General features: G+C 47.6%; 4 protein-coding genes and 1 long non-coding RNA gene across 6 annotated transcripts; 4 read left to right on the top strand and 1 right to left on the bottom strand.

Annotated features, from left to right (window-relative positions):
- Window positions 1-443: 443 nt before the first annotated feature.
- On the top strand, window positions 444-35,606 carry KIAA1614 (the record flags this gene model as incomplete). 2 transcript variants are annotated; one of them, XM_082666168.1, is made up of 10 exons in its annotated part: window positions 444-490; window positions 2,200-3,146; window positions 3,818-3,881; window positions 13,948-14,091; window positions 21,439-22,949; window positions 24,790-24,946; window positions 26,539-26,800; window positions 29,758-29,885; window positions 30,576-30,760; window positions 35,372-35,606. In XM_082666168.1, the coding sequence occupies 10 exons, from the start codon at window positions 444-446 to the stop codon at window positions 35,563-35,565; spliced, it is 3,639 nt and encodes a 1,212-aa protein (XP_082522294.1). In that variant the 3' UTR covers window positions 35,566-35,606. The 2 variants fall into 2 exon arrangements, with proteins under 2 accessions (XP_082522294.1, XP_082522295.1); XM_082666169.1 differs by having other exon boundaries at window positions 24,820-24,946.
- A 2,798-nt stretch (window positions 35,607-38,404) lies between these two features.
- On the top strand, window positions 38,405-59,048 carry LOC309829930. The gene is made up of 3 exons (XR_014297445.1): window positions 38,405-38,528; window positions 55,634-55,722; window positions 58,479-59,048. It is a non-coding gene; the product is annotated as an uncharacterized lncRNA (long non-coding RNA).
- STX6 (syntaxin 6) lies at window positions 49,661-90,071 on the bottom strand. The gene is made up of 8 exons (XM_082666176.1): window positions 89,991-90,071; window positions 72,893-73,062; window positions 71,654-71,748; window positions 63,305-63,367; window positions 59,799-59,924; window positions 58,462-58,568; window positions 54,417-54,511; window positions 49,661-50,570 (listed from the first exon to the last, which is right to left on the bottom strand). Exons 1-8 carry the CDS (start codon window positions 90,023-90,025, stop codon window positions 50,494-50,496), a joined length of 768 nt encoding a protein of 255 aa, XP_082522302.1. The 5' UTR covers window positions 90,026-90,071; the 3' UTR covers window positions 49,661-50,493.
- A 15,371-nt stretch (window positions 90,072-105,442) lies between these two features.
- On the top strand, window positions 105,443-107,256 carry LOC309820593 (major histocompatibility complex class I-related gene protein; the record flags this gene model as incomplete). The annotated part of the gene is given in 5 exon segments (XM_082651436.1): window positions 105,443-105,572; window positions 105,575-105,706; window positions 106,349-106,368; window positions 106,370-106,538; window positions 107,156-107,256. Coding segments are annotated over 5 exon segments (543 nt in total). The 5' UTR covers window positions 105,443-105,451.
- A 26,199-nt stretch (window positions 107,257-133,455) lies between these two features.
- IER5 (immediate early response 5) lies at window positions 133,456-135,513 on the top strand. Its single transcript, XM_082657577.1, has one exon. It carries the CDS (start codon window positions 133,659-133,661, stop codon window positions 134,634-134,636), a length of 978 nt encoding a protein of 325 aa, XP_082513703.1. The 5' UTR covers window positions 133,456-133,658; the 3' UTR covers window positions 134,637-135,513.
- Window positions 135,514-143,073: the final 7,560 nt, after the last annotated feature.

The raw sequence follows: 143,073 nt of genomic DNA on the forward strand, positions 1-143,073 counted from the left end.
GGCCGGGACCGGGACCGCGGCGAGCGCGGAGGGCGGCGGGGCGGGGTGGGGGCCAGGGCCGCTCCTCTAGCCCCTTCCGCCGCCCCTCCTTTCTGCTCTCCCGCTCCCTCTTCCCGTCCCGGCCGGGAAGGCGCCGGGCTTGGCCTCTCTCCCCTTCGTGGCCGAACCATGAGCTAACAGCCCATGCCGCTTCCTCCCCGCCCAACCCCGCGTCCCCTCCCCGGACCCGGAGGGAGGCCGCGGCCCGCGGGTCGGCTGCTCCGGCCCGACCCCACTCGGAGCCCCGGGGCGGCCCGCAGAGCCGGGAGACCAGCCGGGAGCGCCCCGAGGGCCGAGGCCTGCGGGCCGCACTCTCGGAGCCCCGGCCGAGCCCGCGCGCCCCCGGTCCCCGAAGCGGGCCCGGGAGGGAGGGGGGGGGAGAGGAGGCCCCGGCCTCGCCGGGGATGGAAGGGATGGAGGTGGCGGCCCGACCTGCCAGCGGCAGCCTTCAGTGAGTACGGAGGAGGCGAGGCGACGGGCGGGCCGGGGGTGGCGGGACCGCCAGTGGGGAGCGGGAAGGGAGGGTCGCAGGGGAGGCCCGTCCGTCACGTCCGTCTTCATTTCAGCGTCTCCGGCTTAGAGAAGTACAGCACTTGGGCCGTAGACTTAGGCGGTGCCGAGCCGCACAAACCGATACCCACTGTTCCCCAGGGGAAGGTCGCATCCTTCCAGGTCTCCGGAGATGGATGATCTCTGGAATGCTGTTCGAATTTACCCGAAAGAAAGTTATTGTAATGTGACTGAAATTGCTCCCATTACCTTCACGTCCCCTGCTTTCTGGATTGAACCTTAGAAGAGAGGAACGGGTGGCCGGGCTGCCAAGACAAAGCTGGTAACTTCTAGATTAACTGGTGTAGTAAATGATCTCTTCCTCCCAAAGATAGGCCTTAAACTTCACAGGCTTAAAACTGAGGTAACATACACACTGTGTGTGTATTTTGCTTGGTGAAATATGTATATTCCTGAAATGTAAAAATTGAATTGTAGTAAGTGACTATAGAGGGACTTGCATTTAAGAGAATTCTGTGGTGAATCGTTGGTCAATATATGAGGTGAATAACTTCTTGTTTGTAATTTGTGTCAATATGGATGCATGTATTTATGTATATACATGCAGTTTACTTCAAGTGGGACATATCTAGATGTATGATGGAGACGGAGCATGTTCTCAGAGAGCAGGATAAATATTAAGACGTTGTGGCATGTATGTGTGCACAGAACAACTTGGTGAGTAAAATCTCGTGCTCACTTTTGTTCCCTCTGAAGACGTTGACATCAACCGTGCCACCAAGGAGCTGTGTAATTTGGGCAAGTCACTTAACCTGTCTAGACCAATATCCTCATAGGAGTAGGGGAATGGGGGTACACGGCCACTGAGTGCTTTGGAAGAGCCCTGGCCTTGGGAGGAGAAGCTTTGCGTTCCCAACTGGGCCTCCCTTAGCTCCCGTGTCACCTAATCTCTCTGTGCCTCAGTTTCTCTGTCTGTAAGAATGAGGATAATAATCCTGTTCTGGCAGAACTGCGTGAGGATTATTTGCGAGAGCATGTCTGAAAGTGCTTGCAGGCCTGCCTGACACAGAGCAGATGCTGATAGGCATTGCTACCTGATCCTGGCTGCCCTGTGGGCACAGCCCCATGCTGCGCTCCTGTGGTTTGAGCACAGGGGGCCCCTTCTGCCAGAGGGTCAGATCCTGGGTGGTATCTTCCTGAAGTCCATCCTCTGCATTGGCTCCCCTTGGAAAGGGAAGAGCTTGTTGGCCCTTAGCAGGTGTTGCCATCCTCCTCTGAGGCCTGACACCTATCAGGAAAGCAAGAGGCCAGGGACTGGGAAATCTGGCCCCCATTTTCACTCTGGTCCACATTGGGCAGAAGATTGGTTGTTGTTTGACTCTCCACTGTGCCCCACATGTAAAATGGGGGTAGAAAAATGAGAACACTACTTAGACTTGGAAGAAAAAACTCAGTAATAACTTATGTGTACCGTCCAATGATTTGTACTCTTCGAGGTGCTTTCACATTGTCTAGGGGGCATCCCCTGCTCTGACCCCAAGTTATTTTTCTCTGGACAGGGCTCTATCCCAAGGCACTTTGGGGACCCAGGAGGTTGTTGGAGCTAGCCAGGTGCTGGGTCTAAGGAACTCTGTCTATTTTCTCCTCCAGAGGACCCAAAATAGGGAGCGGAACAGCCAGCTCCATGGAGGTGACCTCAGCTGTGGAGAGAAGTGGCCCTGAGCCACAGCCGGAGAATGGACACTTCCCAAGACACTGGCCCTGTCCTCGAGAAGACAGAACACCCAGCCTGATGGCCCCCCAGCCTCCTGGGGCACAGGGGATACAGGTCCAAGGCCCCTCTGTGCTGGAGTCCAAGGTGAGGGCCTTGAAGGAGAAGATGACAGCAGGCAAACAGGGGGCAAGCCCTTGCCTCACTTCTCACGAGCGGCCATCCCTCAAGAAACCCAAATGCAGACGAGTCAAGGTGGGTGGAACCAGGACTCCATCAGAGGGGTCTTCCCTACCTGATGCCGTGGTGGTCCATCATGCTCAGAACCCAAACGATGGGCTGCTGGACAGCAGCGTCACTGAGGAGGAGTCTGCCAGGAACGGGGCCCCCGGGCCTCCCAGGTCGCCTGCCTCTGGGCTCCAGAGCTGGAACAGGAGGAGCCCGTGGCCTCCAGAAGCAGTACGGACACTGCCTGACCACGACAGGGCTGTGCCGCCAGGGCCCAGCTCTTTGCAAGAGAGCTCCATGCACAGAGTCACTCCAAGCCAGCCTGAGGGCTCTGGTCCTTGTAACAAAACCACCCACAGGCCCAGCCTGAGGAAAGGAAGGTCATACCCCCTGCAGGATGGTCTCATCACACAGGAAGACCTGGACAGCTTGTCTCTGACGTCCGAGGAGGACTTCGTCCCCAGGCCAGCCCTGCTGGGGGAGCTCTGGAGAGCTGGAGACCTGGGGACCCTGGGCACCGGGGGCAGCACCTTGTCCCTGTCTGACCGCGTGGAGAGGAACCGCCTTCTGCTGCAGGAGATGCTAAGTGTTGGGGGGCAGGGCCCCTCCAAGGTGGGAAGCCCAGCCTGGACTTCATCCCGGGACAGAGCTGTGCCAGGTAAGGCCCACTCTGTGGGTGTGGTGGTGGAGGCACAAGAGGGAGTCCAGGAGAAGGAAAGGGGGAAGGGGGTTACCGCGGAAGGGTGGGGCGGGAAAGGGGGAGAGCACGGCTGGCAGTCACCAAATTCATCAGGATGTCCGCTTAGTCTTGGCTTTGACAGAGATTCTTTACCACCTCAGCCCCATCTGCTAAAGTCCCCCCAGATCCCCCAGACCGATGGGAGGCCATCCTCTATCCTTGGGGTGGAAGCTACCACAATTTCTTCCCTGTGGCTTGTAGCTCTTTCTAGAGTAGCTTTTTGCACCTCCCTCAGATGACACATCCTCACCCCACAGTAGACCTCACTGTCCTCTTGGTAGGAGCCATTCTCCACAAACAGGGTTAGCGTCCTGTCAGTCTGAGCTCAGCGTTCAGCCCTTGGAGGCAGCTTTTTCCCTTCCTTCTTCCCTCACCCAGCACCTGAGGGGACCCTGGGGCACCCCTCAGCTCATGCATGACAGTGCCCACCAGCAGTCACCACGACAGGCTATGCCTCCTCCTCGGGGGTCGGAGTCATCTGGGGAGTAAATAGCTTCTGGAGAAAACTTTCTCCTCCATGTTTCTCAAGTGGCAGCTAAGAGCCCAGTTTCTGGCTCTGCCCTGATCTCTGCTTCTGTTCTGGGTCCTAGAGCGACTAGCAGGGGACGTGGACTGGGACTCCGGCATCTCCCTGCAGGACGCTGACCAGAGCAGGTAAGATCTCAGAGCTCACATCTTCTGTCCCTCCCTCCCTCCCGGCAGTTGTCCCTGTACCTTCATTTACACAGCATCAGGAGAGCAGCGAGAGGGCAGGCAAACCCTGCAGCACAGGTGGCCATGGCTCCTCCCGGAGACCTCTTAGAAGGCACCAGCCACCCCCGTGGCCCAGGCTGTGCTGCTGCTACTTGTGCAAAACCATGGGGCACGGAGCACAGTGAAGAGTACTTTGCAAACGACCTGCTCTACGACTTGGGACTCATTTCCCTGCCCCAGCCTCTGTCTCTTTATATTTAAAGTGGGCCAAATAATACTTGTGTGATGTATCGATACTTCTCAGGACTGTTGTGAGGCTGAACACAAGATAATGGACGTGAAAATCCTTAGGGAAAATATCCGAATGCAAGGCTTTTACTCCGCCAGTTCCTTTCCCAATCAAGGGGTGTGTTGGGTTGTGTAAAGGCCTTCACTGCCCCCAGCCTCCCTGACTTTGCTCTAGCCCCTCCACGAATGTCTCTGGGAAGCTGGGCCTGGGATGGGGCTGGGGCAGTGTCCCGACCAGGCAGGTGAGAAGACTACCCTCCGGGCGGGGTGAGGAGCCATCTGTGGGCCTGAGCTGGTGGCTGCCCAGGCCTCGGCCTCCTCCTCAGTCTTTGCTGCGCACCTGGCACGTGAAGCTGAGAGAGGTCCCGGAGCTGGGAGCGGCCCCATTTCCTCAGCCGTGCAGTGACGTCACCCTCCTGAGGGTCTCGTGGTTTCTGCTGAGGGCAAAGGTCAGCAGTGTCACTTCTCCATTATCAGGCCCCTCCCTGCCTGATAAATTCCACTTATTGACCTCCCTCCCCTTCAGAACATGTGGACAGGGCCCCCCAGTCCTGCTTTCACAAAGCGAGGGCTGCCCAGGTTCAAGGGGTTCAGCCTCTGCCTGGCTACTGGCCTTCTCAGTGGCGTCAGCTGAGGGCCTGGCGGAGAGGGGGCTCTCTGTCTCCTTCCTCCCTCGTTATTTATAATTTGGAGTCGTGCCTGCCCCCTTCCTGCCAGGGGTCTCTTCCCGCCTCCACGGCCGCCACGGTCAGCCTCTCCTCATATCCCCTCCTAGCCCGGCCGCGATGTGGAGGGGTGTGACTGTGGTCCTCAGCGACACCCTGGCCCACGCCCTGTCCCCTCGTCCTTCCCTGGGGGGCCGTAAAGGATGCAGCCTGGGCCCACAGACCTTATGCCCAGAGGAGGTGGGGCCTCTTCTTCTGCCGCTGCTCCTCCCCCACCACTCCCACCCTTTCTTACCTGGGCCGGGGGGGGGGGGGGGGGGGGCGGGGGGAGGAAGTCTCAGCTGCAAGATGGCCATGGGGGATTTGTCCAGAGGTCACTATTGAAAGGAGAAGCCAAAGCTCCTGACTCACATGTTGGATAACAAATAATAAAAACACGCATCTTAAAGGAAAAGAACCTCAACCATGGGGTTGGGAGGGACTTTCTCCCAGTCCTGCGAGGAGATGGCATTTGTGTAGAATCCTCAGGGTAGGGATTTCTGGACTATTGTTTCACCTTCCAGACCATCTGCAGCAGGTTAGGGTTTGGATAAGGTATGTGGGTGTCAGCGTAGGATGTGTAGGTGTGTGCTTATGTGTAATGTATGATGATCTCACATGTCTATGTATGAAGGGAGAGAATGTGTGTGTGGAATGAGGTTGGTGCCCAGCGTATATCCGGGCATAGAGTTGGCATGGGAAAAACTGTCTTCTGGCTTGTTTGGAAGGTCATTCATTCACAGTGCCCCACGGACCTTTATTGGTGATCTATACTCAGGCCCCTGCTGAGTAGATACCCAGGCTGAAGGGCCAAAGAGCATACCTCTAGAGCCAAATGAGGAGCCCTGTCCCAGGAGGGCTCTACACATCCTAGTTCAAGGATGGGAGAAAGGTCAGCCATGTGTAGAGCCCTTCTGGGACAGGGCTCCTCATTTGGTTCTATTCCTGAGTCTCTTGGTCAGATACTAAAGTGGTCCCTAAGACACTGCAAGCTCCATCTCTCCCCTAAGCAGGATGGATTTATTGATGCTCCTTCTGTATAGCTGAACTCCCCGAGAGACCTTTGGAATAAGGCACACTTCCCTCAGCTCCTTACCCCTGGCCACATGGGACCAGGGTCCTGGGGCTTTGTGTACTGAGGGGCTGAAGACACTGGGCAGTGTAGACTCTGAGACTGTGGTCACCATCATGATGGCCATCCTGAAGGGGCCAGGACATCAGTCAGGACGTGCTCGGGCAGTGAGCCCCTCAAATCTTCTCAGTGTTTGAGGCATAAAAGGTCCAGTTTCACACCCAGTCAAACTTAGCATCAGTGTAGTTCAGTGTTGCAACCAGATAACCCCCGTGACCAAGTTAACCCAACACGTATTTAATTATGTCCTCAATTGTTACTGCTCTGCATGGTGATAAGACAAGAAGCCCTGAAATGATGGTGACAGCAGAGACCAAGACAGTAGTCACTGTCTGACTGGGGAGCTGGCCCAGCTCATTGCGATGGTCACAGGGAGAGTCGACCGTGGAGACGAGACCCCTGAGATGCCGAGGGAACACCAGAAATGCCCCAGGACCAAATGGTTGTCCCCTCTACTGAGGGGCAAGAGGAGACTCCGTCCCAGAGGACCGGAGCAACCTGGTGGTCCTTCCCTCCAGAAGACCATGCTGACACTCAATTCCCAGACCTTGTGCTGCACCACATCCTCACTTTATCCTGATAGCGAACCCTATTGATTGTTCCTGTTTCACTGACAGAGACCCCTCTGGGGGGAGGCTAAATGACTTGCCCAGTCATACAGCTGTTAAGTTTTGGAGTCAGGGTCCACAGTCAAAGCTGCTCCGTGCCAAGCGCTGTGCCCTAACCATGAAGCAGCACTGCCACAAGCTGTCCCCACAGGCCATGCCTTGGGTTAGGGATCCGGGGATCCTCGGCCTCCCCCAACCTGGTATTCTCAAGTATAGACAAAGAAGGGTGAATGGCAGGTTCCATGGGATAAGCTCGTTTCTCTCCTAAGTCACTGTTGACATGATTCAGGAAATGGGATTGACTGGGGGTGGGGAGAGGATGAGGTGAGACGTAAGCACTTCAGAGGTGGCCAGCGGGGTCAGTGCTGTCAGCGACCTTGCTCATGGCCGTGTCTGGGCACTGGACTTATTAGAGATGGGGGGTGGGGGGGAAGTGAAGGATCCTCTGCTCAGGACTGGCTCTGCCCTCATCCGTTCTTAGCAGCCCATGGTGTCCCGTCCCTGCTGTCTGTAAAATGGCCAGGATCCACTTGGCCTCTCCCCTGTCTTGAGGCTCTGAGAGGGCGTATCAGGATTACAGATTGCCCCGCTCGTGCAAAAAGTACGTGGAACCAGAGGAGCAGCAGCAGTCAGTACAATGCCCGCCCCAGGCCCCGCACCGAAAGGGAGTCAGCTTTTTACAAAAAGGCACTCAGCCTTGGGCTGCTGCATGCATCCTGAGGCCCAGGGCCTTCCTTGGCAGTCTCATTGGAGAGGCCGTGCTATGTGACCCAGGCCCACTCTGCTTCAAATCAGGGCCTTCCATGTGTGTGATCTTGGGGGGCCCAGATCCTGAAGTGTGTCTGCAGGGACTTTTAACTACTGCTCCGCTGTGGGATAAATGGAGAGCGTCTCTGGGGTTGTTTCATTTGTGCTGTAATGATGAAGGAAGCTCAGAGGATTTCCTAGGTTGTTGATTTCCCCCCATCCCCATGGTGGAATCGTGCCCATCTCTATCAACAGATACAGAAACTGAGGCTCACAATGGGGAGCCCAGTCTCTGTGTACACACCTCGTCATAAGAAAAGAAGGAACAGGGTGCCAGCCGGCAGCAACTCAGACTTTGGTGGGTCCCAATTTTCAGGCCCCTGTTGAGATGGCTAGTGGTCAAAACTCCCTGCTCCAAAGCTGTTTGCAGACTCCAGTTTAAAGAAGGGGCAGACAGGGAACCCTCAAGAATCTCAGAGGCCTGGCCTGTGGCTCAAGTGGTCAGGCCCACAGCTGTGAGAAAATCTTGGGCTTTTAAAACTTAATTTATTACCTAGCATTTTGGAAGACTCTCCTGTGGCCCTACTACTGTGTGTAATTTCAGAAGGAATTCCCATTTTGCCCTCACTGCCCACTCTGCTTACATCAGCGTTGGCCATAGCTGTTGCTGGTGGATCTCCTTCTGGAGCTCCTTAGGGCCAAAGACCATGCTGTTCTTATCTCCGGGACCCGGTACCTGCCGAGTATCAGCACGGAACAGGCACTCAGAAAATGTTCGGCAGAAGCATGCATTCATGGGTGTAAGTGAGGGCTCACCAAGGGCTGGACGCCCCTGTGAGCTTGACAGGATCTGGGTGGAGCCAGGAGACGACATTCCAGATGGGTAAGGCTTGCAGAAGTGCATGGGAGAGGTGTGAGGTGGGTTGCATGGAAGATGCTATCAGGACACAGGGTGGAAATGTGGGCTGAGGCCACTGATGGAGAGCCTTGGAATTTAGGTTTTAGGTAAGGCAGTAGGAAATGGAGGGACGTTCGCTGTCTCCCTCTTGCCACATCCGCTCCCTCCAGCAGGATGACCCTGTCTTCTGGCAGTGCTGGGACGTTGCTGTGTGCCGTGGCCTGGTACACGGGTAGCCTGGTGAGGGGATCTGGAGATCATTCTGGCTCCCTGGTTGGGTTCTGGATCTTCTGGTCCTAGTCTCAGGGGGTCATGAGGAGCCCTGGGGGTGAGCTTGGGAGAAGAAACGCTCCTGCATCTCCCCAGGATTTGCAGGGCTGTAACTGAGGACTCCCCCAGGCAAGGGTGTAATGAAGACTAGCCAAGCCCCTGTCCGTCCTGCATACCCCCCGCCACTCCCCATCCTGCCCACCAACTCAGATATACAGACGCAAAGGGAAACTAGAGGGAACCCCTCGCCACTCCCAAACCTGCCAAGACTACAACTAAAAAGAAAAAAGTTTCGTTTAACCACTCACCAGTGTTTTCAACTACGTACCGTGCTCCTGAAGCATCTAGGGTTCTAAGTCCTGGTGGAGAAGGAAGGATGCTAACACTTCAAGCCCTACCTCACAGCAGTGCTGCCTGCAATCGCCGTGCATGTCATTGTCACACTCACATACACCCCACACAGGAAAATCGCATTATGGTACCGATCTTTGTGAATAAAGAGGCTCAAGAAAGTTAATTTGCTCAAGACCATTCGTCTTTGAGGAGTTGGGCTGAAATTCAAGAAGAGGAAGCCCTCCTCCATGGCCTCCAGAGTGGAGCAGGCCACTGTCCCCCTAGATGGGGGTGTCTTGGTCACCTGCCTCCACACATGCAGTGCTAGCAGAGCGACAGCCCACAAGGATTTTTTTGTCCTCCTTATTCAGGAAGGCAAGGACAGAGCCTTTTTGCTCTCTCTGTAAGGAGTCGACGTCCTAGGGAAGCTCTGCACACCTCCACCCAGATCTTTTCAAAGGTGTTCAATGAGCGTATCCCACAGCAGCCATTCTTTTTTTGAAAAGGTTATTTTATTGAAGTATAGTTGATTTATAATGTTGTGTTAATTTCTGCTGTACAGCAAAGTGATTCAGTTATACATATTCTTTTCCATTATGGTTTATCACAGGATATTGAATATAGTTCCCTGTGCTATATAGTTGGATCTTGTTGTTTATCCATTCTGTATATAATACCGATAGTTTGCATCTGCTAATCCAAAACTCCCAATCCTTTCCTCCCCCACCCCCCTTCCCCCTTGGCAACCACAAGTCTGTTCTCTATGTCTGTAAGTCTATTTCTGTTTTGTAGATAAGTTCATTTGTGTCATATTTTAGATTCCACATATAAGTGATATCATATGGTATTTGTCTTTCTCTTTCTGACTTACTTCATTTGGTATGATAATCTCTGGTTGCATCCATGTAGCTGCAAATGGCATTATTTCATTCCTTTTTATGGCTGAGTAGTATTCCATTGTATATATGTACCACATCTTCTTTAGCCATTCGTCTGTCGATGGACACTTAGCTTGTTTCCGTGTCTTGGCTGTTGTGCATAGCGCTGCTGTGAACATAGGGGTGCATGTATCTTTTCGAATTAGAGTTTTGTCCAGGTATATGCCATTCTTAAACAGCTCTTCCTTCTCTGTTGAGAGAAGCGCCTTTTTATTATCTGGGCAGCAGTGTCCCTCCGCTACCAAACAGCCTCCTCCCATTCCCCATTCTATGGAAATTGCCTTTTCTGTGGAGCCCTGCTAAGGGCTCTGAAGGTCTAGAACAAAACCCACCAAACCCTCTCTAGCTTTAAGATGGCCTGTCTCTTCTAAACACGCCTTTCTGGCAGACAAAAAGGGGATCTCTTCGGCAGGTGATTTTAGTTTGCGTTCAGGGATTCCATCCTTTGCTCAGTAAGGGGGTGAGAGTAACTTAACAAAATAATGGTGCAAATAGTAAAAGCAGTAATAATAAATGCTAATATCGATGGAATCTCACCAAGTTCCTGGCTCTGTGCTCAGCTCTTATAAGGGGATCAGTCTCACTTAACAACTGAGCCCCTATTTAGGAGAGGAGGAAGCTGAGCCTTAACCCCTAAGTGACCTGCCAGGGTGACACAGCTGGTAAGTGGCAGCCCAGAATTAGAACCTGGGCAGGCTGCCCCAGAGCCACGCTTCTAACCACCACTCTCAGCTCTGTCCTGTCCATGTCCCGCAGCCCTGGGAAGAAGGTGTCTGTGGTAATGAGCCCAGACAGGCCCCTGCCTTCATGGAGCACGTGTTCCAGAATCGGTTCCGGGCCCACCTTTCCAATTCCCCTCACTCGGGGAACCGCACACAGTGTGACAGCAGGAGCGCTCTATCCTTGGTCATCAAAAAGCTTTCTAATATACAAAAATGGCACAAATGCTGGGCAGAAAGGCTTATATGTGTTCTGTACACTGTATTTTCCCTCTACTTGCTGCATCCTGGAATCTGGGAAATGTCAGATCTCTTTACATTCCAAATTGTTTCCCTAATTCATATTCCTGGGATGAAAGAGTTAAAGCCGGACTTGCTGGAGCTTATTATTTTAATCTAGGATTATGATGGCTGCAGAAGGAGGACACTCTGTCCCCCCGACCTCTCTGACTGGGGGACAATGGTGGTTGTCCTGACTGGAGAGCCTGACCTGGCTGTGCCTGGGTGGGAGGGGAGCTGCAGTCAGAGCTAAGCCTGTCTCTCTGCTAGGAAACGGGCTTAGGTGGAGAGACCAGAGCAGGAGGGGGCTGCATGCCGCCCTTTGTCCTGGGGAGCAGCTTAGGATGCTGGTGGTTGGAGGGGCAGATGGAAGGGCCAGAATACGCACGTGGAAGTCCCGTGGTCCCCAGCCAGTAGCCCTTTTAGGGGTTGCTGCTTCTTGAGGGCCAAACATCTGTGAACCCCCCGCAGAGGACGTCAGGGTCCCCCACCCCACCCTGTGGTACGGCAGGCTACCTGGCCAAAGGCCCTGGCTTACAGGGTGGCAATGTGAGTTCTGTCCCCTGTGTAACTCCCGCTGTTTACCAATGGGGAAGCAGGCCTGGGGGAAGCACTCAGCCACTTTCTCCCTGTGCCTCACCCGCTGAGCTCATGAGCCCTCCATGTGCGAGCTTTCATGGCCATGACAAAAGCTCTCTGTGCTCAGATGGAGTTGTCTTTGCCAAGCCACACAGGGACCACCCCAGTCCTTCCAGGAAATCTCTAATGGAACTGTGACAGCTGGGATGGTGGGTTATAGTCTGTGATGGGAAAGGGTTGGCTCCAGGGCTGTGGTCGGATTAGAGTGGAGAGTCTCCCTTCTCCTCAGGAGTCAGAACCTGTCTGCCGGGCAGGGTTGTTGCCCCTCGGGTGGACCAAGACAATGCAGTGATGGGGGCTGGGCAGTTAGACTGGGACAGACTCACAGCGCTGCACCTGTCTGCCCCCTGCCGCTTGGGAGAAAGACCCCCTTCCCGCCACAGGGCTGTCAGGGCCTGCCCTCTCCAGGGTGCACCGTGACCGGGAGCTGCCTGCCCCGCTGACCCTGGCTGCCATCTGTGAAGGTAGCTGCTGCTCCCCTCCCTGCTCAGTTTGTTACTGCATGGATGCCTCCAGGCGCCTAAAAAACCCTGCTTTTCTAATCAGTGGAGAAACCAGCTTTGTCTGCCAGGAACCAAAGCAGGGCAGCTGATGGGAAAAAAAAAAAAATTAACAGCTCCAAGTAGAGGGAGCAGAAAGGAAACAGCCAAGCTGGAAAATGGTTTAAAAACCTGGGGGGAAGGCCGATCTTGGCAGCATCTGGCCAGCTGCCTGGAGCCCTCCTGCCTGCCCACCAGGTCTTGTGACAAATGCCCTCCGACAGCCGGGGAACCACAGCTGTCACCGGAAGGCTCCGAGCGTGCGGGCTGGCAGCCAGAGGCCTGCGGCTGCAGATGCATCTCTCCCCGGGCTGGTAACCTCATTATCTCTGCTGGCGGAGCCGGAGCCTCAGGGAGCACAGCTGCTCTCGGCCGTGCGTTGGAGGCCCTGCCTGCCCGGGAAGCCGTGCAAAGGGAGGCCTCTCCTCACAGGGCAGCAGGCCTGGAGACTCACTTTCATTCTCTGCCGTAAGCCCTCCTGGTTCCCGCACTGTGCCTGGGCCCTGCCAGGGTTCATAGGCACAGATGGTGCCTTTGTTCTGGCAGTTCTTATTTTTTATCTTGGCCCCAATTGCAGGATTAGGTGCAAATAATGAGAAAAAAAGAAAAAAGAAGGAAAAAAAAATCATGGTCTGCCCAGAGCTTGTCTAAGGTTGTCCCAAGGAGACCTCAGGGTTGTGCCATTTCCCACTCACATCTCTGTCATCTGTCACCTAGGAAACGACTTGGTACCTTCCCCTTGTCAAGACAAGGCCCCTTTCTCCAGGTGACCCATGGGGTGGGTAAGGCACGGGATTTGGCGGACTGCAGTCTGAGATGCAGGCCGGGCTGAGCCTCTACCTGCCCAGGTCCTCTTTCTACGGACCCCCCCCTAGTGAGGACAGCCCAGCATATGTGCAGTGAGGACAGGAGCAGCCACGGGGCTGCGGAAGCCACTCCGCCTCGGCCTGCTCTGGGACCAGGGGCGGGGAGGGGACGGGGGATGTGGAGACACTGGGGCTGGCTGACGCCTGCTCTGCTTCACTCGATGTCCGACCTTGAGCGACGACGCACCAGGTGCTCCTCTGTGCTCCGGAGCCCTCATGTGTCAAGTGGAGAGCGCACCTGTCCCCAGCCCCCCTGGCTGGGGAGGTGGGCTCCGGTCAGGGGGAGTCCAGCACTGGCTGCATGTCATTGTCTGGGAGGTGGCTTTGAAAAAGAGCTGCTATCATTTTCTGCAGCTCTGGACTGGCTGGGGAGGAGGCAGCACACGCGGGAGGCGGAGAGGACTGCTAGAGGACCTTTATTATTATGAACCCGAGCCACTGCTGACCTAATGTGGGTCCAGCTTCATGTCTCTCAGCCCGGGACTGATGCCTGTCGGGATTGGGACTGAGGCCTTATGAAAATGTCATTCCCTCAGAGGAGCAGCACAGTGACGGGCAGAGCGCTGATTCCTTGTGTCTGCAGTGGGAGCTCAGGATGGTGCGGTGGGAGCTCCAGTGGGTACGTGTGGGTGCAGAGAGAGACAGAAGGAGAGAGGGAGGGGACACGTGTGAAGACCATCTGGCTGGCTGGGCACGAGCCCAGCCCGACAACCCCAGGCCCTTTTCTCCCCCTCCTCCAAGATAACTCCCTCTGTCTGCCCAGGGAAGGAACAATAGAATAATCTGGAGACTCCCCTACCCTTTTCTAGATCCTCCTGGGCTCTCTGCCTCCGGTCTCTGAGCAGATGTCCAAGGTGGGCCAGCTCCCTGGTCCCATCCAGAGTCTCTCAGGGCCAGGCCCCAGGCCCCAGGCTAGGTGCCCTCCGTGTGGGAGCTGGACAAGGAAGGCTGCACACGCAGGGCTGTTTCTGGCATAGCCACGCTCGACACTGTTAAAGCCCTCCTAATCCGTGTTATTTTCTTCTAATCCCTCCCCAACCTGCTCTGGCCCACGTGCCACCCTGCAGGTCCTTTAGTCCCAAGCCGGAGCCCGTGCTGAGCCCCAGGCATGAGGAAGCCAAGCATCTGCTTCAGCGAGCCCGCATGAAGGCCAGGACCCGGCCCGTCCGTGCCAGCCACGATATTGTGCCCACCCTTGCCCAGGGCAGCCGGTGAGTGGGGCCCGGCTCAGACTGGCCTGGGAGGGCTGTGGCAGAAGAAGAGATGGGATCCAGCCATAATGCCGCTGCTCACTCCTCCCTCCTGTCTGTGTGTGAGTTTTTCCTGTGTCAGGCATTGCTTTCATTCTAGTCAGTCAGCACACGTTCATTGAGGGCCTGCCCGTGTTCTGTTATGGAACATGATCCGAGCTCCCTGGAGGACAGAGGTCACAGTCTCCAGGGAAAAAGACGGGCACACGGATCAATACGGTTCCGTGGGCGGTGGTGTAGGAGAGGAAAGATGCGTGTGCAGGGCAGGAAGCCTACTGTAACTCCGCTGGAAAGGACAAGGGAGGCTCTGGAGGGTGTGGCTTGTAAGTTGGGGCTTGAAGGAGACGTAGATATTCAGATGAGGGCAGATGAGGGAGGCAGGGGTGAGCATCCCGGGGGCAAAAACTGAGCAGAAGCACCATGCTCAGGAGTTTGGCCAGGCTGGAGCCTGAGGACATGCTGGGGGGTGCACGGTGTGAAGGCCAGAAGGCTCGGTGGAGGCCAGTCATGGAGGCCTCCAGGCCTGCTGAACAGTTTGGATGCCTCCCGTAATAGCTAGGAGCCACCAAAGGATCTGAGGCAGGTGGGTAGCACCATCACATTTGCATTTCAGGAAAGCTGGTCTGACTGCAGGCATGGGTTGGATCTGGGGACTCGGGGGCAGTGAGGAGGCTGCACCGTGATCCTGGTGAGCAGGGATGGGGGCAGGGTGTGGAGGTGAGAGATTGCCAGGACACAGAGCAAGCAGGCTTAATGAGGCAGCAGAGAAGCGGTTAAGACTCTGGAACCAGACCACTGAATTCCGGCTCTGCCACTTACTAGCTGTGTGCTCTTAGGGGAGTCTGTGTGCCTCAGTTTCCTCATCTGCAAAATGGGAATCATACGAGTGCCTATCCTAACAGGGTTGTTGTGAGGGTTATGTGAGTTAATATATGTAAAGTGTTTAGAACAGCACCCAGCATATAGTGAGTACGATACGAGTGTTACCTCTGACTGTTAATCATTTAATCAACTGGATGAGGGGAGCATGAGAAGGGGAGGCATCCAGGATGCAGCCCAGGGTTCTGACTTGGTGTCTGGAGGTGTGGTGGGTCCTTGGCCGAGAGGTGAAGCCTAGGTGCAGGATCAGGCTTTGGAGGGGTTGCCCATAGAACACCCAGTGGAGATGCTTATCAGGCAGTTGGATACAGGAGCCGCAGAGGAGGAGAGAAGTCAGAACTGCGGATTTGGGCATTACCCTGATTTCACGATGCTGGAGCTATGAGGGAGGCTGAGCTCATCAGGGATGAAGAGATGGGAAAAGTACAAGTTCAAGGACGTTCAGACCAGCATTCCACATATGTGGCTACTCCTTGCATGACATCCCATCCCTGTCATTGTGCCTGTTCCGTGTACAGTGCATCCCAAGCAGTCACTTACATGTGGCATTTGCTGGTGCAGCTGGCCTGCGATGAGGCCGCCAGCCTGTGCCAAAGTGCCCCAGGCCCCAGCAGGACCACGGCACAGGGGGCACTAGAGGCAGCGAGGATTCTCAGCGGAACTGGATCGCGTGCTCTTTGAGGGGATGCTGAGCCCTCTCGTTAAAGGCTGAGTACCTTCCTGGCACCTTTGAGATGACTGCAGCAGGAGCAGAAGGCTGCAGCCTGCCTCTGTGTTCAGTGTCACTGTGACCCCTGTGAGAGGGGCTCAGGAGACCCTAAATCCTGGCAAGATGTACCAAACAGGCTACTCTCTATCTCCACATTTTGTACCTTGTCTCCCTCTGGCTGGAGGACACTAGTTAGGAATGGGAGTGGCTCCTCTGAAGCATCCTAACTGTTCTACTATGCATGTATATGAGGCCCAGAGCCTTAGACTTCCATGGAAACCTCCGGTTCCACTTTCTTTAGGTACTTAGGTGGAGTTGGGGAGCCTCAAAACAGGCAAGACTATCTGCAAAACAGACTGGATGGTGTAAATGTACTTTGGACACTTCCTCTTCCCCACATCACGTCAGCATCTCACGACCACCCCAGTCACTAAGCTTAAAGTAGGTTCCCCTTTCACCAGGCTCTTCTCCAGCAGCAGAAATGCTACTGAAATGCAAGGTGACCCACTTTAGCAGCTGCTGTGTCCAGAAAAGAATTACTTTGACTTGGCAGCACTGGTGAATCCTCAGAGGGTATAGCTGAAAAATCAATGCCAGATGGCTTGCTGCAAATGCTTCTAAAGGGTACGCTTGTCAGATCGCCCTGGAGAGACATGCTGAGCTAACTTGGAGGTGCCACACAGGCCTGGGGCCTCATTAGATGCAGGAGCCCCTCATGCACCCCCCGAGCCCAGAGGCATCACTCCTTCCAAAGAGCAGGCTGATGAAAAATGATGGAAGAGTGGGGCAGGCAGAGCAGTCTCCAGAAGGTCTTCTTTATCTCGGGTCTAGCTGGAGGTAGCTGGGGCAATCCTGAACAGACTGGCTTTTCCAGGAGGTGAAGAGGTAGAAAGCAGCAGCCGCATTTTCTGGAAGCAAATCAGTGTAGAAATTGAGCAGCTCTTGGAAGCACAACCTCTTGCCATTTGGGGGACAGGAACACCTATGTTGGTGTTCCTAATCCCAGGAGGGCAGAACACATGAGCAAGAGGCAGGGCCTGGGAAGGTGACACCGTAAGTGCTGTTGTCCTATGTCAGGTAGTGGCCACGTAGGACCGCATGGAGCTTGTGTGGTTAGGACAGCATTGTCGTAGAAAGTGACCTTCCCAAGGAGGCCGTTCAGCCCCAGAGTCTGCGCAGACAGAATCCTCTCCGAGAGGGATGGTTGAGGCATCTGCTGTGCCTAATATTGAGAAGCTCGGCAGGTATGGTGTTTGCTTGCTGCTCTAGTGCCTTATTCGCTCGGTACTTGTCTCCAGAATCTTCACCGTACATTTATGCACTGGTCCCAGCACTACTGGTGGAGACCTCTGGGATTCAGTCACTGAGTTGAAGGAAGCTTATGTGATTAAGCTCTCCTGCATCTCTCCATTTCTTCTTTTAGAACAAAAATATTGTTTGTACCTTTGGCATGAATTCCAGGATGGCTCGATTCTCCAGCTTGAATGTAAAAGTTAAGGTTGGTAATGTGGCTGACAGGACCTGGACTTCCTTATTAGATTAGGAATGTACTGCCTCGAAAGCTGAGCTTTATTTTTCCCTCCTCAGAAAGTATAGCCCACATCCTGTCAGCAGAGCAGGGCATCACCCTCTGGGGCTTGGAGGGGGTTGTTGTGTCTAAGCCCGTGTACTGAATCTCCCAGTGGGCCTTTCCTCCACCGGCTGGGCCTGGCTGACCAGGGCATCCTGCCTGTGCAGCAGGGGCAGAGCCTCTGCTCAGTGGGGCTCCTCTTGTTTCTGGCGGGTGAGGTGATGCTGTTTCTCTGCCTAGAGCCTTCCTTTACTGGGCAAAAATGCTCTGGAGAGCTGACCCAGGAACCCCACACGGACAGTGAGCCCACCAGAGTGATTATCTCACAGCCCCTTCTGAGATCCTGACAGGCTCAAGAGATGCAGGTGCAGATGGGGTCCTAGGTGGCAAGGGCACTGCAGTGCTTCACAGTCACTTAAAGAGAATTGTCACAAGCAGGGGGATCAGAGGGACTTCCCCAGCCATGCTGAGACAAGCAGAGAGACACTGTACCCTCCTCACCAGGGGCGAGCCTACTCAGGAGCTGTACATCTCAGCCACAAATCCCTCTCCAAATGCAAGCCCACGGTATGACTTTTGGGAGCCCTAGGCACTCTTGCCTTTGTGGGCTCCTTCCTCCACAAACAAAGTTAAAAATTGTATTTTATGACCATGCTGGCTTAAAGGTGAATATATTAATATTACATCTGAGAATGTTTTCTTTGATTTAAAAGTGCATTTATTTATTCTCTTTTGACATTAAAAGAACCTAACACATTTTCATGGGCCCTGGAAGAATCGTGGCTCCCACGTACTGCGTCTCTTGGGCCTAGTGATAAGATGGCCTTGTGTGCCTATGGGTTCCAGAAAACAGGATGACTGACAATGCCTCAGTATTCCTCAGAGCAGCCCTTTCAAGCATAGCATCTGCTCAGATCTCAAAGCAGGCAGACCCACTTGCTTCGCAGTAGTTCTTTTAAAAAAAATTCTCCTGGAGGAGCACCCATTGGGAAATGCTGGAGTCAGGAGTGGTGGCAGGTGTGCAGTCCCCCACTGCCCACTGCATCCCAGGGCAGGGTAAACACCTAGTGAACACCTCGTGTCAGGCTCCAGGAAGGCCCCCAGAGCTTGCACTGTGGCACTCTTCAGCTGCCTGACTTAAGAAGTACTCACCCCACTCCTTGGTGTGAATCGGGACCTAGGGTACAATGCAGTATGACACAGCAGGACCTTGGCTCTAGCTTTATTCCACCGGCTCAGCAGTCACAGTTGGGTGAGCACCAGCCCCTCTCCTGGTGTGAGCAGAGGCCTGGGGTCCAGGATTTGAGGTTGTAGTGATCTGACATGGCATAGGTGAGTGAGTGCCTTAAGCTCTCAGCCCTAGCTGGTTGCCACGGAGCTTTGCAGGGAATCAGTCTTGGACAATTTAACTCTGACCTCTCATTCTATCCCATGACCCCCAAGGGTAGCCTCTATACATCATAGTCGACGCCATCTGCGATCCAGATCATTCCAACCCATCAGGGCTATGAGACTAGTCAGTGGCTTGGCTATCGCGGCAGCCAGGGAGGGGGATGATTAGGAATGGCCAGTGACACCCTCAGAGCCCAGGCGAACACATGTTCACCTAAGTCAGACAGGCAAGGCCATTTATCCATACAGAAAGCACAGCCTGGAAGAACACTCTGTCCAGTCCAGTCAATGCCATGTATAGTTAGAGAAATCAACCCGTTCAGTGGCTGCTCTCCCCACTGGTTGGCATGTTTTAACAGTAGTTGTTAAACATGGATGTTTTCGTCCTGCTAGTGTCTGAACACTTTTCCTTTTAATTGCATACCACATCTGTCTTTCTGTTGCAGCTGTGAATTTGGTGAGAAAGGAACTCACATTAAGGCAGCCTTTTTGAGAGCATTGGCATCCTTCCTCCAGAAGCATCCAATTAGAGGAAGGATTAGTAAATCAACCAATCACTCACATACATTTCATTTATAAGAAGTTGGAGTGTCAAGACAGGCTTGAACAAAATGTGCTAGGAATAGGGTATAGTTAGGGAAGCCTTTGTAGGCGCTCTGAGGACTGAAAGCAGTAACGTAATACATAAAGTATGCCGGCATAGATAACTGTCTACATGGGTGCTCTTCTCGGTAATTGGAAAGAAGTAGCAGGTCTCTAAAATCCAGGCCCCTGTCTCCAGACAGCACTTGACCATTAGCATGGTCAATGTCTAGTTCTATTTTCGTGGCTCCGTGAGGGAGAAAAAATTCCTGCACCTTGCCTTTCCCAGCTGTTCAGGTGCTGGTCAGCCCAGGAACTGGTCTTGTGTGGCCTCTCCTTTGTAGAAACGAGGAGGGGTCACGTGGTCATGGCAGTCCCTTCCAGCCCTGACATCGTCCAAGTCTCTGATGACGAATGGCATGGGTATTCAGAGGAGGAGACACCATCAAGATGTATATTAGTCAGGGTTCTCCAGAGAAAGAATCAGCACGATGTGTGTTTATATATGGAGAGAAAAATTTATTTAAAAAAAATTGGCTCATGGTATCATGGAAGCTTTTTAAGTCCAAAGTCGGTAGGGTAGGCTGTCAGGCTTGAGACCCAGGCAAGAGTTGCAGCTCAAATGCAAAGGCAGTCAGCTGGCAGAATTCCTTCTTGCTCAGAGGAGATCAGTCTTTGTTCTATTAAGACCTTCAACTGATTGGATGAGGCCCATCAAACCATGGAGGGTGATCAGCGTTATTTGAAGTCCACCAGTTTAAATATTAATCTTATCCAAAAAAACATCTTCACAAAAACATCAAGAATAGTGTTTGATCAAGTATAATAATGTTTGACCATGGCCCAGCCCAGCTGACACATCAAATTAACCACCACACATGGTCTCTGTACACAGGTAAGATTTAATACCTAGGAACCAAATGCAGTCAGGTTAAGAAGAAACATTCCAGGAGACAGGGGCAGGAGGGTTGCATGAGGTAGCTGGGGTGGAGGCCTTACAAGTGGGTGGTGGGGGACAGAGCTGGAGAGGAAGGCAGAGAGGAATGTGGAGGGCCTGTATTTTTACCCCAAAGACTGTGAACTTGATCCCGTGTCCACCTTGAGAGATGGTGTGATGAAGCTTTGCTCCAGGAGGACCAATGAATAAGAGGCCACTGCAGGGGTCCAACGTGAGTGACAAAGAAGTGAGAAATGTCAGAAATGATGTGAATCAGCAGTAGATTGGTGGGGAGGTGCTGCTGCGAAAGGAAGGGAGGAGCCTTGTCTCTACTTAGGTGGTCTCTGATGGGAAATGACCTGTAGGCCTGGGTCCATTTGCACAGGGGTCTGAACCTCAGGTTGCCTGGCTCTAAGAGGCCCAGTGTGAGATTTGTGCAGGTATTTTCTTGAGCTGAGCAGGACTTGACCACCAGCCACAGTGTCTCCCAGACCAAAGGTTGAGGTCTCTTCTTAGCACAGTAATTGTCATCACAGCTTTTCGGGGCAAGCGTGTATGTGAGGGCCTGGGGAGGGGCAGGTACAGGAGGGGGTGTTGGAACAGACAAGGTGGAGAGACCAAGAAGAAACACCAGTGTCACTCTGTCTAAATTTTGTCCAAGCAAGATGATTAGGATCCCTGAGTAGATACTTTTGAGAGCAGGAATGTTTAGAAACACTGACTGCAGGTCCTACACAGTCTCCATGGAGACTTGAAGTATGCTCTTCCCATTAAACCTTTATGAAAAATACAGCATTGCCACAATGCATCACAATTCACCAGATGCCCATGATGGCCAGGCTCACTTCTCCTAAACACACACACACACACACACACACATACACATACACGCACACGCACGAGGACTTCGGTATCATCCTTCTGTACAATCCTGAGTTTAACAGTGTTTCATCTTAACTCAGGCTGAGCCAGGCAGCAGAGGGAGAGCCAAACGTGCAGACGGTTGTGTTCACTTTGCTTAGCGCTGTGTTCAGGAGCAGAATGCACCTGTAAGCTGCTCTGCTTTGCTGCCCGACTCCGGAGGAGCCTGACTGGGGGCAACTTTGGGTTGTAGTTCCACTGAGCACAGTGGGAGACTGTACCCCAGGGTGGAGCGGGGCTGGTGGGTGCCCAGCGGGGAGTCTGTACCTTCCTCCCCTCTTTCTGCCCGTGACCTGTCTCCTCCCGCCTCCCCATCAGAGATGGGTGGAAAAGCCCAGCCTTGGACCCGAGGATGACCCTTGCCTGCAGAGACAACCTCCAGAACGGGAACACGAGTGACTCCTCCAGCGGGGAGTCCAGCAGCGGGCAGTGGCCGAAGCGGGCCGCCTCGCCGTCCCACGTCCGCTTTGAGGATGAATCAGCCCGCGACGCCGAGTCCCGCTACCTCGAGCGGCTGCAGCAGCGTCAGCGCCAGGTGCTGAGCACCACGCTGCAGCCGGCGGACCAGGGCCCCCTGCGCTCCAAGCCCGACCTCGCCGACTACGTCCACGGGGGCTGCCGGCGCCAGGACGCGGGCGCAGGGTCTCTCCACCCGCTGCTGGGCGGGCTGGAGCCCCGGGGCCTTCCCGCGCCGCCGCCCGCTCAGGGCAGCGAAAGGAGGTGCCGAGCCTGCGGCCACAGCATCGCCCCCGACCCGAGGGTCCTCCGGGAGCGCGAAGCCGCCTGCGGGGTGGAGGGAGCGTTGGTGCAGCCCCGCAGCCCTCGGGGCCTGGGCGGCCCCCTCCGGCTCTTCCCTGCCGAGCCCAGACTCCACACCGAGTGGATCCGGGAGACGCACATCGGGGGCCAGGCGCGCCCCGAGGAGGTAGACTCGGCCCTGGACAGCACGGACACCTCCGACAGCTGCAGGACCGACAGTGAGGAGGCCGGGACCTCCCAGCCCAGTAGGGTCCGCGGCAGCAGCCCCCGTCTGCGGGCCTCCAGGCCTCGGGGAGGCCACAGGTGGTTCCAAAAGGCTGAAATGGGGCCGCTCCGGAGCCCCCAGGCCCCACACTACCTGCCTGGGCTGGAGCTAGTGGAGGTGTTGGATGAGGTGACAGAAGGCATGGGACAGACGCCTGAGGGGACTTTGCTCCCCAGAGAAGATGCTTTCTCTAAGCCTCTTGTCCAGGACTCTAAGAGGGTTTCCCTGGGGTCCCAGCCTGGACCAGGGCTGGAAAATCACTGGGCTCAGCCCGTGGATTCCCAGACAGCCTATGCCATCGCCTCTTCCGTGAAGGTGGGCTCCTCGGGGCCAGGCAGACAAGCCCAGGTTGTGGACAGCCAAGAGTCTCTGGGAACTGACTCCCCGAATCAGAGCCACACAGAGCCCTCTGCCCCCCACCAGGCCCAGCAGCCAACCGCTTCCCTCTCCCCCGAAGGCTGGGTGCCGACCCCTCCCTCTTCAAAGAAAACCACCTCCCCTGTGTCTCACAGGAAGGCAGCCCTGGCTGGACTTCGCAGGCCGGGTGACCAGGGAGAGCCTATGGACACCTCCGTGCCTTCTTCCAGAAGCGTAGTTCCCAGGGCCTGTGAGCTCACCCGGCCGCAGCCCCAGCCCCGCAGCCCCTGTGTCACGCACCCCCTGCGGGCCCCGTCCACCGGTCACTGCAACAACAGCACGCCCCAGGGGCTGCAGGAGCCCTGGGGAGGAGCCATCCTCGCGGGCAGTGGGGAGAAGGGCACCTACAGCCAGAAGCCTGCAGTACCGCCGGAGGACCACGGAGATGGTAAGGGATTTCCCTGGGGCTAGGGCGGCCCTAGACCAGAGGCCACAGGCTGGGTCTGTGGCCCACCAGGCACTCCGAGTCTTCACTTACTGTTCATCTTCATAGATGACACACCCAGGCACCGTTCCTATAGCAGCCCCGAGGAGCCCGCAGAGCCGCGGCGAATGTTGGGGAAGCTGGCGGGGTCCGTGGGCTGGTACAGGATTCCACATCAGCCTGGAGGCGGATTAGCCAGCTCACCCTGGGGGCGGCGGTAGTGGGAGCCCTGAGGTGTGTACAGGAGCTCCAAGCTCTGTGGCTGCCAGAGGCCTGGGCTTTAAGGGAATTTTGCTACCAACAGAGCAGGAAGAAGCAGCAGCTCCAGGATTTACTAAGAGCAGCAAACGCCAAATAATCACACGGCTAAGGTCCTTCTGCTTGAAGGTCGTCCTTTCATTCATTCACTCATTCATTCAGTATTGACTGAACACCTGCTACAGGCCAGGCGCCATCCTAGGCCCTGTGGGGGATGCATAAATGAAGTAATTCAGCAGGAATCCAGCCCTCGAGGCCTCCTCCATGTGGCGAAGCAGACGGGCCGTCTGGGTGCCCAGTGGGCAGAGCTCCTACAAACAGTGCTGGGGTCGTTCTCTGGTGCCCGAGCCCTCCTAGATCCCCGAGCCTGCTGGGCAGGCTGTTAGGTTTCAGCAGCAAAGGCTGCTGAAAGATAGAGGGTATCGCCTCTGCCCTTGGAAGGGGTCTTCATATCATGGGCAAATCCTGAGCATTGACGGCCCTTGGGCTGTGATCCCCGATGTTGTGATCTGTGGTGAGCAGCTCAGCCGCTCACTCTTAGGCAGAGATAACAGGCCCGACGTACACAGCCTTGCCTTCCCGTGCCCGCGCCTCTGGCAGCCCTGGGGCTGTGATGGCTCAGGGGGTAGGGGGGGAACCAGGGCTTGGAAACAGAGTGGAGGAGAAGAGGGCAGAGAGGCGACAGGCCTCACTGACCTTATTGCGCATGTGGATGCCGAGCGCCCCCCTGCCCTGCCCCGGTGTGCCGGCCACACGCTCCACTACATGCGGGGAGCAAACACTCTCCCTCTCCCTCCCTTGCTCACACGAACCTTGAGGAAGCAGGCCCCACCCTGAGCTCCCGCCTGCCCTGTGCTGAGGTGTGCTTTTCTTCTGTCGGGCGGGCTCTAGGCTGGCTGCTGGCTGCCCCTACCCACTTCCTACGGGGCGTTTATTCTGAGAGATGCAGACCTTTCTGGGCAGCCTGGCCTTCACCTGCTCGAGACCTGGAGCAGAGGGCCAGGTGAGGCTCCTCCTCTCATTAGCCAGGAGGTCCTGGGCTCCTCCTCTGTAACCTGAGAAGAATGATAGGACCCATCTAGGAACCCATGAAATAGTCTCTGTAGGGCATTTAACTCTTTGTCTAGAACTTCACACGTGCTCCAAAAACGGTGGCTATCGTTTAGCTGTTAGATGTCACAGCCAGCAAGGTTGCGGCTTTTGTCCCAGGAATACAAAATCCGCCTCCCCACCCCAACTATCTCTTGATACAGGAGGGACATGGCTTATCACAAGCAGCCCTTCATTTCACAGATGTTTATTTCTCATCTGCTGTGCACGAGGTGCTGTGCTGGGGGTGATGGGGTTCAGCAGGAAATAATACCCCTCCCTGCTTGGCATGTGTCTCACCACTGCCTCCACTGCTCTCGTGGGGCTCCCACTTCTCTCCATCTTCCTCTGGCTCTCCTGCCTTTGTCGTTGGGTTGGGAACGTCTGCCCCCTGCCCCCTGCCCATGACCCATGGGGATGGATCAGTGACACAGGAGGGATGCTGTGGTTGTTGCAGGAGGACTCCAGGGCTGTCTCGCCTCAGCAGCTGTTGGCACCATCAGCTCCATGGGCATCACCTTCTCCCCGGCCTCAGAGGAGACAGAGTCCGGCCAGGAACCAGAGGGCGGCCTGCAGAGGACAGAGCCAAGTTCTGTAGGGCATGTGTCATCCCGGTGAGTGACAGGAGCAACAGCCCTGATGCAGGAGGTGGGGGATTAGGGCGCTGGGTGGGGAAGGAGACCCCCTGGAGTGGCAGCGTGATAAGCTGACTACTTCCCATCCTCGGGGGACTCCTAGACTAGGTGCAAGCGTGGCACCCCAGCACTCCTTTGCCAGCCCCGTTCAGTCTAGCGTATGTGGTTATTCGCTCGTACTTTCATTGAATGCTCTGAAGCTCCAGGCACTGTGCTAGGCACAGCTGTGCAGACAGTCCCAGCCCTCGAGGTGCACCCAGGATGGGCTCTCCGTCTGAGAGGACTTGCTCCTGACTCTGGGCTGGGAAACAGCCCGGCACTCATGTTTCCATGCTCTCCTCCAGCACTGAGGGTCTGAGTCCTTGCTCTGGGGCCTCAGAGCCTTGGTGAGCTGGTCCTCTGGCCGGGCCTTCTCTTCTCCACTACGCACCATTCCTGGTGACATGTAGCCCAAGGCTTCACATGCCACTGAAGCCAGATCTCCAGCCCCGTGTGCTCCCCAGAACTCCAGAGTCGTGTATCCAGCTCCCCCGACATCTCCGCTGGGATGCCTGAAAGGCCTAGTGGAAGTCTCAATCACTCTCGACAAAAGCTGCTTCCCCGGGTCCTCCTCCCGGCAAACACACAGCACATGGCCATCCACACAGGTGGCTCCTGCAGCCACCTGGACGGCATTTCTCCTGGTCTCGGTGCATTCCTTCTTCCTGTACAAATCTAATGGTCCCTACCTGCTCTCTGCCTTCCCTCTCGCCCCTGCAGTTCCTTCTCCATACCACAGTCCAAGGTATCTTTTTAAAACCTTAATTAAATGGTGTCATTTCTCCTGCTGAAACCCCCCAATGGTTTTTCCTCTCATTTGGAGTAGAATTCAAACCCCTTACCTTGGCTAATAGCACTCAGTGTAATCCGGCCTCGGCCCACCTGTCTGACCCCATCTGACCCCTCTTTCCCCCCTTGCTCATTATGTTGGAAGTCCTGTGGACCTGGCCCCATTATGTCCTTGAACCCACCACACACTGAGCCTCTTCCTGCCCAGAGCTGTGATTCCAGCTGTTCCCTTGCCCTGGAATTCTCACCTCCAGGCTCGACAGGACTGGCTCCTTGCTGCCGTTCAGCCCTCGGTTTAAATGTCATCTTCTCAGAGAGGCCTTCCCCAGCCACCGTGTCACTCTCCGCTTCACCCTGTTGATCGGTTGCTGGTGGGTTTTCTCCTTTGTTTACTACTCTGTTGTTTATAAGCTCCCGAGAGTAAGGGTCTTGCCTGTCATGTTTATCACATACCCCAGTGATCTGCCAAGAAGAGGCCTAGAAGAGGTTCTGAAGAAATATTGGATGGACGGACGATTGAGTGAACCCACAGTTGAGTGTGACACCAGGGGTCTTGTCTGAGCTTCTCCCTAAAGTCTACCCAAGCAGAGCATCCTTCAGAAAACCGCGCGGCCTTCCTTTCTGCAGCCTGGCTGTCACTTCATCAGTGAGGCAGTGGTGTGGGCCCATCTGGGGCACACAGGATGGGCCCTTGCCTCCTCCGGCCCTCTCCCACCCACCTCATGTCCATCTTTGCGTTTCAGAGCATTGCCAGGGGTCAGTGTGGGACCCAGCCTGCCCTCAGCTGCCCCTTCTGACAAGAACAAGAAAAGCAGCGGCAGCATCTCCTCCACCCTGGGGCTGAAAAAGTTCTTCTTGGCCCTGACAAGTCAGGGCACAAGGCCCAAGCTGGGCAAGTCCCGCAGCTACAGTGTGGAGCAGCTGCAGCCCCCTGCGCCCAGCCCGGCTTCACACACCAGCGCCCCCAAAATGAAGAGAGCCCCATCGTTACAATCCCTGCATCCGGTGAGTCCCAAGGGCCCAGCCGAGGGGTGTGTGAGGCCAGTGGGGGTGTAGCCACCATTGGAATGAAAGGTGGAAGGAGGAAAGAAGTGCTGCGGGTGCTGCCCAAGGAGTCCCAGGTAGAGAAGGGGAAGCTACTGGCGTTCCCACAGTCCATCCGTGAGCCATGGATTCCCTGGACACAGTGGGAGTGGGCAGCACCCAAGCTTCTGTCCTTCCACCCCGCTGCCCGAGCCTGGGCTCATCCTAGACCCCCGCCCTCACTCTGCCACCTCTGCCCAGTCCTGGTGTCGACTGCCTGATCGTTTTGGAACCTTTTCCATGGCCACAGCCACTCTTTAGTCTAGCACAGATCACTTCCCACCTGGATCACCTCAGCGGCCTCCTGGCGAGCATCCCTGCCCCGTCTTTCTCCATGTGGTTTTCAGAGTGGTCCTTCTAGTGTGCAAATCTGGCCTTGCCACCCCCTCGTTGAACACCTGCTGTTGGTCCCTTATCACCCCCAGGATAAAGTTCAGGTCACTCGACATTGCCAAAGGGTTTCTGTGATCTGACTGCGTTCATCTCATCACTCTTCTAACACTTGACCCCATTTATCCTTGACTTTGCAGTTCTGTAATCAGGCCACACAGTCTGACTTTGACCCTTCACCGGAAATGCTTTTCTCTACCTGCTAATGTCTGCTCCTCCATCAACACTGAAGGCACTGCCTTCTCCAGGAAGCCACTTCCAGTCCCTCCTTGGGCTGAGCTGGGCACCTCTGCTCTGTCTTCCCTTCTCATCCTGTGCTTCCCTCCTTCACGGGACTTGTCACATAGTATTTTAACTTTTGTCTGTGTCCCCTCAGTGGAATGTGATTCCCTGCGGAGACACTACTTGATCTTTGTATTCCAAATATTTAGTATGATGATTAGTATGGTAGACATACTCAATACACAGTGAATGAATGAGTGAGTGAGTGAGTGAATGCGGGGCAGCCTGCTAAAGTCCCCCCTCCCACGTGCTAGAGGATAAACCAACAGCAAACCAACAGTAGCACCTAACTCTCAGCTATGTCTCTGGAAGTGCTGTTCTAATCCAGGTGTTTCCAGGTATTATGTCTATTCTTCTCTTCGCTGCTCCCTCCCCTGGGCAGAACGAAGCAGGCGATTGCAGTTTGGGGCACTGGAGCCTTTCATTTTTCAGGCTGAAGCAGGGAAGAGAACGCAGGCTGAATGAAAATTCCATTGGTTGTCTTGCACCCCGTACAGAATAAATATTTGCTGGATGAATGAATGGAAGACAAACAAAAGCAAAGCCATCTCAAGCTGGGGACAAAAGCCTAGAGTGGCATTGTGCTCCAGGAATTTGCTGCTTTTCTCATGAAGTTAGATTTGTCCCCAGTGTGTCTGAGCCGTGGTGCCAGGATGTATGGCCATCAAAGCTTCAATCTCTGTAAGCCCAAGGGAAATGACAGCCCATTAGTGTAGGAGAGGGGTTATGGGCAATGTAAGCCAAGTGGGCAAAGTCAGGAAGTAAGCTGGCCAAGAAAGAGTGGGAGCAAGTGCCAGGAGGACTGCGCAGCAGAAAGAATTGTTCAAGAACTGAAAAAAGAACATGAAAGAAGACTCCATCTCAGCCTGGTATATTCATGACACATCTCAGGGTGAACACCTTCCTGTTAGACTGTTGTATTGACAGGTGTGTGTGGTGAGAGGGTGGATGGCTGCTGCCCTGGCTTGGTTTTCCTTTTGCCCTTCTGAGTGGGCAGTGAGCACCTTCGCCACGTGGGCTGCTCCCACATCCTCTAGTGGCTATGGCTCTTTGACCTTTGCACCTGCATCTGGAAGGCTCCTCCCTTCTCCCCTCCCCCGTTTCCCTGGGGAATGCCTGCTTATCTTTCCATTCTGAGTTGACTTCTCCCAGAAGGCCCTCCGGAGCCCTGAGGCAAGGTCAGGGCCCCCTCTTAAGCTTCTTGATAATACATCTTCCTGAGAGCACGGATTTCCAGTGTGATAAATAATGTGTGCGGTATTTGTTTAAAAGTCGGCCTCTTCCTGCCTCCCACCCCCACCCTTGGAATAGCCTCCTCACTGGGTCAGTTTCTAGAACACAGATCTGACCTTGTAACTCTTCTGATTAACATCACTCAGTGGCTCCTCACCAGGTCAAATAAGGTCCTTCCGGGTGTGGCCGCTTGGCTCCAGCCTATCTCCCATCACCTCTGCAGCCCAGCCACCTAGACCATGAGTATGTTCCAGAACATCCGTGCTTTCTCCCATCTCTCTCTGCATCTGCTATTTCTTCTGCCTGGAACACCCCACCTCCGTCTTCACCTGGAGAGCTCATGCTTCAGGCCCCGCCCAGGCGTCAGCTCCTCCAGTGCCCTGGAGCCTCCTGAGCTGAGTCTGTCTCTGCTTCCCTGCACAGCGTTGTCTGTGCTTCTAGCCTCACACTTACAACGTGCATTTAGGGCTTTTGACCTGTCCATGCTCACCTCACCCCCACCATGGTGCGAACTCCTTGAGGGACTTTCGTCTTGTCCATCTTTTTAATGCACAGCGTTTTAAGGTGCATACTTGATAAAATTTTTAACGTCAGCAATCATAAAAGGGATACTAAAGAATCACAAACTAAGATTTTAATTCTACAATTGTATTTATTATTCTGTGATTGATTTCACCCTTTTTTCATAATCAAGGAAAAAATTAGATTTTCTTAATAAGTGAGATAATTAGCATTACCCTATTCAGTTTTTATTTCAGCCCCCAATTTTTTTTACTTTGAAGCTTCAAAACGCCTACATAGGCCCATCTCCTTAAGTAAGTTATGGTTATTCCTGTTAAGCACTTTGAAGTAATGACAAAAGCTTATGCCATTACTTTCTTAGCAGGCTCTCAGGTTCATGGTTGGGGTCCCCTCTCTGTCAAGCCCTTGCCAGGTGGCTTTTCTCACCTGCAATATTGGGCCTTTCCCACTAGGTGTCACCCTCTCGCCAACGTTGGAAAGCTGCCTCTTTTCAGAACCTCCATTCTCTGCTGAGTGGCAAGGTGGACCGGTCCAACCTCTACCTGGTAGGGGAGCCAGGGCATCACAATGCAGCTGACAGGTAAGAGTGGGCAAGTGGTTTAGAGCGTAAACCCAGGGCATGGACAGTGGAGTTATATGCTTCCTGCCTTAGCAGCACGGCCCGAGGGGGGGGGTCCCTTTAAAAGAGAAAGTGAGGCTGACTACCTGTGCCTCAGTTGCCTCAGGGGTCTTGGAGCCCATTCCTCAGTGCCCTTGTCCTGTGCAACTGGACAGGAGTTGGGGTTTCTGTAGAGTTGGAAGGTTTGATTCCTCCGTCCCTCTACCTTTTGAAATCAGAATGTTCAGGGAGCTTCCTTAGCCCAGCTAAAGATCTTACTGAAGATCCAGAGACATGGCCCCCAAAGAGGCCCTCGCCCTGTGACCCTGCCTAGAGAAATCCACCCTCTCTGATAAGACCTGCTAGGCTAGCTGCTCTCACCCGGGGCTCCATGGAGGAACTTCAGGGGGTCCATTAACTCCTGGAAGTTTTATGTAAAATTAAAGCTTTCAGCAGATTCTCAAGAGCGATCTCTGCACCTAAAAAGGTTAACAACCACTGCTCTTGGGGGAGGGGCTTCTGGGTCTGCAGCGGGCTCTGCGGAGCCTCAGACGGCTGTGGGAACCCGCCAGGCTCAGCCCTGGCTCGTGGCATCCACCATCTTTCAGCCAGGGAGGGGCTGGGCCCCAGTGCTGGCTCTCTTTGCCCTCACTCGCCTCCGGCCCCTCATAGGCCAGCCAAGGCACCGCCCCGGCCCTCCCTCAGCGTGGAGGACGTGAGTGCCCCGGGCCTGGCTCGCGCTGTGGGCCGCATGGTGGAGGTGTTCCCGGACGGCACGAGCCAGCTGCAGCTACAGCGCTCCCCGGAGGGCACTTTCGGCTTCTGTGTGGCCTCTGGGAATGGACGCCGGGACTCAGGTAGGCCCGCCCCCCCCCCCCCCTTTTCTGGCTCCACAGCCCTGGGGCCTTGGCAAACCACTGCAGTGCCTTCTGGCTGTGGTCGTTTTCGTCTCCTGTCTTTGGCTGAACAATGAGTGAGCTCTGGACTCAGAGAGCCTCTCAGAGAAAGGACTGGAATTCTCCCCTCAAGGGGGTAGAGATGGCAGTCTTGCTCCGCTGTCCCCCTGTCCATCCTGAAATCAGAATCTTAAATGCCATCTTGTCACTGGAGAGCCTGAGGGAGGTGGTTCGTGCTGGCTGCTTCTCCGGATCCCTTGGGTGTGGCTGGTGTGTTTAACTGGTTCCCTTCCTCTAGCTGTGGAGTATGTCTGGGCACGTGGACCGAGGACCGTGCCTGCCTGTCTGTGCGTCCAGGCCCCTCCCTCAGGGCTGGCTCCAGGCCCCTGGCTGGGTGGCCTGCTAGGTCTTGATTCATTACTGGCAGGACCAGGGAGGGGCTCTGAACATCCTTCTGCACTCTGGCCAGCTCTCAGCCCTGCCCCATGAATCTTTCAGGGCAAAGTGACTTCCCCAGGCCTTTCCCCAAGGTCTGTGGGTCAGAATCCATCACAGGGCAAGGGACCTTGACATATGTTTCTCAGATGAGATGAGGAAGGAAGGAAGACAGACGTGCAGGAGTGGGAAGGAGAGGAGAGTGAGGAGGAAGAAAGGGAGAGACAGACGCAGAAAGACACGCGCAAAGCTGCCCTGGCTGGGCTGTGCCGCGGAGGGTTTAGTCCTCTGCTTTGATCTCCGAGGTCAAGATGATTTAGCTGGCTGAAATCTGCCTGCTGCCAGACTTGCAGAACACAGCGAGTTCTTGCGTATGTTCCATCAGTTCTTTTTCAACAATATACGTGAGCACCTCCTAGGTGGTTGTAGATACTGGGGATAGAGCAGTAAATGGAACAGACAAAATCCTCATCCTCAGGAGTGCACGTTCTCATGAGGGAGCTAGACTGTATCTATAAATATATATATATATATATATATATACACACACACACACACACATGTTTATTTATATTTTTATATATTTTATATATACATATAATGTGTTATATGTATGTCAGATGGCGAAGAGTACTAAGAAACAAACACAAATAAAGCAGGATAAGGCCCAAGGGCAGTGAGTATGGGAGTACCGGTGGGGCAGCTTTTCTGAGAAGAGACCCCTGAGCAGACAGACAGTGGAGTGAAGTGAGGGTGGGCGATGTGGTGTCTGGGGAAGTGCGTTCCAGGCAGAGGGAACAGCCAGTGCGAGGCCCTGAGGGCTGGGAATGAGCTTGGCCTGTGGGAGGAACTGCAAGGAGGTCAAGCTGGACAGAGGGGTGAAGGGGAGAGACTGAGCTGAGGGCAGAAAGGTGGGGAGACAGTTGAGCCCAGATATGGGGGAGAGAGACTGAGCTAAGGGCAGAAGGGGCTTTCTTGCCAGTGAGACAGGAGCCACCAGGCGCTTGGAGCAGGGACTGACGTGCTCTGATTGAACACTTCAACAGGCTCACTGGCTGCTGTGTTGAGAACAGACCCTAGTGGGGTGATGGTGGAGCCAGGGAGACCAGTTTTAGGGCTATTTCAACAGTCCAGGGAAGACATGGTGGTGGCGGCTTAGACTGGGGTGGCTGTGGAGGTGGTGAGAAGTGGCCGTGGTCTGGTTGACTTGAAGGTAGTTCTGACCGTTGGCTGATGGAGTTTACATGAGTGCGAGAGGAAGGGAGGATGAGTTTCTCCCCACTCTGGCCCTCAGGAGGGCGCCTGTCTCTCCTCACAGGGAGATGGCCGTTGTGAGCATATGTTGACCATTGCAAAGTGCTCCACGGCCTGTTAGCCACTCTGCCCGTTCCTCCAGCTTCCTCTCTCCTTCGGTGAGGGAGACAGGCTCTCCCAGAGAGGCAGCATGCAGGCATAGCTGGACGACAGCGTGGTTTGTACTCCAGCGCCTCCGCTGGCTGTGTGACCTTGAGCAGGTTACTTACCCACTCTGAGCCTCGGGTCTCTAATTTGTAAAATGAAGCTAATGAAACCCTACCTGGAAGAGTCATAAGGAGCATTCAGTGAGGTATATGGGAAAGTGCCTGGCCCATTTCTTCCCCTCCCTCTTCAGAAAAAGAATGTGTATTGCGGGAGTAGAACTCCAGACGGGGGCAGACATGATCTGCGTCATCTGTCAATGTGAGATCATACCCAACTGGCCATTCTACTATGACCCCCATCCTCCCCAAAAGTCCCTTTAGGCCCCTTTGCAGGCAGTGGGACCCCCTCCCCCCATCCCCTGTCATAGACTGCTGATGGGCAGGGGTCTTTAATGACCAAGAGCTTCCTGGGCTCTGGCCGGGCCCGCTCCCCAGGATGCCCCTCACCTAGTTGGTGCAGGCTCTTCCCTGTCCTGCCCAGCTGGTGCCCTGCTTCTGCCGCTGCAGTTGGCTGCTGGATGTCACGCAGAGCTCCCCTCACACATGGAACATGACTGGTGCTGGTGCCTCCTTGCCACAGGCCATGCTCCAGCAGCCAAGGGTCACTTCTCCTGGGCCTCAGAGGGGCCATGAGCTGGGGCGGGTTTGCATTCCTCACTAAAACATCAAGATGCTGGTGTTACTTGCTGGCTATCACATCTGATTCTGTACAGGCATGTGAGAACAGCAGGCTTCGCCTTCTGCTTCTAATTGAGTACAACACAGAGATCATACATGCTTAACAAAGGCCATTTCCAGCAGACGGTAAATGCCTACGATAGCAGTCTTTCTGTCATATTTGTGTCGTGACTTTCAGTTGTGAAACCTACCCCAGGCATGACAGCAGTGTCTGGGCCTCCAGCTGCGTTCTTTTGGGTTTTCTCATCACTCCCGACTGGCATGTTCTGCGGTACAGCAGCCGTTTCTGCCGGCTCCACCCCTGCCCTCCTTACCTGCCTCTCCCCATGCCACCAACATGCACACAGGGCAGACAAGCTGTTAAAAGAACCCAGAAAGAAGAGGGAAAGGATAGGGCACGGGCTGAGAGAAAAGCCCTGTGCAGCCAAGATGGCCGACAGACCTTGTCAGGAGGGAGCCGGCCTTGCAGGAAGGGCTCAGCCCTGCCAAGAAGCACTGAGAGGCCGTTCCGCAGGTCAGACCAGGGAGGAGTATGTCAACAGATCGGATTTGCGACAGCCAGAGCTGCAAACCTTCAGGTGCCTCAGAGGAGGTTTCAATGCACTTTCAAACCCGAATTGCAGAGAGTGGGCTCTGAAAAGCTTGACTTCTGTTGGGGCCAGAATCTCCTGCGGGGCTGAGCGGACCAGAAGATGACCTTCCACTCATCCAAGACATCTTAAAAGGCTTCCAGCTGGAGACTGGGGGACCAGACGAGATGCTCTTTCAGGTCCCTTCTAAGGAAGCTGATTTTAGGAAGAGGAAGCAGGGAGTCAGGGATGGGCAGCTGCTTAATGTTTCTAATCAGCCAGCCAAGTCCAGGCTGGGGAGCAGCGAGGGTGCTTAAGGCAACGCTAACCTGAGTGAGTCCTGCAGGGGCTGTCGCGGCATAGGGTCCCCACCCTGCAGTCCTCCTGCGGAAGGGCCTGAGCTCTGCACACCTGTGCTCACTCAGTGCGTCCGGGTGGAGGGCACCCAACTTTCCCTGGAAGAGCCTGTGCTCCCTTACTGTCAAGTGGAAGCAGCTGACGGAGAGTTTGTAAGGTTTTCAGCAGAAGTTGAGGCAAGAGGGGCTCCCTCAGCTGGACCGTCCTGCACTGTGTAGCAAGGGAGCCCAGCGCAGCTCGAGGCTTCCAGAACCTTCCAGAGCCTGCTCCACTGAGTTCCTCGAATTGAACTCCAGGAAAGGAGAAGCAGGTTCTTCCCAGGCTCACCCTACCTTAGAGACCCAGGGAATGGTCCCAGCCAGGTGGGGCCTCTTGAGGTCACTGAGGGGAGAGAGTATGTGTGAAGAAAGGAGAAGTGAGCCACGATGACTTTAAACACGCGGCCAGAATTTCTATGTTTCCTGGGCTTTTGCCCAGAAGCCTCTGAATCCTAAGTAAGGAACCGTATCCGAGGAAGACTGAGGCCAGGGCTAGTCCCAGACAATCCTGTGAAGCAAACCAGGTTTGGATTCGACCTCAGCCACGTTCGCTACTCCAGTGATACCATCCACCCCCCAGCTACTTGAGGGCAGCAGCTGGGTCTTATTTGTGAATCCCACCTAGCAGGGTGCCAGGCATGTAGTAGGTCTTTGTCTCAATTTTTCAACATTTTCCTCCCTATTTTACAATCAAAGCTTATCCCAGAAAAAGATAAGATTAGCTCATTCACACTGGGGTATACATGAATAATAACAGCTTAAAGCATCATTTGTATTAGGAGGATTTTAAAAGAGGAGACAGAGAAATGAAGTTATACCATGGAGGTGGGCACACTATCTATTTATAAGGCCAGTTGCGGTTGTGAAGTGGAACAATGAGGGAGAGTGTGTGTGCGTGTGTGCGTGTGTGTGTGTAGTGCCCTGTATGAGCACCTGCCTCCCCTCCACCCCAAACAGCATCCACCTGGGCCTTCCACAGAGCTGCATGTCCTTGATTTGGATTGCCTGTGTCAGTTCTCCTGTTCTCCTTTGCAGGGCTCTACGTGCAGGAGATGGCTGATGAGAGGACGGCCAAGCTGTACTCGGGGCTGCTGGGAGTGGGGGATGAGATCCTCGAGGTGAACGGGGCCAAGGTTGCAGGGCTGGGCTTGGCTCACATTAGGGAGCTCCTGGCCCACTCGGAGAGCTTGTCGATCCGTGTGCTGAGGCAGAGGCCTGTCCCACGGTGACCCAGAGGTGCCTTTGCCCTCACCGTCACCCCCTTGGAAACTCTGAGCCGCCCCAGGGGTGGCTGGGAATGCACTACATAAAGCTGCTTTGTCTACTGAAAATGAACATGGTGGCTCGTAACCCCTTGGGCCTCGGCAGGGCTTCTGTGACTGACCACTTTAGCAGAGGGAAGGAGCCTGTTTGTGTATGTTGTTTGAGGATGTTAATTTATGCAGAACCGGGAAAAAGATATGGGTCTTCCGCCCTGACCAGGCCTGAGGTGTTGTCAACGTCTTCCTGCACCTTTGTTGGCAGGGGGAGGAGAGAGATTCAGTGGGTCCTTCGGTTGGTCCCTGAGCATCGCCTTACCCCCAGGTCCCATCCCACACTGTCAAGGGCTCCCCCAGCCCCTCCCACTCCAGAGCCAAAGAAAGTACTCGGCCATATTGGCCTTGAGCCCGCCTTTTTCAGTCTCATTTCTCCCAGCTCCCATTCGACACCTTTGCTTTTTTTTCCAGAAATGGACAAAGTGTCCTGGAGTAACAGCCTTATAGCCATTGACCATATATTCCAAACCCAAAATTAGCACATGTGGTCTGGTGGGAGAACATCTGGGAGATGTTATCTGGTAGTCAGAATATTAGGAAGTTCTGGGAAATCTTTGTGATATAAGGTTGAAGGAACAAAATGAAACCGAGACCAATTTCAGGGAAGTGCAGCTGTGGCCAGGGGGACCGGCCAGACCAGCCCTGCCCCCCACCACAGCCTGGCCATGAGGACCTCTGTCTTCCTTCTCCTGTGACCTTGGACACGGGCTGCAGCTGGTGCCAAGCTGTCCCCAGCCACAAGCTCTCTGCCCAGACTCCCTGAGGGCAGCTGTAGGTGGGCCGCTGGCAGGGAGATGGCAGCGCACGAGCAGCAGGATGGGCTGTCCTGCCTGGGCGCGTCCACTGCCCAAAGGGTTGGGACTCTCTGGGAGTAGGTGGCTGTGTGTCAGTCTTAAATTATTAAAGAACAACGCTGAAACTTACCCTACTCTGAATTGCTAAATTCTGGGCTGGATGCTCACTTGACCTTCACTAGCCTGGCAGGGGCCTGGGGTGGAGGAGGGGGAGGGGAGGGGGAGGGAGGAAACACGCACAGCAGTGAGCAGTGTTGGCATGCCAGAGGGGGAGGGCTGGGGAGGCCCCTGGGGTTGGGGTGACGCCAGGGTTAAGGCGGAAGCCTGCAGAGACCATCCTTTGGCTGGTGGAGGAGCCTTGGGCAAGGTGCATTTCGGAGCAGGAGACAGAATGGAGCTAAGGGGCCTCGGATAGGAGCAGTGGGGATGGGGGGGGGGCTTGGAGTGGGCAGCCCAGGGCTTTTTTACAACTGGCTGGGTGCAGGCTGTGCTGAAAACACAACAGAATCAGGTTAGAGTGAGTGTTGCTGCACCTCTCAGCAGGCAAGGTCGCTGAAGGAGACACGTGGCCTGAGAGAAAGAGGATGGGGGAAGGGGTCAGGCAATCCTGTGGAGTGTGTGTGCAGTGAGTGTTCTCCCCTCCTCGGGCCTTATCAGCAGGAGCCAGTTAAAACCCCTCTTTACTGTCCCTGGAGGGTGGGGGGAAAGCATGGCTCCCAGAGCCCCCCAGCACTGCAGGACGGGGAGGCTGGGCTGGCCTGGGGTGGGATGAAGGGGGGTTGGGGAGGCTCTAGCAGGTGAGCAGGGGGACCAATGGAACAAGTGCTTGGGCCTTCAGGATGTGAAGAGGGTGCTGGGACACCTCAGAGAGCAGCCTGGGGCCCCCAAAGCATAGAAATAGTCCCACAGCAGAAACTACAGGAGTGGGGAAACCCTAGTGGCTCCCGTACCCCAGCTTGTGGCCTTGTGGTCATAAAACTTTGGGGAAATTTCGTGTTGAAAAATGCTTCTGGGGCAAAAATCACCTCTGTTTTCTCTCTCTGGTGAGGATGACGATACCGATACCCTGCCTCAGCTGAGAAGAAATGGAAGTGAGGGTGGGGTGCTAGGGCTGGGACTGGGCAGGGAAAGGTCTCTAGGGGGTACTGAGCAGCTGCATCTGTTACATCCCAGGTGGGGGGGTCAGGCTCTTGACACATCTTATTTTGTCCTTAAAATAGTCCAGCCTGGGATGTCCCATTTATTGTCTTCATTTACACAGATGGAGAACCAAGTTTAGCAGCAATGGAGGCCATTCAGACCCGCACTCTGACTCAGCGCCCACTCTTCCTACTGCAGCTCGCTCCCCCCATGCCAGCAAAGGCTGGATGCAGCTCGCTCCCCCCATGCCAGAAAAGGCTGGATGGGGGGGAGGGAGGGAGGCACTCTGAGCTGTGTGTGAAGTAGACCTTCCTTGCTCTAATTCCACAGAGGCAGAAGGCCCTCCTTCCTGGGGTAAGATGCTGGGCCCCGACTTGTGCGGGTGGGAGGGGGCTTTGGGTTCTCCAGCCTCCTGTGTGACCTTCCCCATCTGCTCTGCCTGGGGAACTACTGACCTAGAAAGCTATGTCCAGCCCTGCGTCATCCGCGCCTCCCACAGGACCATCAGAACGCTCTTACTTAGAGCCTCGTGTTAACTAGGCGCCAGGCCACATGCCAGGCAGGAGCTCAGACAGATGAGAAAGACGGGCTCTACCTTACCAGGCCAGAGGCTAGGGGCAGATCAAGCATTCCCACCTGGCCTGGTGGGAAGTGAGAGGAAGCACCTGGTTAGCCCCGGTGGCGAGCCTAAGTGGTTAGCGGAGAGGGGCGGGGCGGGAGACGTGGGGGGGCGGGGGAAGGCAGGCTTACGCAGTGGGAGGAAGTGCGTCCACGCTGGGTTTTGTAAAACGAGGAGGAACTCACAGGAAGGTAAGGGAAAGGACGCCCAGACACGGAAAATAAACAGCATGTGTAAAGGTATGGACTTCTCCCGAGTCGGCTCTCTGCCCCTCCGGTGGCAGTGTAATGGTACGCTACGTGTCCAGACCTCGCTTCGCACAGGTAGGCACCTGACACTGCAACAACACGGTACAGAAAGTGGCACCAACTTTAACCTCAGGCGTGACGTCAAATCCTTAGGATGACGGGAGCGGGGTGGGGTGGGGTGGGATGGCAAGTTCCGAAGCCTCCAGCCGAAACCGCGGGCCCGGTGCTCGCCAGGCAGGCCTGGGAGGCCAGGGCGCCCCGACGCTGATTGGTTTTCTGTTTTTTGTTTGTTTGTTTTCCGGGGCGCCTCTTCTCGGTGGCGGAGGGTTAGGTGGGAGGCGAGAGCGCGTCTCCTTGGCAGGGTGCGGCCGGGTGCCCCCGGCGTGGGGACCGAGGTGTGTCGCGGGACAGCGACCAGGGGGCGACTGTGCGGGCTACTACCCGGCGCCCACCGCGCCCTCCCCGCGAGGCTACTTTGTTCCTCGGGTGTCGCGGGCAAGTCGGGTCGGCCGGGTGGGGCTCTGCGCCGGCCGCACCCTTCCCGCCCCTCCGCTGACCCGGAGGCCCCCGCCGCGCCGGCAGGAGGCTGGGGCGGGTCTGCGCTCCAGGCCGCCTGCCTCGGTCCGCGTCTCCGCGCCTCCGGCCGCTCGTCTTGGGGCCAGGGATGCGCCCGGACGCTGCCCCGTTGGGGACGTCCAGCTGGGCGCAGGCGCGCTCACAGCCGCAGGAGGGTTGGAGCCTGGAGTTTGACGGGGCCGGGTTGTTGGGGGTTTTACACGCCCCACACCCCGCACACCCAGGACACTTGGCTCGGCGCCCGGGGCCGGGGGGAAGACGACCCTCAGTTTAGCCTCGAGGAACGCACCGTTGGGGGCGGGGGCGGGGGAGAGAGGGCAGCCTGGAGTTGCACGGAGCGCGCGCCCGGCTCTAAGAAGGCGGTGGTGGCGGCGCGCCGAGCGCGGCCTGGGGGACGAGCTGGAGCCGGCGGGAGGGGCAGTGAGGCGACGCAGGGGCGGGCACGCGTGGCGGGGTGCAGTAATGGGGACCTGGTGCGCGCAGTGCCCCGAGGGCTGTCGCGTGGAGGAACAGCAGGCACCGCTCGAATTTTGGAAATCAAGTTGAACCTGGGAATTCAGGGACGCGCAGGCGCTGTGCCGTCTCCCACCCTGCTCTGCCTGCTCAAGTATTCCAGAGCTCTGCTGGGGACATAATGGTCACAATCCTGAATGCTTACGGCGACACTGCGAGGGAGGGACTACTTATCTCCGTGTTACGAACTAGGAGTCCGAAACTCCGGGGTTAAATTACTTATCCAAGGTGTGATCCAAGGTCACACAGCAAGTAATTAGCGGAGGGAGGATTTGAACCCGGCCCTCTGCAACTCCCCGCCTGCGTCCATTAACCTTCCTGGGACCCTGTGGGGCTCACCTCCGTCGGTGAGCAGCTCGCGAGGCCCGGCTCCGCAGTGACCTTCACCATGACGGTGTGGGGGGCTTGGCTCGGGTTTTGCTTCAGGGAAATGGAGCTGGCACTCCCACCTCCCCGCGGGGGGGAGAGGAGTAGGGCAGGCAAATCATTTTACAGAAGTGTTTCCTTAACTGCAGGCACAACCACTAGTGGGTCACAAAATCTATCTTTTAAAGAAAGACCAACATTAAAAAATAACAGCTTCCTTGCACAAGGCAAGGGTAGGTTTTGTGTGGGAAACGCTTCTTTCAGACGTGTGTCCTCAGTTGTAATCTGAAGTGTGTTCTGGCCATGCTCTGAGGGTGGCATAGAACAGGCCCTGGGGCTGAGGCCGGGAGGCTGGCCCCTCCATTCTGTCCTCAGGGCCCAGCGCTGCCCAACTTGGAAGCTGATGAAACCTGGCCTGGCGGCTGGCGTGAATGCACCTGGCCCCTGCGTGGGGGGGGGGGGGGGGAAGAGGCCTCCTTGCTCCTACATCCCTGTCATCTAGAGGAGGCCTGTGCCCTGGGGGTGGAACGCAGTGACTGGACTGGACTTCCTGGTCCTCCAAGCTGGCCTCTGGCAGCAGAAGTCCCACGTGAACATTTATTGGTTTGAGCTTCAGTTGTTGGTTTCTTGGTTCCACCACACCCCAACTCCATGCATTCATTCATCCACCCATTCATTTAGCTTATTTGTGCGCCTTTGTTGGAGCTATCTTCCCCTTGTCCACCCACCGACCCCAGACAGCCTTCAAAAATGTCAGAGGTGCCTGCCCTGGGAAGCATTCCCTGACACTGATGCTGAAAACTTGTGCACCAGTGCCGAATGGAATCTCGGAGACAGAGTTTTGAGTGAAGTAGAAAAGAACAGCTTTATTGCTTTGCCAGGCAAAGGGGGACACGGCAGGCTCGTGCCTTGAAAACTGTGTCCCAATCCGGGAGGATTTGGTGAGGAGTTTTATAGCAGTGGTTCAAGGGTGGGGTTGCTGATAAGATTAGGGTGTGTGCAGGGCCTGCACCCCTTTAATCTGGTCTCAGGTAATCTCCTGGTTCCTTTAATTTGGCCTCAGGGCGTCTTCCCTGGAATGAAGAATGCCAACATCTTCCATTTGTTAGGCTTTTAGTTCTGTAAAGAACTCAAAGATATTGTTATGTGTATCCCCTGAGGCAGAACCAGGACCTGCCCCAAGGCTGCACTATTGTTTCTTGGCCGCTCCTCCCTTGTCTCTGCATCCCCTCCCCTCTCTGATTAGCAGCTGTTCGAATCTGCCCTTTGGAACTCAGGGAAGGTCATGGAGGCTGGAGTCTGTTCCCTACAAACAAGAAATGGGGGACAGAAAGGCTTCTGTGCCCAGGAGCCCCACAGGGTCCTGCTCAGTTTCAACACCTGCATGCTGTGGCCCCCTCCCCTTAGCTCCCGTAGAATCTGGTACCAAGGGCTCTTCATTGTGGTTCTTTTCCCATAGAACTGCTTGTTTATCCTCTACCAAACTTACCTGGCAACAATTGGACTTCCCTGGCTAATCTGCCCAACCCATTTCCCACCCCAAGTCTCCAGGCTGCCTCCAGAGCTATTGCAAAGGCTGGGCTGTCACCTGGTCCCCTTCCTTCCCTCCCTCCCCATCATCCTCTCTGAGTTTTCCTTTTCCTATAGAGCCAGAGCACCTGCTTAGAAATGGCAACAGCCTTCCTTGGCAGGCAGCTCTGCCCAGCTCTCTTAGGCTGCGGGTTTGGCTAGGTCGGAGTGCTGGGCCCCGAGGAAGGGGCTGCTGGGACTGGCTCTGACACTCTGCCCACGGCGCCAGGGTTTAACAGCTGTCCTGCCAGGCCTGGAGGGTATCCGGGCTCTCCTGTGGATGCTGGGCTGCCTGCTGGGCCCGCCTTTGTCTTGTCCTTCTGCAATCTGGACTCAGGCCCCAACTCACAGTGTGAAGCTGCCCTTATGGGTCTGGCCAGATGCCGGGTACTGGGGAGAGGCCTGCCCTGCCCTTGCGATGCCCATATACCCAGGGTGGAGGCAGCTACAGCTGTGCAGAGACAAACCCGTGTGCCAAGGGCTACAATGGGAGCCCCAGGCAGGAGGCCCCATTGCACCTGGTGAGCAGAAAGGCTTCCCAGGAGAGCCAGCCCCAGGCTCACTAGCCTCCCTCCAGCTCGGTGTTATCTCAGGAACAAGGAATGCTGGCAGCCACGGGAGCTCACAGCAGCCTTCAGATGCCACAACTTTCTCATCCTGTGCTCCCCAGACTGTTTCCAGGCTTTTCTGAGTTTATATAATGTTTGCCTCACTTATTTTTTGCACATTTCCAGCCAAATAAACAAGAGCTCCAGAAAATTTCATCAGCAAGGCTGAACCGCTTGATTGAGGTCCTTGATCAGATTTCTTGAACTCTGCAGTAGGCTTGTAGGGTTCGAGTTATGGTCTAGTCCAAGGTGGCTGGTGTCCATCATCATCTTCGGCACTTCTAGTTCAGTGCTTTCATCCGCTGCTAACTTGTACTGCAGGTTATTTGATCCCTCTTCCTCTCCTCGGCTTTACTCTACCGTTTCTCTGGTTAGAACAATGGCTTGCTGAAAGAAATATCTGCTTGCCACCCCTGAAACCTGGATGGTGACTTTTCAGGGAGGCTGCATAATGGTCCAGTCAGACCTGGGTTCCCATTCTGACTCTACCATTCACTGATTGTAACCGTGGGCAAATTCCTGAATTGCTCCATGCCCTAGTTTTCAGGTACAAAATGGGCCTCAACAGTATTTCCCTTGGGACTTCCCTGGTGGCGCTGGGGTTAAGAATCCGCCTGCCAATGCAGGGGACACGGGTTCGAGCCCTGGTCTGGGAAGATCCCACATGTCCGCAGAGCGACTAAGCCCATGTGCCACAACCACTGAGCCTGCGCTCTAGAGCCTGCGCGCCACAACTGAGCCCATGTGCCACAACTGCTGACGCCCTACACGCCTACAGCCCATGCTCTGCAACCAAGAGAAGCCACTGCAATGAGAAGCCCCTGCACTGCAATGAAGAGAAGCCCCTGCTCGCCGCAACTAGAGAAAGCCCGCGCGCAGCAACGAAGACCCAAGGCAGCCAAAAATAAATAAGTAAACTTATAAAATCCAAACCCCAAAAAAGAGTGTTTCCCTCATGGAGTTGTGAGAATAAACAAAAAAGTGTTTTAACTTCCTCAACGTGTCCCTAAGGCCTTGGTCAAAGACCTGCTGGCACATCAGATTCTCATCAAGTATTGGCCAGAAGTATTAGCTACTAATGAGATACAAAGATTGAGAAATTTGCTCCTGGAAGAGTTGAGGACCTTCCCAAAGGCCGGCCAGTTCCGTGAGCTTTTGTGAATGGACACGAAGTATTTAACGGTGTCCCTGAGGGAGGACGGAGAACGGGAGGGAGGAAGCGGCAGTGCAGAGGTCAGGGAGGCTGGCCTTGCGAGTACATGTCCAAGTCCAAGGCGGCTTCTGGAGCCCATCGCTCCCTCCCTGAGAGGTAGTGGCGCGGAAGTCTGTGCTTAGGCTCTGCCTGCACCAAACAGGAGCCACCGCTGCGTTCTGGCTGTCGGCATCCTGGAGTGGGGGCCCTGTTCCCAGACAACTGACACCCCGATGTTCCAGGGATGGGGGCGCACTGACTTGGAACGTGTCCTCTTGGACAGTGAAAACATTGTGATGGCACGCATGGGTCTTCCCGTCCTGTGAGTTCCGTTTTTGCCTCGGGCCTCGGCCTCGTCTTTTAGCACTTCCAACAAGAGTTCTGTGTAAGACTCGCAGCCAGTGGGACCTTGGGAACAACAGCACTCTTGCTGAGCCGTGGGCATGCGCTTCTCCCCTTGTCCACGCCACGTGGTCCACGTTGGCCCCTGGGGTACAGGGAGGTGATCGGCTTTTATCAGGAGATACATGGAACCATTTCCTCCTCCTGAAATAGTCACCGTTACCTCTCAAAATAAGCACTCACTCCTCTGTCGAGGCTGGTTGGTATGTTGATTCGCCTCTGCCCCTTCTGGCGATTAGGGGGACGTCAGGCTGAGGACTCGGGAAGCACTGCTGGGCCAATTTCTATGTGAGGCAGCGGGGGCACAGTATGTGGTCCAGTGGATGGACCTTGAGAAACTACTTGTTTTCCAATTTCCCCATGTGCAGATCTGAGATAATAATATTAGATGAAGAAACCTCTCTGGTTCACACAGCCATTTCCAGTGCTATATGTGTTAACAGCAAGTACTTAGAACAGTGCCTGGCACACAGAAGGTGCTCAGTCAGGCTGAGCAAGGGTGATGATGGCAAGAGGAATGAGGAAGATCCCTGCCCTTAAGGAGCTCACGTAGCCCGGTCGCCTTCTCCCGCAGAGCTACCAGCTGGGATGGGCACTATCCTTGTTGGTTAACACTTCAGCAAGAGGGAAATACGGGACTCAGTTCCTTTGTGTTCTAGTCTCTCTGCTCCCTCAGGTGCCTCATTCCAACTGAAACTGTGTCGTATGATATTGGAAAGGAACAGTATGGCTGCTTGGGGGTTTAAGAATTCATATAACGTGCTCAGCCAGAGAAAAGAGTTTAGAATTCACATCTTCCACCAGGCACAAACTTTTCCCACCCCAGACATACGCACGTATCCATGTTTACTAGTGGGGATGGAAGGAGGGGAGGAAGCTCTGTTTCGGTATGAAAAGAACTAAAAATAAAAACCAACCAAATCAAAAACCAGGACAAAGTTCATGGTCTCTCCATTTCTCTTTAATACTGAACAGTAGTCTTTATACAGTTGTAACATGATTTCAAGAGTAGAAGTAAGAAACATTACTGATAAACTTAAGGGTGCAAAAATATCACTTCTAAGGATGGCTAGTTGAGGCTTTTTTAAACACAAGTTTTTGGGGTTTTTTTAAGTTTTCAAGTTTATAGTGTCATCAACATTTGTTTAATGTCAGGATTACAATGAAGGCCATGAAGCTGTTTCATTTTACAGGGGTGGTTTACTGCAGCCTAAATTCCACGATGCAGAAGCAGTGGTTCGCACACTTGACTGTGCATCAAATCCCCTGGAGGGCTTGTTAAACAGCCCACTCACCCCACCCCAGTCTGTGAGTCTGGGGCGGGGCTCGCGAATCTGCATTTCTAGCAAGTTACCAGGGGATGCCGCCGCCGCCGACGGTCCCACACCACACTTGGAGACCCACTGCATACAGGAAGCAAGCTCTACCCACAGCGGGGCTGTGAACTGCTGGCACCAGGGCTCTGGCACCGTTCTCGTGTTGGGTGCGGGGAGAGCACCATCTGGAAATCACCGCGGCATTTTGCATTTCTAATCCTTGATCTCACTTCTTTTGTTTGTACCTTCTAGTTAATTAAAAATAAAACGCCGTAAGGTTATTTATCCTTGAAAGGAAAAAACAATCGTTTAGTCCTGCTGAGCACTGCCACGTATTACACACTCTGTTTTTAATTACATTAATTTTTTATTACAAATGAGCCGGTGAAAGCTTACTTCCACTTACAAAAACCAAATCCATCATCATTTACAGCTTGCTTTCTTTGGCCCTTTCCGGGTTTCCAGCCCACCCCCCAACCCTGCGCGTTCTCCCAGCCTGGGTCAGCCAGGACGTCATAGCATGGCACGTAGAGCAGTTCCAGTAACTTAATTAGTGGGACACCTGCCTGGCCTCTCCACCTCGCACAGACAACAGGGCACAGACGCACTATCTACCTGAGGATTAGGACGGCTGTCTCTCCCAGAACCGACTAACTGTGGCATCACAATTCCCATTCAGTAGCAGGGTCTCAGCCAGAACCTACTTTCTGCAGAGCAGGAAAGAACCGTCCTGAACTCGGTCCCACCCCGGGGCTGACAGAAAGCCGGGCTGGAGTGGAGTGCTGGGCTGCCGCCAGGGAACAGGCTCAAGAGCTCCAGTCAGCAGACAGCAAAGCCAGGTGGTCTTATTTCTAACACCCCTGGATAATTAAGTGGCTTCCGGGTTTGATAACGCATAACCTTTAAAAAAAAAAAAAAAAGGTAAAATATACTTTCTCACAAAGCGTCTGGCTGCAGCTGGCAAACCAGGACCATGAAATGTTCATGTGAAACCCCGGCAGTAGGGCAGGTGATCGGACAATCCCAGTCTAAGCACAGCTCCCATCTGCACGGCCTCGGGGAAGGGCATTTCTGGACAAAGGTCACATCAGAAGGAAGACAGCGCCAACACATTAGCTTATGTCGGAGGGAAACCAAGTTCTTTTTCTTTTATCCTCACCTCCCCAAGCTTCTGTCCTAGTAAAGAGACTTATAATATCATATAACAAAGAACTTTCAGCGCATGGAGATCGCAGCAACGTGACCAGAGCGCCAGTGGTTGTCCAAAAGCAAAAGACATCAAGTGGCTGGGCTGAGGCGGGAGCGTGACAAGCCACTACCAGACTACGTCATGTCACTGAGGTCAGCTTGGTCCAGATGGGGTGCAGGCTCCCCGGTGCCAAGTCTGCACTGCAACCCACCCAGTGACTCCCATGTCTGCTGCGGGAGCTGAAAGTGTTTCAGCTCTGAAACAAGAGGACTACTGAGCTAAGTGACCATAAGTGCTTCTGAGGCTACCGTCAGGGATGCTAACACCCCAGAAGTCCGCTAGCTTGGAGCTTCGGGCCCAGCCTGGGGGACCCGGCACCCGGCTTCGGTCTCCAGGTTCACAACAGTGCCGTCCTAGGCTCTGAAGGGCTGTCCTCGCTACTAAGAACTCTCCTGGGGTTCTGGACGCGACAGCAGCCTCCCTGTGAGCGTTATCAGGCAGCCATGGTGGGACGGCACCCATGTTTTATAGACAACAGACCGACACGGGCCTTGCAAGACAGGAGCTCCTTGTTTGCAGCACAAGCATATTCTGTGAAGGATGGGAGCTGGGCAGGACAGAGTCTTACCTCCTCCTGCCAGGGCAGCCCAGGGGCTGAGCTGCCCCTCGAGCAGGGCCCTGGAGGAAGAGGCCGCTGCGCCTGACGGCCCCTCGGGGCCCTGTCCTCGTGTCCCGACTGTGGTCGGGGACAGCGCCACCTGACTGCAGGGCTGAGGACCCTTTGGCTTCACCTTCTCTCTGCTCTTGATGGACAAAGAACAGTCTTCAAAAAGAAAAAAAAAATCTTAAAAAACCTGGGAGTGGAAGAAATGCCAAAGCGAGTTAGACGAAGAGGGAGCACTGACAGTAGTGCGTTCTGTGTTTTAGAACTTCAGCTTTCCAGACAGTCCGAATTTTGTTTTGTTTACAAATTTGTCCTGTGTACAAGGTAACGCCAAATGGTCGAAATTCCAGAGTGGGAAAACAACAACTATTTATCAGTTGGTTTGAGATCTTCAAATGCTATGCGTTCTCTAGAAAGGTGGTAATGGTCTCACTTGACAGGGAAATTACCAAAAGGAAGATCTTGGCTCTGCCACCTTCACTTACAGAAGGTAAAACACTTAGCGGAGACAGATTTCTGCTGGAGTTAAGACTACATTTTTCTTCGCAGCCCTTAATCTCACGAGGTGAGAAGGAGTGGAAGTTGCCAAGTTGTTGGCTACCAGACCCATCAGTCTGTTTAACTCTGGCTAAAAGCAGAGAATAATGGGCAAGTTACCAAGTTTCTCCCCCGACTCTGGCGTGAAGATCCTCATGTAACATACATGCTGCGACTTCCAATTGCCACACGGTAGCGGCACACAGAGCGCATTGTGATTCTTCACGGTTCTCACAAAGACAAGATCAAAAATCAGGACGAAAAAATAAAGGTATTTCGCTTTTCCAGCTGGAGTCCCACTCTGGCAAATGCTCTCCATGGTTCATTACCCCATTCTACACCCCACCTCACCAAACCAGTGGAGGAGAAATGCTCTTCCAAGAAACAGAAGTCGAGCTCTTTCTGTTTGTTAGCCGTCATATTCTGCCAGTTTTTTAGCAATGACGAGTACAGCACAAAGTACAGAGGCTGAAGGAGAGAGAAAGCCCCACGGCTACAGGAAGTGCCTCTAAGCCTAGTAGGGGTGTCGCGGGCATCCACTCCGCCCCCCCCCCCAGTCCACCACTCAGGGTCAGGGGACCACTTGCAAGGAACCCAAAGCATCAGGATCACTGATGAGGAAACCTAAGCCCCTGGCATGCTCTCTCTGCCAGTCTGGAGTCTGACTGGGCCGTGGGCATGGTCTTCAAGTGAACACTGGTCTGTAGTGACTGCTCAGTCCTGGTACAACAGGGTGGGTCTCAGGATCAGGTCACGTAGGCCGGAGGTTACATCTCGGGCCAAGCAGCTCTGACAAACACATGAAGAGGCGGCCTATCGGAGAACGGCTCCTCCGAGGCCAGAAAGAGCAGTGGCCCTACAGGGAGAATGCCGCAGTGACGGGACTTTAAGCAATTTTTCTTTCTAAACAGATTCCTCTTCGGCTTTAGCCCAGTCTGGTCTACAACAGCCACTGTTTAGCAAACACCTTAAATCAGCGAGCCTGCCGGCTCTAAATAGCCCCACACATTTAGTGGTTAAGCCTCGGCGTCACAGAACTTGGTCCCTGAAGCCTGGGGAGAAGCTTACTCACTCATGACCAGCGTGTTCCCAACAGGCCCCGCTGACACACGTCAGTTTCGAGGGGCACAGTAAATCTGGTAACGCCCAGATAATGGCATGGCGTTAAAACAGGGCAACCCTGTAATTCATCAAGAAGCCGGCTGCTTCGTGTCACGTGGAAAGTGCGGATTACAGTACTGAGACAAGGTCCACGTGGATATTTAAAAAGACGTGTACATTTTAATGCAAATCTAAGGACCAGCCCTGTCCTCGGTTTGTAGAAGGCTATCTTAACAAAGTCTCAAAACTCTGTAAAACAAATAATCTAGTATCCTACACCTGAAGCCCTTTGTAATAATCACTTTTTTTTCTAATTTGAAAAGAAATAACTTATATGTCACATAGAGTTGAGTGTAAACGTGGATGTCAATCACCCTTTTAGTTTTATAAACCTGCTTTTAGCGTTCATCGACAGGCAGATTTCCTTACCTACCATGATATAATACCCTTCTTTAAAAAACTGTTACAAATATTTATTAAAAAGTGCAATTCAAAGGTTAGCTAGGCAAGTACATCATTACAAACCACACACACACACACACACACACACACACACACAGAAAACAAAAGCCCAACACAAACAAACGATACAAACAAAACAAGAAAAAAAAGCGTGCTGAGGAGTGGGCCCCAAGAGATGGGGAGCTGGAAGTCAAAGCTAGAACTCTACCCAGATGTTGCTGTGCTTCCCAAGTGCAAAAAAGATAGTGAGGAGAGACCTGCAGCCTCCACTGCCAAGTGCTGGCTCTGGGCGCAGCTGCTACTTCAATATTAGGTTTTCATCAGGGAGGTTATAAAAATATCCTATATACATGTGTACACGGGAGGCATTTTAAAAGTCATCAGAAGCGTGAAGGGTACAGTGTCTCAGCAGTTTCAGCTATAAAACCCAACTGAAGTGTCTGTCATTTAAATTTCGATTGGCTCAGTTATTTGAATGGATGATAAAATTGAACTGTCATCTCAGGGAAAAAGGAACCAAGTTCACCTACCCATCCTTGCAATCACTCACAGGGTAAGAAAAATCTGGTCCAGAACTAGCCTTCTTGACATTATAGTTTCTGAGTAAATGTAATCAACGTGCTGCCCCCGCCCCCCCCCCCAGCCCCCAAGGCAGAGTGCTGCAGGAATAAAATAACTGCCGATGACACCACCTCGGGATCTCAGTCCACTCACGTGAGCTGCTCATCTAAGGGTCACTCTAAGAAATGCAACTTGCACCTCTAGGGAGGAGGCTGTAGGATAGCGACATGAATCCAGCAAGGGCCTGACCCTGGTGACCTCACCCGCCCTCTCCAGCTGTGTCCTGCTGCCCTGTCCTCCCTTCCATTCAAGCCATAAGTTGCCAGCACCCCCAAAGCCCAGTGCTTTTCATTCTTTTCCATTGGTTATTCCTACCACAAAAAACTGTGCTCGGGGAAGCACTTTCACCCTAGCACTTATCCCTGAAAAACCAGTCACTGCATCTTCTGTCACAAAGTACTTCCGAGCCCTCTGTCCCCACTAACCGCCAGCTTTCAGGGGCAAAGGGACGCTGCCGCGACAGGATGTGAAACCCACCCAGGGGCCCACATCCCCGATGGATGCCCCTGGATGGGCCAGCGCGTGCTGTCTGGCGGGGGAAGGGTCTGAGCCGGGGGTGGGGGGCAGGAGGAGCTGCCAAGACGGATGGAATGAGCAACAGCCAACACGAGCCGAGTCTGCGAATTTTTCTGGATTCCTCGAAGGCCCTCCGGGGGAGCGAGGTCCAGGGGGGCAAAGCAGGGCCCGCTGTCCTCGGATCCAGGCCAGGGGGCACCAGGAGTGTGCAGTCGTCGACTTCCTCTTCCCGCCGGCCCTCCCCAAGCTGGGCTGAAGGACCTGATCTCCATGGTGGGGTCACAGAGAGAAAAGTCAGCGCAGGCTGTGTTTCCAGGCGAGGGACGCGAGGGGCGGGCACACCGTGCGCTGCTTCTCCCTCTCCCCTCAGGTTCCTGTGCAGGAGGAAGCGAGCCGGGGGCCACGCTGTCACAGCACTAAGAAGAGGATGAGCACGACCAGGAGGACCACGAAGAGGACAGCGATGGCACACCACTGGCGCCGATCTGGAAGGCAGGACACGAGGGTCAGCTCTCCCGGGACTCGACGTACCCCAAGATACAGTGACAGGAAACTTAAGGCAACACCTGGATGCAGACAGAATGGGCAGAGGCCCTGAACCTGCGCGGGCACCTGGACTCTTACCGCTGCTCTGAACCTGCCCAGGCACCTGGACTCTTACCGCTGCTCTTCCTGGCCTGCACTGCACGTGCATTCACAACCCTGCCCGTCCCCTGAAAGCCAGCCTTGTAACAAGTACCTGCTTTGTGTCTCAAGTCTCTAATTAAAATCTATGGATCACAGTTCTCTTCTGGCAGTTACCACATCCCTGGAAAAGATGTTGGCGTTGGTATTACAGATCAGAGCTCGTCAGCTTTAATCTCCCACCAAAATCAAATCATTTAAACAGTAATCATGTTCTTTTCTTAATGAGCACAATGGAAGGATAGAAAGGAGATGAAAGCTACTGCTGGTCACTTCAGGAAACAATGAGCTGAAAAAGCAAGCTGCAGTGATCACGGGGTGATGAACTTCACACCACCCCTGGGCAAGAAAGATCACTTAACCAGTAACTGTGTTAAAGTAACTGACACAGCTTATCTATAAGTAAAAGTGGAATGTCTTTTCTGAAGCTTTCTGCCCTACTCACAATTTAGAAGAGGTGCAGTAAACAGAGTAGCCAGAATCCATCTAAATGGCCTAGAGCAAGGAGGCCCCGAGGGACAGAAGGGCCCACACAGGCTCCCGCCCACAATCCTGACTGCGTCCCCCTAACTCTCAGGGCTGCTGGGAAAACTACACAACACGAATACCCTTGCACCCTCTGCGGGCCCACAGTCGGGGCACAGGATGCTGTCTGTCGTCAGGATGCACCCTTCACTTGGGCAGATGTAGGAAGAGCAAGCCTCTCCACAGAGGAGCCCTGCTGTTTTGCACAAAGGGTCAGGCTGAGATAAAGCCTGACAATGCAGCTCAACTGCTGGAAGTAAGAGTTCCATTTAAGTAGAAATATAAAGGTGCATACACTGATTCACCGAAAGTTTATTTGAAAGCCTGCAGATTTTCGCACACCAGAGCCACTGAGAATCACATTATAAAAAGGTCTGAATCTAAGAAAATACACTGCAGAACTCTCCACAAAGCAATGCGCCAAGTCCACAAAACATGTACTTCAGTTACTTAAATGCCACGGACGGCAAAGTCTTAGAACCGGCCAAGAGAACTGCTACCAAACAGTAGTGAGTAAAGCAAGTACCTTCCTAGTGGCTCATCCTGCTCTCCATCACACATGCCAGAAACTCACTTAGTAACTGGGGATTAGGGTCAAGACCTCAAGTCCATCTGTTCCTTTTCTGAAACAAGACTAGTCCAAAAGGTGTGGGGAAGCAGAGCTGGCCTATAAGAATAATAGATAATAGATTATGGTATTAATAGATAATAGTATTAATCTGTTTAACTATCACTTCAGTGGTCCAGAAAACTCAAGTACCTAGCATTCTTTCATCTATTTTTAAATGTTTATGACAATTTAAAAGCCCTCTCATTAAAATGATTAGTCTATATTCTAGGATGATACAGTCAAGGGAAATGCTTCCTAACAAGGCATCCTGCCATCTCAGACCTCGATTTCCAATACTGAACCAGCTTCCCGTCAGCCTCTACCCAACCCTCCTCCCACCTCCACTCACTTTCTCTTCTGCAACTGAACTAAATAGGGGTTTTCATCAAGGAGGACAGCCATCACACAAGCTAGCACAACCCAGGAATGCTCTTTTAAATGCACTTTCCTCTGAAGTGTTAAGTTGCTTCTAGGAAGCATGAACTGGGCAACCCCGAGCTGTTACCCTAGCAGACTTACCCCCAGAAGGGGCGGGTATACTAACCACAAGGGCTTTTGTGACCTCAAGTCACAAAACCAGCTTTTTGCAAGCTCAGGACCTGCCTCAAAAAGTCAGGGGGAAAAAGGGGACTCCACAGGTTTTTTCCCCCTCCCAATATAGTCTCTTCCCCTAAAGAGAAAAGATGAACAACAGAATTTGGGAAAGTGAGGGGAAGAAAACCTTGGTATCCACACAAAAGAATATACTTTTTGAGGGTAGGAGATTGACAAGATTAGTCTCTCTTGGGTCATTCAAAATAGTAAGCATGGCGTCTTGGGTGATTTCTGCCCAGGAAGCAGCCAGCACTGGGGGGGGGGGGGGGCGCGCGGAGGTCTCGCCTCTGCAGGGCTGTGGAGCATGGGCATTCAGTTACTGCCTAATCAAACTTCAGCGTGTCTTGACACTCTTTATGCACAGGCTTGGTTGAAAAGCAGTGAACTTTCCTAAAAGTTATGGAGGAAAACAAAGACAAACACAAATTGCCTCGCTGTCAAATTGCAGCCAACACCGCCAAGTAGGAGGCCCCGAGCAATTCTCTGGGGAGCAAACAGAGATTAAAATGAGCCCCACAGGCAAGCTGTCCAAACCTAAGGGCCTTTCAGGCTAAAGGCTCTGTTTCCTGGCTCTCTTTCTTAGACAAACATAACTGAAGTTCTTACTTTGCTCCCCAAACTTTTCTTCTGGGGGCAAGTAGGAGAAGGCATAAGCAGGCCTAGTGCTATTTATACACACCGAAACACTTACCACAATGCAAGTACTTTTCTAAATTATTCATACCCAGAATGCTGGGGACAAGGACACAGTGCATCTTTGTTCCGCTGCTCTTCTCCAAACAAAACTGGTGCTGAAGTAGCTACTTGACTTTGCGACTAATACATAAACTAGTGAGAGATCTGGTTGAAATTGGTTATGTAATACTTCAGTAAAACGCTTTTTTTTTTTTAAAGAGGGGTTGGGTGGAAGAGGAGAGAATAGAGGGAAGCAGGAGAGGACTTTGCAAACCTCCCTCTAGGTGTGTGGAAGATGAACTAAGCTGGTGCCTGCCGCAGGCAATGAAGAGCCTGCTAGAAGCATGAAGATATTTGCCCCTGGAGAGAATGAAGGAAACCGGGAAGCTAGGAGCTTCCCTTTGTCTTGAATATAACAGGTCCTTTGCCCCCAGGGCCATCTTCCACCTGTCTTATCCTTTATTTTTTTTCAAACAAACATTTACTATGTACTAATATGTGAGAGACACCATTAAACGCTTGTACACTAATTATTATTTCATTTAATCCTCACAATGACCTTGAAGAATGTCTCAGTTCCTCCCTTCACCCGGAGACTCCCACAAATAAAGGGAAAAAAAGATACTGGATTTTCTTTTGACTTAAAAAGGTATTATTTCTCATATAATAGGGAAGATGGGTTGTAGTAACAAAAAAAATAGTCACTGGAAAACATCTTCCTACACAGTAACTAATTTGAAAAATGTTGCTTCTTTATCTCCAGCCTGGTGCGAATTTGCTGGAATAGTTTACTACAAATTTAAATAAAAATAGTTTAAATGAGATCTGCAAGGCCATCTTATTCTGAAATGGTAGAGGTTTTTCTTTCGGTGAAAAGTCAGTCCAGGAGAAACAGTAACTGGCTCTTAATTACTGTTTTAAAATGAATTCCCTATTTTGGCAAGGAAATAGGAAAAAAAAAGAAAAAGAAGGATTTTGTAATTGTAAAGAAAGTTACTCCACCAGAAGGAACGTCATCTGACACCATCAGCCTTGCACGGTGCGGACCACAAAGGCACTTCCCAGGTGAAGGCCACGAGCAGGAGACAAAGCCCGTGCGTGCTGGTCTTCTACTCTCTGACCCCAAAGCATGAGAAAAATGCGCCAGAGGAAAGGGATCTGAATGGGCATACCTGTGAGAGACCCCCTAGACTGTGTCTCTAGAATTTAGTAAGAATTCTCGAGCTTAAAAGCGCATACATACCACTGGTCATGTGAGATACTTTTGCAAGCTTCTTCATCACATTGTCCAGCCGAGACTGAGTGCTCTCCAACTCGTGAGAGAAATCATCCAACATACTAGAAAGACAAGCAGACGCAGGAGGCAGCTGGTCAGCACAGTCTCCAGATACACTGGCCATGGATCCGGGCCTCAGTTTTAGCAAACATCCAACAGGCAACGTTGGGGTCAAGCCCCCAGTCTTTTATCCTTAGGACAAGGTATGTTTTTGATTTCAGAACTTTGGAAATTTAAAGAAGTAGTAAGTTACATACACTGTGTATTAGCCAAGACCCCAGCAGGGTCTGGGACAGTCCCCATAATCAAACACACAAGTTACTATTTCTGCAAAGAAAACTATGAGGAGTCATAGCTGCAGTCAGTTCAGGTTAGGTTTTTCTGTAACATGAGTTTGCTGAAAAATTTTTTTTAATTTTGAATTTTTTAGAGCTTTCTAGATTTCAGAATTGCAGACAAGGCCAGTGTGGACCTGACCATACAATAATACAAACTCAGCAGCAGTGCAGTGTAGCAGAAAGAACACGGTGTGAAGCCAGACAACCAGGCTTTGCCACTTGCTTCCTTGGACAAGGGACCCTGTTTGCTTATCTGTAAAATGGGGCAATCCTATCAGCGCAGCTTCCCTGCCAGGGTTCCTGTCATACACAAAGCACTTTACAGCAGTGTGAGTTAAGAAATACACTTTGATCAAATAAGCACCTCCTTTAAGGCACCCTGTGCTTTAGCATAAAGCTGGCGGCCTCAGGGCTGAGTTCCTGACAGTGTGTGCACCTCATCTACACCCACAGAGGACAAGCTCACACTGGTTGCTGTCCAAGGTGCAGGTGGGAAAGAAGACACCAAAATACTTATACCAACGGTGTTTAATTTCATAAATTACTAAGCATTCCAGACTTTTCAACTTAAGATTAATATGTGATTATCCTGAGGCTGGAACGTGACACACCAATTAGCACCGGCGGGCTTATTAACCACGCTTTATTCCCCTGGCAGCATCAAGGGCAGCTAGAACTACCGGTCTTGGGCTGTGCCCACATGAGGCACCTGAGAGCCCTGCAGGATTCCGGCAACCAACTCCTCATTAAGTCAATCATTAAATAAACTCCATGTTGACAACTAAATAAACAAGCCTTTGTCCCTTACCTGAATTTTCAAATTAAAACATTTGTTGCTCATTTTAGATCCTGGTAGCATCTGGGCCCTGCAGCTGGCAGACCTATCCGGGCAGGGCCAAATGCTGAGCTACTTTTCTTACTGAAGACAAAAACGGGTAAGTCATCCAACCTCCAGCCCAAGTACACCCACTAACCACCCACTAACCAAGTTTCTAGCCCAGCTCCAACTAACTCAGCGCTGTCCAAAAGAAATACAATGTGAGTCACATATGCCGCTTAGTATTTTTTAGTAGCCACATTAAAAGGGGGGGGGGAATTAATTTTAACGACCTATTTAGCCCAATATACCTAAAAATTATCATTCTGACATGTAATTTTACATTTTATTCATACTAAGTCTTCAGAATCTGGTATGCATTTACGCTCAGGCCCTTCTCAGTTCAGACTGGCCACATTTCAAGTACTTGATGGCTGGTGGCTATTGTACTGGACAGCAGAGGTCTAAGTCCAAGACCCATGTTTTTCCCTTTTAATTTACTTACTATTTTTATTAGAGTTATACACATACACGGTTTGTAGAGCTAAACAGACCTACAAGGCCTCTTATAAAAAAAAAAACACAGCTGTCTCGCATCCCCGAGGGCCACTGCTTTCAGCCCCTCACACTGTTCTCTCGGTGCTTTTCTCCAGTTTTTGAAGCTACACGCTGGCACTTCAGTATCCTGACCCTGCTGACTGCGCACAATGAAAAGCTAGGGCTTGGCCCTCCTCCCATTCCATACCCCACATCAGCATCCTTCCCACTTCTCTTGCCCCTTCCTTCCTTCCAATATAACTGGGTCACGGTTTGATAAGGTCAACATTCAGGGTTTACACTATCATAAGTGAGGAAACGCTCCTCTCCCAGCTCGGGGGTTTGGGGCATGAATCACACCGCTCCTTGGCTCTCCCCTCTGGCTAGCCGAAGATTTGGCTTTCTCAGGTCTGTTGAGTCAGTAACCATTCATCTATTTTGCAGTATCTAAAATGTAAAGGTCAATGCTTCTTATTCCAAGCTCTATGTCCCCATAGATATTATGCCGTTAAAAAAAAATTCCTGGGCTTCCCTGGTGGCTCAGTGGTTGAGAGTCTGCACGGGTTTGTGTCCCGGTCTGGGAGGATCCCACACGCCACGGAGCAGCTGGGCCCGTGAGCCATGGTCACTGAGCCTGCGCGTCCGGAGCCTGTGCTCCGCCACGGGAGTGGCCACAGCAGGGAGAGGCCACAGCAGCGAGAGGCCTGCGTACCGCAAAAAAAAAAAAATTCCCTCTGTTCCTGTTCTAATGGACTTTAGAGAAAAAGCAGAGATAAGAGGTTGTGTTCAGTTCACCATCTGTAACCAGAAGTCTGCCAGGCTCTACCTCTACCCAACCAGGGAAACTGCTCAAGTAATTCGTCCTTTCCCATCCCCACAATACATTTGAGGGTAAGAATGCATTTTAGACAAATTAAACTGCATGCCTAGATTCTTATTCTGCCAGCTTCCGACCTGGTCTCCCTGCTTCCAGTCTTTTCCACCGTGGTTCATCATCTAAACCACAGAATGATGGGCTTCCCCCAAAACATAAACCTGACCACGGCATTACTAACACAACCTTCGCTGGGGCTGTGTTTCCCACTGCCCTTTGAATAAAAAGTCCGAACTCCTTAACATGGCTTCTAGGGCCTTCCCTGATCTGTTCTCTGCCTGACTTCACTTCTGCAACCTCCCTCTCAATCCCCATGCTCTAGACACACTAAACCTCTCTGTTCTGTGCACTTTTTCACCCTGAAATCGTCACAGGGCTCTTTCTTCCTTCCGGTAGGCCCTCCCCTCTCCCCCGCTTCTCCCACCCAGTCTCACCCCACCTGGCTACCTTCTACTCATCCTTCTGGTCCCAGTTAAACCTCTCTTCTCTTCTCAGGGACTTTAGACTGAGTCAGGTCTGCAGTTCAGGCTATTAGGGCCCTCAAGGCACCACGCATCCCCTACCGCGGTAGCCTAGCCCTCCACCTCTGTCATCACTTAACGACTTGCACCATTTATGCAACATCTGTTCCATCCAGTGACCAGTAAACTCTGATGGCAGGGACACTGTCTATTCTCTGGGCTCCTCTGTGGATACCCAGGGGCCTTCCAGTAGAACAAGATGCCCAATTTGAATTTGTAATGAATGAATCCATAACGTTGAACACAAAATCGAGGTAGGAGAGTTTCTGAAATATCCTAGTGGAACGATTATTTTTTTCAGAAAAGGTATTTGTGAAATGGTAAAGGTATTATATATATATGGTAGCATTTAAGAATGCTGTTTTTGGTGTCATACTTCAGGAGTGCTCAAAGAGATTGTTCTTAAGGAAAAATAAGTCCAGTTATATTTTCTTGCGTTTTCTTTTCTTTTTGTGGGGGAAGAATTTTTTATCAGTTGGAATTAAATTGATACTTTTTTCCCCATAAAATTAAAATTAAAGATACAGAGCAGAAAGGCCAGTTGAATGTAGTGGGAGAGGCATGGGATGTTAAGTTAGCCCATGTCCTATCCTCTTTGGGACAAAAATCTCCACAGAGCTTACACAGCCGTATCAGTTTCACATTCCCATTCACAACAATACTTCAAATACCTGTTTGGAGGAATTTGTTCCTGTTTTTGCAGGTGTTTAAAAATGTTAATAACTTTGCCTAAACCCTGTTGAAAATTGTATCTGACAGATTCGCTTCTTTTGGAGAGGCCATTCTGTGAAACAGAATAAAGATGCAGCTATAAGCAAAATAGCTTTTGGTTTTACTAGCCACGTAACTGTCAGGCTCTTTACGGGTCCTTAAGACGGCTTTTCCCGCCATTTCTCTGCGGCAAGAGGGGCATCTCGGTACTCACACTGCCTGCTCCTCCAGCTCCCCTCCGATGCGCTGGGACATGTTCTTCAGCACCCCGATGCTGCCAGAGACCAGCTCCAACTGCTCATCCTGCTGTTCCACGATCAGCTGGTGCCAGAGAAATGGGAAATCAGCAATTAAAATCCATCTTACCTGGTTCCAAGCCCAGCACTCTAGCAGCTGCTAGCTTCCTTGCCAACTCGGGACAATTCACATTCAGAAGCAAAGCCCAGAAATCAAAGGACCAGACCGTTGCCTCGGAGAACACGCTGCTCAAAAGGCTGGGTTGTAAAGCTACTGATCTCCCCTGCTGATGCAGCTTGTGAGCAGTCAGCGGGGCTTGAAACCACCCAGAGAGATTTACCCTGGTTGGCTGAAGTCCAACAAGGGACAGACAATGGCCGAAAGCACCTGTGCAGTGACCACAGACACATGGGGACGCTTGGGAAGAGGAAGCCCGCTGCCAGGGTCAAGGTCTCAATCGGCAACAGCCGGCCACAGCTTAACTACAAGAGAACGTCTGGCAGATCTCTAGATGTGGGAAAACTACGCACAGAGTCCTTTGCTCCCTCCTCAAGGACAACTAGAGGAGGCTCTGTGACAGCAAGCAGACAACTTCAGAGCCATAGTTACTTTTAACTGTGTTGTAGTCGCCTTTTTATTAAAAAAAAAAAAAGTGTGCTTGGTTAATAGCAATGTAAGTAGACAAATGGTTAAGCAGACATGCTAATAGAAGAAGAACAAAAGAACACATAACCTACATTGAATATATAAAACACAGTATTTAAGAACCAGTAGTTTTGATGGATAGATAATCCTCAAATCCCCAGATACTTTATTATTAGCTTCCTTTTATTAATACAACTACATATCAAAAGCAACAATACAAGTGTAATCAACCTCACTTTCCTTCTACCCCTTAACCTCCACCAAAGCAATCATTTTTATATATAATGGAACCAAAAATTTCAATGAAAAAACAAGGACTGAATTTTTCTCGAAGTGCCTTTGTTGAAATGAACAAAAAGCCCAGCACAGAAGTGGAGGCTGGGGAAGAGGCTGCTGTGTTTCTAAATCAATGGCCTCCTCTGTCAGTTTCGGGTGTCTGGTCTGCTTGTCCTAAGAAATCTAATCAAGATTGGTTCTCTGGAAACTGTCATGCTCTGAAGGACGTTTTAAACAGCCTTTCTATATGCAGTCATCACACAGGTAGACTCAGGCAGCTGCAGGGCGAGCTCTGGTCCATCCTGCCTGTCAAGCCCCCGGGGTGGCAGAGGAGCGGGGAGGGAGGTACCTGGCCTCCCACCTCCCTGTGCTCGGCTGGTGGTTCTCAGGTACCTGCTGCTGTGCCTGTTGCTCCTCGATGAAATGGGAGTTGGCCAACTGGAGCTCCCGGTCAAGGCGCCCATATTTATCCATCGTTCCAGTGCTCCAGTTCTGTCCGCCACTGTCTCCTAGCAGGGCCTGCGAGAGTGGGGCAGGGGGCAGCAGGGCAGAAGAAACAAACCATTACTATCTCTGAACAAATACCCCATCACCATGATACAAAGATTTCTCCCAGTGCTCATAAGCTGGCCTCCCTGGGATCAGCCTTTTATGTAGTGGTGTAGGGTAGTGCCTGTGGGGTACAATTTAAGGAATGCCGGGAAGGGTACTCTCTATTTCCAAGCTCTCCCAACGGGACTCACAAATGGGCTCTGTCCCATTAAAATGCCAATAAGTGTCAACTTGAAATCAACAAACACCCATCTGTGTACTGCTTTGTGGATCTAAAGGCACTTGGTCTCTGTGGGCCAGCTCTTCCTAGCACCCTTGGAAGCTCACCAGAGACCTGTTGTAGGTTATAGTCTAACTGATTCCAGACAGCTAGAGTCCTTTCTATTTAAGTATGACCCAGGGAAGTTTTGGTTTTGGGGAGGGGGGAGGAAAGCGTTCCCTAAAATGACAAGAAGCTAAGTCACAGCCCCTCACACACAGAAGGCGCAAGAACCATCGATGTGTATTCAATGTAACCCACAGATAAATCCCAATGCCCTTCAGGTGAACTAAAAGGCTACAGGTTTCCCAGACAGAACTGGGGGTTGCTTCACCAGGCAGCACAGTCACAGCGGGTGCGTGACCCTGATGACCCAGGCAAGCGTTGGCCCTGAAGTCAGTTCTCGACCTGGGCCCCCAGATGCCAGGGTCAGGTTTCTCAGTGTGAATTTGAGGAAGTTTGTAGCCAGAAAAGGATAAGTTTGGGAATGTCTTCCTTCCTTGAAGAGGCCAGCCAGCAATGTGAGCTGGCCCTGCCTGGAATGCCCACAAGCCTTTCTGACTTGGCCAAAGTACTGCTCAAACCAGCCCTGCACAAAGAATCGGAAGACGGTGGCGAATAGGATTCTTCTTCCTTGAAGAGCTGTCAGATCTTCTCACCAGGTACTTTTTAGCTCTGGAACTGTTAAAAGCCTACCTGACTACTTGGTTCTGTCTGAAAAGCCCTCCCATAGCCCCTCAATGTTGACATTAGCCTCACCTGACTTTCAGATGCGAATTCAGTCAAATGGCCACACCTGAGGCTAAGTTCAGGGCGGCTCAGGATGCATCTTAGGTTCTGAGCAGTTATGAGAAGAAAATCAGGAGGCCTGAGAGCTTCCAGCAGCCCAGGGCCTCAGTCAAGAGTCTGGATGGTAACTGTCTCTGGTATAAGGCAGACCCAAGGCTTTTTGGGGATGGCTCTGCTCCAAACTGGTTGCAGGGCTGTCAAGATTTCAAAGGTCCTGCTCGTTCTGATGCGAAGGCTCTAAGGACTCTATGGAGGATACTGGGGCCTAGTGATAATTTTTTCAAGGTCAGAGAAAGGCTACAGTGCATCATTAGGCTATGGGCAGAGAACTGGAGCTCCCGGGGTCACAGTCAGGGCTATTTTTTCTAGCTTACCTGTGGTCTACTCTTGGGGGGACATATGTCATGCTGCTAAGAGTCATCTGTGCTTTATTGTGAGGCAGTTTAGATTTCCTCAGTCTGACCTCCAGGAGTCTGGTTAGTGGGAAAGAAGATAGAGGGCCCGGAGCACCAAGGACCAGCCTGTGTGTAGGTGCCAGAGGAGGAGGTCCTGGCTAAGCCAGGAGCACCTGGTGCTAGATGAAGAATCGAGGTGGACTGTGCCTGTGTGAGTGCTTAGAGAACCCTGGCCCCGCTTTTCCTTGAAACCCTGTGACTCGGAGACATTTTACTCACCGCCCAAAACAATATTCCCAGCCATACCTGGAAAGGCTACGTATAAACACACATTTTATTTATTTATGTTAGTTCAAATATACTATCTAGAGAATAAAAATTCAAATAGAAGTAATAGAGGATAGGTGTTACTATTCACTGTCGAAACTACTGATACTTCAGGTAACTGTCACTCAACTTCTGTAAGCTGAAGCAGAAACGAAAAGGGGACTCCAAAACTTGGCCAGCCTGCGGCCGTTCACTAGCTTCTCTTAAGAGTTAGTGCCAGACAGGATGGCTAGCTAATGGCTTTCCTAGCTGCACTGAGAAGAGCAAGGAGGGTAAATGGGAAGAAAAAAACAATGACTTGGAAAATGAGATGCAGGGAAAGGAAACAGGATTAAGTTAGGCGATATTTAGAGAGTCCTCTCCCCTTTTCAAGCTTTTATAATACTTGTTTTCAAAATTAAGTGGGTCAAGAAACACCTACAGGTATAAAGTGAGCATTTACATCATAAACTACTGATTCCTAGTTAGTTAAAAATGCCGAGCTGGGCTTCCCTGGTGGCGCAGTGGTTGAGAGTCCGCCTGCCGATGCAGGGGACACGGGTTCGTGCCCCGGTCCGGGAAGATCCCACATGCCACAGAGCGGCTAGGCCCATGAGCCATGGCCGCTGAGCCTGCGCATCTGGAGCCTGTGCTCCGCAACGGAAGAGGCCACAGCAGTAAGAGGCCCGTGTACCGAAAAAAAAAAAAAAAAAATGCTGAGCTGATTTCTTGAGTTAACAGTCTAATAAATTCAAGGACTGGGTCTCTTGTAGCTTTTATTTTTGATGTGTCAATACCTGGGCTTTGGTTTCTGAAATTAGGTTTCATAATTTATTTGTAATAACTTATAAAAACTGGACCTCGGGCTTCCCTGGTGGCGCAGTGGTTGAGAGTCCGCCTGCCAATGCAGGGGACATGGGTTCGTGCCCCGGTCCAGGAGGATCCCACATGCCGCGGAGCGGCTGGGCCCGTGAGCCATGTCCGGAGACTGTGCTCCGCAACGGGAGAGGCCACAACGGTGAGAGGCCCGCGTACAGCAAAAAAAAAAAAAAAAAAAACTGGACCTCACATCAAAAAAACAAAAGATACTTAAAATGGTGAAAGATTTAACACACATTAAATTAACACACATTTAAGTTTCCTCAAATGCTTTACAAAAAATTTCAATCATTAAATGTCTAGTGAGTTCTATGCATAGGCAATGTAATAGCAGCTAGAAATAAAAAGAATAAAAAAAAAGAAAAAAGACCATGACACCATCCCTCCTAACTCACGAAGGAGCTTGAGGTCCAGCAGAGAAAGTAAGCAATTACAGCTCTTAACAGAGCGCCTGGTACAAGGAATACGCGCAACAGGTGCAGAATAAATGGCCTGGGGCAAAGGCTCTAAGGTACGCAGAGGGTGCAACCGGAGCCCAGAGGAGGAAACCAGAGGGTGTGAGGGAGGGGGGCAGAGGCGAGGCTGCCTGCCAGCGTCACTACGGGCTCAGCGCACAAGGTCTTCTGCCTGAATACATGATACACGAAGTCAGAATTTTTAAATTCCAAATATCTCTGTATTTTCTTTGATTGATACTGTATATTCTGACATTTACCCACCTGTCTATTTTTCCTTTCAGCTAATGCCTGCACAGATGAAGTTGACATCTGATCCTTCATGTCCTAATGAGATAAATAGAACACCAGAAAACAAATGAACATCCTTAAACAAAATCATCGTTAATATTTTGCACACTAGCAAAATATGCATAATTTATTATTAATTTTTAAACAAAAATACAGCGTTCTTTGACTTCTATTTTCAGTCTCAAAAATAAAGGAAATAAAGAGAAGGACATGCCCTTAAAAAGAAGTAACCTGGATACTAAATTTAAGTATGAGGAAAGAGAAAGTACTTCCTGGGTACCTACCATAGGCCGGAAACACTGTTAAACATGTACACATATGATCACTGACTTTCCACAATGCCCCTGTGAAGCTGGTATTACCTTCATTTTACAATTGAGGACACTAAGATCTAGAAAGACTAAGATACTTTCTCAAGGTCACATAGCCAGTAAATGGCAACCCTGAGGTATACAAACAAAAGCTGTGTTCAACGGCTAGCATCTTTAAGCATAATACATGTAAAAAAAACCATGCACTTTATGATAAAGTATATTTACCATTACATGCCAGAGAATATTTTCAAATAGTGATAAACAGGTAACGTTATTTTATTTGAGTTGCGTTCATGTGAAGTATAGACTATTTCTAACACCAGTATTTTCCAGAGTGGTATCAAAAATAATTTTGTATGCAAAGAAAAATGAATTACTTAATCTAAAAACACTTGGGGATTCCCTGGTGGTGCAGTGGTTAAGAATCCACCTGCCAATACAGGGGACACAGGTTCGAGCCCTGGTCCAGGAAGATCCCACATGCCATGGAGCAACTAAGCCTGAGTGCCACAACTACTGAGCCTGCGCTCTAGAACCCGTGAGCCACAACTACTGAGCCCATGTGCCACAACTACTGAAGCCGTGTGCTGCAACTACTGAAGCTGTGTGCCTAGAGCCCATGCTCCACAAGAGAAGCCACCACAATGAGAAGCCCGCGCACCACAACAAAGAGTAGTCCCCGCTCACTGCGACTAGAGAAAGCCCGCGTGCAGCAACAAAGACCCAATGCAGCCAAAAATTTTAAAAATAAAAATAAAACACTTTATTAAATATGAGCCATTTGCATCATATTTAACTACAACCCAATATACTTTAAAATAATTTCAGCTGAGTACATGATTATTATAATACAATTTTTCTTGAAAAATAAAAAGGATGCCAAAATACTTTATAATTTCCTGTTGGCAAGTAGGCTATTTTAGAGGTGCAAATGTTGAAGTATTAGGCTTTAAAAAACTTCTTCCAAGACCCAGGACAAGTGAATGGTAGATGAGACAGTGCCACTGCTTTCCTGATTCCTACTATGAGAAGTCTGAATGACAACCACCTTGCTGCAGCCTTCAAACTGCCTGATCCCTCGCTCAGCAAATACCGACTGATGCCCAGTGCGTGCCAGAGCACAGCAGTGACGATACAGACAGTGTCCTTGCCTGACGGAGTTCACATCATGGTGGACAAGAGGCAAACAGCAGTCACACACACACTTCAACAGGGTGACTTGCATTTTGGGAAGGAAGGGAGTCAACGGGGCTGAAATCCAGTGGGTGAACGCCACTTTAGAAAGATGGGGGTGACACTTGATCGAGACCTGAGGGCCGAGAATGAGCCCACCACAAAAAGAGCAAGGGCAGAGAATTCCAGGCAGAGGAAACAGCAAGCACAAAAGCCTGGAGGCAGGAAAGGCTCAATGCTTTAGCTTTTGAGAAGGAAGGCCCGATTGTCTGAAGGAGCCACTGTGTGCTGGGTGTCGGAGGGAGGATGTAAGACACGTCTGGCCAAAACACGCAGGGCCTTCAGGCTGCTTAGATTTTATTCCGAGGCAGTGGTTGGCAAACTTCTTCTGTAAAGGAGTAGACATTAAATATTCAGGCTTTGTCACATTTTTTTTTTTAACCACCCTTTAAAAAAGGTAAAACCATTCTTAGATCTCATAGGCCACAGACTGCAGGCCCCTGCTCGAAGGCAATGGAAAGCCCTTAAAATATTTTGAGCAGGGCCATGGAGTATTCTGGTTCATGTTTTAGAAGATCGCTTTGGTTATTCTGTGGGAAAAATGTTGGCAATTAAGCAAAGCAGAAGTAAAGAGATCATTTTACTGCCACACATTAAAGTGCTGCCCACGATGGGAAAGGCGCCTCTAGGAACAAGTGCCCTGACGTTGGAGGCCTTCAACAAGAAGGTATGTGAGCCCTTGGAAATGACACTGGGCAAGTAGGGTGTCGTTCACCCACTGGATTTCTGAGGGTGCTCTACCTGGGGTCCAGCTGACCCATAAATTCTAAATTTTATCTGTTCACAAACCTCAAAAGAAAAAAAAATTATATATATATATATAAGAAAGCCACCCACAGAAACTGAGAAAAATTTACTTAGTAAAAAAAAGTATCACCATAAAAATGGAGGTATTGGTACATTTAAAACAAGGGAAACTTAGTGATACAAGCCATGTTTCTCAAATGTTTGAGATCTACCTGAGTCAGTCACCTGAGGTGCTGTTAAAAATGCAGGTCCCTGGACCCCACCCAGCCCTACTAAGTCAGACTCTAAGGAACAGTTTAACAAGTCTCCCAGGTGAGAAGCTGTTCGAGAAGCTTCGATCCCCACAAATTCTAGAAGCCTTCAAAGGAGACCATTATTGCTGTTATCTCCTGGACTGCAGGATTCCTTTTCTAATTATCAATTAAATTGGAGTTTAAGATGATATTCTGATATTCAAACAATATGAATAGTACAATCCCATTTATTTAATATATATTAATAACTACACAAAGCAAATATCTGAATTGTTCACTGGTGGGATAATATATGCTTTTTTTAAATGCATTTAATACATTTTACAGTAGCCTTTTAAAAAATAATGAACATTACCTGCATAATAAAAATATCAGCCCACATGTATGGAAAAAGTGACTTTGAAGTTCCAATTGAACTTTGATCACTGTCTGTAGAATGTGTTTTTGCTGTTAGAAGGTAGGACAGTGAGGGGGGCAGTAATGACTGTAAAAGCACACAAGGGGGCTTCTAGGGGGTGCTGGGAATGCTCTGGAATGCTTCTGGGTTGGCTTCCATGGTTGTGATCAGTTTATAAACTCTTTAAACTGTATATTTGGGGTGCATGCACTTTTCTGTACTATTATAACTTAATAAAAATGTTTAAAAGAAAACTACTGCTCTTGAACAATGGCTGGAAGGTAAACTAGACCAACCCTTTGAAAATAAATTTGGCATTTTGCATTAAGAGCTTTGATATTTGTAACAAATATCCACTGCCTTGACCCAGTAATTCTAATAGGACTTATTTTAAGGAAATGATAGAAAATATAAACTGAAACAGATATGCAAAGATGTAAACTGCAGTGTTATTTACAATATGAAAGAAAAGTAGAAATAAGCATCATATCCAAACAAGGGAATAGTAACTTACAGTAAACCTATACACAATGTAATATCGTGCACTAGACATTACACTTAGAGTTCGGTGAACAGACAATTCACAGAAAAACACAGATGATCAAACATGAAAAGATGCACTAACCCATTAATAATCAAAGAAGTGCAGATTAAGAGATATTTTTCCCAGTTAGATTGGGAAAGATGAAAAAGATGAACACTACTTAGTGTTGATATAGGTATTAAGGAACACGGAATCTGCACTCTGCTTTTAGAAATATCATTGATAAGGTCTCTTTGCAAGATACTTTGAAAATATTAACCAATGTTTTAAATGTGCATTTTCATTGAACTTTTTAGTACTTAAATATTCAGGATATGCTCACAAAGATGGTTCCTGAAGTATGATTTACAATTGCCAAAAATTAACAACCACCTAATATCTACCAATAGGGTCAATGATCAAACAGATCATAATAGAACCAGGTTAGAGAAGAGGTTAAGAGCATAGTCTTTCATGTCAAAGACCTGGGTTCAAGCTTAGTTATGCTTTTTAGTAACTATGCAAAGTTGTGCAAATTACTCAATTTTTCTAAGTGCCTGTTTCTTCTGTATAATATTTTATAGGGTCATTGGGGGGACTGATAAAGTATGCAACCATTAAAAAGGATAATCTAAATCTACTCTATCCAATAGCTATTAGCCAATTACGGTTATGTATTGAGATCATGAAATGAAGTCAGTGTAACTGAGGAATTAAATTTTTAATTTTATTTAATTTTAATTAATTTGGATTTAAATTCAATTACTGGAAAACTTTCCCATGTCTGGAAAACACACGGTGTGCACATCAACCTTTTCAACTGTATTATAAACTCTAAACGCGATGAAGTATCCCCAATGAAAAGTTCACTTCTGAACTGACGTATCCTTAAGCGTAAACTATATGCCAGCCTTAGAAGTTTTAGTAAAAAAAAGTTTTAAAAATTTAACAAAAAATCTCTATTACTTTTATATTGATTATATGTTTAAATAATAATCTTCTGGATATACTAAGTTAAAAAATACATTAAATTCACTGTTTCTTTTTACTTTTAAAATATGACTACTAGAAAATTAAAGATAGCTTGCATTTTAGTATTTCTATTGGACAGCACTGGTCTAGATATATCTGTACTGATACAAGACTATGTCCACAATATTTTTTCATAGAAAAAAATTACAGACTAATGTCATTTCTTTTAAAAGTGTACTTCAGTGTCTACAAGATGGCTAGAAAAAATACTTAAAAGTGTGATTTTTTTTTTAGGGAGTGGAATTACAGAATGGAGGGACATTTCACCTTTCTTAATCAAAATTATCTGCATTTTAAAAATAGTATGAATTACTTTTAATTTTAAAAATTAAAATAAAAAATGCTTATGACTGCATAACAGTATGATCACAACTACGTAAAAAACACAACAAAATTTTGTGTTTACGTTTCTTACTTTGAGTTTAGGTTTTTCTATTTTTTCCTCTTGTAAAATTTTTCTAATTTTCTTTGAAATGAGCACGCGTTACTTTAATGAAATACACGGTTTAAAGTTCCAGTTTAAAAATTTTCTGTTTAATAAAATATGTGTGTGGGGGTATATGTTAGCTCTGATGGTCAGTGAACTCAACAGCTGTGTGGTGCGCATCCTGTTTGGGGCCATGGCAGATGGTAAAGAGCTATGGCCTTCACTTTCAGGATGGTACTTTTTTTATGTAGTGTAAAAGTTGCCAGATACCATACCACAGATTACCTTCTTATTAGGATATGGAATTTTAAACTATGTCACTAAACAGTTTTGAGCATTTTTTAACCACCTGTCATGCCAAAAACATAATTACTCATCATTTTTTTTTAAAAAAAAAACAGTTATTTGTTGTTGTTTTGGCCATGCTGTGCAGCTTGTGGGTAGTTCCCCGACCAGGGATTGAACCCGGGCCCTTGGCAGTGACAGCGTGGAGTCCTAACCACTGGACCGCCAGGGAATTTCCTCATCTTTCTAATACAAGAAGTTTAGAACAAGCAGTCAAGACAGCAGTTAGTATCGATAAAAAATGGTTCACCTGCCAAAAGAACAACAACGGTCCCGGTTGTTTATGCTCCTGTTCCCATTTTATGCCATCTTCCAAGCTGAGTGAACGGCACACTGTAAATCCCAGTGCTTCCCACTCAGAGGAGTCACATCCCAGTGTCATTTGTAACCACAGAGTATGACTCACCCTTTTTGATTAACCAAAGCCATTTCTATCTTGACTTATAACTGACTACCAACAATTCCTGGGTTTTAAGAGGTTGGATTTTGGGGAGGCGGTGCTATAGTTCTGACTGCCTTTGAAAGTTTAAACAAAGTTGGAGAATGTTAGTGAGGATCATTTAATTGATAAAACTGAGATCCAGAGAGGCTAAATGACTTGCCACGCTGAAAATGTATTAAGGTCTCAGCTGAGCCTAGAACTCAGGTCTCCTCACCTCTCTCACTGTTCTGCCATTCACTGCAAAACCTTTCACTACTAAATTAACCCCACGTCCCTTCTGCAATAGATTTCCATAACACGAACATCTCACAAGCGAAAACTCTGATGTATACGTGACTCCACAAATGTAAAAATGATGACCTCAAAAGTACTAAGGTTATATAAACAAAAACAAGAATGTTTTGCTTTCTTTAGTAAAAACTGCCAGCAAAACTTAATAAAAACTGCACGAACTTAAAAGACGTTTTGAAAAACATATACAAAACTTTTTAAACAAAAATGACTTATTAAAACACAGTGGACATTGAGAAGATAAACAAAAATAACTTATTAAAAAGCAAAAACAGTGGACGTTAATTGAGAACAAAGACAAGAGAAAGATTTAGTTCTTCAGGTAGAACAGCAACAACAGATGTATAATGCCCTAAGAAGGAGAAAGCACAATTGGCATACACTGTGGATCAAAAGGTATTCCTTTAAGCAACTAAATGAAAACCCACTGATAATGGTAACAGGAGCTTACATAAACTTGTGATGTACAAATTCCTAATCTGGGCTTGGTCTTGCGTTTCATTTCCCCAAATTGCTAACTCTCTGATCCCACAATATCAGCGTCCTCCAAGTGGAACCCAGAGAGTTCTGGATACAAATACTGTTCAGCTGAATGCAATAATATTGAATCAACACAATGCTTTTTTTTGAAAAAAATCAAGTTGGCATCAATTACCACTTCTCTTCTACAAAACCTCAATTAGAATTTATTAAAATCAGATGAGCAAAAACTCAGTTAGGTACTATTAACCCATCACCAGCAAATAGTAACAGCTTTCAAAAAGGAGTCATAAATTAGAAAAATGATTAAAAACTCTAAAACATTCAGTTGGGTCACACAGTTGAGTACAGTTTAGATCTCAACTATAAAAGGACTGCAACATTATGAAGCATGGACTTGATTTAGAATACTTCTTTCAAAGAACGTACTTTAAAAAGCTTTTCAATTATTATAAAATGAACTTTGGATTATACTTCCAATTATACCAACTCACTTAACTTTTACTATGTTGACCTCTGAATTTCAATTTGCAGAATTTACAAGTACTACCTTGCAGAAAAACAAATATAATGGTTAAAGTCAAGAATATACGCTTCACTGCAAGGCACCATTTAAATACCAACATCTACAGAAGTCATTTTCAGAAAAATCTATCACAAAAAATTTAAAAAGCACATACTACATTTATAAAATAAGGAGTTGGGAAATTATTTACCTTACCAAAAAAATACATCACCCAACAACAGGGCTTCCTTATCAGAAGAGCCTCTGAACTGGCTAGAGACTAGGAGCGTCTAATCCAAATGTTCATCGTATAGATGGGGCACCTAGGTCTAAAAAGGTTACTGCCCCCATTACAGTGTGGGTTTATTTCTAAACAATTTAGGTACATGGATACAGAAAGGCAACTAATGAGTAAAGGAACAAGAATATTTAAAGTGCAGTGATAACCTACCATCTGAAATAATTTCAAAAGGAAATCACATGACACGGAGTCTTTGGCAAGCACACACCAAGGTTCCCGCCTAAGATGACTCTTAAAAAGCCATATGTTAGCACTGGTATGATCCCAAGTCTTTTTATTCAAGGAAGCTGCTTTCTAGTACATATGTTAAAGACAGGTGGTTCTCCTACATCTAGTTATGCTAATCAACTGGCTTAGCCATATAGTTTCAAAATATAAACATATCTTAACGATACAAGATTTCACTTAAATGCTATTTTCTCTTAGGTTTTTTTAATAATAGGTTATTATCTAAATAATTTGAGACTGAAGATTTGTTCCCTTGGATTGATTTTTTACACGCTGATAGATGCCTGCTTGCTCTGGATAACTCCCGAAAGGCTGTCAAGCCGTTGTATATGGAAATGTCAGTAAATGGGTTGCAAGAGTTCCAGAAGCAATTCAGATGGTGGAAGAGGCCGCCATCCAAACCCAGTAAGAGTACCCTTCACAATGCAAAGGGATTACCAATCAATCAGGAAAGCAAATGGTTTCTACAACAGCAGTTCTTCTTTTTGTCTAGAAATACAGTATACTAAGAAGTAAAGAGGAAAAAAGATAACTGCTTTGGAGGAATGAGAGGTATGGACAGGAAGATTACAGTAACCTTCCCAAAGCCAGCAGCCTACTCTCTCATTTTTGCCCTGAGAAAAAAGGCTGACCAATACTAAAAACAGATTTCTTTTCAATCAGAGAAATATGTAGAAAACTGGCATTTAATTCATATTAAAAAGGAGTTTCAGAGTTGACCTATTAGTTTAAATTAAAGGGAAGAGTTCAGAGAAGTCTGGCTATTTCTTGCACAAATTACACAGTAAGATCACATCCCTTACCCTGACGACTTGCCGAGTACTTGTGATGAAAGCTTTTCTTATACTCAATTCAGTTGCATCGAGGTTGAATTTCCTAGGATTTGCTTCGACTATGCGTGGGTCAAAAAGTCAAGGTAAAGCAATTTCATCATCGAAAACCTAACAACCAACATCATGTGAAACCACAGAATCTCTCACAGCAATAAAATGTGGCCCAGCGTTTCTGAACACATAGTCAACTTGGCACTAATCATTCTCAAACTTTCTCTGCCCACAGCTAGATGAGGATCCTTGTGCCCTGAGGCAGAGATGACCTGCCTGGGTTCACTGCAAACCCATGAGTGTCTGACCACAGCCGAGCTGGGCTCTTCCAGATGCCTGCCAGCACGTTTTTTGACTCCAGATCACCTTTCCCAGGACACCTTTTGTCCTGGGAAACAGCAAGCTGTTTTCATTTGCCATTCCAACTCATTCCACTTCTGTCAAGAAGCTAACTCTGCTTCTTAACCTAGAGATCGAGGCTTCTTTTGTGAAGCTTTCCTGCTCTCCTCACCCCCAGCTTGGTTCTGCTGCCCCGTGTCACTCACATGGCTCTCTGTACTTATCTCTTATCATCTGCAAGTATACACTTGTGCCAATATTTGACTAATGTCTGTTTCTCCCGCCCCCAAGTCCCTCTATACTCCCATGGTAAATTCTACAAGGGCTGGTATAGTTTTGCTTATCAATCCAATCTCAGTAACTAACAAAATGTCCAGCACATAGCACACTCAATAACTATTGCTGAATGACGAATATCTATTAAAACTTTTGTCCTCTTATCTCACAATTTCTCTATCTCCCCCAATCTTTTTCTCATCCCTCCTACCTCGAGGGAACACATATCTCCCTGTAACTGTGCTTTTGATCCCACTCCCTCACATATTTTGTTCCACTAGTTTTAGAGAACACATTTGTCTTTTAATAATTTAAAAGGTGCCCCGGGGTCACTGTGATTAATAGAAATTATGGACTCCACATCCAGTCTGACTCCAGGGTCCAAGCTCAAAATCACTGCACTATGCCACCTTCACGTTGCAGGATTTGACTACTCTACCTTAGATTACTGGTCAACGATTTTAAGTGTGTCATGGTACGAATAAGGGCAACATCAATCAACGATAAAAGGCAATATCTAATCTATGTACTTGAGACATCTAGATGAAACTTGTCCATCTGTCTGCTTGCCTCACGTGGCACAGACACTGCAGAAAAGGATATTGATGGTTTCGTCAAGGTCCTCTAGATCCCACTCTATGCTCCGGAGGTTGTTTCTCAGCTCGTTGGTGGTCCAGTCGATTTCTTCCCTCGTGGCTGTGGATGGGTCCTGGAGGAGCTCTGTCCATCTCTGAAACAATCCCTGTGCAGTGTTGACTGCTTTCTGTACCTCTCTGTATTCAGGTGAAGGGAAAGGAGAGATATGAGACAGCATGTTCCACGAGCAACTTATAAGACTTAGGTGAACCTTTACGATCAGACACCATCCTCAGCAACCACCATTCCCCAAAGTGTTTTTAAGTCGTTACAAAAGGCTCTTCATGGACAAATATCAAAGTTCAAAACTTTAAAATAATAGGCTGAGTATTATATTCTCAGCTCATTTCAAAATAAAACAGCCTCTACTTAAGCAGCTATAATTACCAAGTCTGTTTGTGAAGGACAAAATTTAATTTTTCTAACGGACTGTCCTTAAAAGTAGTCTAAGAAGCTATAATATAAATTAACTAAAGGGCCGTTAACATTCACACATGTTGCCAGTTGGAGTGAAGTAATTTATATTCAGAAGAAAAGGTTCTAAAACAACTTTCCTTTTCCTGGGGAGGTTCGTGTGGAAGAGGGGTAAAAAAGGATAGAAGGAAAGGTTACTCTTACACAGCTAGTCTTTTAGAAGGCAACTATTTTAATCTGAGACATTTTAAAATCCAACATCTCATTAGAAGATTCCTAAACATTATTAGCTTTAAATTTATCTACTTTCCTGGATTAAGCAACTCTGTACAGCAGATTCGTGTGCTTCATGTTTAGGGAGTGAGACTAGGCCATTAAGAGCGACGGCCTATTTTGCTTTTAGATTAGATACAGTCACAAGGTCTTAAAAACTCCTCGCCTGCCCCTGCCATTGGGCCAGTATCCACCATTTAAATATTATAATCTAACACTACCACATATAAAAGCCATAAAGGACTCATTTTATAATCATGGTCTCTTGTGTACAAAGATTATAACCTTCATGCTCCTAAACTAAGAGATCTGTTTTGATCCTTCTATGATTTCTTAACCAGTTCTTCTGGGTGTTCAATCAGTGTGTTCGTTACCTATTGCTTTAAAACAGAAATTGCACGCATCCTATTCCCTCTGACATTTCAAGTACCAGAGGAGACAGCACTAACAACATGAAGAAAGGTGACTTACAAAATCTTGAACTGTGAATACTGATGAGAGCTAAGAAGCTGAATGTTAAATAGAGAATACAGCCATTGGGACTAGCTGAATAAATCACTGAGCTACGCAGCCAACAATGAATCTACCAAGGTTATGTTCATAACCAGTTCACGGGTTAGGCAAGTCCCCTCATTTTTCCTCTCACATCAGTCTTATGCTTTTAGCGCCAAAGAGAAACTCTATTGAGACAAAAAGAAGGACTAAGTAAGTGAGATGTCAATCTGCTATTTTTACTCTATACTGAGGTTTCTGGCTGATTTGGTAAAGAAAGAGGTATACATTTTGCCATAATATGAAGTACTTGGTTTACTTGTAAGTGTTGAATGTCCTCTATGACAACAGAAGACAGAGTTAAAAAGGTATCTAAAACGATATCTCATTCTAAAGAATATGAAAATTATCAGTTCTGTAAAGGAAATCTGAATTCCTTTTCGAGAACTAGAAGCCTCAGGCTAGGGTATACCACGTTCTCCACACCAGTAGACAACTAGGATGCCGGAATTAAAATCTTAAGCAGTGATCCATAAACTTTTTTGGTCTCAGGACTCTTTTGCGCTTTTCAAAATTACTGAAGACTCCAAAGAACTCAGATTAATGTGGACTCTATCTATTGCCACTCACTGTATTAGAAATTCAAACAGATATTTAAAAATATTTACCAATTAATCAAACATAATGATGAAATTATGATATGTTAATGTTTTCGCCAAAAATTTCTAAAACAACAATATTTAGTAAGAAGAGTGGCACTGATTCACATATTTGCAAATCTCTTTAATATCTGGTTTAACAGTAGACAGGTGGATTCTCACATCTGCTTCTACATTCAGTCTGTTGACACACGTTTTGGTTGAAGTATATGATGGAAATCCAGCCTCATACAGATAGGTAGTTGGAAAAGGGAGGAGTATTTTAACAGTCTTTTCAGATAATTGTGGATATTCTTTCTTGACACAATACAAAAACTCAACAAGTGGCAGTTTCTTAAAGGTTAGCTGCAACGTGGAAGCTGAAACTGTACCAAAGACGCTGTATATTCTCATACATTACAACCCACTGCTCCATCTTGTATTGTGAAGGGATGTTCTCCCCACATATGATTTTACAGCATCACGTACTGGTCATTTGTAAAGTATGAGTTTACTGAGCATCAAAGATCTTCCAAATGCTGACTCATTTCATTATACAATAACCAATATCATATAATAATATCACCACCAATTCCATCAGAAAAACTTAACTACTGGGAATCTGTAAGATGATAGCAGTTGATACGAGCTTTCCAAAATTCTATTTTTTAAAAAAAGGCTCTAATTTCATCATCCACAAAAATACTGTCAGTTGTTTTCTGAGAAGTGACAGGTTCACCTCATTCATTTTGGAGAAAATCTCAAGATAATTTTGAGATTTGTGAACATATGCAAATCTCAATAACCAGTTTGCGAGTCATCCTTTTAAGAAAAAATAAGATTCTATGGAGGAAAAAACGAGCTATTTCAGCTCACAGCTGGATCACAGAAGTGCTTTCCCTGGAGTCACCATCTTAGCTCACAATACAGCCAAAGTGTTTCATGCACTCTCTCATTTCGTCCCACAGAGTATTAAAATGTGTACTAAGGCTGGGAGAAAACATTTGTGCATTACATGTCTGATTAATGATATTGATAACAATATATTTTTTTAAAAAAACTCTCAAAACTTAAGAAAACTCAATTTAAAAATGGACAAAAGATCTGAACAGTCACTTCACTAGAGACGACATACAAATGACAACTAGCACATGAAAAGATGCCTAATATCATTAGTCATCAGAAAAATGCAAAGTAAATCCACAATGAGATACCACTACAAACTTAGAATGGCTTCACACAACTAACCAACCAATTGACAATGCCAAGTGCTGACCAGGTGGTGGAGTAACTGGAACTCTCATTCATTACTGGTGGAAATGCAAAACTGTACAGCTACTTTGGAAAACAGTGTGGCTGTTTCTTAAAATTAAATATACAGGGGCTTCCCTGGTGGCGCAGTGGTTAAGAATCCTCCTGCCAGTGCAGGGCACACAGGTTCAAGCCCTGGTCCGGGAAGATCCCACGTGCCGTGGAGCAACTAAGCCCGTGAGCCACAACTACTGAGCCTGCGCTCTAGAGCCCGTGAGCCACAACTACTGAAGCCCGCGCACCTAGAGCCCGTGAGCCACAACTACTGAAGCCCGCGCACCTAGAGCCCATGCTCCACAACAAGAGAAGCCACCGCGATAAGAAGCCCACACACAGCAACAAAGAGTAGCCCCTGCTTGCAGCTACTGGAGAAGGCCCGCGCGCAGCAACGAAGACCCAACGCAGCCAAAAATAAAATAAATTTATAAAAAACAAAAACAAAAAAACATACAAAACATACACTTACCATTATGACCCAACAACCCCACTTCAAGGTGATACAAAAACACACAGGTTAATACAACAACCTGCAAATTCTTATAGCAGCTTTAGTCGTAACAGCCAAAAATTGAAAACAACCCGAATGTCCTTCAACTAAGGAATGGAAAACTGTGGTACATCTGAACAATGGAATACTACTCAGCAATAAAAAGAAACAAACCACAAATACACGCAACAATATGGACAAATCTCAAATGCATTACGCAAAATGTGAGAAGTTAGAAGGCCACACAATGTATGATTTCATTTCTGTAACATTCTGGAGAAGGCAGAACTATAGGGACAGAAAATAGATCAGTAGTTGCCAGATGCTGGGCATGGGGGAAGGGGGACACAGAAACTTTTAGGGGTGATGGATCTGTCCTGAAACTTATTTGTGGAGGTGGTCGCTACTGACTATACACATTTGTCAAATTTCACAGAAGTATACACTAAAAAGGGTCAATTTTACTGTAGGTAAATTATAACTTTTAAAAAAATGAGGAAAGGTGTTCTTGGGACTCAAGATTTGATAATTTTTTTTTTTTTTTTTTTTTTTTTTTACTGTTTCATGAAGAACATTCTTGAAGGAATATGATTCTCATTTTTCTTTTCCTCTGTGAGGGAGGAATACAATGACTACTAGTACAGTTTGGTGCCACTGCCTTGATTTAGGCTAAGGCACCAGCAGTTTGCACCATCAGTGTTATTGTCAACATGATGAAAAAAAGCAAGTAACATCTGAGTAGTATCATGAAAAGCAGTTTAAGCTGAGGGGCTCTTCTATGAAAGGATATTGAGACCCCCTTGGGATCCAAGGGCCACACTTTCAGACTCGAGGGGGAGGAGGGGCAGGTGGGTAGACTCAATTCTTGCAGCACAGAGTGAAATCAAGGAGTCCTTAAGCATGCAAGAACTTGTGCATGTCCTAAAGAAGAAATGAAAGAAATGGCAGAAATTAGAAAAATGCTGCAAAGCATTCCCAGGACGACATTCAAAACCCAACAGGCCTGGCCAGTGACCTGGCTTATTCCACTCTCAATCTCTTATTTTTCAAAGAGGTTTCATTTTCAGTTTTCATGGAATAGCACAGACATGAGAAAATCAAAGTAGTCTTAGTTTACATTTCTAAGACACGTTTTAAGGGATCACAAAGGTGGGAACTGTCAGGAATGGTTCAGATCTTGAAAAGCCAGAACACGCAGTGTGTCAAGGAATCTATCTTAAAAGCAACTAACGGGGTCCCTCAAAGTTTAAAACATCTCCCAATTTTTCTTCTTCCAATATCAACTCAGCATAGCATTACCCTGAAAAAGAAGGCATGAATGAAGAGAAAACGTGTGTCACACACAAAACCTATTTTTAAGCCAAATATTAATGGTAACCAGAATATACCAAAGAACTTAGAATTTCTGAATAGTTTCAAGAAATACAAGACACAATGTAATAATGTACAAGACCCTACCTAGTGAGATAACCTGCTCAATTCAGAACTATTTGTAAATATCTGGGACTAAATATTTAGAATCACCTGTCATTCCAAGGAAACAGATGAATAGGACAGAGGAGTATATAACCACGACAGCTGTTTGATATTTGTGAGGGTTTCAACAGAGGAGAGCTGGTGGAATTTTCTTCACCTACTTTCCCAGGAAAGGTAAGGGAGTTGTTTCTGCATGAATTGGCTAGTTAGGCACTTCCCACACAGGCATGCCCAGCATCATCTACTCCATAGTTAGTGCTCACCACACAGTGAGCCCACGTGAGCATGCTGCACGCTGTGGGCAGCGCTGCAGCTGCCGACTCCTTAGTCAACAGTGATCCACTTTCATCTGTGCTCTCCAGAAAGGTCAAAATCACAAGATATTGCCTCTGTTTCCTGTAGAGTTAGGTGCAGCTCTTTTCAGGTTTTTCTTCCAAGTGCATAATGGGAATGATTAAAGTCTGACACAACTTTCTATGAGGGATCATGTATACCTTGAATTTTTGGAGCTCTTCAGTTTAGCAATCTTCTTGGTAAATAATAATCTGCTCACAGACAGCTTTGGGTATCATGTCTGACACCATTTCACCAAAAACTTGCTAATTGCTTTCCTAGGAATTACAGGTTTAGCTCCTGACCCAGAGAAATCTTTCAGTCCATTGAAGGAGAGAGATGGCTATCTCCTACAACAGTCAAGCAGATGTTCTGCTCCTATATCTGTTGCAGATGCTTCCAAAGTCAGTTTTGTCTTACACGTTTCATGAGTAACAAGAGTCACAGCATTGGAAATACTACAGATGAGCCTCTTTCCCTTGCTGTCCACCAAACGGCCCATCAAAATGATGGGACCCATCATATCCTCATGGATATGAACTCCTTATGACCACCAGAATGAAGGTCCTTCACTGCAAGCCATGCCAGTGCCCATGGGACCACCTGTAACACAGAGCTTCTTTCCCAGTAAGCAACTGTCAAAAATGAAAACACAGGGCTTCCCTGGTGGCGCAGTGGTTGAGAGTCCGCTTGCCGATGCAGGGGACACGGGTTCGTGCCCCGGTCCGGGAAGATCCCACATGCCGCGGAGCAGCTGGGCCCGTGAGCCATGGCCGCTGAGCCTGCGCGTCCGGAGCCTGTGCTCCGCAACGGGAGACGCCACAACAGTGAGAGGCCCGCATACCGGAAAAAAAAAAAAAAAAAAAAATGAAAACACAGTCCACATCTTCGAAGAATGTATCTTTCAGGCAAAAATAAAGCTTTCATCTACGCTTTCAAAACCAGATTCTTCCATTCCTTATAAATAAAGAGTTGACACTGGCAGGACTAACCAATCCAGTTTTGTTTTTTGCCACGCCATGTGGCATGTGAGATCTTAGTTCCCCGACCAGGAATCGAACCCGCATCCCCTGCATTGGAAGCACGGAATCTTAACCACTGGACCACCACGGAAGTGCCCCAGTTTGTTTTTTTTTGCGGTACGCGGGCCTCTCACTGTTGTGGCCTCTCCCGTTGCGGAGCACAGGCTCCGGACGTGCAGGCTCAGAGGCCATGGCTCACGGGCCCAGCCGCTCCGCGGCATGTTGGGATCCTCCCAGACCGGGGCATGAACCCGTGTCCCCTGCATCGGCAGGCGGACTCTCAACCACTGCACCAGGGAAGCCCCCCCAGTTTGTTTTTGAAGCCAGCCCAGCACTAACCCCTGGTCACTGCTAGTTGAGCCCCTGCCATATAACATTCCAGTCTGTTCCACCATGGTAAAAGGCTCACCATCCCAACCAACCCTTAGGGCTTCAGGCAATACATCCAGGTGTCCATAAAATAATTTCTTATCTGGATCTCATTAAATTTGTTGGTAAGATGGGAGGAAGAAGTATTTTAGCCATTAGGGAGCTTTTGTTTCCCGGAATCTGTCATTCAATTGGGCCAACGAATTGCAGGATAACCATAGCTGCAGCCTCCATCAGCCTTTTGATTTCTCCTTTCTTCTCTGACCATGCTAATAGGCTCTGAACTGGCATCCGTTCCAGTTACTGTGGTTGTATAACAGTTACCCCAAAACTTAATGGCATCAAACGACCATTTCTTATGGGGAGTCTGTGGGTCAGGAATTCATGCCGAACGCAGAAGAGACGGCTTGTCCCCGCTCCACAATGTCTGGGGCCTCAGCTGAAAGACTGCCAGGCTGGGGCTGCAGAAGCAGGTGCTCCTCGGTAGCATCTCTGTGTCTGCGTTGTCTCTCCACGTGTGTGCTCCAGCAGAGTGGCTTCAGTAGAGCTGGACTTGTGTCCCAAGTCAGAAAGATGCAGGTGAAAGCTGAATTGGTTGGTTGTCTTTTGTGACGAAAGCTTCAGGAGTCAAGCAGTGTCATTTCTGCCTCATTCTGTCAGTCGAGGCAGTTACAAAGGTCTGCCTGGGTTCAAAGAAAAGGAATGAGGACCCCAGCTTGATAGAAGAATGCCAGCTTCACAAGTTAAGAAAAGCAAATAGGACAGGATGTATATTGGGGTGGCCACCTTTGGAAAAACACAATAAGCCACAACACCTATACCTGGGGCAGCACCCATCCTGCATGTCTCTTTACAGTGGGGTCCCTGTTTCATCAACACCCTGAGAGGCTAGTGAAGGCTGATGGTTTCCACTCTACTAATGAAACCTGAAAAATCTAGGCTGGGCAAACCTCTGCAACCCTATCACCCTTCTACCCCATATCCCACCAACCTGTTCTACCACCAACCCCTTGGGCTAGGTGAGAAGCTCTTTTTACTGCTTGACTTCCACACTCACATCGTTTGTACTTAAGGGGAAAAACACACATACCCTGCACTTGACCTGACTGCCATTTCCAAATTCAACTTCACTGTGATAATATCTTTCGCAATAATTCTCCTGGAGGGAAAAAAAAGAGCCTTCACTTAGTTTCCTATAGTTATATACAATTTTGACCTCAACTTGCTGCTGCTTCCACAATGCCCCTGGGATACCACTACTGCCACCAATGACACTGCAGGTCAAAGTCATGGGTGACTTGAACTCGTCCTCATTTCCAGTGTACTTGACACCACAGCCTATTTTCTTGAAACTCTCACTTCCTTGTTTTTGTGACATTGTGCTCTTCTAGCTTCTACTAATTTTCTCTTTCCTCTTCCTCCACTTGGTCCCAGTATTTCTCAGCACTATTTTTATAGCTTCTAGGTGCTCACAACACTAGCAGGTTCAAAAGATTCCTTGAAGCTGATGACTCCCCACTGCATTTCCAACCCTAACCTCTCACCCAGGACTAATTCCTGTATTTTTAGCTGCCTACAGGATCATTCCATTTGCCTAAAACCAAAGCAATCGTATCCTCCCTACAAAACAGTAAATATTCATACAACAAAATGAAACAGAAAAAAAAAAAAGCTTCCTTCTCTAACTTCCTCATTTTAGTCAACAGGGACACTATTTTCCAAGATTTGAAACTTGTCTAGACAAGCATCATCTTTGACTCTTCCTCTTACTTCTCACCTTGCACAACCTCTACTTAAGTTGCATCACTGGATTTTAGATCTAGAAGGAACTTTCACGATAACTAGTCTGAACTCATTAAACAAATAAGAGAACGGGGGCTCAGACTTCTTGTCTTCTGGCCTCTAGTTCTGCTGACCCAGAGCATGAGGGGTCTTCCAGTACCTATTCAATCCCATCTTTACAAAGGCTCCAGACAAATCTATTTTCTTTGTGGAATCAGAAGACCTGGGTTTGAGCCCTCAGAAGTTGTTTGACCATAGGCAAGTGCATAGTAACTGCTAGTTAAAACCACCTCCTGATTAAGAATTTACAATAGGAAACATTAACTTTAAACTTCTCAGCTGGGTATTCCACGCCTCCTCCACCCCAAAACTGGCCGATTTTAATCTCCAACCTGATTTCTCACTGAAACAAAATCTGTTTCACTTGGCAGGTCTTCTTCTCATCCTCCCTTTCCTCATTCCTGGCTCTACTTTCACTCACTGCTTCCCCAGCTGGAAGAGTCCTTACACCTCTGCAAATGAAAAGCAGACATTTCCTTCAAGGCCCAGATTGAGGCCCTACTTGCTTCACTAAAGTGTCACTGACCAACATTCCCCCTGGGGGTCTTTCCAAGTTTTTTCAGTCTCCACAGTATCTCAGCTCTATTCCAAACTCTTACACGCAAAGCATATTGTCTTTCACCTACACTGTTTCACATATCTGCACAGTGTTCTCCAAACCAAACTATAATTTCAGGAGCCAAATAGAATTATTAGGCATTCAATAAATGCCTAATTCAATATAACAAATGTCTGCAAAGTGGTTTTTACAGTGAAACATCTGATTGGGGAATTCCCTGATGGTACCGTGGTCAGGACTCCGTGCTCTCACTGCTGAGGACCCGGGTTCGATTCCTGGTCAGGGAACTAAGATCCCATGAGCCACACAGCACAGCCAAAAAAAAAAAAAAAAAAAAAAAAAAAAAAGAAAGAAACATCTAGTTGATTTTTAAAAAGTAGAAAATGAGACCTGACTTACATTCAATTTTACTGGATAAAATTACTCGCCAAATAAGGATAATTTTTTCACAGTGACTATACCAATAAACAGTTTTTTCAACAGTGTGGCTAAAATGCACAATGCTTGCCTTCAAGGAGCTCATAATCTAGTGTTTAAAAGGCTGTACACACAGACCAGAGATGGTTAGAGAATAATACAATGTAACATACACTATCTTGCTCATCTGCTTACTTACGCCTTTATTTCAACACAGATCCACAGCTAAGAATCTGGAAATAAAACTGTCCTTGTTCGGGCACACAACGCCTCCAAATCAGCAAAATATTAAAGAACCACAACATTCATGCCTTTTACCTATAGGAGAGGCTCACTTGGTACCAACGTACTCTCATATTCCACCACTCAATTTCTTAGTGGCTTATTCTGATTAGAAGTTGCAAACAAGAGAGGGAAAAAAACTACAGAACCCAAAACTCAATATGGGCTCGCTCACCAAATACTATGTAACACCTTACTGAACATAATGATGAAAACAACATGATTCAAATATGGTATGTTTCACCTAGCAAATTAATTAAGATTTCTTAAAAGGAGACTCAGTACAGGCAAGGGGTCAAGGGAAATGGGCCCATCAAACTTTTGGGGGTTGGGGTAGTGAGTCGAGTGGAGTTAGGGGTGTATCCTAGAGGGCAATTTGGCAACATGCATCAGAAGCTCTGAAAATGTGCACCCCCTCTAAATTAGCAAACCTGCTACAGGACTACAGGCTATGGAAATAATCAGGAGCAGCAATGAAGACCTGTGACAAGCAGGCTTGCCACTATATTAACTGTAACAGTGAAAAATTTAGGTACATCATAAACCTTGTCCTGGGTGATAAGTTATATCACATTTATATAACAAAATACAATACAGTGATTAAAAAGCCTCCCCACCAAAAGCATTTTAAGGATATAAAAAAATACAGATGAAAAGATTTAAGACAGTATGATCACAATTTCTTAATGATTAATAACAACAATAATACCCATTTATATAAATCCTGGCCTTTCCAATTACAGGCTTATGAATTGTAAGTTTGTTTTTTTTTTACTCTCTAAGTTTCATTTTCTCCATTTGTAAGATGATAATAATACTAGTACCTACTTCATAAGGATTAAAAAGACAATCCCTGTCATGTTCTCAGGACAGTGACTGATATATTTATATCAAAAAAAAAAAGAGATCAAAAACTGATGGATAGTATTACATAAAACTGTTAATAGAAACAGATTAAAAAAACACCAAAATTGTAACTATTTCTGGATGGTGGTATTTCAATGAATTTTTAATCCTTTTTTATATTTTTACTTCCTAAGTTTTCTAAAATGAGCATATATCACTTTAAATGTTACTCCAAAAAAAAAACCCAGTAAGACATGGTCTTTCCTCTCAGAAAGGACAGCCTGTTTGGATGGAGACATATATAGACAGTTAAAAGAGAATGTTTACTGAGCACTTGATACATACTCCAAACTGTGCTAAGGCAACTTACATGCATTAACTCATTTAATCCTCATAACCGATAAAGCAGGCATTGTTAAGCCAATTTTGTACGTAAAGAAACAGGTTCAGAGAGGATAACTAATGTGCCAAAACTTACACCAAGTAATTGACAGAAGTGAGATCCCAACCTTGGGTCAGCTTGATTAACAAAGCTCAGTTCTTTCACCAAACCTCATTGCCTCCAGAAGTCAAATAAAAAGAAAAATTACACCCAGAACATGCATTTCCTTTCCCTTTACGCCCAGCTTTGTTCTTCTTACAGAAGTTATCACCACCTGACATACTATATATTCGTTCATTTGTTTACTGTCTGTCTCTAGAATATAAGCTTCGTAAGGACAGGGATGTCATTTGTTCATTGCTGTCCCCTCAGCCCCTGGCACACAGAAAACAGACACTCGGTAAGTATTTCAGAAGGAAGGATTCCGAATAGAGCTGTGACCTGAACGTGTCTCCGAGGTCACGTCTGGCAGCAGTGCAAATGAAGCTTGGTGAAGAAGCTGCTTAGAAGAGTTCAGGTGCGAGAGAACAAGGACATGAACTAGGGTGGAGGAACCAAAACCAGAGAGGAAGAGAGGATTCCAGAGAGATCCAGGGGATGCACTGATGGGCCCCGGTGACCAAGTGGACATGGGACCGAAGGGCTGTGAGGAGACAGGAGTAAAGAGGGCTAAGAAGAGGCAGGCATTTTTAAGGAGGGTGAAGGAAAAGAAAAAAAGGGGAAGATATCCACCCCATAGCATGGGGGAGGTCAAACAATTAGTAGAAAACACAGAAAAACACACAGGAGAGAGTTGGGTCAGAGTGACGGGGGTGCAGGACGTGCACAGATAAACAGGGACCACCTGACACAATGGGAATAATCAAGCTCACCCAGTGAGAACACACAGGAGAGGGTCAACTAGACAAACTACAACTTAGGGACAGGTCTGAGTTGATTCAGTAGAGCTAGGGGTTCTGGTAGTGAAAATACCACTGTGAATGTCTGTGCCAGGTAGGGCCACATCTGCCCAACTGTGGTAGTTTTCTCCCGTGTTCTGGGATTCTGCTCTGAACAAGAAGACATCGAGAGTGTCAAAACCTCACAAGACGAGCTTCAAACACTCAGGCACTAATCACTGCATATTTAAATTAAAACAGCTTTCGAACTGGTCTCCTTTTTAATTTTTAATTTTTATTTATTTATTTTTGGCCGCGTTGGGTCTTCATTGCAGTGCGTGGGCTTCTCATTGCAGTGGCTTCTCTTGCTGCGGAGCCCAGGCTCTAAGCCCACGGGCTTCAGTAGTTGTGGCTCGCACGCTCCAGAACGCAGCCTCAGCAGTTGTGGCGCACGGGCTTAGCTGCTCCGAGGCACGTGGGATCTTCCCGGACCAGGGCTCGAACCTGTGTCCCCTACATTGGAAGGCGGATTCTTAACCACTGCACCACCAGGGAAGCCCTGGTCTCCTTTTTAATCTTTCTACACACTGATGCATCCAACACTATTACCAAATCAATATTCCCGAAACCCTAATTTCATGTCATTTCCCTGCTTTAAAAATCTCCAATGGTCTCTTAGAGACTCTTCTTGACCCTATTCTACCTGTACCTGTGGATGTACCTGTAGAAGTGTTAACAGTGTGAGTAGAACTAGGCAGCTGAATTTTGAATCCTGGGTCCATTACCTATTAGCTGGGTGAGCCTGGGGAAGTAATTCAACCCCTCTGTGCTCCCTCAGCTCCTCATGTGTAAAATGGGGCTAATACCCACACCACAAAACTGTTCTTATAAAGTGAAAATTCTTATAAAGTGCTTACTTAGCACGTGACGCCTGACATAGGAGTTGCATCCTTTAAATGTTAGCTATTATTATTATTACTTTTCCAAATAAACTTCCTACTGCACCTGGGATGCTCTCCTTGATGATTTCTAAACACACAATGCCCGCCTTTGCTGGTAGGGTTCCCACCCACGAACCACCACTCCTTAACCACAACCACCAAAGAGAATTTATTCAACATTTATGCTATATATTCAAGGTGCTGGGCTGGAAATACAGGAAAAACAAACAGTTCTCCAACCTTCAGAGCTCACAATCAAGTAATGAAAGACAGCCAGAGGAAGAGGTGCAATAATGTGTTACAGGTGCCACAGGAAGCACTTCCTGGAGGCAGTGGAGATGCTGACACCGAGTCCTGAAAGCTAAGTGGGTGCATCAGGCAGAGTGGATGCATGTAGAGTAAGAGCATCCAGTCGTGCGGCCACCGTCACTGTACTGAGTCTGGTGAAGCCGGAGCTCTGTGCTAAGGGCAGGCAGAGTGAGCGGAGGGTAGAGGAACACTATGTCGAGGAGGTCAGGAAGTGCTGAGATTTTATTCTGTAGGCAACAGGCAGCCACTCAGTGATGTTAAGTAGGGAACTCCTGCTTGGGTTCTAGAAAAGCTACACCTGTGCTGCCCAATATGGATGCCACATGTGACTACTGAACTGTGCTAGTGTGACTGTGGAACTAAATTTTAATTAATTTAAATTTAAAAACTGATACGCAATTCAGTTACCGAAAATTTTTGAAGTGTATTTGGAACAATTTGGGTATGTGAATCTATTGAATACTTTTTCAACTGTAAGTTTAATGAACTCTAAATACAGATCAAGTGTTCCTGATGGGGCTTCGCTGGTGGCGCAGTGGTTGAGAGTCCGCCTGCCGATGCAGGGGACACGGGTTCGTGCCCCAGTCCGGGAAGATCCCACATGCCGCGGAGCAGCTGGGCCCGTGAGCCATGGCCGCTGAGCCTGCGCGTCCGGAGCCTGTGCTCCGCAACGGGAGAGGCCACAACAGTGAGAAGCCCGTGTACCGCCAAAAAAAAAAAAAAAAAAAAAGTGTTCCTGATGAAAATTTAGCATCCAAATTGAGATGTGCTGTAAGTGAAAAATACACACCAGATTTTGAAGACAGTACAAAAAGGGTAAAATCTTATTTAATAATCTTTAGATTAATCACACGTTGAAATATTTTCACTATACTAGGTTAACGATGACATTAAAATTAACTTTACCTGTTTTTTACTTTTTACTGTGTCTACTAGGAAATGTAAAATGGAATGTGTGGCTCACCCTGCATTCTGGAGAGCACTCATCCAACAGAACCAAGGCAGATGCAAGAGGAAAGAGACTGGAAGCAGGAAGACCAATAAGAGACTCTTCTTGATGAGTCCAGAAGAGACACAGGCCTGAATTATCTAAATGCTCCCCACCTTCGAAACTTAATTCAAGACCTACTACTACCTCCAAAGCTGTTCCAGTCGTAACTGTTCCTAATGAGATGCCTTTTTCTGAACTACTGGGGGAGTTAATCATCTGTAGGATTCACTTCGGCACTTAAATCATTTCCACCTGTCATTTCTACTTAATTCTGGGGTGAGCTGTTTCTCAGATTAGACTATCAGCTCCTAGGCTAAGTGCCACAATTTAGGCATCTTTAATTTTTCCACTGTGCAGTGCACTTTCAAAACTTTTTTTTTACTTCTTTATTGGAGCATAATTGCTTTACAATGGTGTGTTAGTTTCTGCTTCATAACAAAGTGAATCAGTTGTACATATACATATGTTCCCATATCCCTTCCCTCTTGCGTCTCCCTCCCTCCCACCCCTCTAGGCGAGCACCGAGCTGATCTCTCTGTGCTACGCGGCTGCTTCCCACTAGCTATCTACCTCACGTTTGGTAGTGTATATATGTCCATGCCTCTCTCTCTCGCTTTGTCACAGCTTACCCTTCCCGCTCCCCATATCCTCAAGTCCATTCTCTAGTAGGTCTGTGTCTTTATTCCCATCTTACCCCTAGGCTCTTCATGACATTTTTTTTCTTAAATTCCATATATATGTGTTAGCATACGGTATTTGTCTTTCTTTCTGACTTACTTCACTCTGTATGACAGACTCTAGGTCTATCCACCTCATTACAGATAGCTCAATTTCGTTTCTTCAAAACTTTTAATAAACAGAACTACATGAATGACTCCCCATATATTCCGTCACATAATCTGGAGATACTCGTATAGCTAATTTTACTTTTCCTCAGCAGAAGGTTTTGACATCTTAACGACATGAGCTAAAACCATGTAAAAGTCAACCAACACTCCAGGCCAATGTTCCAATAAAGCAGTGATATCTAATCAGTGAGCAAGCCTTGGCAAACTGTATTGGATACTAGCAAGAAAAAAAAAGTCAAGATGGCAGAGCAATTTAGCATTTTCACAAATTCCATTAAAAATCAAACCAAAAATTCTGATTATCTATGGCCTCCACTGCCAGAGATAACCTTTGCACCCTAAGCATTAAGAACATTCATTCAAGGGAAAAAACACACAGCTTTCACACTTAAAAATCAACCCCTAGGGCTTCCCTGGTGGCGCAGTGGTTGAGAGTCTGCCTGCCGATGCAGGGGACATGGGTTCGTGCCCCGGTCCGGGAAAATCCCACATGCCGCGGAGCGGCTGGGCCCGTGAGCCATGGCCGCTGGGCCTGCGCGTCCGGAGCCTGTGCTCCGCAACGGGAGAGGCCAGAACAGTGAGAGGCCCGCGTACCGCAAAAAAAAACAACCCCTAAAAATGAATCCTTCTAATAAGCAACACATTTTCCAGATAGAGAGCCACATATTACTAATAATCTAAACTCAGCATTTTCCTATCTAAATTAAAGTCAGGTGAAGGAAAATCTTTTTAGGGAAATGTTAAAAATATATATATCTTACTGTATCATTCATAATAAAGTATTTCACCTAAAGTACCACTCAAATTTTCTGAGAGGAACCCTTAAAACACACACACACACACACACTCAAGCAACTGGTCAGCTTTTATCCCTACAAAAATAGGAAGCTAGCAGCAACTAGTTTAAAGCAAAGGGACACTTATATGGTTATCAGCACTGATCTTTCCGGAACTTTGCAGTTCTCAGAATTTTAACGTTTGTTTGACATTTTTTAAAAAAGCTGACAAGTTATAACAACAACAGAATCGATCTTTCCTGAATTTGTTTAATGGCTATAAAGCCTATGTAACGGTGCAAATAAAGTTTCTATCTCCAAACGACTGAGCAATCAAAGATGGAGTCACGACAGCTCATAGGGAAAAATAAGTTAAGGCTGTTCTAGTCTGAAAGGCAGAAGAAACGGGGGAAACCTGTCAAATAGCCTGGATGAAATCAGGGAGTTAAAAAGAAACCACTCATTTCCTTTAGCACTGTGGGAAAATCCCGGTGCTAACAGAAAGCTAAGGAAAGTTTGGTTTGGCTGATTTCATTTTGTTTTCCTTCCAATATCATCACTGAGTTTGAACGGCTGCTTTCCTGCCCTCCCATTACTCGGTAAAAACTCCCCCACTGAATTGAGTTGTCTTCCGGAGCCTCGCGCCCCCGCCTCCCAGCCTGCAAACGTGCTCAGACGCCTCTGGGTATGTTGTGGTCTCACCAGTCCGCGGGCCAGCGCTCCGAACTCAATGGACAATGGGAGCTCACCCCCGTGCACGCCAACTACAAAGCTCAGGAGGGCCATTTCCCTTTTCCTGCCCAGATGCTGTTTTTCCCCCTTCGAAGCAGGGCCCCGTTCTCCACTACAGCTGTAGTTTGGTCTGGGACGCCTGTCTCCCTTCCCACCTGCAGAGCTGCTGAACCCCTCCACCCCTCCAAATAAGTTGTAGGGCAGCGCACAGGCCAACGGGGACCCCCTACCCAGGGGCTTAATTGGGGTCACGGGTTTCAAAGTCCAGGTAGGACGGGGAGGGGATGTCTCTGGACGCTTGATCATGGCCCTCAAGGCTAAGTCGTCCCCACTGTCCCCTCGCCAGCCTCTACCTGCCTCCCATCCCCCTACAGCGAGGAGAGCGGGGAGGTGCGGGCAGGCAGCACGGCCACCTCCTCCTCCAGTGGAGCCCTCGGCGACACTCACCCTTTCACCACAAAGAAGGGGTCCTCCATGGACATGGCGTCCCGGCCCCCGGCCGCCTCACGCTTGCTCCGCGCACAGCGCGCCCGGCGAACGCTGCCCACCCCACCCGCCTCGCGCGGCCGCCGGCGCCTCGGCCTGAGGGACCCGGAGCCTCTGCGCGCGCAGGCCGGGGTGCACTGGCCCGCCGCGGGTCCAGCACTTGGTCGGCACCGCAGACCGAATCCCTGACTCTGTTGCCCGGCCCCGCGGCCGCCCCCTCCCCCGGCTCCTCCCAGCGCGTCCGGCCGCCTGGCTCCGCCCCCGGGTTGCTCAGCCTCCGCCAGTCACGAACGCCGTCCGCCGCACCACTTCCGCACCCATGCTCACGTGACCAGACCCGGCCCCGCCCCTTGTCGGCGGGGCATGGGCACCTTGTCACAAGACCCTGGAGACGGGGCTCTGGGGGTGGTGGGGGAGGGCGGGTCTTCTCTCGCCTCGCCCCTCAGGATTCAAGGGGGAGGAGCTGCTTGTTCCCTTGCGGGAAAGGCTGTCGGGTTTCCTAGATACGCCGTAGTACCTGCTTTGCACAATCCTTTCACCTTTCCTCTACTTTTGATACTTGATTTTTGATAACACGTTGATTTAGAAATCCATCTCGTCCTCGACTTACAATAAAGCGTGCTCGTATACATTATCTGACTATGATAATATTGAACAACTCCTTTATGAAGGTCTTACTATATCCAGCAATGCGCTGAAGGCTGTATGTGCATTATCTCAATATTCTTGGGGGGGGGCGGTATTACCATTCCCATTTAGTAGATGGGAGAATTTCAGAGAGGTTTCAAGATTTCCTGTGCTCACACAACCTGGACAGGGCAGAGCCAGAGAATCTGTGCACTGTCTACCAGACTGGGGTGTGTTTTCTTTTGCTGTGCGTTCTTTTCATACAGCATACGGTGCTTCCCAAGAGAGAGAACTTTTGAGGGACAAAGAAAGGGCCAGGTATAGCAACCTCTTCCAGGCTAAATGGTTCAAAAGCGATTCCAGAAAGCATTTTGGTCAGAACAGTTATCAAACGTATATGCTAGATATACTGTGGGGTTTTTGAACTTTAATTGCTGATTATCATTGAGCACTTCCTGTATGTCAAGCACTGTGCTAAGTTATTCCGTTGCACTCACAATGAGGTAATTACTGTTGTTATCCCCATTTTACGAGTGAGAAGTCTGAAGCTCTTGGAATGTTAAGTGACTTGCTTAAAGTCACCAGTCTTTTTGGAGATGGGAGAGTGCTCAAAGCCAGACAAACCCTGTTTGAACCTGAGTTCTATTATTCAGTTCCTCATATATAAAACATGGATCATAATATTTAGCTCATGGACTGTTGTGAAGGTTAATTTGAAATGCATGGAAACCCCAAAGCCCCAGCAGAGTGAGGCAGTGAAGTCAGGGAAACCAGTCCAGAAGCTACTGTGGTCATCTAGTCTGAAGGGGTGAAAACCAGACTAGGATGACAGCAATTGTGGGGAGAATCTGATAGATGTTTCCAAGGAAAAACAAAACACCTAGACATGACGAAAGACTGAATAGGGTTAAGGAGGAGAGAGGTGAAAGCCAAAGACTCCAGTCTTCTCTGAGACCCTGGAGGAGCAGTGGAGGTCAGGTATGGGGGAACAAAGAAGCTGTTGGAAGAGAACTGTTTTGGTTCTGAACATATTGAGTTGGGGAACTGAAAAGGGATCATCTTTCATTCATTCAATAAACACACAGAAATCGAGAAGATGAGAGTTGTGATTAAGAGCCATAGTTGCAGACAGATTACCTGAGTTCAAATCCTAATTCTGCTACTTCCTGACTGTTGTGTCTTGGGCAAGCTTAGTTTCTCATTGTCCTCAACTATGAAATGGATACTATAATAACACCTTCCTCATAGAGAGTGTCATCAGGATTAAATGAATCAGTGTCTGAGAAGTGCTTAGAACAGTGCTGGCACGTGTTGTATTCTTACTGTGTGCTAGGCACTGAGGACACAGAGATATACAGGCTTGGTCCTTGACTTCAAGGAGCTCTCAGACTGGTGGGAAAGCCAAGCCAGTTACACAATGTTGCCACAGAAACAACCCAGCCTGGAGACAGCAGGGCAGCCTGGGGGGGGGGGGGGGGCGAGCCACAGCAGGGGGCATTGCCGGAATGGAAGGAATGGGACTGTGGCCACAGGAACTAAGGCTGGAAAAGGGCAGGGCCAGTTTATTGGGGGGTCCTTTATTGTGCTGTTAAGAACTGTGGACACTGTACTATAGATCATGGCAGCTGAGGGAATTGACAGGATAATACTGGCATTTGACACAGGTGCAGCAATGGCTGAAAGGTCAGCTAGGAGGTCATCATCCAGAGGAGGGATGAGGGTGTCCTGAAATAAGCTCACTGGAGGACGGAAAGGAGGGATACATTTGAGAAATACTTTAGAGGCAAAATCTGGGGACATGGTGAATTATTATCCCAATCTTTTAAAAGCCCTGAGATACGTGTTCTTTCCTGGAACACTCCAGAAGACACTTGCTCTTGTTGGCATCCATTGACTTGGCCATGGCTGTCTACATTTCCCAGCACCAGCCACAGGAAATATCCACATACTGGTCATGTTTTCTCTCTTTGCCTTAGTTGTTACCATCACCTCCACCCTTATCTACACACTGGATTAAAATAAACCAATTTTAGTCAATCTATATATCCAACACAAGGAAGTGACTAAAAATTTATGGGACATTCATCTGATGGTCACTAAAACTGTTTAAAAGTGTGTAATGACGTGTATTGAAAGTAGCAAGACGATATTGTATATATATGATTTCAATTCTGTTCATTTTTATATATAGAAACAGTTTTATGCATAGAAATTTTTTATACATAGGAAAAAGAAAATGTACTTAAAGTTTGGCTGTTTTCTACAATGGACTATTTACTTGGATAATCAGAAATATAAAAAGTAAAAAAGAAAAGAAAAATTGAAGAAAGATAAGTGAGAAAGCCAAGTGACGACATATGCAAAAGTACATCAAAGGTTAGCAATTTTAAATCCTTTTTAGAATAACTCAAGTTAGAAGTGTATGAATGAATGGATATTAGTGAGTACTAAAAGTTAAAATACTCTATTGGAATTCAGTGAACTTCTTGACATAACAGTGAATTTGAACCATCGTAGAAGGGCAGGTATGACTTTACCCTCCTCTATGAATTTGTTAGTGCACAGGGGAGGAAAAATCACAATTTCTCTTGGTAAACTAGTGAATAACGATAATAGTAATAGCAACTGCTAGCATTTACTTACTATGTAAGTTTGTGCTAAGCAATATACACTGTGCTAAGTAATATACACTATGCTAAGTAACATACATGCATACTCTTCAGAAGTGGCTCCAAAATTTCTACATGGGGCAGGTTTTAGAATGTAACTTGTTTGGACAACAGGACTAGGAGGCTTGAACTGAGGTTGCATGGCAGACCCACTGTATTTTCTTAAATTTGGGGGTTATTTGGGACCATGATTATATGTGCATGATAGTGGTGCTCTAAAGTCCCAAGTGAAAAGTCACCTCTTGGTTCCACCACTGCTGATTTCATTGAATCCTCACAACAGCTCTGCTTCTTATCCCCATTTTCCACAAGAAATCTGAGGCTTAGAGAGGTTAATAATTTGCCCAAGGTCTCATAGGCAGGCAGTGAGAGCCCTATTTGAAAATAAGTTTGTCTGACTCCTAAACCCATGTTGTTTGTTACAGTACTCTCCTGCCGATTTGTATAAGGGCTAGCCTTGCCCCAAAATTGGTGAATGGATTTTTTTTTTTTTTGTGGTACGTGGGCCTCTCACTGTTGTGGCCTCTCCCATCGTGGAGCACAGGCTCCAGGAAGCCCTGGTGAATGGATTTTACCTAAGCACAGAAAGTGGCTCAAATCAGATTTCACAGACATGCATGTGCACATAAGCGTGCACACACGCACACACACACACACACACACACACACACCCCTACTGAATTTTTTAAAACAGCCCAGAGGAAACTACTTATTGAACATGATAAAAAAAATTACGGTATATTGAAAACAATATATTTAACAAATAAGACCCTTTTGCTAACTTAATAATTTGTCTTTTGGTTTTTGAGGATGACTTGTTCCATTTGCAAATGGGTCAGATTCTTCAGAAGGGCCTTAAGATATATATAATAAAGCAGGTATTAAAAAGCCAAAGACATAATTAGAGGGATCCGTAGTAAACAAGATAAACACAAGCCACTCTGAAAAATACAACTTGAGATTCAAGGATAGTCAGCTGCTCAGAGGTAGAGCTAGTTCCCAAGGAGCGTGCACAGGATGCTCCCCACTTCAATGCTTCCCAGCTTAGTCGAGCAGTCTTCACTTGTCCTTTAAGATCTTGACTGTTATCAAATATATTTATTTAAAAACTTAAGGACTATTAAAGCTATACCATAAAAAATGCATGTTGGGGCTTCCCTGGTGGCGCAGTTGTTGAGAGTCCGCCTGCCGATGCAGGGGACACGGGTTCGTGCCCCGGTCCGGGAAGATCCCACGTGCCGCGGAGCGGCTGGGCCCGTGAGCCATGGCCGCTGAGCCTGCGCGTCCGGAACCTGTGCTCTGCAACGGGAGAGGCCCCAACAGTGAGAGGCCCGCGTACCAAAAAAAAAAAAAAAAAAAATTGCACGTTGGTGTTGGGAAATTGTTAAGTGAAAAATAAATTACCAAATAATGTTAGGATGTGAAACCTTGTTTTGGTAAAATGAACCTCCCAAAGTGTGTTTGTATACGTATATAGTCATAGCAAAAGCACTGAAAAGACACATACTAAAATGTTAACAGTGGCTTTCTCTGAGGAGTGATTTTTATCTTAGTACTCTGAGTTTTTGGTGTATTTTGAAGTTTTCTGGATTTTGTTTGTTTGTTTCTTATTTATTATTATTATTATTTTATTTATTTATTTTTGGCCACTCAGCCCAGCTTGTGAGATCATACTTCCCAAACCAGGGATTGAACCGGGGCCTCAGGAGTGAAAGGGCTGAGTCCTAACCACTGGACTGCCAGGGAATTCCCTTCTGGATGGTTTTTGCTAATTTGCACTTAAGATAATATGACTTTAAAAAGTGTGGTCATCATGCCCACTTTTTAATGTAAATGCTGCAGACTGCAGTACAGTATGCAGTTTTGGAACAAGATACGAACAGAAATTCAAAGGAACAAACAAATACACTGCCATGGAACTCCAGTGCTAGTGAGAGATCTCTGGGACTATTGGGGTCTCTGGGAGTGGCACAAGAGTTAAGGGAAGAACAAAGAAGTGAAAGAGGAAAGAAAGGAAGAAAGAAATACAAAGATCTGAGAAGAGAAGGTGCTAGGAGATGCTGAGAAGGTGTCAAATATTAATTTCATTATTGTCTTCTTTTTTTCTTTTGGGAAATGGAAGATGTATAGTTTCCTGTTGCTGCTATAACAAAATTACTACAAACTAAGTGCCCTAAAACATCATAAATTTATTCTCTTATAATTCTGGGGGTCAGAAGTCCAAAAGTGGGTCTCATGGGCTAAAATTAACGTGATGGCAGGATAGCACAGGGAGATCAGCTCGGTGCTTTGTGACCACCTAGAGAGGTGGGATAGGCAGGGTGGGAGGGAGACGTAAGAGGGAGGGGATATGGGGATATATGTATACGTATAGCTGATTCAATTTGTTATAAAGCAGAAACTAACACACCACTGTAAAGCAGTTATACTCCAATAAAGATGTTAAAATAAATAAATAAATAAATAAAGTGATGGCAGGGTTGCATTTCTTCTGGAGGCTCTAGTGGAGAATCTGTTCCTTCTGTTTCCGGTTCTAGACACTGTTTGCCTCCCTCTTATAAGATCCTTCTGATTGGACCCACCAGATAAGCCTGGATAATCTCCGCATCTCATGATTTTTAATTTAATCTTATCTGCTAAGTCCCTTTTGCCACGTAAGGTAAGATATTCACACGTTCTGGAGATTAGGATGTGGAGATCTTTGGGGTGAGGATGGGGGCATTATTCAGCCTGCTGCAGAAGGAAACTAGTATGTTCTCCTACCTATCTGGTACATTGTAAACAGAGCCTCATCTAATTCTTCAACAAGCCTTGTGAAATATATGCCAGGATTTGTTTCTAAAGTTGAGGAAACTGAGCCTCAGCACAATTTGGGATTCTGCGCAAGGTCCAGTAGCTGGGATGCGAGCCCCGGTCCCTGAGCCGGAGCTGAAGCCAGCCTGCCTGGTGGCCTTGCCTCCACTCATCTCTCCCACTTACCCCTACTTCCTCTTTCTTGTCTGGGCCTGTCCTCCAACTCCCTGAACAAGCTTAAGCTTCTGTTTCCCAACTCCTCCGTGCTCTCGTGATGACAATGCAGCCGTGGCTTGGCGCTGAGGTTTGCTAATCAAGCAAGCCAAGCTAGCTGCCCCTCAGAATCTTCTTTTAGGCTTTTTTCTACCTCTCCTTTATTCAACGAGCATTTTTTTGAGCTATTGGGCTGGGTGCTAGAGCAGCAGGGAAGATAGGCCTAAGCTAAAAATGTCAGGACAGTCTACATGATACATATTATATCAGACATAAGGACTGAAGCATTATAGGAAGCCAGGGCAAGTCCTGGGAACTTTGTGTGACTCTTTCTCATGGACCTTGGGAGAACTCTAAGCTCCAGGGAATAAGCAAAGACTTCTTTTTATTTTGAGCCTCCTGGGGGACCAGATATGATTACTCTTTGTGTTCCTTGTGTCTTTCCCATAATTGTGTTCCATAAATATTCGAAAGTTGGGAACAGGGTCAAGACAGGAACAGCAAAAAGCAAGCAGTGTCTGAGACCAACAAAGGTTTAAAGGCCACTGCCGAAAGCAGGCAGTGCTTTTGTTTTCCCTCTCTCTCTCTATTCTACCTAGCATCTGATGACACTAACTATTTCCCCTGTTTTTACTGGGAGAGAACGCTGAGTGTCACTCAGTTGCTGAATCACTCAAGAGCTGGTAGAGTATAGGTTCTTGAAAGATCAGCAGGGATCTGTCAGTGTTTTGGTTAAAAGAATCGGAAAGAGAAGGATTCTAGAGGGGCTGATGGTGCTCCTGTTACCTCTCATCATTGCATTAGCAGTGATGCACAGTGATGCTCGTGAGCACCCCAAGTTCTCTTTGCTCTGAACTCCTCAGCCGAGGCAGCCTCAGGGAAAGAGCTTGTCTTCCTAAAACTTCTGGTGAGATGATTAAGAAGCCAGGGGCAGAAAATTGTGTTTATTAAACCCAGGACTTGTCAGAGGGTTGGACTAGCTGTACAGTTTTCCAGTTCACGTGTGTAGGATTTTGATGTCACCTGCCTTCTGAGGGGTTGGAAGCCATTCCGGAAAGACCCTCTGGGTAACTTCCTCACTTCCTACTTCCCTTCTGAGCATTGCTCCCTTTCTTTTCTGTTCATGTCTTTTCTTTTACTTTTGTTTTTCCTCTCTACTAGCTTGGTAAGTCTCATGAGGATGTGGTCAGAGTTTCAGGGCCATTAAACAGTTGAGCAGATCCATTGTTCAGGTTTACTTGTTTTTCCTCTTCACCACAATCCCAACCTGTAATACAAGATCCCAGAAAGATAAAACCATGGTTCTGGACTTGTTTACTAGGTGTAAGAGACATCAACTGAGTAGAAGGAGTTTTTCATTGTTTAGGGAGCCTATGTTACTGGGGAAGCAGTTGCTTTCTGTTGCCTGCAATACACCAAAAGACCTGTGGGCTGGAAGCACCAGGCTTCTCTGCCCTAAGCAACTGCTTTCCCAGCGAGGGGCCAGCACTCCCAGATGGCTGCCGGGCAATGTCTCCATCTCAGTCTGGGCCACCACCATAGGCAGTGATTCATGAGCATGACAGGAAGGAGCTCTTTCAAATCATCTGTGTGTTAATTATACAAATGTTGGTTGATGACCTACTGTGTGACAGCACTTTTGGGGACATGACCATGAACAAGACAGACAAAGGTCCTGCTTCTATAGAAACTTAATCCAGAAAAAGTCCTACTGTTCAAGTCAGAAATGGGAAAGATTGAGGGTGAGGGTAAGAGACAGAGGATAAAAAGAGGAAAGGAGTGATATTTCTAGAATGTAAAAAGCCTATATATTACCTGTATTTAATCCTCAAAGAACTCTCTAATAATATGACCACAGTATCCCCTAAACATAATCTTTCATGTAATGGTCTAACTGACCCTTGTGGCAGGCTAAGAAAATATTCCCATTTCCAGATGAGGAGACCCAGGCCTAGAGAGGTGGACTCAGCTCACATAATGAGCAGAGTCTGAAGTACATGCAGGTCTTTTAGCCTACAGTCCAGGGCTTTTCCACAATATCACAGCACCTCTGGATGTGGACGCTTGGCACTTCGATAATAGGTGGAATGAGAAATAGAACCAGTCATATATAAAGGGCAGGGAAGGTCGCTTTGTGCTGGCCATTCTCCTTTTGACTCCTTCCACTCCATCCTTCTCTGGCCTGTCTTGTGCCCTGGGAGGCTGACTGCTACAGAAGGCATCACCCAGTCTCTCTTGCAGGCTGATTTCTGTTTGGGTTCACCCAATGGGAGATGCTGAAAGGAGAGCAGTCACAGAGGAAAGAGAGGTTGGGGTATTTCCTTCTTCCTCTTTCCCCACTTTGTTTAATGTTTCTGGCAGTAGCTGTGTCCCTCTGCAATACAGTTTTCTCTGAACAGCCCTTTCTTCATGGTTCTAGCTCCCATGAGGCCTCAGGAGCACTATTCGCTCCTCCAGTCTCTACAGCCCTAAGGGTGGTAATGGCTTCCTATAGTTGTTAGCTTATGGGTGCCCTATTATCCCTCATCTGTTCCTGTAACTTTGCTCATACCTCTGCGTGAAGTCCCTTCATTAACGTTTCTTCATGTGACTCATCTGGGATGAAGGTTGTTACCTGCCACGATCCTGACTGAGTGTTCTGAGCATTGAGGGATGCTGACAGGGAAGGGAAACAGGGTTATGAAAAAGGTCTTGGTCTACTTGATATTTGGGCCTAATGCTAGCCCTGAGTAGGAGCTTCTAGGCATGGAAACGCAGGGAGGAGATACCAGAGTGTATGGGGTTCACAGCTCAATGACAAGATCTCTCCAACATCACTTCCAGTGTGTTGATTTCATTGACTCCATGGCCTGCAGTAGACTGTGCTTTCCTTTGTACTTCCATAGCTCCTGCTCACAGCTCTATAACTTTCTATTTACCAAAATCTTTCCTTCAAGCCTCTCCTCAAAGGCAGGAAGAGAGATCTTCTCATTTTTCTCTTCTTTATTTTCCTCGTACTTCCTAGTGACCAATAGGCACCTAATAAATGCCTCCTGGAATTTATGTTCCAAGGTGACGTCCCTAAGAAATTGAAGTGATCTGGCCGTGTGCCATAGAGAACTTGGTCAGCAATAATGACTAAATTCACAACTGTGGTTTATTCTAGTTGCAGAATTTGTACTAAAAAGAAAGGTGTTTCATGCTTTACAGCTCCTCCTGTTCTTCATTTCAGCCTGTGGGAGACGGTGAGCTGGTGACGTGGGTGGGTGTCATCAGGGCGGGGGCATGCGTGGGATCTCTCTTGCAGAGGCATATGTGGTTTGTGTGTTTCATCCTGAAAAAGCCAAGGTCAGTCTCTTGATATTACTCATAACTCTATGGATATTTCAATCTGCTATATCAATCTGCTTCATGAATGATGAAGTCCTTCACAGACAAGGAGTAATGATGGATAAGTCCCCTGAACTGTCAACTGGGCTAGCATTAGAAGACAGATTTGCAAATTATCCGCCTAGAAATGACCTTGAGTTCCAAGAGTTAACATGAGAAAATATGGGCATTTGCTATAGACATTATTAGACTTCAATCTGTTTCCATGGAGCTGTTGCCAAGGCACATGCAGTAGAAATTTCTCCAAGATACTGTTTTACTCCCTTAAGGCCTTCTTGGTTGACATTGAATCTATCTAAATCTGAGAAATGCAACTAATTTGTAGATTTTCTTCTGACTAGTTGCAATATTTGTCTATTCTCACTAAAACGCATTGACCTCAGTCATCCTGTTACCCCAGAAGGATTGCCAAGGACTCGAAGGAAGGGGCCTAGGTTAAAGATCAAACAAGTGGCTCTTTAAACACTTGAAACCCAAATTGAGACAGATGACAGAGGACATTCTTTCTGACAGCCAAATTTATATTTATTATGGAAAACCCTTCAAGAGTATAAGTACCAAATCACATTTTGTTACAACTTCAATGAATCATTTAAAAAGAATAAAATTCATAAAAATGTAATTCTTCTGGGAAATAGGAGAACATATGGTCGTCATTGTATACAGAGAGTACTGGGGAAAAAAAACCCACCAGGGTACATTCATTCATTCTCCAGAGCTCTACATGGCCCACAGTGATCTCCTTGCTATTCCTCAAATACATGGAACAGGCAACTTCCTTGAGGACTCCGGCTTGTTGTTCCGTCTGAAAGGTTCTTCTCCTATGACTCACTTCCTCACTTCATTCACATCTCTGCTCAGATGCCACCTGCTCGGAAGGCCTTTCCTGGTCCCTCTACCTAAAAGGTCAGCCCTCTTCACACTCTACCTCCTTTCCTTGCTTTTTTCCCTTTTTCTTTTTTAAATTTGTTTTTCTCTTTTTGAACTTTTTTCTTTTTTTCCCTTTTACTTTATTATTATTTGTGTGTGTGTGTTTATTTCCTTTCCCCACTTTATTACTCTTCACAACTCTTATCAGCAGCTGATCCTGTATTATATCTTCACCTACTGCAGGTCTTCCTTCTAGAAAGGAGCTCAGAGGGCTGGGATTTGATGTGTTCATTGCCGTATCCCTAGCAGTTAGGACTGTGCCTACTGGAAGTTCAGAAAAGGATAAAACTTAAAAGAGACATTGGTAACCTCCGAAGGGTAGCCTCAAAAGAGTAGCTAAAGAGTCAAACTGTCACATTCAGCACTTCTGGGCCCTCGATGACTTCCTGTAGTGAGAGGAGTTGTTAGGAGAGGGACTGGCAGTACTTGATGCGTATAGAACTACCTATATCACTGCATAGTTTGAGAAGTGTCCAAAGGCCCTCTTAACTAAAAATATCACCCTCCACTTCTCCCCCTCATTCCCACGATGCCTGAAATTCCAGAGAGTAGTTCCCAGGAATCATAATCATTTTGACTGCATTAAGGCATCGGGCTACTTGGGAGGGTCAACAGATATTTGGGACTTTGTCGAACTGGATATTCAGTTGGGACCCACAGCCAATTGTAGGAAGGTCTGGAGCCGGGGTCCCCAGGGACTGGGAAATCCAGGACAGTGAGTCATCCTTGACACAAGGGGGCGGGAGAGAGCAACGGTGATCTGGGTGAGAACCCTGAAACAGCCTGGGATGGGGAAGTGCCTCTGCTTCGGATCAGCTGGGCAGTCTAAGGCAAAGGGGCTTCTAGCCTGAGAGGTCAGAGTGTAATTCCTGGGTCCTCCACTTATGGATTCTAAGGATGATCTTGGGCAATTTTCTTCAACTCTCTGCACCCATGGTCCACCTGTAAAATGGGAATTTTAAGACCTTTAAGACTCAAAAGGTTGCAGTGAGGAATAAATGTAACTCATGCTTACCAGAGGCTTAGCATGGTAACTAACACATGGCGGCATGTGCTCAAGAAGTAAGTGCGGTTCTGAGGGTTATGATTCGGATTTTGCTGCCCTCCATGGCTCGCAGAAGGCCTAACTTCACAGCAGGTTTTCTACCTCCTCCTTGTGGATCCCTTTGTGTGAGAGCAGGATCTCTCTCCTAGCTGCTGGAACACCCCATTGGTACCTCTTTTGTGGCACTTAACTGCCTGCTGCCATGTGTTTGCCCCCGTGGAGGAATACCTGAAAACACTTTATCAATTATTTTATAATCTAGTGTTTCACAGCCTTTTGTCAAAACGGTCCAACTAGTTAATCTACAGGTTAAAGGGAACATAATATAGGATGTAAAGTCACCACTGCATTTGGTCTAATTGCTGTTCGGTTGTGTTGTTCAGGATTTTCAGCAATGCCTATCACAGGCTATTGGGACAGAGCAGCGAACGCTCTTTGAGAAGCAACTTGACTGGCCTGGACAGAAGACCAAATTCAAAATTGTAGATTTCAGTTCAATGAGTGGATTGATGTTCATGGAAAGGGAGAGAGAAACCTAATTTCATAATTATTGCAGCAAGAAGAATCAGAAGGTTAGATTGAATCATATGAAATTGCCATGTTGGTAGATCAAAAATGGCCAAGTACAGGTCTTTTCAAATGATACAACCTTCACAGTTCTTGTAGAAATCGAATCATCCAGGCAACATATCCATAGGCTATAACTTATGACAAGGTCTAATGCGACATGAGAGAAAGGGTACCATGGACTTTCCCCTATTTTTTCTGTGACTCAACATCTGTCAACCAACTTCCCATCACAGCTGAGGTAGCATTTTGGAAGCCCACCTGAGGAGCAAGTGTGACTCATACCTGTGGACGCACCAGATGGGTAATTGTATCCATGGCAAACGAAGGGGAGAGGGCTGTGATGTTCTGGAGCAGAGCCACGGCTGCATGAGGCTGGACGGGCAGATGACCGGCAGATGGAGGCCAGCCTTTTGGGGCAGAGCAGCCTTTGAAGTCAGGGCTGGCTAGTGGAGAAAAACTGCTCCCAAACCAGGAATAAGACTGAGACTGAGGTTGGAGAAAAGGGCATTAGTATTGGCAACAGACCATGTGCCTCTCTATTTACCTCTTATAAACTCTGGATAATGCAACTCTTTATGAAGTTACATTTTTATAAGAAAGTGAAATTACATGAATTGTAAATATTATGTATGGAGATAATGTCAGTGATGCTCATTTAGAATAAATCCTCCCATTCATTGAGCAGTAATGCCCCAAGTTGGTAATACTTTTTTTTTTTTTTTTGCTTGTTGGCATCTACTAGGCATGTAGACCCCAGATGTCATAAAACGAAATACAGATTCCAAGGGAAGTTCTACACGTCAATAACACAGTCTCTTCTTAAATCCTTCCTTCCTTGCTCTCTCCCATTCTTTGCCTGGAATTTGATTTCTATCAGGTTTTTGCTATCAGTAACTGTGGAAGCCATTCCTAGCTATGTCTTTGCCCCTCATCCCTTCAGCTCCAGCCGCAGGCCTTATTGCTGCTGGAGTGTGCCAGCTTGACCTCTCTTCAGGGCCTTTGTACAGGCCCCCCTGCCTGTACTGCGGTCCCCACATGTCTGCCTGGCTCCCTCACTCCCTGCAGGTACTTGTTCAGAAGTCTCCTTCTCGGAGCGGTCTTCCCTAAGTATTGATGTTTAGAATTATATTGCTTAGTCCTCTTTGCAAATTTTTCTCCATTGCACATTTTTTTTTGAATTTTATTTTATTTTTTTATACAGCAGGTTCTTATTAGTTATCCATTTTATACACATTAGTGTATATATGTCAATCCCAATCTCCCAATTCATCACACCACCACCACCACCACCCTGCCGCTTTCCCCCCTTGGTGTCCATACATTTGTTCTCTACATCTGTGTCTCTATTTCTGCCCTGCAAACCAGTTCATCTGTGCTATTTTTCTAGGTTCCACGTATATGCGTTAATATACAATATTTGTCTTTCTCTTTCTGACTTACTTCACTCTGTATGACAGTCTCTAGACCCATTGCATTTTTTAAACAACATGTTATATGTATTTATTTTATATTGTCTGCCTTCCTCCTCTCCTCCCGTTAGGATGTAGGCTCCAGAAGGGCAGACATTTTTATCTGTTTTGTCTGTGGTGTGCTCAGGGCCTGGAACAGCGCCTGGCACAGAGGCGGTACTCACATGTTTGTTGACTACTCAGATGGAGACTAAAAAAGTGTGAGAGCTAATGTTCCTGACTTGCTCTTCCTTTAGCCTCCGCCTTAAAACAGTTGTACATCTGCAAAACCTTTCTAGAGGTGGAGAAATAGAACCGTTTGCAAAATCGGTTGCAGATTCACCCATATTACACCTTTTGCAGACTCCAGGCTGGATGTAAATTAGATTTCAGCTCTGCTCCCTTTATGAAAAGTATTTTTTAAAGTATAAGCTCCTGGGAATTCCCTGGTGGTCCAGTGGTTAGGACTCGGTGCTCTCACTGCTGGGGCCCCAGGTTGGATCCTTGGTCGGGGAACTAAGATCCCACAAGCCGTGTGGTGAGGCCGAAATAATTTTTTTTAATTAAGTATAAGTTCAAGTTAAATAGATTCATACTCATTCCAGCATACTTAATTGTTTTGAAGCAGAGAAATAAAGTGTCTTGCCAACAATTTAATTCACAAATATTTACGAAGCACCTACCATGGGCTAGGCTCCCTATGCTAGGCCTTGTAGGAAATACAGAGGGAAGAAAGTAAGTCCCAGTTCTTTTTTCTTTTTTAAAGCTTTTTTTTTTGTATTTATTTATTTATTTTTGGCTGCATGGGGTCTTAGTTGTGGCACGTGGGGCAGGATCTTTTTGTTGCAGCGCACAGGCTTCTCTCTAGTTGTGGTGCGCGGACTCGGTAGTTGCGGTGTGCAGGCTTAGTTGCCCTGCGGTATGTGGGATCTTAGTTCCCCAACCAGGGATGGAACCTGTGTCCCCTGCATTGGAAGGCGGATTCTTAACCACTGTGCCACCAGGGAAGTCCTGTCCCAGTTCTTAAGTACCTTAGGATTGAGAAGAGGGTAGGAGGTGAACAAAGACAAAGAGAATAGAAGGCAGAATATGGCAGCTGTCGTTCTGGGGATAGAATTTGTGCTTCTGCTTTACCCTGGCTCTTGTCTTCATAAGAACCAAGACTTCTATGGTTATCTTATGTCCAACCTCAGAGGTTTCCACTGTGCTGCCTCCCTACCCACACAGGAAGGGAAAGGGGTGGGATATAAAGGGTCAACGCAGTGCAGAGGGGCACTGGGACCCTTATGCTCTGCCCAGGCCTGGGGGAGACCAGCCTCCATCTTGCCCAGCACCGCAGCTGACATGCAGGATACAACCTCCAGGGAGGGCCCACGGGGCAGGGGTGCCTGCTCTGAACCCTAGGGTGATATCCCAGGATATTTCTGGCTCCCACATATCTCTCCCTTCTCCACTGCACTAAAAACTTTATCAGTTAGTTGTTCCCAATATAGGATAATTCCCAAGGAGGGAATTATCATACTCCTTTTGTATGCAGTAGGTACTCTGCAGATATCTGTAGATGAATGGGCTTACATCACAGGAAACTCCTGGCGACACAGTGATGCCATGGCAGGCCTGTGCAGTGATGTATTCTGGGGTAGATGTTTCCAGTCATGTCCCCTGTCACGTCACCTGGGCACCCACCTCCACATCCCCATGTCAACCCCTCCCTTCCTGCCTGCATGTGTATTCCCGGGTTTCCACACTTACCAGAGAATGATTGGCTGTGAGTTACTGGAGGATGGAAACACCACGGGGTTTCTCCAATATGCATATGACGGACAGGATTTCATTATCTTCAGTAAAGATACCCTCTCCTGGATAGCTATGGATAATGTGGCCACATCACCAAGCGGGCATGGGAGGCCAGTCAGCATGAGCTACAATATCAAAAGAATTGGCTGGAAGAAGAACGTATTGCCTGGTTAAAGAGATTTCTGGAGTATGGGAAAGGTACCCTACAAAGGACAGGTAAAGAGGAGGGAGAACACCTTGTCCTCATATCCTCAGAACCCATGGTTTTATACGTAACTTCCTCTCATCTAAGTTATAGCGACCCTATTCTGAAATCCATTTTGTTACTATCATGGTCTGTAACTCTCCATGAAAACTTTCCCCAGTTACTTTTTATCGGCATTTTGACAACATTCAGCAGTTCTTGTGGGCTCTAGAGCACAGGCTCAGTAGTTATGGCACATGGGCTTAGTTGCTCTACTGCATGTGGGATCTTCCTGGATCAGGGCTCGAACCTGTGTCCCCTGCACTGGCAGGTGGATTCTTAACCACTGCACCACCAGATAAGCCCCAACCATCTTAATTTTAATGGTTGCAGGTAACAGAAAACTACTCAAACTGGCTTTAGCACAAAGAATTTGTTGTTGTTGGCAAACCAGGGTTCTGGGTCATTCTTGGTTTTAGATGTTTCCTGCAAAGAAGAAAATTAATTGGGAAATGCAGTTGCTGAGTTCTAATACTATGTACTCAGTACATAAGATACTTCTGTTTAACTTGAACTTCTTCTTCCTAGAGCCCCCACTGGTCAGAGTAAATCGCAAAGAAATTTTCCAGGGATTGCAACTCTTTACTGCAAAGCTCATGGCTTTTACCCCCCAGAAATTTCCACGATCTGGATAAAAAAATGGGGAAGAAATTGTCCGAGAAATGGATTATGGAGACCTTCCTCCCGGTGGGGATTGGACCTATCAGACATGGGTGTCAGTTGAGCTGGATCCTCAGAGCAGCAACCTTTACTCCTGTCATGTGGAGCACGGCGGTGTCCACGTGGTTCTTCAGGGTTCCCAGGGTAGAGATGGGGTTGTGGCTGTCTGGGGAGTGAGACTGAGGACAGGGGGTGAGCAGGAAGCATGGATCGCTGCGTGCTTTAGAATGGGTCTGTTCAATCAGAGGTTCTCTCACTTTTCGGTCTCAAGTCTCCTTTATACTCTTAAAAAAATTATTGAGTAACCCAAAGAGCTTTTGTTTATTTAGGTTATATCTGTTTCTATTTACTGTATTACAAACTAAAAATTAAAAAAAAATTAAACACTAGAAAACACAAGCACATATTCCATTTTCTATCAGAGTGATGATGTCATTTCATATCATGTGGCCTCTAGAAAACTCCACCGTGCCCACGTGAGAGATGGAGGTTTAAAAAAAGCGGGGGGGGGGGGGGAGATCATGAATTAGATCTCATGGACACCTTGATTGGGTCTTGAGGACCCTTGGGGCATTCGGACCATACTTTGGGAGCTGCTGTTCCTCTGTTTTAGACTATTCTCCACGGAGCTGTGAAGTAAGAAGTGACAGTACGAAAAATAATGTCGGGCTTCCCGATGATCGCAGGTACAAAAGTTCCCAAACGTTAACATAGAAGAGGAGGAGCACTTGTGGATTTTCCCTCATTTGCTTTGCTTTTAGAATCAGAAACTATGCTTCTGGCGATGAAAGCTGTTGGGTTCATTGTCCCCGCCATTGTCCTGTCTGGAGTTGGTGTCGTAGCCTGGCAAAGGAAGCCCTGAGGTGAGAGGCCTGTGGAAGGATCCTAGGAGTTGACAGACTGTCTCTCCACAGCTCCAATGAGTTTTATTTTCTGCACCTGCCACTCTAAGCTCCATTGAGAAATGGGTTGGGCCTCACTTTGCAATCACAGGACCTAGAACACCCCTCTCACCATATAGGGAACACACACCACGGACGATGCTTGTAAGGAGAGTGGTCTGTTCCATAGGTGCTGCCTGACATCGACAAAGTAGTACAGTTCCTGTCCAGGTGGACAGTCCTCCTAGAAGTTGGGTCAGAGAAGATACAGCGACATTGGTTTGTCTTTTTCCAAGTGATATTGTTATGATTAATTACTATCAACTTTTGAGGGAATTTTGTCCTTGGTTTCAAAACTTCAGTAAGTTTTCCCATTTTGACAAACATTATTCTGCTTCAATCATATGGAAGTCACTTTTCTTCTAAATTCATCTTTCAACCCATGAAACGTGGAAGAGATACCTTTGGAGAATGGAATTCAGGGTAAGAAAAAAGGGAAGGAGAAATGGGAGAGATATAGGCTCTTAGTACCTTGGGGAAAAAACTTCATTCATTCAGTAAACATGTCTTAAATGCCTACTCTGTTCTAAGCACTGTATTAAATGCTGGGATATAGCAATGCAAAAGACAGACATGATGCCTGTTAGAGAGCTTACAGTCTAGTTTTGTAAGGTCATTCCCCACCTCTGGCCTCACTAGGTGCTCAAGTTGATCACAGCATAATATTGATGAGTCCTGGATAATGGGTTTGAAGCCAGTGTGGGCCAGGAATTTGGCTTTGTTTCATAGCCACAGACTTAAACCTCGATTCAGGTGATACCATGCAAAGCATGTTATTAGTTCAAAGTAAAACCAACCCTCTACTAGAAAATTAACTCAGAGTTAATGGGCCATTGTGTTTTCTTTAGAAAGTATAACACTAATCCCAATCCAGCAAGTGATCGCTGCTGAAGCAAAAAAAAATTTTTTTTTCTTTTTATACAGTGACACACCTCTCTCAAGAATGATACGCACCGTGAGTTCCTGCTTTTTATCTTGCGGAGTTTGTGAATCTGAGTTAAAGTTTGTCAAGTACTAAGAGAATCTTGACCAAGTAGACTAAAAATGTCAACGCCAGCTTCTCAGTCTTTGCTGAACATTGCATAATTTATTTTTGAGCTGTAAGGAAAAATGCACATATCTGACTAAAAACTTTTCCTTTCAGAGCAAAATGGAGTTGTCTACCTTCCTACACCAGATCACTGATGGGAGATGGCTATTTTCCAGCTGTCTTTCCTCTAGGAACCATGGTCTCCTGTGTCCCATATGGACTCAAGTCCAGCGCTCAAAGCTCTTGACCACACCCACAACAGACATGGACATTATAGGATTAATTATTTATGGCAGACAGATAGGAGCTATAAAATGTTATTTGTTCTTTGGCTCGAAACAGACTGTCAGCTATCAGGCTCTTTGGATGGACTCCTTCACTACATTTCCTCTAAATGTGGCTGCTGTCATGGCACAACACTTCTTTACGTCCCATTTGTCAACAATGGTTTGCGGGTAGGTTAGAGAATCTCAGGGCTGGGAGAAAACTTCAATCCAGGGCCGCAAATGTCTTCTCCAATGCCTTTGCCTTGAGCAACTAGCCTCCACTTGAATTCCACCAGTGAACGTCACCTCACTACGTCACAAAAGGCCTTTCTCTTCTTTCATGAGAGTGTTGACTAGGCAAAAGCGGTGGGTGCCACGACTGTGACCCTACAGACAGGTTGGACCACCCCATGAGAGCAGTCAGCCAGTCTCCACAATAGCCTGTGCACTGGTGGGATCATTTTACACCTTCCCTGGCCTGAGAGAAAGCAAAAGTGCCCTGTTCTTTTGCCAGGCAGCTCTGCCTGGTAGCTTGGCATCTTGGAAATATACCTGGTCAGATTTGTGGAGGTGATTTCATTCTGTCTTTTGTAAGAAAGTAAGAAAAATAAGTATCGGACATTATCACCTTTAGTAGAAATACAGAGACTTGAACCCAATTGCTATCTTTTAATGTAAAAATGATAGTGTGTCTCAGAAGAGCATCCAGTTCTAATTTCTGTCCTTCCTCTACTGGCTTATTGTAGATGGGCCCGACTCATCTTTATACATGGGCTTTTTCTCCATACATCTGCCCTGGGAATAAATAAAAGCTCCACTGTGAGAATTAACATCCCCTTGATCCTCCTTACTCTTCCCAACCTCCTAAAATCCTTACCATCATTTACCTCTTGTCCTGCCCTCTGTAGCCACCGGTCCTTGGGTTGACCATCAGTTATACATTCATCGGTCCCACTTCACTGACTCTGTCTGACCGCACACGTCGGCTCTGATGCTCGCTTCAGTAGCCCCAACTTTGACAACTGACTTTGAATATGTATGTCAGACTTGACCTTTGCTTTCCCTTGACCAATGCATTTGCCCTCCGGCTTTAATCATCACAGCCACAGGTACAGGCACTCTCAGCGTGCTAGGGCTATTCCTTGCTCCACTGTCCCCACCTTCTTCCATGGTTGAAGCTCCCACCCCGTGTCTCTTTGCTGGTGCCCGCTGAGTTGCATAAGAGAACAACTGTGTTTGTTTATTTTGCTTTTAGGGTTGCCATGGGCAATTGCCATACCATCTTTTAAGCAGCGTTGCACTGTGAAGAGAGCAGCTTTATTTCTGGAATGGTTTCTTCTTACAATTAGAATAGTTAGGACTTAAAATATTTTTGGATGGACACTTACAGTGATTCAGATGCTGTATCTATATAAATGTCTTCTCCAACTGCCTGGTACTCTCATCAAACACATGAATGGTCAAAGCCTTTTTGTGCTCCCAGGGCCTTGCCCTACACTTAACATGTAATAAAAATGTCCACATGGATGAAGAGGAGGAGGCAGAGGCAAGGGCAAGGATGTGGTGATGAGACCTTCTGTAGTGCAATTGCAGCGTCTCTGTTTCTCCCTTGGGGATTTTATAATATAAAGAGAGTTATCATATAAATATAATATAAAGGGATGATTTTTCAATAATATGAACAATTTTGCACCTTCATTTTACAAGTAGCTCAAGATTACATTATTTCTTAATAATTTTAGACTTATTGCTTCATGAACTTGTGTTTGTTGCTTACAGATGCTTGGTAATTGGAAACTATGAAATATTTGATAATGTAATCTAAACATTAAAAACAAAGGACTGTGCTATCACCACAATCATGTTTTGACTTTGGATTCTCTTTACTTAATATCTGGATTAAGAACACTGGATGAGAAATCTGTTCAACTCTCTTCTTCATCATATTTTTTTTTAACTCTATTGTCTATTTTCTTTTTAAGCACATACAGACCAAACTATAGTCTATTTAAATGGCAGTGTAACAGGGAGGGAAGAAAAGCAGTTTGAAGAGCAGGGTGAAAGTCAGGCAAAGTTTTCCTGGACCAGGCTCCTCTGTTGTAGGGGTGAGCTGTCCCATCAGAGGGCTGGCCTGCTCTGCCTCTTCCACTATTTTCAAGTTCTTCTGGGCCGTTCCTTATTTCTGAGGAACCATGTACTTGGTTTTTCCTCTTCTACTTTCTTTTTTTTTTTTAAATAAATTTATTTATTTATTTTTGGCTGCGTTGGGTCTTTGTTGCCGCGAACAGCGGCTACTCTTCATTGCGGTGCACGGGCTTCTCATTGCGGTGGCTTCTCTTGTTGTGGAGCACAGGCTCTAGGTGTGCGGGCTTCAGTAGTTGTGGCACATGGGCTCAGTAGTTGTGCCTCGCAGGCTCAGTAGTTGCGGCGCACGGGCTTAGTTGCTCTGCGGCATGTGGGATCTTCCCGGACCAGGGCTCAAACCCGCGTCCCCTGCACTGGCAGGCGGATTCTTAACCACTGTGCCACCAGGGAAGCCCTTCTGTCTACTTTTGACCTAAGAGGAGATTGTTCTCGCAGTTGTGGCCATGAGGAATAGTCGTCCACTAGGGAAGCCAGTTGATCATTTTCTGGCAGGGTCCCTCTGCGAGGCCACACCTTATTTTGATTGCCCATGTCTGGAGTCTTTGCCTTAACGTGTGCAGGTCAAGCATCCCCACGGGTGCATAAACTGGAGTGCCAATGTATTCATTTACTGTGAGAAACACAATTGCCAAGTGGGTCAGATATTTGTCTCAGCTGGTCAGTACATCTTCCAGCAGCAGAGTCTACGTGAGAACAACTAATCAGAGGCAGAGCTGTGTGTGGTGGTTCCACAACTGGTGCATGGGTTGGGGTGGCGGTGCGGGACAATTCTTGCTCTTTAGCTCCCCCTTTCCAGGATTAGCTGTTCTTTCACACACTATTCATTCACAGAACATTCTCCAGGGAGAGCGGGCAGCAGCGCTGGAGGGGTTCAGGGTCGCTTGTGTCCCAGCCCAGGTGTTTTCCACTTGACTGCACTGCCGTTCTCAGAGGAAGAGTCTCCACTGCCCTTCCTGAAATGTCTTCACCACCTCTCTTCCTTTGGACATTTGCCATCTTTTAGCCTTTGATCTCGCTGTAACATCTCTACATCTCTCTTTCACTCTGGGCTCCCTCTCTCCAAAGTCCTTTTATCTTCTGGTTGTCCCAAACCCTGCAGGCTGTGTAACAAATCTCAAACCCTGGTGGTATAAAACAACAACAATCGCTTTATTATCTTTCGTAGTTTCTGTGGGTTGGGGATTTGGGTAGGGCTTGGTTAGGCAGTTCTGGCTTGGGGTTTCAAGTCAAATAGTGGCTGGAATTAAAACAGTGCAGTACTGGAGGAGCTAGGGGTCGGGGTCGGTCAGGCACTGGAGGAGCTAGGGGTCGGGGGTGGTCAGGCACTTGGGGGATCTCCATGTGGTCTCTTTGTGTGGGTTAGATTGGGCTTCCTCACAGCATGGTGGCCTCAGTGCAGCAAGACCGCTTACATGGCAGCTAGCTTCCCTCAGAGCAAGTATCCCAAGAGATCAAGGCAGAAGTGCATAGCATTCCTCTGACCTAGCCTTGGAAGTCACATAATGTCACCTTTGCCCTACTCTAAGTAGTCAAAGAAATCACAAAATCCTGTTCAGGTTCAAGGGGCGGGCACAGAGATCCCGACACTCAATGGGAAGATTGTCAAAGTCACGTTGTGAGAAGAACATGTGGGTGGGAGGTATTGTTGCGGCCATTTTTGGAAAGATAGAACCTGTCACAAGTGCCATGCCCCACCATCTGCTCCCCATTCCACCTTGTATTAGTGTCCTAGGGCTGCTGTAACAATGTACTGCAAACTGGGTGGCTTCTAGAACAACAAAAAGTTTTCGTCTCACTGTTCTGGAGACCAGAAGTCCAAAATCAAGGTGTTGGCAGAGCTGTGCTCCCTCTGAAGGCTCTAGGGAAATATCTGTCCCAGGCTTCTCTCCTAGCTTCTGGTAGTTCCTTGGTTCGTGGCTGTATAACTCCAGTCTTCAGACGGTGTTCTCCTGTGTGTGTGTCTCTGTGTCCAATTTCCCTTTTTATAAGGACGCCAGTCATACTGGATTAGGGGTCCATGCTACTCCAGTAGGACCTCATCTTAACTGACTACATCTGTAACTACTCTATTTCCAAATAAGGTCACATTCTTATGTACTGGGGTTAGGACTTAAATTGGGGGTGTACACAATTCAACCCATAGCATACCTGTTCCAAACCTCTGCAGGCTCCCCTCAGTCCAGCAAAAGCTCCTTTTGCTCCAGGGAATCAGCTAGCACTTAGGAAATCAAACTAATTAAATGAATTCTCTCTATAGTGAGACTGACTAGTAATCAGTCCACCTTACCTTAACTCTCCGTGAGAAGAGTTAGGTCAAACGAATCTGGCAGAATTTTCGATGGTTCTGGGGGAATTGGGGGGACAGCAATCCTTTCTTTAAATCACACCACTCGGTTTTCTTCCATGTATAAGGCTCATCTCCCAACCTCTGCAGGACAAGGAAAGGTATTCTCGACCTCCAACTCTCATCCCAGATGGTGAAGGCAGTTGCTCATTGATCTACTTGCCCAACAGCTTCTCCTCTAGAGCCTGAGGCTTCTGATGCTTGCGTCTTTGATTCTCATAAGAAGGTCACATTCTGCCAGAGGGGGGATGCTTGCGTCTTTCAGTAGGTTAAATATGCATTCAGACCCCTGGACATTTCTGGAAACACTCAGACCGTGGGCACCCCCTGCTGAGGAAGAAACGCGAACTGTGACTCCAGAGGAACTCACCACGCTTTCACTGAGGCGTCCTTCTCCTGCTCTCTTGCTTCCCCATAGTTGGCTTGTTTGAGTAAAAAGAACACCAAATACCGCCACATACGTGAGTGACTTACCATGTAGCTAGACAGACACCATATCTGCCATTAAATGTATCTTTGTTGTAAATCTTGTTTGATGGCAACACTAAACTCTGTGCATTTGTTCTATTTCTGTGGGTTAGGACCACAGCTAACCCATAGGGACATCTGTGCAAATTAGAAAATCGTTCCCTTCCTCTGGGTGGACGCTGACTAAGGCCGGGTCGCAGGGCTTAGCCAGCAGAACATAGAGTGGATTTCTACCCTGTCTGCCCCTTGGTGGGGTGTCCTTGTACAGAGCACAACTTTACATGACAGCGCTGGTCCTACCATTAGAAAATGGATGGAAATTGGCTGTAGACTAAGCTGAATGAATTAGTTTGGAAGAGAGGGGTAATGATGGAAAAATACAGGTCAAGTCATTCAAAATGGTAGAATCAGAAGCCCTGTATGTGGACACAAACAGCTAAAATTATCTGAAAGGTTTTACATAATCCTATCATCGAATTTATTTATGGCGATCTATTTTTAAATTTCTATGTCATATTAGACAGTCTGTTTGCACAATGCCTTGTATGTAGCAGGAACTCAGTAAATACTTCTTGAATGAACCAGTACAGTATTTTAATTAGCTAGTCCTCATGTACTGGTGCAAAAGAACAGTGTCATCTTACAGCTGAAGTCATAGAGGGGAAATATCCCACTCAGGATTGGATGACATTCGAGGGGCCCAGGATGAACACTCCAAGGATTCATCTGAATTCTTCAGAGGTGTCATCAGCGTTAACATTCTTTATTTGATACTTTACCTTGTTTATTGCCTTGTCTGTGAGCTTAGGGATCCCAAACATTCTAACCACACTCCTCCTCCCTGACACACATATTAGGGACAAGGACAGATTTCAGAGGTTCTTACATGAGGCACCTTTTTCTGGAAGGCTTTGAGAAGAGGCACTGAGAAATGAGTTCTCAACCATCTTGCGGGCCCAAATATCTGATACTTAATATATATCTTTTTATTCTCAAGGCCAGTAGAGCTGTTATATAATCTGAATTTTCTTTTCTATCATCACTTGGGTATTTAGTTAATGAAAGTTCTTGGGAATTCCCTGGCAGTCCAGTGGTTAGTACTCGGTACTTCCACCGCAGAAGGCTCGGGTTTGATCCCTGGTCGGGGAAATAAGATCCCACAAGCCACGTGTCACAGCCAAAAAAGAGAGAGAGAGAGAGTTCTTGAAATACAAATTCTATCAGTTCTTACCCATGACCTATGAAGGATAGGAAAGTGCTTGTTCTAAGGAGAATTGATCATGTATTTGTTCTCCTTTCCCCCTTCCTCCCATTCAGTGTTAGTTGAACCCAGCAGAAGCTTCTGCACTTGTTCCTTGGTGTGGGTTGGGTGTGAGAGAATGTTTGGGACCAGAAGGTTCTGAGTCGGTTGGAGCTGGACAGTTGGAGTGAGCAGCTGAGGGGCAGCTGGAAGGCTGGGTTGGCCTGGAGCCCTGGCAAGCCGAGGCCGGGGCTGAGGCAAGTGCCGTGGCAGCAGCCAGACCTGCGAAGAAGCAAAACAGGGGCCAGAGAGTGGCAACAACTAAGGAGAAAAACAACTTCTGAGAAAATAGCTTCTTTTTTTTAAAATTTAATTTAATTTTCTTATACAGCAGGTTCTTATTAGTTATCTATTTTACACATATTAGTGTATATATGTCAATCCCAATCTCCCAATTCATCCCACTACCATCACCCCACCCCCACTGCTTTCCCCCCTTGGTATCCACACGGTAGTTCTCTACAACTGTGTCTTTATTTCTGCCTTGCAAACCGATTCATCTGTACCATTTTTCTAGATTCCACATATATGCATTAATGTACGATATTTGTTTTCTGAGAAAATAGCTTCTTAAATGGAAAAGAAATTCAGAGAACAGGAGGCTCCGAATGAAATGGGAAGCCACTAGAATGGAAAAGGGAGCGAAACCAAGGGAAAAATGAGATATTTAACCCCAAGCTAGAGCAGTCTTTGCCTTTTTCCCTTTTTGAAGAATCAGTGTGGATTCTAAGGTGAATTTGTTAGCTGAACTGAGTAAAAGCTCTCTATTTTTTTTAAAGCAACATGACAGTAGCCTAAAGAGAGAATTCTGGGAATACCCGGAAAAGACACAAAACTCTAAAAGGTGACAACTCCAGGAAAATCTGGAATAATAAAAAGCAAAACATTTGGAGTCCCATCATCTGCTGAAATACAACACCTTGATGTACTTAAAAGATCCCAACGCATACACTCTGCATATTACATAACAGCTACAGACACACGGGCCCTGTGTGATCTACCACAGGAAGTCGCCAAACCAGATGTCACCCTCAGAGGCTGAGAACTTGGGCTGCCTGCCACCTGACTTTAAAAAAAACTGAATTAGAAAAAAAAAAAAAAAAGTCATGAAGAACCTAGGGGTAAGGCAGGAATAAAGACACAGACCTACTGGAGAACGGACTTGAGGATATGGGGAGGGGGAAGGGTGAGCTGTGACAAAGCGAGAGAGAGGCATGGACATATAGACACTACCAAACGTAAGGTAGATAGCTAGTGGGAAGCAGCCGCATAGCACAGGGAGATCAGCTCGGTGCTTTGTGACCGCCTGGAGGGGTGGGATAGGGAGGGTGGGAGGGAGGGAGACCCAAGAGGGAAGAGATGTGGGAACATACGTATATGTATAACTGATTCACTTTGTTATGAAGCAGAAACTAACACACCACTGTAAAGCAATTATACTCCAATAAAGATGTAAAAAAAAACTGAATTAGTCATTGATCCCTGAGGATCAAGGAGGGTTGAGGACCAAAGGCAAGCTGCTCTAACCCAATTTAGGCCTTTGCAACTGAAACTGCGATCAAATTTCAAAGATTTGTAAATTGCCCAGATTCACAGACCTGCGATCAGTCTACAAGATGACATGTTTATAGGCCCAATGATGACATTTTCAAGGATTGGCCTCTGCCACGCGAATTAGTCGCTTCTCTGTGTGGTACTGTAGACACTATACTTTCATTAAAGCCACAGAGTTTATTTACTCCAGTTTCTCACTAATAATCTGCCACAGACAGTGATATTCAAGTTACATTCTTACGTCTTTCATTAGTTAATCAGCCATTCATAGAATGTATGTTCCATGAGGTCTGAGACTCCAGTGCCTAGAACATAGCAGGCCCTCAATACATGTGCATATTGACTAAATGAATTTCTGTAGTACCTACCACAAGCCAGACTATACAGGCAATAGTGCCCAATGACATTTTGAAAATTAGCAAGTGCAGAGATGGCCCAGACCTGTGCTTGTAAGCAAGTCAAGCTCACATAATACAGAATGATTCTAGGGAAGGTAATCTGGAATGTATTTCTGTACAATAGACCCTGGGCTTCATGTTAATAGAGGAAATACAATTCTGACAGTGACCTTGTGTGATAATGCTGAACAGCACAAGTTGGATAAAACTTTCGAGTCTAATGGAGACAGGAAAGTCTACATATAAATATTGCATTAATGAATGAGAGGAGGGAGAAAGGGGAGGACTGGAAAAACCCAGGGCTGCCCCGCTCCCCGCAGCAGCTGGGCTGGGCTTCCAGGGCCAACAGGCAGTTGTGATGGTGACATCTAGGAACTCAGAGATGTCCAGTGAGACAGAGTAAGCTCTAATCCTCTCATTTCCTTTTGCGTTCCCCAGCTGGCCAGTCCTCAGAATTAACTCCGTCTCTCAACCCCTCAGTGCTCTTTGGCTCTGCCCCACAGTGGACACCGGCTACTCCATGATGGAATTTATCTGTTTCCACACAGCATATCTGTCTGGCTAGACTGGACACCGCTGAGGGACACAATTTGAACTCTATCTCCTTCGCTTGGTATCAGGGTGATCTTAAGTTATTTAACTTCTTAGCCTCCGTTTTATAAAAACAGATAAGTACCTGTTTCCCAGTGCTGACGTGTGACTTAAAGGAGATACGAATGTGTGAAAGCACATGGTGCAGGGCGTGCCATGTGCTGTGTCTCTTCCTCTAGGTTTTCTCCAGGGACTACTCCCCATGTCCTGCATAATCATAGCTACCATTTACGGAGTGCTTACTATGAACTGGGCACTTCACGCGTATTATCTCTAATTCCTCATAACTTCAGCAGCAGGCATTCCCATTTCACTGAAGTTCAGATAAGTTCTATCTCTTGACACGGTCACAGTTCATAAATGGCAGAGGCATGATTCAAACCCAAGTCCTTCTCCATATACAGCTGTGCTCTTTCCAGTACATCACCCTATCTGCACACAGTAGGCACTCAGTCGATGCTTGATGGAAATTATAAGGTGTCATCTACACTAAACTATGTTCCATAGTGAACCTCAGGAACAAATGAATAAAAACAACTTTACAATGAATCAGAAACTAATAAAGTCCCTTATAAATTGTGAATGGTTGGATTTTTTTTGCTCAGGCTTTGAGGATGTGACTAAATGTTGAATAGGGCCAAATGAAACACATAGGGAACTGTCACACATTTCATGGAAATGTCAGTGAAGCCCATGGATAAGATTCATTCTTGGGCAATTGTTGGCAGATGGCAATAGCTGAGGCACAAAGGGAAAATTTAAAAAGCTCCTCACCTTGCAAACAAACTCACCCAAGGTAGATCCAGTGATACACAGACTTTTCAAACTGGGAGGTCATTTAGGGGTTATATAGTTAAATTCTCTCATTTTACAGATGAGAAGATTGAGGCTTGGAGAGAGGAAAATGATTTGCCAAAGGAAAATCTAAAACTAATTACAAACTTCATCTTTATAACATAACGTCACTAGTCATTAGGGAAATGCAAATTAAGACCACAGATATCACTACATGCCTATAAGAACAGCTAAAACAAAAAGTAGTGACAACACCAAATGCTGGCAAGGATGCAGAGAAACTAGATCACTCATCCATTGTTTGCAGGAACACAGAATGCTAAAAGCATTCTGGAAAAACTAAGTATACAGTTATCCAGAAATTATACTCCTGATAATTTACTCCAGAGAAATGACAACTTATGTCTACATAAAAATCTGTACACATTGCTCATAGCAGCTTTATTTGTAATAGCTAGAAATGGAAAACAACCAAAATGTCCCTCCATAAAACAACGGTACACCCATGCTATGGAATATTACTCAGCAATAAAAGAGAATAAACTACACATGCAACAATTGGGATGAATCTCAAGGTCATTAGGCTGGTTGAAAAAAGCCAATTTCAAAAGGTCACACACTACATAATTCCATTTCTATAACACTCTCAAAATGACAAAATTTTGAGAGATGGAAAACAGATTAGTAGTTGCCAAGGTTAGGGATGGTTGCGGAGAAAAGGCTGGGTGTGATTATAAAGGGGTAGCATGTGAGAGATGATAGACCTGTGTCCTGACTGCAGTGGTGGCCACACAAATCTACACATGTGATCAAATGACATAGAACTCATGCAGCTCAATATTAAAAAAACAAACAACCCAATCAAAAGATGGGCAGAAGACCTAAATAGCCATCTCTCCAAAGAAGACATACAGATGGCCAACAACCACATGAAAGGATGCTCAACAGCACTAATCATTAGAGAAATGCAAACCAAAACTACAATAAGGTATCACCTCACACCAGTTAGAATGGGCATCATCAGAAAATCTACAAACAACAAATGCTGGAGAGGGTGTGGGGAAAAGAGAACCCTCTTGCACTGTTGGTGGGAATGTAAATTGATACAGCCACTATGGAGAACAGTATGGAGGTTCCTTAAAAAACTAAAAATAGAATTACCATATGACCCAGCAATCCCACTCCTGGGCACATACCCAGAGAAAACCATAATTCAAAAAGACACATGCACTCCAATGTTCATTGCAGCACTATTTACAATAGCCAGGTCATGGAAGCAAGCTAAATGCCCATGGGCAGATGAATGGATAAAGAAGATGTGGTACATATATACAACGGAATATTACTCAGCCATAAAAAGGAACGAAATTGGGTCATTTGTAGAGACGTGGATGGACCTAGAGACTGTCATACACAGTGAAGTCAGAAAGAGAAAAACAAATATCGTATATTAACGCGTATATGTGGAATTTAGAAAAATGGTACAGATGAACCGGTTTGCAGGGCAGAAAGAGAGACACAGATGTAGAGAACTAACGTATGGACACCAAGGGGGGAAGCAGCGGCGGGGTGGGGGTGGTGGGATGAATTGGGAGGTTGGGATTGACATGTATACACTAATATGTATAAAATAGGTAACTAATAAGAACCTGCTGTATAAAAAGTAAATAAATAAAATAAAATTTAAAAGTATATCTATATATATATATTAGGGGACTAAAAAAAAGTTGCATAGAACAATAGGCACATATTGTATCAGTGTCAGTTTCTTGGTTTTGATATTGTACCATAATTATGTAAACTGTAACCATGGAAGAAACTTGGTGAAGGGTACCTGGGACCTCTCTGTACTATCTTTGCACTTTCCTGTGAATCTCTAATTATTTACAAATAACATATTTCTTTTAACTGAAGGACAATGCAGCAACTCATTTCTTTTATGATACTTGTAATTATATGGCTTATATGAGACTAGCTCCACGTAGAGACTGGCCAAATAATAGAACAGTCTGATAGCTCTAGCTTGTTAAAGTGATCTGTGCCTGTTATCACAGCTACCCTCAAACTCCTTTTTAGAAAAATCCCATTTCATTTGCAATCAGATTGTAAACTAAGATATTTAAGGGGACCCGTTAACAATGGAATAATCTGAAAAGGCTGTCTTATTAGAGTTTGGTAATTTCAGATTATAATATTAAAATAATTTGTTTGGGGAGTGTTGGGAGCATTTCCACTGTTTTAAAACCCTGTAGAAGAAAAAGCATAACGTATTTGGTGCCGGGATGCTGCTACCGTCTTTTACAATTTGATGGTGTCCCCACCTAAGTTAAGGTAAGCATCATCGACCTATGTGACCCAAAACGCCCATCACTTGGTGGTGAGCACCTCAAGATGATTTGGATGTTAAGCCTCTTTTTGCAGAGACAGGAGGGCTACCTCTTAAGACTGATTATACTTCAGCTATTTGGATTGTCGGGTTATCAAGCTGGTTCCCTTGCAGCGGCTGTTTTCTACTTGTTCACAGCTGTACCTTGAGCCTGGTGCATCACCTGTTTTCTGGGGCTCTTAGTGACCTAAGGGGTGTGACTAATGCTTTCCGTTATGACTGTACTGGTCAACCTAATGATTGAACTTCAGTTAACTGCATAGTTCCTTAGGGGCAGTTCCTCATGGAATTGATTCGCATGTGATGCAGCTCACCTCCTTGTAGGGAAGACAGACAGGTAAGAATACAATAGAAGTTCATCGTGATCAGTCCTACAACAGGACTACGTGCAAGGACAAAGGTGGGATTCAAGAGGGCAAAGGTAATTCTTCTGTGATGAAGGGCGGGGGGGGCAAGGGGAGCACTGAGGACCAAGGCTCATGGTGTCAGAGAGAGAGGCTTGAGCTACTTTTTCTTCTACTAGTTGCAGAAGAGGATAAGGTACAGAAAGATGGGAGTGAGTGGAAGAGCTCCAGCTATCATCCAACCCTTAATGAAGCAGCATCTGCCCCCAGAGTGTGCTAGGGCACCGCATGTGTCTGTGTTGTTCACTGAGGTATCTCTAGCACCCAGGACAGTAGCTGGCACGTCGTAGTGTTCAAAAAAGGGCTTTGAATGAACAAATAAAAAGAATACATTAAACACATCCTCTGTTCACTTTATCCCTAACGACTTTTTTGATCAGCTCAGAATGCTACACGGTGACATCCCAGAAGCCAAGGAAGGAGATTTCAACAAAGAAAGTATATTCTGTGATGTTGGGTCTGGATGGGGCCAAACTCATCCAGGTGTTCCCAGGGCCCCGTCTGGGGCCCAGTACAAGTGGACAGAGCATCTTCATTGGATAAATGACATCAAATAGGTTTTTTTTCAAGAGTTAACTAGAATGTTGTGATGGCTGTTTCTGTCCTCTTATATTTTGTGGGTTTAGAGCCCAAACTGCAGAGATTTTAATAAACCCTGAAAACATTTAGGAAACATCTCAGCTCCTTTTTCCTTAAAATATTTCTCCACTGCCACTAACGTGGCAAATAAAATTGGGCTATGCAAAGTCTTTTTCGTTCCTCTTTTTCTAGTGTGTTGGAGCTCAAAGGGACCTTAGATGAACCTCATCATTTCACAGATTAGGATCTTGTGAACTGTGAAGTCCCACAGCTTGCTCAGGGACTGGATGGCTAGTGGCAGAATCCCGGGAGAATCTAATTCCTCATCCAGTGTTCTCTCCACTATCTCCTGCTCTCTCTCAAAAATTCAAAGCAACAGATGTTTATGGGGTACCTATTACATACAAGACAGTAGGCTGGTTTCTACTGGAGAGACAGAGGTTGAAAAAAGGTCCCTATCTTGAACCATTTTATAATCAAGTAGAAAGAAAGACATGTATATGGAAAATTCTAGAAAATACATCCAAAAAATAAGTGACATGAAAAATCCATGCGGGAATGAACTTCAACTTGAAGGACTGGAGAAGACGCTGGGGCGAATGTGATATCTTAAGTGTGCCCACTCTGCTCCATAGAGAGAGTGGTGGTGGGTGTGTGGATATGGAGGCGGGGACGTCAAATCCTTCACTGGTCCCGGGGACCATTTCCCACACAGCTGGTGGGTTGGAACGCTGCTCACCACTCACTGTGTGCTCACAGGAGAGGCCAGGAACCATGACGATGCCCAGGCCTACCACAGGTTTTCTGAGCAGAGAAGAAAGAACCAGGCTCAGTATTTCAGGCACATACTTACTCCCTTATCTTTTCTTAATCTAGTGTTCATAAACGAGGGCTTTCGAGCCCATAGTCTTAGTTTGAAATTCTAGTCAATACAACTTGATATTATAAAACCACCTCCAGAAATGCCCAGGATATTAAGTGATACAGGACTGCAGAGAATAGTCAGTAGAATTCATCTGCTAATGAGGTAGTAACACAGCTTTGCTCAGGGTTAACACTTTCGGGAGCCAACCAATTAACTGCCCTTTCTAAAACCTCCCAGGCATGTTCTGTGTTCAGAGCTTCATAAAGCTCCTGGCCTATGTAAATCTCAGCTCTCCTATGCTTTTTGTTGTTTTTTGCAGGACTTGGGGAGTGGGAGAGGAATTGAAAATGAATGACCTAAAGCTAGATGAGTGATAAATCCCAGGTTGAGTTACCTTGTTGTTTTACCAAATATTGGTTATATATCAGCATAATCATGTACTTGTTTAGCATCATAGCGGTCCTTCATGGATCCACACAGCCTTTCTCCCACCCCAATTTGGGTCAGGGCAGAAGTCATGCTCTGGGGGCTGCAAGTATTCTGACTGCTGTTCTACCACCAACCTTACTCTCTAATTAACATCCCTCTACCATGCAGAGTCCTTGCCAAAATAAAAAGAATGAAAGCATCTCTGGGTCCTAACGTCTAACATTTGAGTCAGCCACAGATGACTTTGTGGGAGGGTCCTTTGGAAATAGTACAGCACATACACACCCCCATTACTCTCTTTACTCTGAAAGCCCTTCCCTGGTCTCCAAAATACCGTTCTCTTCATGAGGTATTTTTCTTCTTTAAGATGTTTCACAAAGTCAAAGTTGGGAAAGATAATGTCATAAAACACTTTACATTTGTGGCGCTATATACTGCTCCTCCATTCTCTTTCCAGGAAACATTTCCCTCAAGGGAGGATAACCGTTTTTCTCCTTTCTAAATCATTAATTCAACAAACATGTGCTGAGTGTAACCCTGTGCATGCCATGTACAGTGCTAGGTGCTGAAGACGATATATGAGGAACAACTCTTGTTGGAACATCAAAGTTAATCATATCACTTCTCTATTTTGTTTATCTGTTAGAAGAGTTTGCCAATCGTATATTCCCTTTTCTAAAATATCAGGAGAAAAAGAGATAATTTATGAGTATTCTAAGTGTCTTCCTCTATGTATTCTCCCATCCATCCATCCATCTATCCACTCACCCCAACACTTCCAACATTGTTGTCTCCTTTGGACCAAGTGCTGTGCTAGGCACTAAGGATGTACACCTGGCTGCTGCCCTCAGGGAAGTCCCAGTCCAGAGGGACATGGTTGTATGATCAGGCCATGAGCCAGAATGTTATTGTTAGAGTGGAAGCATGTACTCAATGCAAAAGGAACCAAGCCCATGGTTTCTAGCAGCTGAGGTTCACTGTGAGTTAATTCATGGAACAGGTTTCTGTTTTTGATAGCTGCTTTAATTCCCTTTGGGTATATTTTCAAGGAAATTTAAAAACAGCAAAACCTAGAATCCAATTTGATGTGTATAATCTTTTAATCCTTTGGGGGCATATTTGGTCCTTCTGTTTCTCCACCTCCCTCCTTTGCCTTCAGGCTCCCGACCTTCTCGAAGTCAGGTCGCTGGTCTGTTCCCTTTGTTTAATGCATCGTGTGCTTTCTCTTCCCATCCACATCCCCTCTCATGACAGGAGACATTTCAGGACCCCAGAGAGCCCTGGCTGGCAGAACAAATTGACATGTGGGAGTGTGAGATGCCGTCTTTCAGAAAAAAAGCCAGAGGAAGAGGTAAAAATGGCAGGCTGAGAGAGGAGAAAAAGGAAAAGAGAAAAAAGAAAGAGGACAAGGCAGAGAAGAAAAAAGAAAAAAACAGCAACACCAGCCCTAATCAGATCTCTCCAGACCTGCTGTTGAGCAATTTCTGTAACTGAGAGTCAGGTTTAGAAAAAACCTGGCTGGAACGGTCTTTCCCAACACGGGGGCGAGGTGGGAGCAGAATTACAGGAATACCAGAAGACTTGACTGAGTCTCATCTTAAACGGAGATTTTGTTTCAAAATTATGAACTGGGGGTGTGCGGTGGGGAGAAAAACCTTCCCAGCATCCATCATGTGTTGCTTTCGAAAATTATTATTTTGGAGCACAAGCTGTTTCCTGTCTTTAAAGCCTATTATCTATTTCCCTTCCAGGTGGAGCCTGGGCTGCCTGCTAATTTAATCCCCTGGGCTTCCCCCTCTGCCTTCAAGATCTCACAGAGATTCAGGCTTCCTAAAGAGGGCACCTTTGTGTCTTCCTTCCCTGAAGGCTCCCATCTACCCTGGCAGCCAAGGAGATGCTATTTTGGGTAACAGCAGCTGAGTGGGAAGGATTGTTAATTGTTTGTCAAACCCTTCCAGTCTAGTTAGATCTCACTGAAGGAAAAAAAAAAAAGAACAAAGCCATACCCTTTCCTTCATTCTATGTTACTCTCCCAAAGCGGGGGAGGGGGGGAGTGCGGGTAGGGCCGGAGGGGGGGTGGGGGCTGGGGGGGGAATAACTGGCTTCCTTTCCTCCTCAAGCACAAACACACAAACTAATGTTTAAAAAAAAACTAATTCTTCTAGCCAACTGGAAACACATAAACATAATATTGGCCCAAGAACCAAAGTAGTTTTAAAATCATGTACAAAGCTCAAAACAAACAAACAAAACCAAACAAACAAGCAAAAAAAAACCCAAACAAACATAAATCCCATCACAACAAAAGAGACATAGGGGTTCTGCCATCCAGTGGGACCACAGCATTTATTCAAACCACTGAGGCCAAAATGACTAAGCAGATCCCCCAGCCCTGGGCCGGCACGCACTGACACACTAGAAAACAATTCTACCCAGGCACACTAATCAGAACACCCACGGCGACACGCACTTACTCCATCACAGCGTGGACAAATTCAAAATCAAACAGAAAATGACCCACACTGAGAAAGAGCTGCTCAGGACTCTGACCTCAGGCAGGGTCGCCCACGTGACTCTGAAACTTCCTAAGCATTGCATCAGCCTACTAGGAAAGGGGACGAAAAGACTGGGAACAAAAAATGTTACGCTTCTTAAAAGGGCAATGCCACAAAAACATTTTATAACTATTTTTTCTTCCTTGACCAATTCTCCTAAGGAACGATGTCTAGACTTACTTGACTTTTAAAGAACACTTGTTTTTTTCACAATGATCTTTTTGGTATTTTCCGGGAATGCCAAAAGGAATTATCTCAGTAAGAAAGGAGCTGAACTCAGAGAAATTTATAAGTGATAATGGTTCAGTGGATGGATATGAGAGTGCTGCTTATTTTACAATCATTTTTCCTCAAAAGAGCTCAGACTGCCTTATAAACATAAATTTGCTAATCCACACACTAGCTCCTGGTTAGACAGCAGAGCTGAAACTTCCTCTTACACTGGAGGAGGTGTCTGTATAAATACTTACTCAGAATTTGCTTAGTCAAAATGAGCATGAGGGCTTCCCTGGTGGCGCAGTGGTTGAGAGTCCGCCTGCCGATGCAGGGGACACGGGTTCGTGCCCTGGTCCGGGAAGATCCCACGTGCCGCGGAGCGGCTAGGCCCGTGAGCCATGGCCTCTGAGCCTGCGCGTCTGGAGCCTGTGCTGCGCAACGGGAGAGGCCACAGCAGTGAGAGGCCCGCGTACCAGAAAAAAAAAAAAAAAAATGAGCATGAGATGGGTTAGTGATTTGGGGTTTTCAAACTGAATGAGCATTCGTGTTGAAATTTAGATCAGATGTGTTGATCTAAAATGGACTTGACTGATGAATTAGAATTCGTTCCATTAGCTACAGCAATTAGAAGGAGGAGTGGGGGGATGAGGCAAGACTTTCTTATTGGCTGAAAGAGATATAGCGTGCCCCTAAATGAGGTGCTGATAGCCAGTAGGGTTTTCAGTACATCATAACCAGTAATGTTTAATTAGAACAGAGTAGGCAAGCAACTACTCTCGCAGTAATATATCACCTATTTGTAAATAGCATGGCAACAAAAGCAAACCGTCTATCAAAAACAAAAACCCCTTATTTTATGTGAAAAACAGCTTTTATAGGGAAATGGTAGAGCTTAGGGTCATGAATAATTATGAGCCAGGGTTGTTGCCACTAGAATAATTTGTCAAGTACTCTTTTCTCCCCCTTCTAGTTAGCTGTGTTCGAATATGTTAGCCTCAAATTTTGGGAACCCATTAATTGGTTTATCAGATAGTTATTGATCCCTTGATATGTACATAGCGATACTCAGGGTTCTGGGTGTAGTGGAAACAGGATGCAAAAAAGTGTAATGGAGCATCTCTCAGCACTTTATATTGTTATTGGGAAATAAATACGTCCACATTAAAGTTAAATAACTAACATGTGAGTATATAAAATACAAAACTAAAACATAAGGGTATCATAAGATAACAAGTGGTATTGTGGTTTTAAGTAACAAATGAATGTTAGGTTATGAGAGTGTGTGTGCCCAAGTGAACACATTGTAAATACCAGTGGCCGTGGAAGGCTTCCTGGAGGAAATGGTGGTGCAGCGTTTGGGCGGGAGGGGAGAGTGCATTCTGTTGAGGAAGCAGCAGATGAGACATATACTTTTGATTAGACCTGTCCAGCTGATGAAGAGGTGGGGCATTTATGTTGCTCAGGGTAGTAGAAAGGTTTGAAAGACTTGCCTAGATTCATTGAATCATAGAATTCTGTACCTGAAATGATCCTAAAACAATCAGCTAGGCCACTGGTTCTGAAACGTGGCTGCACATGGTAATCACCTACAGAGCTTTAAAAAATCCACTGCCTGGGTCTCACCCCAGAGATTCTGATTTGAGTCATCTGGGGTGAGGTCTGGGAGACTGGATAGTTAAGGCTCCCCAGGTGATTCTAATATGCAGCCATCTTCTGAGGACCACTGATTTAGTCCAACTGCCCAATTTTACAAAACAAGGACCACCTGCAAATCTACCCATGCACAGCTGGTAAGAAGCCAGGCTCTGTTCCCCCATTCCAGGCTGTTTGCCTTTAACAATGTATGTAGTACTCTGAAGACCAGGCCAGAGGGTTGGATTTTTGCCATAAAGGTCATGGGGAACCGCTGAAGGTTTTTGTGCAGGAAAATGGCACATTGAAAACAAATGGTCCTGCAATTCCAGGTGGACTTCAGAATTGAAAAGAATCAATGCGCGCTAAGAACTCCTGAGAATGAGGCTGTCCAAGTGAGTAGGCTTTCTCTCTGACATTTGTGTGCCTGTTTGTATTTTAAAATAATATTGTGATAATTTATGTGTTGTCACATTCAGATACGTAGAATTGGGCTTCTCTAACTTTGCGGCTACTTCTCAGTTCTAGAAAGGACTTTCTTCTGGCCAATTAGCTCTGTTTTTTACATTTTTCTTTGATTTTCTCCTCACCTCTACAACCATCTAAGTGTTTCATGTTTCACTTCCCTTTCACTCTATCTTTCCTTTGCTCTCCCTCTTCAACAATCAAGGACATTTGTTAATTGCTCACAATATGCTCATACATATTTATATGTCCACACCTCCCTATCCCTTTATTATCCCTAGGGCAGTGTTGTCCAATAGAAATATAATTAGAGCCACATATGTAAAAAGAAACAGGTTAAATTAATTTTAATAATTTTATTTAACCCAATATATTCAAAATTTTGTCATTTCAACATGTAACCATTCTTAAAAACATTAATGAGATATTTTACGTTCTCTTTTTGATACTAAGTCTTTGAAATCTGCTATGTGTTTTACAACTACAGCATCAGTTTGGATGCTAACCACTCAAACCTCAAAAATATGACACAATCGAGTTGGGTTTCAGTAAAAGGATTTTATGTTATTTCAGTTTTTAGATTTGAATGAAATAAAATGTAAAATTCAGTTCATCGGTTGCCCTAGCCACATTGGCCTAGGGGCTACAGTATTGAACAGTGCAGGTCTAGGGGCTTCTATAGTGGTGTTTTCTCATTCTGTGGCTTGAGAGGGTGCCACGCTCATTTTAATGAGTTTGAATGCTCTACTTATTGAGGGAATTTGTTTTTCTTTGGAGTATTAAAGGAGGTGAGGTATGACAAAGATGATCATAAAAACATCCTAAGTTTCTCTGAACCAACATACAAAATTTAGGACAAGACAGAGGATGGGGCTGTAACAGTTTTGGAAGGGAAACCGGGAGGAGGAAAAAAAAGGCCGGTTTTGGTGCCCACCCCTGGTTGAACACTATTTCTTTTTTAATTTATTTTATTTTTTTATTTTTGGCTGCTTTCGCTGCTGCACGCGGGCTTTCTCTAGTTGCGGTGAGCAGGGGCTTCTGTGCGGGCTTCTCACTGTGTTGGCTTCTCTTGTTGTGGAGCACGGGCTCTAGGTGCACGGGCTTCGGTAGTTATGGCCCGTGGGCTCAGGAGTTGTGGCTCGCTGGCTTAGTTGCTCCACGGCATGTGGGATCTTCCCAGACCAGGGCTCGTACCCATGTCCCCTGCACTGGTAGGTGGATTCTTAACCACTGCACCACCAGGGAAACCCCGAATGCTCTTTGATGATAAAGAAATTCTATAGCTGTCAAGCTGCCAAGAGAAAAAAAAAGATGTAAAATAGGCCAGAATAGCAAGAGAGAAAAAGTTGAAAAGTGGATGTGCCTGTTCTCAGAAGAGCAAGAGGAGTATTGTTTACAAAAAAGTGCTTATAATATATTTCTGTGGAGCTCTCCTCCTGAAGGCCTCGGGATGCCATACAAATGATTATTCACTTACATAAGCAACTTTGACCCAAAAAAATTTACAAGTGTCCTCACATTGAAAGGTAGGACATAACGTTATTTCACTCACCCATGGTTACTTCTCACAGAGCTATTGTTTGCGTGATCCATAGTGGGTTGGCATTCTTCTTACACAGACTAGACTCCATTTAAGGCAATATAAGCTCTGTAATCATCTGATAATAATACTTAGTCTTCAATTCGTCATGCAAACGAGAAAGTCAACAGCAGTGGGCAGACAGGCGCTGTGTTCAAAGGAATCCTCGGGCCAGAGCCTAAACAGTGCCTGAGTGGGGACAGCTGTGGCCACAGCACTCAGCGCGCTAATCTGCTCGTGCCCCAGTGGAGAAGGTGGGGGGTGGAAGGGCAGGACAGACTCGATAGACATCCTCTCGCCGCTTCTTCCAGAGCAGTTGCTTCCTCTGTCCTTCTGATACCCCCAGTGTGTCCCATGGTGCTACCAACTTTTTTTTAACTGAGAGAATCCTAAAGATTGATGACGGCAAATTCTAACTCTGCTTTCTAAAGCTTAGAAGAGTACATTCTATACTTTCCCTTTTTTTTCCCCATAAGTGGAGGTGAAGCTTGCTAATCATGAGAGCCCAGGTCCTCCAGAGATGAGTTCTCAAGGTTCTGTTTTGTTCTCAGGATTAGAGGAACTCCTGATAATAAGAGCGATCAGGCTCAATTTCAAGTCAGCAAACATTTATTGACCATCTATTACTTGGTATAGTAGAAAAAGCATTCAAAATTCAACAAGTGCTAACAGCACACCTACTATGTGCTTAGTACTGAGCTACGCACTGGTATAATAATAACAATCACAATAAATGAATGTTTTAATGGCACTAGGAACTATACTAAACACTGTAGGTATTCTTATCATTCCCATTTGACACAATAGGTGACTGAGGCACAGAAAGATGAAATAACTTGCCCGTGTTACAAAGCATAATTTTCTTATTTCACCTAGATGTGAAACAACTTTCCAAAGGTCACACAACAGGTAAGAAGTGGAACAAGGTAATCTAGCCCCAGAACCCCACACTCGAGCTTTAGAGTTAAATAGGTTCGGAGTTGAAGCCCACCCTCTCCACCTACAGCTGTAAATTACTTAACCTTTCAGAGTCCTAGTTTCATCACCTGTAGATGGAGATAATGACATGGACTTTCAGAACTTTATAAGGATGATACATAATGCCTATATGTGATTAGCTCAGTGCCTGGTAGACAATATCATTGTTAGGGATTCATTAGTTCAAGTGCATAATCACTCAGTATGCACCTGGTATGGCCATCCCAGGTGTTAAAACCTTGAAATTCTTCCATGCCAGTTGGCAGAATCTCTTGAGTGCCCCCCTTCCAGGCCACGCAGCCCCTCCTGTAGGAGCCTGCCCATAACCCCCAGCACTGTAAGGGCCTCCAGGACTCTGTCCTGATGGTCAGTGCCTGTATCCTACAGTTGTTAAATATTTTCACTATATCTCCTGGCTACAAATGAGATGGGCTCCTGCCTTTGATGAGAGCACAGTTTGGGAGGGGCCCTGGGCACGACAGGAGAAAGTAATGAAGACAGTGATGAAGGAGTCTGCTTCCACTGTGGAGGATGGAGCAATGCCCAGCTCAGGTGGGTCTGGAAGGCTTCCCCCGAGGCTTGCTCTATCAGTGACCTGTTTGGGTGGGTGAAGGCATCCCAGATCATCACTAAAGTTCCTTTTGTCTCTAGGCTTTTTCATTCTTGCTACCTCCACCTGGTTCAGACCTTTATTACTCTTTGCCTGAACTCCAGCAAGAGCTTTATAATTAAGTGGTCCCCTTTATAATTAAGTGGTAATTAAGTGTACTGACCTTTCTAGAATGCATTCTGAGGTTCTCTTACTCAACAACTTTTAGTAGCTCCCTGTAGGAAGCCCCACCTCCTCATTGAGGCATCCACAACCCACTACCATGTAACCCCAGCTTCTACTTCCAGTCTTTTCCACTTGCTATAGGTGCCTGGTATCTCTGCCAAATGAGGTGTTCCCTACAATGGACTCTGTTGCTCCTGCTGGTTGGAACTTGTGGAGCCCACCTCAGGGTTTTTCAACACCCACCTCAAATACAACTACTTTCTCCCATCTATGTTCCTTCCTTCCCCAGCCTCTTTTTCCACCCCAAGTCATGTGAGGAGTGATGTGTTCTAATAGCCGGCATCCATTGCTAGTTTATTATATGTCAGGCTCTTCTAAGAGCTTTGAATGTGTTACCTTGTTTTCTGCTCACAAAAGCTCTAAGAGGTAGACACTATTATTATCTCTATTTTAAGATAAAAACAGTCCAAGACAAGTGAAGTAATTTTCCAAAGGTCACACAGCAAGTAAAAAGTAGAGCTGGGATTCCAACTCAGGAAGCTTGTCTTCAGAGCCTGAGCTCTTAGTGTTTTATAGTGACGGCCAGCTCTCAAAGAAAGAGAAAACAGAAGAAAAAATTTCTCATGTTATTACTCAAAACACATGGCTTGCCTTTGTAATTACTTGTGTTGTTATTTTATCTCCTTCTTTACGCGAGCTGAAAATTCCTAGAGGGGAGAGATTCTGGGTCTCATGAACTGGTGTCTGTTATCGTCGTTAAGTTGTGGGAATAGATAATTACTGAACCATCACATCCTTTGGGGGCCTCCTGATTATGAATTAGCCATAATCAAGCCCACCTTTCACTAATAGTTTTCCTAACTAAATACACTACTTGGCCAAACCCTGATGCAAGATCAGGCCAGTGTTCCACGTGGACTCCAAGAAAACTGTGTTTAGTTTTGGGGTTTTTTGCGATACACGGGCCTCTCACAGCTGCGGCCTCTCGCGTTGCGGAGCACAGGCTCCGGACGCGCAGGCTCAGTGGCCATGGCTCACGGGCCCAGCCGCTCCGCGGCATGTGGGATCTTCGCGGACCGGGGCACGAACCCGTGTCCCCTGCATCGGCAGGAGGACTCCCAACCACTGCGCCACCAGCGAAGCCCCTGTGTTTAGTTTTATAACTCAGATTGTTGCTGAGAGTTGTCATTCATCAGAAGATGCTGCATAATAGAGCAGATGTGTATGGGATTTCTCCTTTTTAGAGTTGGATAAATTAAAGCATCCTAAGGTTACTTACCAGAGTCATCGGCAGGTTTGTGGTGGAGCTCAGGTTGGACTAACTCAAACTGACTCTCCAGGAACCCAGTCTAGGACCCTGGACAACCCTTTGCTGTAAGGATCAGTAAATAGACTAAGTTGTTGATTGACCAGAAAATTCCACAACACTCTTCCCCTATATTTTTACCTTGACACAAAATAAAATTATGACATCATGATGGGAATACAGGACTTCTCTATTTGTATTTTTAGAACTTGTTAGATTTTTCCAAGGATGGACTGGTCAGTCCTCGTGTTGAAGAAAAATCATTTTGGAGAACGTGTACCACCTTTCATTGTAACTGATGTGACAACTGTGTTGGTTCTAGAATCTAGAGAACAAAGTGATAGATGCTAGCTTTAGTGGAGAACCAAAAACTTTGTACGTAGACACAAAGCCTTGATAAGCAGTCAGAAACTTTGGAACTTTTAGAACCCTCTTTTTCTTTCTTCGGTGTTAAAACTGACAGGTGCTAACGAGTGTATGTGACTCTAGAAGGCAAGGGATTTATCCAAAATTAATATCTGCTAAATATCTTGTAGTAACACTATTTGTTATCCAAGGGTATCCTGTGCCACGTTTTGCCATCATCTCCATTTCTATCGGGTTGCCCCGGAGCTTACGGGTGTGTGACGCCTTGCAAACGGTGGCGGGGGAGGGAGGAGTGTTGATCAGGGAAGGATCAGGACTTTATTGCAGAGCAAAGTCCACCACCATACTCGGATGAAAGTTCGAATGGTTTAGTTCGCTTTGGTTCCGGCAAGTAGCGCACAGGCCAGCAAGTTTAAGTACAAACAACACCGTGGCCATCCAGGCCCCCGCCGCTCGGAGCACTGGCCCCGACCCGCCGGTCAGCGGTCGCGCGCGTCGCCCCCTTTAAGAGCCTGCTCCGCGGGACCAACGTTCGAATGGCCCTGGTGCCCCTCCTCGGTCTCCGATTGGCCGCGCGAGGCGCACGAGGGCGCGCCGATCGGCCCCGGAACGGTTGGCGGCCTTTCGCTATTGGCTGTCGGGAGGCCTTTATAAGGCGCCCGGAGGCCGGACTGCCCTCAGTTAGCGACCCGACCCCAACCTGGCTGCCAAGCTTAGGTGGGGAGGGCGCAAGCCTGCGAGCGCGTCGCTGGAGCCGTTTCTATTCGGAGTCTTCAGAGATCCAGGTTCCACTCCTGGGGCGGACTCGTTGACGCCTATCGTTCCCGTCTCAGCTTCGGAAGGTGGTTCGGGGCTCACTCCCTCACCTCCGCGCCAGCCCTGGGAAGGCGAGGCAGGATGGAGTTCAAACTGGAGGCTCACCGCATCGTCAGCATCTCCCTGGGCAAGATCTACAACTCGCGGGCCCAGCGCGGCGGTATCAAGCTGCACAAGAACCTCCTGGTCTCGTTGGTGCTCCGCAGCGCCCGCCAGGTCTACCTGAGCGACCCGTGCCCCGGACTCTACCTGGCCGGTCACCCGGGGGCCCCGGCGCTGCCGCAGCAGCCTGGGGAGTCGGTGTCCGGGCCACCCGCGTGCTGGGGGGAGCCACCTCCGCCGGCCGCCTGTGCCGCCTGGCCGGAGCCCGAGCCCCAGCTGGCGCTTCCTGCCGTCCTAGAAGTGCCACGGGCGGGTGACGCGGAGCCCGCAGCCCCGGTGACGGGCGCCGGGGACACTCTTCAGGGCGGAGAGGCGGAGGCGGCGGAAGCTGCCTGGCGCCGCGTGGAGGGACCGCGAGAGACGGCGGTCGGAGGAGCCGGGGTTCCCGCCGGAGGCTCAGACGTCTTCCCCCAGGGGCCTGGGGCAGCGCGCCGTCCCTGGGGCTGCCCCCCGGGGGACGAGGACAAGATGAGCGCATCTCCGCGCGTGGACGGCTGCCGCGCGCCTAGCCCCGCCGGGCCCGAGCCCCCCGTGCCGCCCGCCGTCTGCCCCAGGAAGCGCGGCGCGGAGGGCGTGGGCGGCGGCCCCGCGGACCGCCCGGCGCCCGGCTCGACCCCGCTCAAGAAACCCCGCCGGAACTCAGAAGAGCAGTCGGGCGGGGCGGCGGCGGCGGCCGCGCAGGAGGAGGAGGAGATGGAGACCGGTAACGTGGCTAACCTCATTAGCATCTTCGGTTCCAGCTTCTCGGGACTCTTACGGAAAAGCCCCGGGGGCGGCCGGGAGGAAGCGGAGGGAGAGGAGAGCGGTCCGGAAGCCGCCGAGCCCGGGCAGATCTGCTGCGATAAGCCGGTGCTGAGAGACATCAACCCTTGGAGCACTGCCATCGTGGCCTTCTGAGCCCTCGGGTCCCCGAGCGGGAAGGAGATTGAGCAGCGGGCGTCCCGACGTGAGGGCTGGGCCCCTCCGGCTGCGAGGACGCCCCAGAGGCCGTCGGCGCCGAGCGCGAGGAGGAGACCGGGTGCCGCCGGGCGGCACCGACTGCCCTCGGGCTTGGCGGCCGGCTGTGCGGAGCCTCTCGGGTCTCCTCTTGAGACTGGGCAGTGTGAGGCGTGTCGGAGGAGCACGATCGTGGACTTTTGTGTTTGTGTCTGTTAGTTTGTCTCGTTGAATGAAGACTATTTTGTCTCTCTGGAGTGCATCCCCCCTTCCCCTGGGCTTGGGAGGTTGGGGGCAGACAGGGACTTTCCGCCGCCGGCAGCACCGAGAAGGAAGCGGCGAGAGAGGCCGGGCCCGGGGAGTTCCCCGTTCGCTGTCGGGGGAGGAAGGGACTTTACACAGATCCCTCATGTGAAGCTAGAACCGCACCGGGGCCAGGAGCGGCGTTTCCTCACTGGATTTCCTCAGACTAGAGGGATTTCGTCTGGACTAGGGGCTTGTGGTATTTCTCTCCCTCCCCACCTTTCTCTCTCCCTGAAGAAACGTTTATACCCTGTGATCACTCTGGGAAAGGGGAGCGTTAGCGGCCCTTGTCTTCCCCACAGGGAAAATGCTTGATGAACTTCACGGCAGAGTTCAAGCTTGGAAATACGGAGTTTATAGAGAAGAGATTTATTTTTTAAAAGCTCTAGATCAGACCTACTACACAGTGCTTTTAAAAACTGTTTAAGGAAACAAAGTTTACAGACAGCAGCCCTAAGTGGAAAGACCTTATGGGTTTGTAGATAGTGACTCCAGTCTTTGTTGTATAAAGGTTGGGGGAGCTGACAAGGTTTTTGTACAGTATTTTCTCCTTCGTTGTTTTGATTTTTGTATAAAAATGTAACTACGTGTCTAACACGTATTAAATATTTTGAAGCAACTTCACCGCCTCCTTGTCTGTAATCACCTGTCTGGGTTGGGAGGGAGGAAAGTGGGAGGAGGGGAACTATGGTCCACGTGGAAAATTGAAGGTGTGGTTCTTAATATCAGTGGTTCACAGACTGGGGACATTGTTTGCTGGCTTCACTAAGTATCGAGAGAGACACGTTTAATTTCTCCTTCACATCAAGAGGAGTGCTCTTAGATACTAATATCAGTGGTATGCCAGTTTCTTGAAACCTGCCACTGCAACTGCCTTTTCTAAAGTCTAGGCAATTTGAGTTTTTACAGCCCAGTCTTACAGTGTCTAATATTAAATAACTTAAGTGCCAACTTCTGAAGCCCTTCCCATCCACGGAAGTGTTTTTCACTTAAAATTTTTAGTTTCCTGTTAGGTCACATGGGTCATCTTTCAACTTTGTTACTGAAAAAAAACCTGACATATGAAGGAAGCTGATGAGACTGACATGCCCAGCTGATCAGGGCTACCTCTGCATTCCAGTGGATGTCAGGATGGAATTTTCAGTGCTTTAAAAATTTTTTTTTAAATTATATTTGTAGAAAGTAAATGCATCAGTGAAAGGAAATAGCTTGTGTCAAGCTAGATAAGGACAGTAGGCCAAGGAGGGCTAGACAAGTTTATTTAGCAAAACCTGATTTGCTTTTGTCACCCAAATGGTGACATCAGTGTTTGGGCCATAGCAAACACTTCGATGATGACAGCGAAGTCATCTATTGATTTTTTTTGTAATACATTTACTGCGTTTAAGAGCTTTTTGTCTAAGGCAAAGTGTTGAGTATTTTGAAAGGTATTCAATTATCTATTTCAGAAACAAATCAGAGAATGGTGTCTTAAAATACGGTTGATAAGACTTTAAAAGACGGAATTGTTCTAAAACATCTTATGAATAAATTGGGTGTTTATGAGATGGGAGAAATTGAGGAAACATTAGACAAAGCTTTAAGAAAGGGTAATTTCCTTTGGGCAGAAGGAGCATATGAATGGTGCTTTGCCCTCCCTAAAGTCCTGACGGTATGAACTTCTGTCATAGCCGAGTAGGCCCGTGTTTTGACATTTTTGCAAATTTATTAGTGATTGATTAAGCCTAAGGAACTTTCTGTGTTATGCTTCATCACCATAAATAATATATTCATAGAATTAAACATTCCCTAATCGGGGTCTTGTTAAAATTAGTTTGTTTTTCTTTCAGAGGTTAGTTAAGTTCTGTTACAGCCACAAGAGATCTGTTGCGTGCTGGCTGCATAAACTGAAGATGTCCAGGGCCTTAATTCTGCAAACATTTCCTGTTGCTAGAAAGTAATGATTATGCTTGAACAGCTGTCTCAGTGCATTTTTATATTTGAAAGAGGGTAACATTCGGTGTGTTTGAGTTGATGTGTTTTGGTTGAGATGAAAATCCCCATTGATCCTTGTTTTCACATTAAGATGAACCATGGAACCATGTGTCTGCTTAATTTAGAGAAGGTAAATGGACATATCTGATAGTTAGGGAAATACAGCTTTGTAGGAAATCAGTAAAGATCATTAATCTGTTTGATTGTAGAAGCAGTATGTGTCATGGTTAGAGCTGGGACCTGGAGCCAGACTTCCTGGGTTCGTATCTTGGCTCTGCCCCTTATTAGCTGAGGGACCCTGGACAACTTACTTCATCTCTCTGTGCCTCAGTTTTTTCGGATATGAAGTTGAGATAATTGTGCCTACCTCATAGAGTTGTGAAAATTAATGTCAATGCCCCTAACGTTTTTAGAAAAGTACCTGATACATAGTATATTAAGCATGCGGTTGTTGTTAATGTAGACGTTCTATGTATAACTCAGATCTATTATGGTCAAAGAACTGGGTATATTTGTAAGAAAGGAGGGGAGAGGAGAGTCTGTTTTTAAATTAATCCTATCTGTGAATTCTGGGTTCTTTTATTCTTGTTTTCCTCTGGACACTTGGCAGTGCACAAAGCTTAGAATAGTTTTGCTGTTCTCTATGCCTCACACCAACCCTGTGACTTTCCTGACTGTCTCAAACAACTATTTTCAGGGAGGAGTAAGCTGGAGTGAAAACTCTCAAGGAACAAAGATCTTGTTGACACACAAATGCTTTCTGTGGATGAGTAGAGAAAAAAATAGCCCACAGAGTTATTTTTAGCCTGAATTACTTGAGCATAGAATGTTTCTTAAGCCTGTTAATTGATAGGTCCTGGAAAAGAGCCTTCCTGGTGCCAGGATGGGGTTATCAGATTCAGTGTGACTAGAAACGAACCATAGTTTTAGTACCTAACCACTTCTTGACAACTCTGGGCGGGAGTTTTTTGATGAATTTAACCTTAGGTCTGGTCCAGGAAAAAATTTTCTTCCAGATGTTTAAAGTGCTTTTTGACAAGTACTACAGGAAGATCACATCAATAGTGAATAAAGGTGATAAGTTTTAGTACAATACTTCTCAACTGTGTCTCTTTAAGCCTGTCTTCCTTCTCAGAAACCACTGATTGTATTTGGGGAAAGGAACTAATGATAGAAAGCTGGAAAGCTTGAACTGCCCCTTCGGAGTGACTGGCTTTGCTTTAAGGCACCTAACGGAGTAATAATAACTCTTGCGTTCCTACCATTCACTGCTGATTAGATTTTGGGATGAGAAGTGGAAGGGAATGGGCCATCTAACAACTTTGGTAGAATGCATCTCAGAATAAAGATAGAGTAAATATCGGGAACAGACTTCATGATGACAAAACTCTATTTTATCACTTCAACTTGCTAGGCATAACAACTCAGCTTAGAGCTTGTGAGATGGGGTCGAAAGGCTAATACCCACTGTGACATGCAGTCTGATGGACGTTTACTTCCTTATACTTTTTTAAAGTAGAGTTAGTTCAGTTCACTGAATAACCAAAGAACTTCTGATCTCTTGCCCTAAATATTTTATTCTTGTCCTATTTGTGAATTTTTTTATTCTCCTAGGCTTGCTTTTATCCCAGCAGTTCCTGAAAGAAGACGAGAATGAAAAGAAACACTAATCTAACCCTCCCGTGACTATGAAAGAAGCCTTTCCGATTAGGTACAGAACTCTGGTGGGGAGTGAGGTCTGCTTCCCAGGATTCCTGGCACTCTTTCCAGTAATGAGCAGTTTGTCTCTCAGCCTTTGAACCATTGTTCAAATTTAAAATTCTACCCAGTGGAAAGCCTTGGGAGGAAAAATAGAGTAGAAGCAGAGTTGATGTTAGGAATCATTGTGATCTTAACTCATGGCCCTAGGAGTTTTTCAGTAACAATTCTTGAGGGTACACTAGAGAAGAGAATATGTAAGAACAAAAAGTGTAAGAGGATACGCACATCTAGCAGAATGCCCCCTTCCTGATCCAAGCACAGTTTTCCCCAATGCCTACCACCACCCCCTGCCCCAAGTGGGAATGAGGGTTTTAAAAATAAAATCTCTGTCTAGCTATTGCTCATTCCCAGAGGAATATAGCCCGATTGGGATGTTGCTGGACTGTATCCTGCGGTTTATCTCAGACGTTTGGAATTCTACGAGCAGGGAGGGAGAAGCCTCCAGGGACTGGATTCCTGACAGGGCCTCTCCCTCTCCCCACTCTGCTGATCAGAAGCAGTTTCCACTGCTGGGTGCTGCCCGCTTTAGGGCAGGTGAGAAAGAGTCTTGGCTGTCAGCTTTGGGGAGCTGCAGAAAGAAGGGCTGGTCCCGGTCATCACCACCGAGCCTCTCCAGTAGCAGTTCTCTTAGGAGACTGCTATAAAATAGTCCTGTTGATATTTGTTGGTAGATCTACTTATTTTATATAATCAAGTTTTCTGGGACCTGGTCACACGATGTCTCTGTGTCATAAGCCACATCCCTAACTTACAGGATGAAGGTGAGATGCAGCGTCCCTTTTTCGCCCCTTCTAGGCACCAAGTCAGCCCTGATCCCAGCCCTCTGCTTTCTCCCCGGGCTTTGAGGACTGGGCTTCTGTCAGGCTGCTCCAGCCCAATCATTCCCCTAGATGCCAAGGCAAGGCTCCTTTCAGTTTTTCTAGCACTCAGAGCTGTGCCAAAACTATGTGCTCCCACCTGCTTGTTCTTCAACTCATTTGACCTCTCAAGTCTTGGGGCAGGGCAGCTGCTGGCAACTTGCTTTCTCTGAGGTAAAAAACCATTCTGTTCCCTCTGCTCAAAGCACTGAAGTTGTCTCTGAGGGCAGGATTTCCTTAGGCTACTCCCCACACTTGATGCCTTTCCTGAATCCAGGACACCACCCAGTAAGAGTCTTTCTCCAAATTGATCCACAAGTGCATGGCTCTTTCCTTCTAGCCAGTCACAGCATCATCCTGCCCTTTGTGGCACAGATCCTTTCTTCAGTGCTGGAGTTGTGTTGTTGTTCTGTCTCTGCTGGGTCTTTCTAAGATCCCCCTCCCTCCATCCTCTTCCGAGGGCACTCACATTTATCGTTTGCCTGGGGAAGGGTCTGAGACACAGGGAAGAGCTGGGATTGGGAATGCTACCACCAGCTACGAAGGAGCAGAGTTGGATTTCTTGAACTTGAGACTTGTGGTCTCCAGAGACTCTGCCCCGCAGGGATCAAGCCACAGCTGTGATTGCTGGTGGTCCAACCCTGGTGCCTCACCAGACCCCAGATTCCAGCATAATAGCAGGGGGTGGGTATGGGAGTATCCATCTTAGAAACAGGAGCAGCCACTGAAAGCCGGCTTGGCTTGGACCAGATGGGGGAAAGGAGAGGCAAAGTCAGCGTAGCCCAAACGTGGGCTACACAGATCCCCCTTGCCTTTGCTGGAGCTCCCAGTGCTGCCTTCTAGAACAGAAAATGGATCCCCAGGCCTCCTCTGATGGAGAAGTCCCAAAGTGCTTCTTTGCTTTGTCTTTCCTCTCTAGGCTTTGATTGATTAATAGAAACTTTTTACGGTGAGTTAACAGAAGTGGGAGTGGGGAATAGTTACAACCCACTGGAATCACGCAACAGAGGTGATGGGCAGCAAGTGAGCTGGAGATCGTGAAGAGAGACTGTGGGGTGGGAACAGTCGTGGATGGGGGGGCAATCGCCGTGGAGTCACGTTCTCCAGGGCAGGAGCGCCCCTCCCACTTTCTTCCCCGTGGCTTTTCTCAAGCTGCACCACAACCTCCTGTTTTCTTCAGACAATTTCCAAGTTTTTATTTTTGGTTTGGAAAAGGGTGAAAGCACCTTGACATCTGCACTTATCAGCACGAGCCTTTCTCTCTCTCTCTCTCTCTCTCTCTCTCTCTCTAACTGCGTGACCTACTTTAGAGACTGGAGTTGCTTTTATTTTTATGGCCATGGGAGAAATCCCTGAACCCAAAGATTCAGTTTCAGAAGCTGAACTTAGAGTACATGGGCCGCTATGCTGAGGTCGTCATTACTCTGTGATTTCTGTGGTTTTCTCCCTACACTTCACTCACTCCCTCTTCAAAATGTCTTTTAAAAGGTGCTCCTCGTCTGCACTGCTGAGAGCAGCTGTAAAGATGCAGCGTGTGGACGATTCCAGCGCGTGGGCTGGCGCAGCTGTCTGCTTCTCAACCTTTTAGTCACCTCAGCATGAGGTATCTGGCCTCCTAACATGGAGTTTGCCACTCCTTAAGGCTCCTGAGCTCCTCTGTGAGGAGGGGAGGGTCTCCTACGGATCAGTCAGGAAAGAGGAAACAAGGTCCAGAGAGTGAGTGGGGCATCTTGCCCGGGCAGGTGAGAACCCAAGCAGAGGCAGTGTTGGAATTCCCCCTGGACTGGGATCCCTCTGAGCCAGGGACTTGTAGGCCAGGATCTGAAAATGGGACTCACTACTTGGAGAGTCATTCATCTTTCCTGGTTTCTATCTGTAGTTAAAAAAAAAAAAAAAAAAAGAAGTATCCACTTGCCTCACGATTGTGATTTGAAGATAAATTAGTGTTTGTAAAGCAAAGCCGGAAGATATAAACAACTCAGCCCTGGGTTCCATCAATTAAGTATTTACAGGAACACCCAGAAGGAACTCATCAGTAGGGAATACAAAGATGCAAACGACTGGATCCTGGCCCTCAAGTTGGGTTACATTCCAGATGAGATGCATAAACAACACAGAACCCCCCAGAAAACCTGACCGTAGGTGAGTGTGATCTAGCCCCTTGCTCCTCAAAGTATGGTCCTTGGACCCGCAGCATGGGTCATTTGGGAGTCTGCCAGAAATGCAAAATCTCAGGCCCCACCCCAGCCCTCCTGGATCTGCATTTAACAAGATCCCCAGGTGATCTGCATGACACATCAAGTAAAAAGCAGTTATTTCCACTGATGGGGGTGGTGGTGGCAGGGGGTCAGGTGGTGTCCAGCTTGAACTTCTCACCTTGAGGTCACTCAAGCCTGGCTCCCTCTGGCCGTTCCTTTCCTCGTACACTGCCTCCTGCCACGTGGGACTAGCTGCAGGCTTCTGCGCCTTTTCATATGCTGCTCTCCAGGGGGAGCATAGCCGAGTTTAGGGATGATCCTTAAAGCTGACAGCATAAAGAAACTCTGCAGGCAAGAGAGAAGGGCAGAAGCTAAGGACCTCGTGAAGGGGAAACATGAAGTTAGGGGCTGGAGTAGGAAGAAGGCTCTGTCAGCAGGATCACAGTTTGTGGAAAGGTGGGAATCAGGCTTCTACACAGGGAGATGGGCAACATACAAGTCACGGAAAACGAGAACATTGAACTAAACATGGTCACTGGTGAATTTTGAGAGAGATTCAGGTAGAAGATGGGAGAGAAAACTTGATCATAAAGGGAGTGGAAGGAAGGATGTGGAGGCTCCGGCTGTAGCTCCCCCCCCCACCGAAATTTGGCGTAAGAGGCGAAAGAGCACCAGGATGATAGCTAGAGAGGATGCGGCGTCAATTGAAAGGGCCTGTTGAGGTGAATGGGGTTTGAATATATAAACTACTAAGTAAGTGTCTCTTATCAGAAGGAATAAACAACTTTCTTTTCCTTCTCCTGTCAAATAAAAGGAGACTGGAGTCGCTAATAAATCACTCCAGGGACCTTGTTAGGATCAGTCGCCTGCATTTTCTGCCTCGCTCTCAGCCCAAGAAGACTCTTGCAGCTTCAAACCCAGCCTACCAGATGGCAAGGTAACAATGTGCAGGAGGATCCCGGAGGATAAAGGCTCACTCCCCCAAACCCTAGCACCTGCCAGCTACTAGTCTAAAGATGTATATTTCTAATGCTTCGTCTTCTTTATATTTTCGGAGTTTAAAACATCAGAATGCAGGCATGTGCTCTGAGGAAAGCAGGCTTGGCGGTTTTGTCAGCAGAAAACACACACACACACACACACACACACGTAGTCTGTTCTCATTTGGAAAGCCAGTTATGAATGAGCATGGTTTCCTGGGTAAGAAACTCGCCTTTCCTTCCCTCCCAAGCAAGTCTGACCTCATCTGTCATTCTCGGTGTTACGGAGGGTTAGTCTGAGACTGAGAACAGGTTGAGACGTGCC

This window comes from Grampus griseus (genome assembly GCF_964374135.1).
Source record: "Grampus griseus genome assembly, chromosome: 1".
Lineage (NCBI taxonomy): Eukaryota > Metazoa > Chordata > Mammalia > Artiodactyla > Delphinidae > Grampus > Grampus griseus.

Coding starts and splice junctions, on each gene's coding strand:
- STX6 (XM_082666176.1), bottom strand. CDS start 90,025: ATGTCCATGGAGGACCCCTTCTTTGTGGTGAAAGG. Junction 73,063..89,990: donor CCCTTCTTTGTGGTGAAAGG/GTGAGTGTCGCC, acceptor ACCTGAATACAG/AGAGGTACAGAAAGCAGTCA. Junction 59,925..63,304: donor CTGAAAGGAAAAATAGACAG/GTGGGTAAATGT, acceptor CCACTCTCGCAG/GCCCTGCTAGGAGACAGTGG.
- IER5 (XM_082657577.1), top strand. CDS start 133,659: ATGGAGTTCAAACTGGAGGCTCACCGCATCGTCAGCATCTCCCTGGGC.